Source organism: Crinia signifera, chromosome 4 (genome assembly GCF_055691185.1).
Source record: "Crinia signifera chromosome 4, ASM5569118v1, whole genome shotgun sequence".
Lineage (NCBI taxonomy): Eukaryota > Metazoa > Chordata > Amphibia > Anura > Myobatrachidae > Crinia > Crinia signifera.
In genome coordinates, this window is record NC_139220.1 from 105,719,652 (window position 1) to 105,863,830 (window position 144,179).

General features: G+C 43.8%; 1 long non-coding RNA gene across 1 annotated transcript; it reads right to left on the reverse strand.

Moving 5' to 3' along the window:
- Window positions 1-39,028: 39,028 nt before the first annotated feature.
- On the reverse strand, window positions 39,029-102,631 carry LOC146072378 (uncharacterized). The gene is made up of 4 exons (XR_014473100.1): window positions 102,564-102,631; window positions 82,627-82,738; window positions 42,361-42,414; window positions 39,029-39,068 (listed from the first exon to the last, which is right to left on the reverse strand). It is a non-coding gene; the product is annotated as an uncharacterized LOC146072378 (long non-coding RNA).
- Window positions 102,632-144,179: the final 41,548 nt, after the last annotated feature.

Here is a 144,179-nt window from a genome sequence, read left to right on the forward strand (position 1 = left end):
GATTTATGGCTAGTAAAAGGGCATGTATAGTCCAAGGAAAGGCTAAATTTAAAGAATACAAATATCTATCTAGACCTGCAGGAGTATGGTTTAAATATAACTCACATACTGTATAGAACATACACTTCTGCATATGAGGCATTATAGTGCTATGATAAGCCTATGTAGCCACAATAACATATGGGATTACGAACTTATCTCTTGTCCCATGTGTTTTCATACAATCGTTGCTCCATTTTCGGCTGGTAAAAATGGCATCTGGATAGATACCGTGAAACATCAGTCACATATCGTGATAGCAGGCCATTTTTAGCATCCAAAATGCATTGGGACTAATTGGACACCCCTTATTGTTATTTGAATATAGGTACCACAATTAGCATAGAAAGACCAAAAAAAACCTAAGTTTTTCCTGTGGAGTAATATTTGGTATCTCATGCATAAGCCGCCATGGTTACTTGCTTAGCCCATGTACGGAGGCACCTCATAGGTATATAACATCATAAGAGCGGTGGAAATAGCATTTGAGCTCACATTTTTCTAAGTTTTGAAATGCCTTTTATGTTCAATGAATGCAGAATTATACAAAACTCAGCTCTCACGTGATGAAGTGTATTTTACAGGGTCAGTTTCTATCCACAAATAATACATCTTTCTAATTAGCTTTTTCAGAAGTGCTATTTTTCCAGTAACGTTACTGTCCTACTTCTGTATCATAGCAAAATAATCAATGGCTGAGTTTCTTTTCCTAACAGCAATATGCATTAACTCCATCACTTACAGCAGAAAAATCCCTCTTACGGCCCAGTAATTCCAGACACACGTCATTTATTCCCACTCCCAAGTTCCTGCATCTCCCATTCAGTTTTCTCAATGTCCATCTCGTGCCAAATTTTGAAAGTATTGTATACTGACTGACTTTACAAAAAAAATGCTGATGGCTCATTTTTTTTACTGACGCATTATGTTATGTTAACTACACAACGAACAGATGCAGAATCAGTGACCAGGCACATATGGGGGTTGATACAGGCAGAGCACTATGCCAGCTTGCATACAGCATGCAGAGTGTATTCATATTGCGAATGCACAGAAAGTGAATGCACACCTATGAGCAGAGAGGGGGAGTGGAGATGGGAAGGAGTGTTCTCTAGGGGGTAGATGTATCAAACCTTCAAGATTACTTGCCAACTGTCCACAGGCCACAGTGTCCCATGGTGGGTGGCAGTTGGAGCTCCATGTCGCTCACTTCTAGAAGAGCGGTGGTGAATAGCATACCCTCCAACTGTACCGAATTTGGCGGTACAGTACCATTTTTTAATGGTCTGTACCGGCAAATAAAGACCGTACCGAATGTACTGATTTTTGGCATTTGTCCCGACTCCTCCTGGCTCCGGGCTCGGCTGTGGATCACTGGTGCGCTCTCCCCTGTATTTGTCCAACTCTTCCTGGCTCCGGGCTGTCAGTCCTGCTGTGCTCTCCCCTGGCTAAGCACCCGTTCCCAAAGGTGCATTGCGGGTCCTGTTCCAGCATGCGACGCATCGTGACGTCACATGCTGGCACAGAGGACCCGGCACACTCATATTTTTGCCCTTCAGATGTTGGAGGGTATGGAATAGATGCTGTTAGGCTTGGGCCACACATAGCGGCCAAGCAGGTCCAGTTCAGTGGGACCCACTTGGCCGCAAGGAGGCTATGTGTGGTCACACACAGCTTTGTGGCTGGACCCTGCAGAAAAGGATCCATCCACTGCCGACCAGATTTTAGACTAAAACTCAGTGCAGTAGTGCCACCGCACTGTGAGAACACATACATTCTAATGTATGTTTTCTCCTTAAAATGTGGTTGTCCACCGTGCTAGGATCTGGCAGCTGTGGCCCTGCCATGAATGTGCTTTGTGCAGGCTCCTTCCAACCAAGCGGGTCCCAGTGAACATGCTGTCCATGTCCCCAACAGTGGTGAAAGCAGGGGGCGTGGCCTTGTGGGAGTGCTGCAAACCTAGGCCATGCTCCCTGACTGGGCAGGCTCTCGTGTCTCTCCTCCACTGTCACCAATGTTGGGAGGTATGTTTCTAGTGTTTTAATATATGTTATACAATGATATAAACTAATCTAATTCATGAAGCGGGATATAAGATATGTGCAGAGCACAGCCTGCAGAGTGGTTGACATTATTGCCTCAAAGCTTTGAGGAAATTAGTTCAATTCTGGACTATCTGTGTGGGGTTTATGTGTTTGTGCATGGGATGATTCCAGCAGTATTCTCCCGTACTCTAAAAACATTCTGTTACAGTAGGTTAGCTGGCCGCTGACAACAACAACAAAAAAATAACCTGAATATGTGTGTCCATGTGATAGGGAATGTAGATTATAAGCTCAATTACTGATGTTCTCTGTACTGTTCTGTGTAATATGTGTATGTGATATAAATACCTACATAAATAAATTGGGAGAAGGCTTATGCTTTCACATTGCCTAAACGTTTGAGACCCGGTATTTTGAAATGGTATTTAAAATGGTATATTACAGTTTTATATCCCTCAGACATCTATAAAACAGCATAGTGCATATGTAATGAGCTTCTCATTACACATGCGAATATGTAACGAGTGCAGTGCATATGAATGAGCCGCTCATTACATATTATTTTATTTATTTATTAACAGTTTCTTATATAGCGCAGCATATTCCGTTGCGCTTTACAAAGGGGACAGTGATACAACAAAACAGGGTATTTACAGACAGTCAAAATGTAGGAGGGCCCTGCTCGCAAGCTTACAATCTGCATATGTAAAGACTGCAGTGCATATGAATGAGCTACTCATTACATATGCACATATATAATGAGCGCTCATTGCATATTCACTGCACTCATTACATATGAGCATATGTAATGATCGGCTCATTACATATGCACTGCGCTCTCATAGCTACTGCCTGAGTCCTATATACCGGTTTAGAGCCATTCACACTGCATAAAAAACGTCTCTGAACCGTGTAGGACTCTGCTTTTTACCCGTTTGCAAATACCGGTTATTTGTAACCGGTAAATGCTGACTGGCACTTCACACTGCAGCTCTAACCATTTTAAAAGGCTAAAAAATCGGCAATATACCGGTTAAGAGCTGCAGTGTGAGGGGGTATTTAAGAGCTTACTTGTATTCACAACATGGCCATCAGCTGTGCTACTAGAGCACATTTAATAATACAGGAAGCTACATTTGGGTATTAGTAGAATCCAAAATGTCAGTAAATCACAAAATACTGTACATATTCCCTCCAAACCTTGGCAAAATCCAAATACAAACCTCTCCATCATTACAGGCAGAAATATGAAGACAGGAAGCAGCAGAACATGCTAAAAATACACCCTATTTCCACACGGCTGTGACAACTGACAATAGGCAGAGACTGGAGGAAGGCTGAAAGACGATCCAGCAGAGTTAACCCTCACAACAAGTCTTATATCACAATAAATACAATTAAAATGAATAATGTCCCTTATTAGCTGTAATATTTGATATACAATAAGTATGTATTCTTTACATATCTCAGCAATTTAAACTATTAAAAGCATCTGATTTGCAATGTTCCTAATAAAGTTAATATATCACGGTAAGCTGCATGCGGTACTTTACAAGCAATTGTGGAGGGAGCTCCCACCTGCCCCCCCCCCCCCCCCACCCCACCCCACCCCACACACATACATACATACATACACACACACACACACACACACAGTTTTTGCAGAGGGTTAATAAATTGCCTTGCTATTTCCCCTGGATGCCTGTATGCTCCCCACACCTGCTCTCTCAATGTATAAATAGCCAGAAGAAATAAATGGTGCCCGCCAGCATCTTGTAGTGCTCAGGTGTTACTATCTGGGTATTTCTGTCCTTCTTCTCTTCCTTGAACATGGGAGGTAGGAAGGCTTGAATAGTGTGACAATGTCAGGGTGATTATTCCCTTTACTACCTGAGTGACAGCAACACAAAGACTAGCACTCTGCCAAACAATGATGTGTGGATAATCACTCAGTCCTCCCAATAATTGTGTGGCAGACATTACCTTTCAGTGTGATTTATAACGAAAAATAACTTTCAACAAAATTAATGTAAGAGATACGTTGTTAATTTGTAACCAGGCACAGCCAGAGATTATAATGCTGATTGTATTTCTGTACCAGAGTTTGAGCACATCACAGTAAACTGGGACATTAATAATCAGCTAAATCCTGCTGTGACAACTACTCACACATTTTTTTTTATAGGAAGTGTGTTTTCTGACTCATTAACAAAGTCACTAATGTTAGGCTACACGAAGTTGATTGGCTATACACCCCAATGAGAAACATTTTTTTGTTGCTTAATAAAATCGAATGTTTTGTGGAGGCTTATCATATTGTCTTAACTCCAATGCTACTGTAGGTAGATGTTTTTTCTGACTTATAGTAATTTATCCACACAGGCGCATATTCAGCTGTGGTCCTGTCCTGTGCTTCAGATTGCACAAGTGTGACTAGAGTACCGATGCAGATAGAACCCTGATTATGCTGTAGGTAACAGAACTCATGAGTCCAATGCTCTGAGAGTGTGATAATAAGGCAGCGTCTACACATTGCATTTTAGCGGGATGCAGCTTCTTATGTCTACACATTGCATTTTAACAATTTAAGGACCAGCACTGGGCTCTTGAGCTGGCGCTGGTTCCCAAAATATGGGGGGCAAAGTAAGTAGGGGTCCCCCTTATTTAAGGGACTAGCATCAGTCTCCACTAGCAGGGTATAATGCCCCTAGCCATTGGACACGCTTGACGGGGTCCCGTAGCCAAAACATTACCCACCCTAACTAGTCAGCCTAGGCTGGGAGATCTTGAGGAGGTGGGAACTCAACAAATAAAGGGGTCCTCTCTCTACAGGGCACTCAAGGCCGGGCTTAAAGCCTGCGACTATCCACTGCACCCTTGGGCGGTGTGTGCAGGGATGATAGCTGGTTTATAATTTAATTATGTCCTTTACAGTGGGATTACAGATCCCACCAAGCCTGCCCCACATGCAGGTTCTTGGGAGAACCACAGGTACTAGCATGTGGGGCATTAAAGACCCACTGGTTCCTATAGCCCCCTGTAAAGGAAATATTAAAATAAAAACAAACACCAGCTTTAAAATATTTAATTAGACTGCATCTTCCTCCTTCACCAAGATCACCCCCCCCCCCCCCCCTCAGGCTTCTGCGGCATGTTCACCCAGAGGGGTGGTGTACTTTCAGCTCTTTTGCATGGCCGCAGCACCCCTGTGGCTTTGGCATCTTCATCTGTGTTTCTCACCTGAGGGCAGCAACCTTTTAAGCTCTATTGCATGTCCTTTGGCATCTTCAGGAGCTCTTCTCTACTTCTCCATCATCTGACTGCCTATCTCTTTTCTTACGCTGGCTAATACAGGCAGCTGAATGAGTTGGAGTGATGATGCAGCGAGCCGTGATTGGCTGGCCATGGCCATTTTGGTACTTGTGTATTTTGGCGGCGCCCCCGATGTCCGTCGTACGACGAACAGATCGCATCGCATCGCATGCCATGCACCAGATGGCATGCGATGCGATGCGATGCGACGCGATTTTGACCCCCTATACGACCAAAAATCGTGCTTTTGAGCACCCAAATGGGTGCTTACAATGTTAAATGCAACCCCACGCCACCCCCCACTATAAACGTGAACCCGAAGCGTGGCGAGCGCAGCGGTACGCGTCCTACGACCTTTTCATACCCCCACTATCCACGTCGGCGTGGAGTTGAGAATAGAATAGTGTGGCGAGCGCAGCGAGCGGACGCGGATACCTTCACAGTTATACGAGTCCCCTCGCGGGCTTCACAGGTGTCCGTGGCGATGCGGACACCTGTGAAGCCCGCGAGGGGACGTGTTTACCTGTGAAGGTATCCGCGTCCCCTCGCGGGGCTCGCTGCGCTCGCCACGCTTCGGGCTCGGTGGCTCGCTGCGCTCGCCACACTATTCTATTCTCAACTCCACGCCGACGTAGATAGTGGGGGTATGAAAAGGTCGTAGGTCGCGTACCGCCGCCCCTCACGGGCTCGCTGCGCTCGCCACGCTTCGGGTTCACGTTTATAGTGGGGGGTGGCGTGGGGGTGCATTTAACATTGTAAGCACCCATTTGGGTGCTTAACATTGTATAAGCACTCATTAGGGTGCTTATACAATGTTTAATCGCATCGCATCGTATGGCATCGTATGCCATGTACAATGGCATACAATTTCAAAATTGTATGCCATCGTGCACTATCGTACGATATCGCGTCGCATCGCATACCATCGTATGTGTTATGGTATGCGATGGGCGCCGCCAAAATACACATATTTATTTTTATACTTTTCCCGTTCCACCTCCACCACCAATGAGGGGGACCCAGAGTGCCACCGCTTGGGACCTGGACTAAGGGCGCCAAAAATTATAGGGACTCGGACTGCTGCCACTAGGGACCCAGACTTTTGCAGCTGCAGCCAATGAGGGGGACCCGGAATGCCACTGCTAGGGACCTAGACCACCACCGCCGGTTTTCACACTGCCGCACTGTGTGAACACATACATTGAAATGTATATGTTCCCCTTTCCCTGCGCACCCCTTTCCCAGCACGGCACCCATCACCCAGCAGCACAGTTCACAGTAGAAGCTAGCAACACTAGCAAGTGCATTGGTACCCAGACACCCCCCTCCCCCCATATTTGAAAAGGGAAAATAAACACTGAACTCACGTATACCAAAAAGGGGCTTGACTCCTCAATAGTACCCCAAATTAAATTATGCCACACACTAGTGCAACATTATTCACATTATACAGTATCACAAAATAGTGCCCCTTATTCACATTTCCTTATGTGTTAGTAGTGTAAATAGAGGGAGGCAATCCACCTGATCCCCCCTCCTCCCTCCACTTCAGCTAGTGCTTCTGCTCCCGCTGCTGTCGGCTCCTAGCTAAGCAACCCAATCAGAGTTGAGATCTCCAACCACAGTAACCAGCCCAGAGCAGGACCTTTGATCCTATGACCTATGGAAACAAGCAACTAACGCGTTTCACTGCGTCCTGCAGCTTTATAAAAAAAAAAGGCTTTCATTAAGGCATTCATTTAAAATGCCATAGGCATTTGCCGAGCTTGAGATAGCAAACTGGACTGTGGGCCCTTAGAGACTTCACCAAAGGGAATATCCTGGAAAAATAGTATTTGCCAGAATCCCAGCAATTTCTTTTAGCATCCAAAACTAATGTATGAAGGGAGTTATTCAGACCAGATCGCTGGGCTGCTTATTTGCGGAGCCCTGTGATCAGGTAATTGCCACCCAACGATTTCATATGGCAGCTCCACATGCACTCTTTGATAGTAAAGCGCATTGGGTGCCCGTTAACACAATTTTGTGTTACTGGCAGCAAATTGTGCTGCTGGAAGAAAACAACTGCCTCCTCCTCTGTCTGCGGCAAGGTGAACATTGTGACAGGTTCTGCAGCCATTACTGTTACTTCTCCTGCACCTCTCACTGATGCAGCCATTACTGTCACTTCTCCTGCACCACTCACTGATGCAGCCATTACTGTCACTTCTTCACCTCTGACTGAATCTGACAGGGAGTGGGAACACTATGCTACTTCTGACTGACTACGCTATTTACGCTGCCTACGCTGATTCTGATGCTAACTGCATAACAGGCACTGTGCTAATATACAAGTACCATATTAACTAGTGAGATCGCATGGCACAAAACGGGACATGCGATGCGATTTCACTATGCCAGCGTACGTATGCTAATTGGGTGCCGTGCTAATACACAAGTACCTCAAAGTCTTCCAGCAAAGAGTTCCCATAAAAGAAAGCAAGTCCTCCTTCCAACGCGTTTCAAGATATTTATCTCTTTATCAAGGCATTAAGGGTCTGTCCAGGGGCTTGCTATTTATACTGCTTTTAGTGCAAAAATGGCATTCCTAACTTCCTAGGTCCAATTTGTTGAACAATAAGTTGAACAAGTGTAAGGGGGCTTTTACTCTACCAGCAAACAGGTTCACACCCCTTTTTTAATATGTATGTTTTAAAATAATCTATTTATGAAGATAAAATAAAATATTTTACACGGATAAAGAACCTTGATGAGAGTGACTCCACAAATTCAATTGTGAGTACTGGTACGCTACCAAATAGAAACCTTGATGTGAAACTAATATCTTATATGCATGTGAGTAAGGTTCGCAAAATGAATGTTAGTAAACAGCCATCAAGCAAAAGATACCCAGATACTCTTATTCTCATTACATTGCTACTGTAGGTAAGTGAGGTAGGAACATCAATATCTCTAGGACACCTGTGATACCAATGAACCACCAGATCCACCCCCCCCCCAAGAAAAACTTCCTCTTTCCTTTTCTTTTTCTCATACCCAATGTGCGACTCACAAGCAAGTTAAACAAGGAGGATACCAAGAAAGGAAGAAAGTCATTAGATAAGTATTTGAATACTCTGTGTTTTCTCCAGCCTAGTGCCATCTCCCTCACCAACCACTTTTTTTTAAGTTAAGTCTGAATAACCACTTTTCCTGAAAGTGGCACATGAGCAGAATAAAACCCAAAGGGTTTCTTATATATTCCTGAAAAATTACTGTAAGGCTAGGAACATTTTTAACCAATGTGGAATGCTAAGGTTTGCAGAATAGCTTGAAATCTAATGAAAAAATGGTAACCTTTTTTGTATGTACAGTATATCTCAAATTTACAAAGTTTTGATGCCAATTTCAAAATTTGAATCTTAAGAAGCCTCCAAATAACTGATATCTCAAAAGACAATCACAACTGGGGTGGCTACCTGATGCTATTCAGTGGTGGTGCCCTGGTGCTATTCAGTGGTGGTGCCCTGGTGCTATTCAGTGGTGGTGCCCTGGTGCTATTCAGTGGTGGTGTCCTGGTTCTATTCAATGGTGGTGTCCTGTGCTTTTTAAATCATGGTGCTGCTGTATAAATCAGTCCTGTGCTGCTGTTCTGCCTAGTGCTGTGTCATACACTGCCTAGTGCTGGTGTTCTGTGCTGTCATAAGTCTATTGGTGCTGCAGCTGCCGTATAAGTCCAGTCCCATGGTTTTGTGCTGCCTAGTGTTGGTGTCCTCTACTGCCTTGTGCTGGTGTCCTGTGCAGTTTGGTAATGGTGTCCTGTGCTGCATAAGTCCAGTCCAGTGATACTGCTGCATAAGTCCATCCAGTGATACTGCTGAATAAGTCCAGTCCAGTGATACCACTGTATAAGTCCAATCCAGTGGTACTGCCGTTAAATTCCATTGGTACTGCTGCATAAGTTCAGTCCGGTGATACTGCCATTAAAGTCCTTTGGTACTGCTGCATAAGTCGATTCCATTAATACTGCTGCACAAGTCTAGTCCATTTATACTGCTGTATAAGTCCAGTCTAGTGGTACAGCCATTAAAGTCCATTGGCACTGCTGTATAAATCCAGTCCAATGATACTGCTGCATAAGTCCAGTCCATTGACACTGCTGTATAAGTCAAGTCCAGAACTCCAGAAAAATAATGGAGAACAAAAATTTGGAGGATAAAATAGTGAAAGATCAAGATCCACTTCATCCTAGTGCTGAAGCTGCTGCTACTAGTCATGACATAGACAATGAAATGCCATCAACGTCATCTGCCAAAGCCGATGCCCAATGCCATCATAGATGGCATGTAAAATCCAAAATGCCAAAGTTCAGTAACTCAAAGAAAATAAATAAATGTAAATCATTTGAGGAGAAACATAAGCTTGCCAATATGCCATTTACAACACGGAGTGGCAAGGAATGGCTAGGGTACATGTTCATGACTAGTGGTTCAGCTTCCCCACAATCTAAGCCCTCCTCCTCCCCCGCTAGAAATGATAAGAGAATTAAGCTGTCAAAAGCACAGCAAACAACTGGGCATTCTAAAATGGTATCACAAATCCCCAAGCAGAGTCCAAGTGTGGTGGTTGTAGAAACTTAGTGTCTGGTCATTTATGCAAGCAGCAGAGTTTGTGAGGAGAAGTATTTGGCAGTATCTGGTACCATATTACTACCCGGGTTACATCTTATATGGGAAAAAGGCTGTCACTATATCATCCCCACCCTGCTGTGATTTTAAAGAATAAAAGAATTTTGTCTTCATCGTGACTTTTGGAGTCATATCCTAACCAAAGATACCTTTATGAGAGTTCACACACCCCGTCTTGTGTAAGCATACATGTGAGCACAGTCCCTATACACACGAGTGGGGTGACCCTCTAATATCATTTTGGAGCACTCTTGGAAATCTTGGATACACGCTCTCTGTTCTTTTTAGATTCCATTGAAGAAAGAGAGGAGAATTCAGTATATGCATATCAATAATTGGTATATTCTTTTTCTGTTTCTCCATATATTTTGAAATGGTGTGAGACGAGAAAGAAGAAAAAGAACTTATATCCTTTCAAGGATCACCTATTTACATATAGACTTTTAAGCGCACGTGAGACTTCCCCCTTCTTTTTGCAGTATTGTCCTTTTTGAGGTCCGGTGACCTTCTTTTGTGAAGTATCATATGCAGCTATAAAGTTTGCAGCGCCTGGAGTGGAATTCCCCTTTTTTTGAAAAATATCTGGTGGTTGCAATGCCTGACCTTCCAATCACTGTATGGGAAAAGGTGGCTCCTTCCATCATTTGCATGCCCTCTGCATATCATGGAAGTAGCACCTGCAGTTGAGTTCCTGATATTGAGATTGAAGGTGTCACTGTTGAAGGAGATGTAGTTGACGAGAAGGATACTGATGGTGATGTGGTTTGCTTAAATGAGGCACCAGGCAAGACAGTTGTTGGCCGTAGGATAAGTTATTATCCACCCACTGGACTAATGTAACATTCTCTTCACTGGTCTCCCATTTATTCAATGGTGAACGGCTTATGACAGGATTTGGATGTTTTTGCTCGGCTGCAAATTCTTCACTAGCCATGCTCATCCATTCGCACAGCGTGAATTAGGCCCCATGTACACTGCAGGTGGGGCACATGTAACATGTGCAGAGAGAGTTATACCATGTTTACACCGCGCAAATAACCCAGGTCAGACCTGGATTCCAGGTCGACCCAGGTCACCTCTCATAGGTATTACTGAACTTGGTGGGATGAATCACATTAGTGGGAGGCTAACATATAAGGTTATAGTCTTTTTTAGAAAAAAACAGATTAGGTAGAAAGGGAGGTGGGGATTGTTTATATGTTAAACCATCCTTAAAACATACATAAGGGAAGACATAAACGAGAGCACAATGGAGTTGGTAGAATCGGTATGGGTAGAAATCACAGGTAATATTAAAGGGGCTAAAAAACTTATAGAGGAACATGTTATAAGCCCCCCAACATAAATACGGTGGAGGAAAAAGATCTATTCCTACGGTTGGGAAAAGCAGCCAGCTTAGGGGACATTATTAATATGGGTGACTTTAACTACCCAGAAATAAATTGGAAGGATAGGTCAACTAGTACCGCTAAGGGAAATGTTTTATTGGATGCCCTAAATGACCACTATACAGTATGTATCAATTTATTGAAAGTCCAACCAGAAATAACAATATCCTGGATCTCTTAATAAGCAACAACGGGGACTATGGGGCAGATTTATTAAGCTTCGAGACGAGATAAAGCAGAGAAATGGTAAAAGGAGATAAAGCACCAGCCAATCAACTCCCAACTGTCTTTTTCAAACACAGCTGATTGACTGTGCTTTATCTCCTTTTACCTTTTCTCCGCTTTATCTCCAGTTTATCTCTTCTCCAAGCTTAATAAATCTGCCCCATTGTTACTAACATAACCATAAGGGCGACATTGGGGAACAGTGATCACAATATGATCACATTTAATTTAGATTTTAACAAATAAATTATATTGGAGAAACTAGGTCCAGAACAGCAAACTTTGGTAAGTTTGAGGAGTCCTTAAAGTATATAAACTGGAAGAAATTATTAAGAGGTATGGATACTACTAAAAGGTAGCAAACTTTTAAAAAGGGTACTGATAAATTTATTCCTAGGGTAAATAAAAGAACAAATGTCTAAAGCAGGGGTCTTCAACCCATGGCCCGCGGGCCACAAGTGGCCCGCTGAGTTGTTTTGACTGGCCCGCCTGTAAATGCCATTTAAAAAAAAAACCAACCCTGTAAGTGCCGTTTAAAAAAGCCAAAACCTTCCACGCTCATCCCTTTACATGGGGGACGCGGCGGAGGAGGACGTGCAGTGGCTGGGGTGGACGGGACATGCATATTGCCGATTTCCTGAAGCTGCACACACGTCCCGCCCGCGCCCTTTCAGAGAAGACAGCCACCGCCGCGTGACAACTGGCTCCAGACCTCTGATGCTGCGCACCCGTCCCTGCCTGCCTCCTTCTCATTGAAGACAGCTGCCGCCGCCAGCAGGAGCAGCCCTCTGAAAGGGAAATACGGAGAGGCAGGTTTCTTAAGGGGAGGGGGGAGGTGAGCTGCCTGCCTGCAATGCGGTGCTGACTGGGGGGGTGAGATGGCTGCAATGCGGTGCTGACTGGGGGGGGGGGGGGTGAGCTGGCTGCAATGCTGTGCTGACTTTCAGGGGGGGGGGGTAAGCTGGCTGCAATGTTGTGCTGAATATTGGGGGAGGGGAGCATCTGGCTGTGCAGTGCTGACTATGGGGGAGGGGGGCTGGCAGTGCTGTGCTGATTATCAATGGGGGGGGCTGTGCGGAGATGCCTATGTTTGGGGGGGGAGGGAGCTGTGCTGTCTATCTATGAAGTGCTGTGCTTTATGGGGGCTGTGCTGGCTATCTAGAATTACCGCTTTCTGACCAGTGACACTACTGGTGGCATTTTATGAGGGACACTACTGGTGGCATTTTATAAGGGACACTACTGGTGGCATTTTATGAGAGGCACTGCTGCGGGCATCATATGTATAAGCAGGAGTATTGGGGGCATTATAGTGCAATGGGCATCATGGTGTGTGGCATAATGTGTAATGGGCATTACGGTGTGTGGCACAATGCGTAATGGGCATTACAGTTAAACAGTGTATATTGAATTAAGTAGCCTGTCATTGCTTGGGCTTGATTTGTGAGGAGTTCTAGGTCACTGTGTGGGCCTTTATGTTTATATGTCACTGTGCGGCCTTTAGCCAGCCAACTTAAGCGTGGAAGGACAACAACCATTCCTGCGGTAACCAGTATCTGGTCATGCAGGTTGCAAAAGTGAAATGTCAGGTAATGGTTTTCCTGCTAGTTCACACGCTTCTAATTAGACCACGCCCCTTATAATTAGGTCACACCCCTTTTGGGGAGCGCAATTTCTTCAATATAATATTATGTATGGGGGAGCTGCATTTTTTTTCTTTTTGCACTGGGACCCTAATTGTCTAGAAATAGCCCTGCTGCTGATTATATATTGGGGGCAGGGTTTATGTGTATGGGCAGCTGTGCCAACTATGTATGCTGGGGCTGTGATGTCTATCTATGAAAGGCTGTGCTAAATACCACAGTAGAGATTAGTGGCCCTCGGGCTTCGTTGAATTTTTTAATGTGGCCCACACTGTCGGAAAGGTTGAAGACCCCTGGTCTAAAGGAAACCTATGTGGTTTAACAGAAAAGTCAAATTTGAAATAGCTAAAAAAGGAGGGCATTCAAAACATTTAAACAAGATGGGAAACCCAAATAATTTGCTGCATATAAAGAATGTAATAAGAAATGTAAAAATACAATCAAGATGGCTAAATTAGAGACTGAACGTAAAATAGCTGCAGATAGCAAATCTAATCCCAAAATATTCTACAGTTATATAAACGGGAAACGGTTAAGTAAGTAAAATATTGGCCCACTAAAAAATAAGCAGGGTGCCCTGGTAATAGAAGGAAAAGAGAAACCGGAATTATTTAATGAATTTTTTGCTTCTGTATTTACAAGGTAAGAATCTTCAGAAGATCTCCCTCAGATTAAATGGTGGGCTTTTGATTGCTCCCAAACTGTATGTTTGAGTGAGGAAATACTGTAGTCTAAAATAGATTACAGAACCTAAATAGTAACAAATCTCCTGGCCCGGACGAAATACATCCTAGGATACAAAAAGAATTGAGTTCTGTCATAGCACTACCATTGTATCTGATATTTGAGGAATCAATAAACTCAGGGATGGTACCAACGGACCATAGCTAGCTAACGTAGTACCAATATACTGTAGAAGAAAGGTAGCAAAACTAACCCTGAAAATTATAGGCCGGTCAACCTTACATCCATTGTGGGGAAAATATTAGAAGGAATAATAATAGATAGTATCCAACATTTCTTAGAACAGGAGAAAGTGATAAGTAAGGCTCAGCATGGGTTTGTCAAAAATAGATCATGTCAGACTAATTTAATTAGCTTCTATGGGAAAGTCAGTAGGGGGCTGGACTTAGGGAAATCTGTTGATGTAATACTGCTTGATTTCGCTAAAGCTTTTGACACAGTGCCTCATAAAAGGTTATTCTAAAACTAGGTCATTTAGGGTTAGGAGATAAAATTTGTATTTGGATTAAAAACTGGTTGCATAATCAGGGACAGAGAGTGGTGGTAAATGGCATACATTCCTGCTGGGGTAAGGTCCAAAGTGGAGTCCCACTAGGTTCAATATTGGGACCCTCCTTTTTTAATATATTCATTCATAATATTGGAAGTGACATAGTGAGTAAAATTGCAATATTTGCAGACGACATGAAATTGAGTAAGGAAATTAACTCATGGGAGGATGTGGAAACACTACAAAGTCGGAAAGGTGGGCGGAAAGGTAGAAAATGCAGAGTAACGTTGCAAAATGTAAAGTGATTCATAAAGGGAACAAAAATGATCAAGCTACTTATAGGCTAAATGGAGGTGTTATAAGAAATTCTGCTGTAGAGAAGGACTTGGGGGTCATCATAGATAAAAAATTGGGTAATAGTGTATACTGCTCAAGTGCAGCAGCAAAAGCAAACTGGACACTGGCATGCATTAAAAGGGGTATTGATTCAAGGGATGCCAATGTGAGAGTGCCTACCTTAAAAAGGACGTAAATTAATTGGAACAGGTACAGAGAAGGACGACTAAGCTAGTAAAAGGTCTTGAATCACTAGAATACAAAGACAGGTTAACCAGGCTGAATATGTTTTCACTGGAGAAATGGAGGTTGAGAGGTGATATGATTAGTATGTTCAAATACAGGATTGGGAATCATATTGAACTGGGAGATGATTTGTTCACTAAAAGGCCTATACTTAGGACATGTGGGCACGTACTGAAGCTCGAGGAAAATAAATTCCGTACTGAATTAAGAAGAGGATTCTTCACAATTAGAGTAGTAAAATTATGGAACTCATTGCCGGTGGGGGTGGTTACAGCAACTACTGTTAATGAATTGAAATCAAAACTGGATGTATTTTTGGCCACTAAGGGAATCCTATAGATATGACATATTCAAGTCAGTAGTTACAAGTTAGATAGGTTGAACTCGATGGACTAACTTCAGCCTTAATTACTATGTTACTGTGCATGATGAAAGGGCCTTTTAAAAAATTCCAGGTCCAGCAACCCAGCATTCCAACCCGGGTTAAAAGAAGGATTTACCGGGGTTGAACCCGGTTGGCTGGTAGTGTGAATAGGTAACCCAGGTCAAGCGACTATAGGGAAGAGGCAGCATCAGCTCAAAGCGCTATCTCCTCCCCCTGATGATGTGCCGCTGCTCCGCCCCCCTTACCATCAGCAACCCGGCTTATTGTTGGGTCGCTGCGGAGAGCTTAATCTCGCAAATGCCAGGTCGCTCCCTGGAGGGCCCCGTGACCAAATCCCGGGTGCGACCAGGCATTTGCGATGTGAAAGGGGTATTAGGTTTGGATGTGTTATTTTGTTTCTGTGCAGGGTAAATACTGGCTGCTTTATGTTTGCACTGCAATTTAGATTTCAGATTGAACATATCCCACCCAAATCTAACTCTCTTTGCGCATGTTACATCTGCCCCACCTGCAGTGCACATGGTTTTTCCCATTAGAGAAATATTTTGCGTTTGCGATCCATGCTGAAATAGGCCTTATATGAATATGTATAATGCTCTGAATGTGACCTCACTGGCCCATTTTAATAAAATTATTTCTGTAATCTTCTGGGATCTGGGTCAGCTCATAAATCATAGTCTGCAATATTTCAGTATACCTGCAACACCAAGCTCTGACGTAACATAAGATCTACTGTATTAACTCCTTTTTCACGTATGCCAAGGGTCATCACATGGTAAAAATAATGTGTTTATTTGGGAGTATTCAAGAGACCATTTATATATTATAATTTCCAGGTTAGTACATCATCCATGTTTGCCTACTTTCTTGCTTCCCTCTTCAAGAGAGGGCAGCCAGCTCAGTGAGGCATGGGGGCAGGATTGCCACCAGGAGTGGAAATGGGCAGGGGTGGTGTCACGGCTTGTATGGGGGCATGTCCAAAACATTTGCATCATTTTAGTCACGCCCTCGCTGTGCAATGCTGGTGATTTAGGCATTGCACTGCAGTGAACAGCGCTAAAATGAAGTGATTCGTGTCATTTGACCCATAGACACCCCCCCCCCCCCCCGCCAAGGGGCTGGACGGTTTTCCAGGAGAATTGCCCCCTAGGGGCTGGGAGGGGGTCTTGATTTCTAGGACCGTTCCGGGCCATTCCGGGAGGGTAGGCAACCCTGACATAATCATATCTTTGCATCTCAGTAATGTCATTTGAGCATGCACTTCCTTTGACTTCAGAGCAGTGGTGTATCTATAATGGCTGCAGTGTGCACCCATTTTGAAAATACTTACCCTTCAGAGTCCAACAGCAGCAGCAGAAGCGCTGCAGAAAATGGTGCAGCGGCCATTTTTACGGCGATCTGCACATGCACAGTAGACTGTGTGCGCTCTAATGCTCAGACTCCACAGCGCAGCAGAGGTTCATCCATGTGCAGTAGGGTCTGAGCACTAGAGCGCTCAGACTCTAGTGCTTCCGGCCTGATCAAGGAGGCTGCACACAGGCCTCCTCCTCTCTAAAGACGCCCCTGCATAGGAGATAATTATGGTGAGAACAGGAGCTGTATACTGTTGTTTGGGAGAAGTGACATTTACTGATTCAAGTTTGCACAGCTCTTAAAATCTATAACAGAAACTGTCTACTATTAAATTCTCATTTGTTTTACCCCTAGGATCCAAATATATAGTTAAAATTGTCAGGAAAGTGTATGAAACATCTCTGATACATCTACTACAGATAACAAAAATAGTCATAAACAAGAAGGAAAGAACCACAATGATTGACTATTGTGCAGAAGTGAACAACAACCAATCATTTGAGTCATATGCCAACAAAGACGAAGGAGCACTCAGCACTCAAACGTGACTGCTGACAAAACTGCGAAAGGACATATTGCGAGGATGAGAGCTTTTCTCCTTTGTTGAAATAGGAGTCTTTATTATCAAGTGGGAACTGCAGGTAAAAGCAAGATAAACGAAACTACACTGAATTCACCATGAGACAGAGAGACTAAAAGAAACAAAGTACAAAATATACAGAAGTTCTAATAAATAACCCCTGTTGCGCCTTTATTCTTCATTCTGGCAGTGATAAGAATGTCAATACTAGAGCATTGCCGAATTAATGTACATTGACATGTTGATGCAGTGTTTTCTCCTCATGATTTCTCAAAGCATTCTGGGTTTGTTTGCTTTTTCAGAAAGGAGCATTAACTCTATGGCGTTCAAGCAACTGGAAAGATTGCTCCTCTTTTTACTACTCTAATCACAATGTATGCCAAACTTTTTGGATATTTCACTGTCATGGGAGTAAATGAAAGCAAAGTCTACACCTAATAGTATGGCCTCATTTGTTTAGTGTTTACTTATAATTTGGATTTTTAGCTCTCACAGTTCACAAGTTCAACAGGGTAAGCAAATGATCAAAATATTTAGGGTTAATTCATCTAGAAGCAATGAGGGTCAGTAGCGGTTGCAATGATGTTGAACCTACAGCAACTGCAGCTGAACTTGCCCCCTTCACAGCCCGATCATGAACTTATGGGGCTGTGGACAAAATCCCAATGAGACATTAAGCTGCACCATCTCATAATCATTGGTAGGTTATGCATACTCAATTACTTTGTCATAACTCTCCCAGAGGGAAGATTCAGATGGCAATAGCATCATCAACAGTAAGTGGGGGAAAGGCAGAAGAGTGAAATGCTCTACTTGGGAGTCCATAAAAAAAGCTAACTTTGGGAATCTCCCAGATGTTCCGGGAGAGTATGCAAGAAAGAAGTTATTTCATCCAGTTACTATTATACTTTAAGGTTCAAAGTGTTACTAAAACAGTATATCATGTGTAGATTTTCAAAAGTACAGACTTTTAATGGGTTGTGATGCAGTGAATGGCAGTACCAATGCCCAGCACCACTGCTTGGACTGGAGGTCCTGTGTTCTTCATGATAGAGAACTCAAGAGACTTGAGATCTCTCCATTAAGGCACATGAGCTATAACTAGGAGTGCACCTCCACCATGGCCCTGCACAGTAATGCCAGCAGAAAAGCCCACGCCACCACCTGCATCAATAAATGATGCAGGTGGTGCTAATGTCACTGGTGAACTGCAGCCACCTCCCTTTTTCATAGATCCTAGTGGCTGCATGGTTGTCCTCCACCTGTGGCCCACCCCTCCACATATTCACAAACCCTGTGTCTGTCACATGGTGTATGTGATGTCATGCTGGTGCTGCTGCTGAAGTGAAGAGGCGCTAAGAGGATCAAGCTCTGTGCACACTGAAGACAAGGTGAAGAGGGGCTAGAGGGACACAGAGAGGCACAGCAGCTGCCAGAGGGACACAGGGCATGGAGCTGCTGGAGGATAAAAAGATGGTGTGTTACTGGAGTGACAAATGGCAGAGATGTGGGCATTATGTGTATAAGGGCACTACTGGGGGCTTAGTGTATAATGAATACAATTGAGTGGCATAACATGTATAAGGGGTACCACTGTGTAGCATAATGTGAATAAGGGGCACCACTAAGAAATTTAACATGAATTAGGGGTACTACTGTGTTTTGTAAATGTGAACCAGGGGCACAACTATGTGGTATAATATGAATCGGGGACACTGCATGTAGGGTAATGTGAATAAGATTGTGCTTCTGTGTAGCATCGTTTGAATTGGGGGTATTGATAGGTGACCCCTTTGTTGTGCGTCCACCTTTATAAACTATGGGTGGTAAGGAACAAATATATATTTTGCAGGGGCTTGCCAAAAACCCTAGCACTATTCCTGGCTCTGCCTAATGGGGTGGGAGTAGATTAGTTCCATCATCTCTCCCGGTCTGATCATAAATTAAGAAAAGGAAGAGGCTAGTTGAAGGACATTGATAAAAACTGTGAATAATGCTAGTAGTTTTATTAATTGAAAACTTTTTTGCTCAATCTATTACAATTATTTTATGAATAGTAACGTTTACTAGTACATTTTACCAATAATGAATAGTGTATTATATTAACGTTTTATATACATTTTGCACCAGCAGCTGTCTCTGAGTAGTCTATATGGGCTCTGTGATTGAGTGACATCAATCATTACCACTGCATGAGTCGGAGGCACTTTCTGATTATGTTTTTAATAGCCAGCAATGAAAGACAATTATGCAAGCGTGAGGCTGATTGTTGCTTTCATAGCGCATGCAATCGTAAGAGCTACCAATTAAAGCTGCACTCTTATTGGCTTTATGAGTGGAAACATTTTTGTAAAGAATCAATGTTGGTAACCCATTCCCATCCAGCAAGAATAATGATTATAATTCCAAATACTGTAACTGCTTTTTTGCATTTTTTCCAAAATTGTCAATTTATTATTTAATTATGAAAATACGGACAAAATACACCCTACAATACTAAAATAATTGAGTTCTGTCATAGCACTACCATTATATCTGATAATCTAGGAATCAATAAACTCTGGGACGGTTTCAAGGGACTGGTGCATAGCTAACGTAGTTCCAATATGGAAGAAAGGCATAACTAACCCTGAAAAATATAGACCGGTCAGCCGTACATCCATGGTGGAGAAAATATAAGAAGGAATAATAACATATAGTGCAAAAAGATTAACTGATAGCCTTGCGGCTAGGAGTTAGCGGGCGCCTAATAAGGGGGTTTGTCAAGCTGCTCCTACTAGGGGGCGCCAGACCCCTGAGAGACATACAAATAGCAAAAGATAAAGGTGGAGCACTATAAAAATGGATCAATTGGTTAAATTTGTAAAAAACAATATAAAATATTTATTAGTTAATTGATACTATGCAATAAGCACTTAGGGCCTTATTCTGGTTGGTGCGGCCGGGCAGTACGAGTACGTTCCGGGGTTTTTCATGATCTGCGCATGCGTACATTCGCTAATGCGCAGGCGCGAACACTCCACAACGCTTACGGACGGGTCTCTCCGTGCGAAAAAACCTGTACGCGAGAGTACGGGCATTGGGGGCGGCATAGGGGCGTGTTGAGGGGAGCGGCCGAAATAATGAGGGAAAATGGGCGTAAATATGGGCGTACACGGGGGTGTGCACCAAAAATGAGCGGTGCTACTACCGCACGATCGCCTAAAGCACCGTTCATTTCGGACACAAAACAGGCGGCCGCCAACCGCCAGCTCAGACCACCCCTACAGATACCGCATGCCTGCGTGCGCCTGGGTTTGCTAATTAACGCTGATTACTACTCAAACACATACACCTGAATGTAATAAGCAATGCTGCAGTCTATTAAGTCCAAACCATGATTTCACTACCTGCAAGCCACACACAGCACTCAAACACATTGGAAGCTTATCTTTCTATACTTCTCTACATTTAAAGGTTTGTTTAATTTAAGGTAAGAATCTTTTTAAGACCTGCTTATATATGCTAAGGTAGGTATTTGTTAAACAGTTAGACACATTCACTACGTGCTTTCATAGACTTTACACAGTAGCACACTCAATCTACACAAGTCGACATGTGTCAACGTGTTCACTCTAATACAAACATAGGTTTGGTATTTATGATACAATAACATGAACCACATCTAACACCTACAAAGGATGTTTCAGCAATGTTTTAAGCCCATGCCCACTATTTTGCACACAATCTTTGTATAGTACCCAAAATACAGAACTGTACCACTATCTGATCTGCTATGAATTGGATTTTACTACACTCTGGATGTAAGATGCCACCAATCACATTATTGCACTCACATCTCTCTAACAAAGGATTCCTACATCTGCTTATGACACTGTAAAATCATATATATTTAAAAAGTTATACATGTTTGTTCACAAGCAATTTTCTCATGTTTGTCCGATTCACACATCTTTTTTTAGGGAGGACACATATGCATTCCTACACAAATGTACCTTTTGACCCTTGTTTGTCTGCCTCACCCACTCCATGAGGAAAGCATTGTTCTGGACCTGCTTTTACCTACTACTGTAGGAGCTACCTCACCTGCACACAAACTGCTTTCTCACCTATTAAGTTGCTCTGCACATGTGCTGACACAAACTAATTAGCAGGGAAAAGTTGGATAGGAACATGGGAATGGCCATGGAGAGGGTTACACATGGGAAACTTCTACCACACTTCAACAAATGTTCAAAAATACCCTGGTCAGTAAGTACACATAAATCTAGTATTTGTTTCACACAAGAAATTACACATACAACAATTTTGTTTTAATTGGTAAAATAAATTTATTTGCTGTTCAGCATCACAGCTTATTTGACACTTTAATGTCATAAATCAAATAAACAAATAAAATAGACACAAAAATAAAAAAACAGCCAGAACAAGAGGTTGCATATCTCCAAACATGTGTTACCCTGCAAATGCAATGGTGAAAGAAATGGGGACACCAGAATACGTACTGCAACAACCAGGGTGAATACTAAGCAAGATACACACCACCAAAAAATTTTCATGCATTTGTAGAGGTCAAAATAAGAACTTTAATGCCCATGGCACGAAAATGGATCGATGGCCAACTTAGGAAGTGGATGTCCAGTGCAATTTAAACATTTGGGGTCCAACCACAGAGGAAGTGAACCAGGTCTCATTATTTGGGCCCTTTTTTCCCCCTTTTAGATGGGGCCTTGGGGACAGGGGCCTTTGGCTCAGATGCCTTGCGGCGTCTTCCCCTAGTGGACACAGGAGGGTCAGCAGAGGTGGAAGGTTGGGGAGCAGCTTGGGGTGGGCCAGCAGATGGGGGATTGTCCCTTAGGGACCTGGCGGTGGTCAGCAGCTCCGCAAGAATTTCATTCTGGCGGCTGAGGTGTTGGCCAATGCTTTGCATGCCAGCCGCCAGAGTGTCATTCATGCGGTTGAAGGCCTCACACTGCTGCCTGTTTGTGGCCTTCCAATCCGCCAGAAATTCCCCAACCTGCTGCTGACGGATCGCAGCATCCACCCCTTGCTGCTCGATCCTCTCCAGCATCACCATCACGCTGGCATCCCATGTCTCCTGTGGCTGGGGGTGTCGTCTTGGTGGAGGCTGGACCACTTGCTCCACCTGTGGCTCTGCAGAGGAAGATGCTGCCGGTTCATCAAGGGTTTCTGCTTCTTCTAGGATAATAATTGAAAACAATGTCACCATCACATACGCACAAAAAAATATCTTTCAAAATACAATGCATTACTGTGACTTACCATCAAAAGCAGCAGCAAAGACCTCCGCCGGGAGCTCACTATCCATATTGGATATCCCCCTGACCTCGGCCACATCAATGACATCCAAGGCGTCCTGCTCCAGGGGGGTATACTCCAAATTATCTGGCATAGGCCCTCTCCCGGTGGACATGCTGTGGTTGTACCGGCCAGTCATCTTCCTCTTCAGTGTCGTTTTGAAGTCTGTCCACCTACAAGTTTAAAAATACAAATATCACCATGAGATATGTGCACCACTGTGCTACGTGACATTTCCTAGTGTGGGTGATCTTATGTTTTTTATCAATATGTGTCCCACACACACATTAATGTCTCCATTAGGAGGCATTTCAGTGTCTCATCTCATTCATTAGGCCACTAAATGCACATACATAGATCACTATGCAGAAATGACATCATCCATGGCCAAATTATGCACCTCCACCTGTTGTGAAACTACACATTCCACCATAGCTTGACAGTGTGGTTATTATGGAGTAATTTAACTATGGGATGGCATACTGGGATGTGTAGTTTCTCACCAGCTACATGTGCACAGTTTGGTCATTCTTGTTTCAGTAGCATCATATGGAACATGTTACAACAACTCTTTCAAAAACACACTTTCTCTTGTCCCATCACATACTTCACATACTTCACATGAGCAGAACTGTGCCATAACCTCACATCACACCAATGGTGCATGTTTCATATATCAATGTGGGTTATTAGACATGGTTGTGTTCACATGTGACATTGAAGTGTAGCACTATCTACAAACACACCTTTCTATTATTCTCAAAACATACATGTACACACATATGACATTATCAGGGGGACAAACACACTTGCCTTTTCTTCACCGCTTGCCAATCTCTGACCACTGGTGACACCTGGTTCACTTCCTCTGTGATCTTGTCCCAAAGGTTTCTCCTTGCACTGGCACCCTTCCTGGTTGGCAATTCGATCCATTCGCGTGCTCTGGGCACTACAATTCTTAATTCTGCCTCTACAAATGCAGGGTTTCTCTTTTTGGTGGTGGTATCCTGCTCAGTCCTCACCCTAGATGTTGCAGCTCGTTTTCTGGTGGCCCCAGTTCTCTCACCATGCACCTGCTGGGTCACACCTGTTTGGAGAGATGCAACCTCTTGTTCTGGCTGGTTGCTTGGCCCTTGTGGAGCTGGTGGAGGTTGAACAGGGCCTGTTAGTGAGGGGCCCGCTTGGTCTTGCAGGCTACTTCTCTCTTGAGCCCTCCTTCTCCGCTCCTGTTCCCTCTTCTGCAAAGCTTCAAGCAGGGATTCTGCTGTAGCTCTCTGTAGAGCGTCCTCAGCTGCAGAATCGTCTGAGCCAGACATGTTTGCAGCAATTCTGGCCTGCATCTGACTGAATATTTATATGTTAATCTCCCGCCATGAACAAGGGGGCGTATATTTTTCCCCGCAATGTAGTTGGTAATTTACGCCGATATTTCCCGCCGATAATTGCCGCTTAAATTACGCAGGTCTCAACGCACCTGATCAATCACCTGTATATGCACATACACAGGTTGTGGAGCATTGTGTGCTACATCGTGAAATGTGTGCACCTGTCATTCCAATGATGAGTGTTGTCAGCTGGTATCTGTTGGAGTTCGTGTATGCTTTGTGAGTCACATTTCAAAACATCACGTTATAATGCTTTCCTTACATATGTAATGAGTATGAAATTGTCATACACCAACATGTTGCATTGTGCCCCTTTTAGCAGCGTATTTATTAGTAGACAGTTGCGTGTATTCTTTTCCGCACACTGTATATACAGTACGTCTCTCCATGGAAATCGGTGTATTGTGCCCCTTTTAGCAGCGTATTTATTAGTAGACGGTTGCGTGTATTCTTTTCCGCACACTGTATATACAGTACGTCTCTCCATGGAAATCGGTGTATTGTGCCCCTTTTAGCAGCGTATTTATTAGTAGACGGTTGCGTGTATTCTTTTACGCACACTGTATATACAGTTCCTCTCTATACATTGAATGCATGCTGTTGGTTATGGTGTGTGTATATCGGAACGGTCCGCGTAAGTTTCTATTCGCATCCAGATTGTTCATGTAAGAAGGATTAATAAAGTTAATACTAAACAAACAATTTTTTACACCAATCAGCAAGCACCAAAAGTGATATATGTACCTGCAATTAATAACTGCACCATTGCCACTATGACTTCAACCAGGGCTCGCGCGTTTTCGACCCAGGAGCTGCTGGCCTTGGTTGAGGTCATGGACCGTCGGCTGGGGCCCAGGGGCCCATATGTGTCCAACATGGACAAGCGGCGGGCGTATAATGCTGCCCGCCGCCTAATATACACCTGGACCGGGGTCCGCAGAAGCCTGGCACAGGTGGAGCGCCGCTGGTCTGACCTGCGCCGGCGGCAGCCAGTGTTACTTTGCTCTATTCGCCGCCATATTGCCCGATGTAAGTTTTTATTTACTAGTATGTCTGCGTTTTTTTGCAATGTTTTCTGTACTTTTTATAAATATGTTCCTGAGTATGTGGGTGTATATGGGTGTATATGGGGTGTATAGGGGGTGTATAGGGGGTGTATAGGGGGTGTATATGGGGTGTATAGGGGGTGTATATGGGGTGTATATGGGGTGTATATGGGGTGTATAGGGGGTGTATAGGGGGTGTATAGGGGGTGTATAGGGGGTGTATAGGGGGTGTATAGGGGGTGTATATGGGGTGTATATGGGGTGTATATGGGGTGTATAGGGGGGGTTTAAGTAGTTGCTCAGTTTTTGGGTGTAGCATATCAATTAGTTTGCATGATAAATGTCTGAAATATAACAGCAATGATAATTTGGAAGGTTATGAGCATGACTAATGTGAATTTTTCTTTCCCCCTTTTTTATGAAACCCAATCTTCGATTTCTATGCCATCAACATGAACATTTCAGCACGGGCAAGGGCACGCATAGAAGCCCGGGAGCAGGCAGCCTGGGAGCAGGCAGCCCAGGAGCAGCCAGACGAGGAGGAGGAAGAGGAGGAGGAAGAGGAGGAGGAAGAGGAGGAGGAAGAGGAGGAGACAATGGGTCCAGCTGGGGCCCACCAAATTTCGCCATCCCCTTCCACCAGCCACTCCCCAACCCCCACCCCCTCCCCAACCCCCACCCCCTCCCCAACCCCCACCCACACCCCTACCCCCACCCCTCCCCAACCCCCACCCACACCCCTACCCCCACCCCCTCCCCCTCCCCCACCCCCTCCCCCTCCCCAACCAACACCCCCTCCCCAACCACCACCCCCTCCCCAACCCCCACCCACACCCCTACCCCCACCCACACCCCTACCCCCACCCCTACCCCCACCCCATTTCCAACCCCCCTACACCTCTCCACCACCCACCCCCAAACCTCTCCAATCCCCACTCCAACCCACTACCAGTATCCCAAGTCCTATCCCATCCCCCTTGCTCCTGACCCCCCCAACCACCGCACACCCAACCAGCGGCGAGCAGGATGGCTCAACTAGCCGTAAGTAAATAATGTGTCTAATGTTTACCTACACATTTCTACACATAAACAATCACAACAACCATATATGTGTATCCAACATCAACATTAGTTGCAACATATCACTGCAGGGCGACCATGAGGTGTGGCCTGTCCTTCTCCAGGAACAAGGGTCCCCTTGGTGTTTTTTTTTTAGTGTGGCCATGCCTCACCCCTTGAATAATTGACATAACAGTACATCCAATGACATATCCGACATTAGTGGTGTTGTAGTTATGTGGATCCAGGTGTTGTGTAACTCCACTTCCCAGCATGATGTGCAACATAAATTTATAGATTGTTTTGTTAATAGTGTGTGAGGCCATGCGGATGCATGCTTTACAAACATAGCTTTAGGCCTATAATTTGTACAGCAATGTCCTAAATTTTAAATAGTAAGGAGTGCTTAAGCCACAACAATGTCATAACCCTTAAATAGCACAGCCTAATTGTGAGGTTAGAGGTGAGTCCCCCAAAACAAAACTACCAATTGGGATACAGCATACATCCATCCAAGAAGGAGTAATTAATTTAATGTTATGTAATATGTACAGTATGTGTGTGTCAACATATACATTTTTAGTACTGTGTTTACAGCAGACCCATCTTCAATGTAGTTGAAAAATGTATGTGGCCTTCACACTTAACTCACAACTTGGTATTATGTTAAAATACAACAAACATTTGTGTATATTATATATTATTTTTTTTTTTTCCTTCACTACAGACACTGAACAGCACCAGGAGGAGGTGGCACAGATTATTAGGGAGATCTTCCTGACCCTCCTCTATTTACATATACTTTTTGCCCAACTGGAGGCCCGCATTTAATTTGTAAAAAAAAGTTTTAATGTTCGTTAAAAAAAATAAAAGTTTATGTACAGTTTGAAGTTGCCTGTATTGTTAATCATAAATATGTTATAGGGTTTGTAAGGGCAGGTACAAACAGATGTGTAATGTAAGTTATATTTGTAATTTGAGGTGAGGGGTAACGATTGCTGTGTGAATGTGTTTGTTTTTGAGTTAAATAACACATAGTGTAAATGCATGAATGATTAATGTTGTTAGATTAAAACATCACACATAACATCAGGGTAGGTATACATGTTACACATTTTGGACAAACTAATTATGGACATAATTTAGTACATACACACAAACACCAACATAAATTTATTTAAAAGTAAAAGCAATGTGGGGACACATAAATAGTGATTAAAATGCCACATTAGAACATAACAAATATACATGTAATGAGGGTTAAAATGTTGTTTTATTAGGGTCTTTATTAAGGTAGACAATTGAGTTAATAGAAAACAATAATGAATAACAATTAGAATAATTAATTAATTGTCTGAATTTTAGTTGAAAGGCAAGATTTGCAGGTCCATACATGTGAAGGGTATGCCAGCGTACACGGACGTACGCTCACTCTCACGAGCGGTGACATAAGCTGAGTTTTCCATTGAAAACAATAGCGACCCGTCCGTGCAAGCTGGCGTACGCTCAGATTTCCGCAAGAAGTCGTCGGGAAGACGGACGAGAGACGTCCGTAAACGGTGGCGTACGATCTGTTGTACGCCAGTTGTCGGAGTGTAAGGGCTGGTCCGTCCGTGTACGTTGGCGTACGCTCAATTGTACGCCACTCCCCTTTGACGTTGTTTCTGGCCGTACGTATGCGGCTGAGTTGTGGGTGGACTTAACCTCAACGGCCGCGTACGGAGAGCGTACGCTAATATGGAACGTACGCACGTTTGGCCGCTCCGATCAGAATAACCTCCTTAGTATGGTATAAAAAGACATATATAGGACAATTAATTGCAATTATGTATAATACAAGAAATTAATAAAAAAAGCAATAAAAAAATTATGGGTTTTATACTTATTGGTCTGAAGTCTTGTTTATTGTCCTTTAGTGGAAACACTTGCATGTGTTTATTTTCCTTGGGTTAGTCCATCATTTAGCTGGATAAATTAGGGGTCCATAAACCTTGCTGGATTGTAATCACGCTGGAGGATGGGTGTAAACCCCAGTTGGATTGTGGGGGATCCTCAACAATTATGCGAAATTGTAATCCTCAGTATGCAGGTGGTAGTATCCCAAAGTGTTGTTTCAGCTGATAGCCCAAGTTGTAGCAAGTTGCAGGATAGGTCTCCAAAACGGGAAATCCAAGTCAGACCAGAGTAACCCAATAAAATCAACAGGTACTCCCTAACATGTTTCGCCATCCAACTGACAGCTTTCTCAAAGGAATAATAACAGATAGTATCCAAAATGTCTTAGAACAGGAGAAGGTGATAAGTAAGGCTCAGTATGTTTTTGTCAAAAAAAAAAAAATCATGTCAGACTGTTGATATACAGTAATACGGCTTGATTTCACTAAAGCTTTTGACACAGTGCCTCATAAAATGTTATTAATGAACTAGGTAATTTAGGGTTAGGAGATAAAATTTGCAATTGGATTAAAAACTGGTTGCACAATCGGGGACAGAGAGTGGTGGTAAATGGCATACATTCCTGCTGGGGTAAATTTCAAACTGGAGTCCCGCAAAGGTTCAATATTGGGACCCACCTTGTTTAATATATTCATTAATGATAGTGGAAGTCACATAGTGAGTAAAATTGCAATATTTGTGGATGACAAAATTGAGTAAGGAAATTAACTCAGGAGAGTATGTGGATAAACTAGAAAGGGACTTAATTAAACTGGAAAGGTGGGCGGTAAGGTGGAAAATGCAATTTAACTTTAATTAATGTAAAGTAATTCATTATGGGAACACAAATGAACAAGCCACTTATAGGCTAAATGGAGTTATTATAGGGAATTCTGCTGTAGAGATGGACTTGGGGGTCATCATAGATGAAAAAATTGGTTAATAGTGCATATTTCTCAAGTGCAGCAACAAAAGCAAACCGGACACTGGCATGCAAAACGGGAAATGGATTCAAGGGATGCCAATGTGATAGTGCCTATTTACAAGCATTGGTAAGACCACACTTGTAATACTGTGTTCAGTTCTGGGCACCTCATCCTTAAATTGGAACAGGTACAGAGAAGGACGACTAAGCTAGTAAAAGGTCTTGAATCACTATAATACAAATATTCTGTAGGTTAACCAGGCTGAATATGTTTTCACTGAAGAAACTGAGGTTGAGAGGATATATGATTAGTATGTTCAAATACAGAAATGGGAATCATATGGAACTGGGAGATGATTTGTTCACTAACGCGGGCATGTATTGAGGATCGAGAAAAATAAATTCCGTACTGAATTAAGAAGAGGATTCTTCACAATTAGAGTAGTAAAATTCTGGAACTCATTGCCGGTGGGGGTGGATACAGCCACTACTGTTAATGAATTTAAATCAAAACTGGATACATTTTTGGCCTCTACGGGAATCCTATAGATATTACATATTAAAGTCAGTAGTTACAAATTAAATAAGTTGAACTTGATGGACTAAGAGAGAGAGAGAGGGCCCTCTGACGAAGTCTGTTGATGACGAAACGCGTTGGGGCGTGGTCTAGCGTCGACCTGCTGTGTTGAACTGTGTGAGTGTAACCTCTCCGCCACTCTGTGAGAATTACAGATCCATGCTGTGAAATACTGCGGTTGTGACAACCGTCAGTAAGGGTACGTTACCCATTGCTTTTATGTGCTCTTAAAAAGCTATTTTATGTCAATAAATTACAAAACATATTGCACTATGGAGCGCTCCTTTGCTTGTTTTATAGATTATATACATATATATATATATATATATACATACACACACACACACACACACACACACACACACACACACACAAACACTCTTTTCCTCTCTCTATCTCTCTTCCCTTTCAAGAACAGAAGTGTTAATATCTTATTCTTATAATTTAACAAAATGCAAAGTGAAATCTAAATAAAATCAATTTTTGGTTGACCACCCTTTGCCTTCAAAACAGCAAAAATTATTCTAGTTAAATTTGCCAGAGTCAGAGAGTTTGTAGGATTATAGTCTGGTGTGATTAACCAATCATATCAAATAGGTGATAATGATTATCAGTTCATCATTGTAAATGTAGGTTGAAACACAGTTAGTAACTGAAAAAGGAACAGCTGTGTAGAAACCATAAAACTAGGTGAGGGACAGCCAAACTCTGCTACAAAGGTGAGATTGTGGAAGGACAAAGCTAAACTATAATAGTGCCCATTCTTATATGTAGATGATATCTACTGTACATCTGATGGGGTTCCTCTTGAGAGGATGGATGGGCAACCTAACTTATTCTCCATGTTAATTGTATAGTTTATAAAAACTATCACCCATCAGCACCACCCATTGCAACTCTCCCTGGAACCACCTGAAGCCAGGGATCCATTTAAGTTTGCCCCCTTTTTTAAACCTGGCTGTCAGAAAGATGTTGGGTGCTTTTGTGACCATGCCAGACAAGTGGTTAATGAAGGTTCTAGCATGATTTGTAACAGCTGCCATCTGCATTTACTTTCTAACTGTATTTCTTGTGGATATCTAGACAAACATAATGTTGTCTTGTATCAATTCTGTCTTCTTTCCAACTGCTAATGTCCAGAATGTCTCTTGACAATCTAGGCATCTGCAGTGAATGAATTGCTGGAAACATGTTGTACTTATTTCCCCTGTGCCCATACCTACTTAGAAGGGAATTATCTCCAGTAAGTCAGGGTGGTGTACTGGCAACACACATACAGAAGTCAGAGGAAGAGAACTGATAATATACAAATCCAGAGACAAAACTCCTGAGAGCCAATTTCTACTGGTTAATCTGGATAAGCTATTTTAATCTTTCTTGTATCCCAAGCAGCATTATATAATATTGGGATATACATTAACTAGCTTTTCACAGGCAGTAGCTGCTGCCAAGCCATAAATGTAAAAACAGATGGATTATTTTGGTCTGGCATCATGTACTGTATGTGAAAACATAATTTATGTGAAACGGCTGAGGTTATGCAGGATGTGTAGGCAAATAGTTATCACGAAGATTGTGAGATAAAGAATTTAGACAATATGCTCATTGGAGGTGTGTTTTAATACATACAGGGAATTATAATAGGGTCCGGATTTATGGCGGTTAGCCTACATTGCACATATTATTAAAGCAACAATCATTTACATGGCAAAACCAACCTATTACATTTCCCCAATAGTCTCACTAAAGAATTGTAAAATATGTTAATATAATCTAATCGATAATGTAATAGATAGAGAGGGTAGGAATATTTACATTTATTTAGAGCCACCTGCAAATCTAACAACCAGAATGTCACCAAATCTGGCAGGGAGATTCGATAGGACATGGGAGGTAGGATAAGGTGCGTACGGCACTGTACAATATGAAAAAGGACAGATAAATAAATAACAAATACAACAAATAAGGCAGGAAAAAGCACCCACTGTCAGGGAGAAATGCTTACGTTCCAGTATTATTATACAGTCACAGATTTCCTTGCCCAATCTCCTCCAGATGAGATATATGTAAAGAAACACAATACAACAAACAATGTGGGAATGCTCACCAGTTCCGATGGTCACTAAGTAAAAGGCATAGTCTTAGGCATAGGCAATAGCACCTTGAAAAAGACCTGTAGGTCGAAACACGTCTGTGTGGTGTTACCATTTAACATACTATATAGAAACTATGCCTTTTACTAAGTGACCATCGGAACTGGTGAGAATTCCCGGGTTATTTAACATCTGTAGGCTCCCAGGGACGGGTCTTGAGTAATCCATAGAGACTGGCATACTGTATATCATTTATATTTTTGTTTTATAATAAAGGAAATCTTTTATGGAAAACAACTGGAAGTACGTCCATGTTTAAAGATACCTTGATGTGAGGATCCCCATGCATACGAATGTAAGCATACAAGTAAGAGAATCTGCTTAAAAGATACCTTGATGTGTTTTATAACCTCCTGCTATGTGTAAGCATACATGTACGTCAATCTATTGGGTGTTTGATGACACGCGGTGAACCCTTAAGTTTCACAAACACGGGGGAAAAGGAGAAGTAATGTTTGCCCTGGAAACCCCACAATAATGAACAATTGTACAAACAGGACTACACATTGTTTGTTGTGTTTCTTTACATATATCTCATCTGGAGGAGATTGGGCAAGGAAATCTGTAACTGTATAATAATACTGGAACGTAAGCATTTTTCCCTAACAGTGGGTGCTTTTTCCTGCTTTGTTTGTTGTATTTGATATTTGTACCCCAGGAAGGTAACTCCTGGATAGGAAAGTGCTGCCCTTTTCAGCGCCATTGATTGTATTTTGTATAATTTTACTAGATAAATATATAATACTGAACTGTAATGGCCCCTACACAAGGGCAATTTCAGGGCATTTTCTAAGCGATCTCAATAGATCGCTTAGAAAATGCCCCTACATCGCTCTGTGTGTACCGGCCATCGCGATAGCAGTGTGTAGGCCCTGTACCAAATGATTACCTTCATTTTGTGACACTAAAGATACCACCAGCGTTAAAACATAATATCATTTTGCTTTAGAACAGAAATTCTGAAAATGACTTATCACATTGCACAATGCCATATTACCCTAACATACAGTATGTTTGCTGGTCTTGATAAAAGCGCTTCCGATCAATGCTGCCGTGAGTCTATTTTGTCTGTCCGGAGTACCAATTTTTTTAATACTATATCTGAAGATATTTTAGATGCAAGTCTCAGAGTGTTACCATATTGTTGGATAGATTGGAGCTTCTACTCTGTGGAGCTATTAAAGCCATATGGAGTGCCGGATATTTGTAATATATAGTTTATGCAAAGAGGTGGTTCCAAACTAGTTTATGCAAAGAGGTGGTTCCAAACTTCTTGGAGAACTAACCACAGATGGGGATGAAGACTTCCTTAAATTCTTATATCTCTTCATGTAATCCCAGACAGAAGATTATTTTGAGATCAGAGCTCTGTGGGGGCCGTATTTATTTATTTATTTGGTACTTGTTTCCTAGCAAGGTGCCCGTCGGGTTGATCGCATGCCATAAGTTTAAGATACTAAAGGCATGCCATTGACGCGATGGACCCGATTTTATATCAATCACCAGTGTATTTGCCGGTGAAAGACAAAATCGCGTTGATCGGGTCCATCGCGGCCCATTATAATGGGCCGCGATGCGACCGACGCGATCAACCCGATTTTCCCATAGAGAATAATGTTATAATTGATCAACCCGATTTTACATAGGGAACAATGGGAAATGGGCCAATATGGCTAATTTCTCATTGTATAGGGTTAGAAAGTTTGGTTAATGTCCTCCCATTGTTAACGCCACCCCACTATTGACGCCAACCCGAAGCGTGGCGAGCGCAGCGAGCCCGCGAGGGGCGGTGGTATGCGTCCTCCGACCTTTTCATACCCCCACTATCCACGTCGGCGTGGAGTTGATTTTATATAGTGTGGCGAGTGCAGCGAGCCACAGAGCCCGAAGCGTGGCAAGTGCAGCGAGTACAGCGAGGGGACACGTATACCTGTGAAGTTATGCGCGTCCCCTCGCGGGGCTGTATGTTTGAGGTCATTGTCCTGCTGCAGAATACATTTGGGCCAATCAGACACCTCCCTGATTGTACTGCATGATGGCTAAGTGCCTGCCTGTATATCTCAGCACTGAGGACACTATTTATCCTGACCAAATCCACAATTAAATTTGTCAAATGTAGCCCTTGTAAGGATCCTCAACCATGCTTTACAGTTGCCTGCAGACTCCCATTATTATACCACTCTCCAACCCTTCAGCAAACAAACTCCTTTCAGTTACAGCCAAGCAAGATCCATCTTTGCAGGGGCTGGCAATTCTATGGTCTGGCGAGAGCCGGGGAAAGAAAAGAGGGGCTCCATCTGTATTTTTAATATTGACTTATTCATCCAGAGCACATGCTGCCATTATTCTGCAGTCCGGTCCCTTTGTTTACTTGCATAGTTGCTTGGCCTTGTTTCTACTTTGATGGGATGGCTTTTTGGCCACAAGTCCTCCATGAAGATCACTTCTGGCCAGACTATGTACCTGGGTCCCACTGGTTTCTGCCAGTTCTGAGCTGATGGCACCTCACTGTGTGCACATCTTTACTAATTAGTATGTCAAGCCCACTCTTATCAGAGTGCATAGTCTGATTGGTTGCAAACACTAATAATGATAAAATACACCATAATAAAGGAAACGTGGGGCACAAAATGAAGCAGTTCTGTAATAGGACCTGTGCTTTGTTGTTTTCCAGTGCATTCAAGCAAGTACAGTACTGTATGTCACAGCTAGTATAATGTTTCATTGCTTCTAAACCACAATAAATGTAGTAAGCTGGAAGCTGGAACCTACCAGGTGAGTTCCCTGTTTGTATTTACTGCAGTACACGAAAGCGACTGCAGCTGTGCGCTCTAATTGGTGACCAGCACCATTGTCCTAGGTGTGAGCACTATCTGCAGCTCTAGGCTCTACATTACATCACATAAAATCAGTTTTATATACAGTACTTTTGTTCCTTGGTCACCGTATCGTATAATCAAAGCTTTCTGTATTGAAAATCTGTTTTGAAAAATATTTTGCGTTTTTTTTTTTTTTTGCTTTCCTCATATACTGTAATAGAAAATATGACATCTTTCTTACTATAAGGGAACAAACAGTACATCATTAAATGTATACTGTATGTAGTTACAGTAGGAGCACATTTCTACTGATGTTGTAAGTACTTTATGTGACATGTTTTGGACAGGGGTTATCTTACCTTTCATTTTCCTGTCGAGTGAATATAGTGGGGTGAAAGTGCACTTTATGTTAATGGATTGAAAACTATGCAGATTGAGAAGTTTCTAAGGGAAACATGTCACTGCATTGCTCTGAAACTGCTTATTGGCATACAGAATATGTATACTAAGTATTGTGAAAGTAATTTCCATGGAGATGACCTGTTATCCCACCTACTGGAAAACAGAATAAAGTCAGTAGCTCAGAATATTATTTTTTTCATATGATCTAAACCTAACAAGGAATTTTCATAAATTACGTCTACTTCATACGCAGTCCAATTTGTTCCATTCACTTAGGAGGTGATTCTGGTTGGCACGCTGCTTAGCGAGCCTTTAACGCTGCCTGCAGGCATGTGAATGCACCCCCTAGCCACAGTCCACACATTCCCGCTGCTTTGTGAATGGATGTTTTGGGGGGGCGGCAGTTGGGAGTTCCCCATGGGAATAGATGCAGTGGGCATGTGCACAGCATCTATTTAGGTAGGAAGATGGGCTGAGAGTATGTTATCAGATTAGGGTACTGTTTGGCCTAATACCAGAGAAAGCGATCTAATTATATTTTAAGGTTTAAGAACTGGAAGATCAAGTAAATACAAATGGAAAAATCAAGTGGATACAAATTACCAGGGAGGTCCCATCTGTGCATGGACGTGGCATGTTCTCTAGTGGAGCCTGGATGACCTGGTGACCAAGCTTTACTAGAGCAAAACGTTTGCCCACAACACGCCACAGACAGGACCTCCCTGGTAATTTGTGTCCACTTGATTTTTCCATTTTAGAAGAAAAATAACACAGTTGCCATTTTTATTAACATTTTACACATGTAACATAGTACTATAGTAACATAGTAGTTGAAGTTGAAAAAAGACTTGCGTCCATTAAGTTAGACCTTATTCAGGTCCCATTAGGTGGCATAGACTAGATGTTATATCCCCATTTTAGTATTACCATCTGTTCCAACTATGGGCTGAGTGGTGATTAGTTGTACCCCTAAATGCTTTTTTCTGGAAAATGTTTGTCCAACCTTATTTTAAATGTGTTCAATGTGTCTGCCATCACCACCTTTTCTGGAAGATAGTTCCATACCTTTCCTGCCCTGGCTATATAAAAACCCTTCCTTCTAAGGGTAAGGAATCTTCTCTCCTCTAGTCTGAAAGGACGCCCACATGTCCTAGTTTCCGACCTCACAGCAAAGAGGTTGCCTGATAGTTCAGAATATTGCCCTCTGATATATTTGTACATGTTAAGCATGTCTCACCTTAAACATTTCTTTTCCACCGTAAACATTCCTAATGTGACTAGCCTGCCTTTGTAGCTTAAACACTCCAATTCTTTTATTAGCTTGGTTGCTCTTCTCTGGACTTTTTTCTAGGTCCATAATGTCCGTTTTATAATGTGGGGCCCAGAATTGCACTCTAAATTCTAGGTGAGTTCCAACCAGTGCCTTGTAGATTGCCATAATTATATTGTCCTAGTTTCCATGCCCATTACCATACAGGCTAGTATCCTGTTGACCTTAGTGGCTGCATCATGGCACTGAGCATTGCACACCAGTTTGTTGTCAATTTGGACTCCTAGGTCCTTTTCCAAGTCTGATTTTCCCAATTCTACTCCATTTAGTATATAAGTCTCACAATGATGATATCTTCTGAGATGCATGATCTTACATTTATCTACATTGAACTTAATTTTCAATTTATCAGTACATTCATCAAGTTTATCTAAGTCCCCCTGCAGAATGGAGACATCCTCGACCATTCTAACCACCATGGACAGTCTTGGGTCATCCTTAAAGCTGGAGACTCTGATTAGTATCCCATCTTCTGTATCATTAATGAGTATATTAAATAGAAGAGGCCCCAACACCACTAAGTACTAAGTGGAGTATCACAACTCTGTGATACTCCACTTAGTACTGGTATGGTATCCAACTTGAAAAAGCACCATTTACCACCCCCCTCTGCTCCCTCTCGTGCAGTCACATGAAAAATACAGTATCATCAGCTATGTTTGTGGATATCTGCTCATGGCACAAATCCAGTTTGCATTGACCACAGGCTCCATCCTCTCTTAAACTACCCATGATCCCATTGATACTGTACACTGTCCCATGTGCTGCACAAGGGGGCAAAATATACACAAAGATCTGTGTTGGGTATGATAGTCTGCTCTGCGTGTAGACTACAAGTTAAAATATTAATATAAAAATCTCTGCAAGGATAATTACTCCAGCTAAAACGGTTAAACCATGTCTTTTGTTATATTATTATTGCTAGAAAGGATTTTACTTGAAATCCCTAAAATCGTACTTTGTAATGTCAAATAACGTGTAAACATGTTTGTAAATAATATGCAAATTAAATACAATTAATACTAGTTCATACTGACTTTTAATCTCTTGCTTCAGAAACAAAAATGCTCTTTAGTTTAAAAATAAAGGTCTGTGAATTGTTCTCTAATAGTGCCACACTATTGCTAATTACATTTGCTGAAATTATATTAGCTTCATTAAATGTTTTTCTCTTTCCTCCTTCATCTTATTTAAATTTTTTGATGCAATTGGTAAATAAAATACAGTTTTTAGTGTCAAATAACAAGGGCCTATTTAGGATCCCATACACTTTAGGTTTCTGTTAAGTTTGTATTGCTAAGTATCATCTGTTATATCGACACTATTCACACATACTGTATATGTAACAGATGGAGTAAAAGAACAAATCTCTTTTAGGGCATGTTGGTAATTGCAATTCTCATAGGTGCCGTATTCTCTGGTGGTCCTTAACTGTTTGAGTGCCAAGTCAATTTGTCAAAAAAGGTGTGAAAATTGCTAAGCAAACATTTTCCTTCATCGTCATAACATTTTATTTGAATTTATATAACAAATGTGAGTGCCGCTGGCATATTTAGTGGATCTTTTACACACATAATTTCCTCAGCCACAATCCCCATCCTCAGCCCTATCACCTTATTCAACCCCCAGCCCCATTACCATCCTCATCCGCTAGTCCCTCATTTTCTTCAGACACAGCCACATTACCATCCTTAGCCCCTCACCTTTCTCAGCCACCACCCCATCACCTCCTAAGATCCATCTCCTTCCTCAGACTCCAGCTCTATCATTTACCTCAGCCCCATCACCTTCCATCACAGCCTGTCTAAGTACAGATAAGATAATGTGTGGCAACATGACCTGTGATATCATACCACCACAACACCAACTGTAGGTGTTAGCTCAGGGAAGAAACAAGTGCTGGCCAAGCCAGGCTGCAGGGGAGCTGAAAAGCTTGTAAGGCACCAACATTGTGACAAGATCCAAGGGTAGCACGTGATGTCTACTTCATCCATCTCACTTTCAAGGATGCGTCCACTAGCCTCTGAAATGCTCTCCCATGCCCAGGCAGACTCGTCTCCAACATCTCAGCCTTTAAATGTGCCCCCAAGACTTCAACCTTTGCTTTGCACAGCTCCACTACCCTTAAAGTCCTTGGGTAATCCGCTAGTATATAAAAGTGCTTATATATTTTCTATTTATTAAGCTCATAACAAAGACTTTACATAAAATGATTTGGCAGCAATTTGTGATACCTGTAAATGCTAAGCTAGTGGGCTAAATGCCTGGGGAGGGGAATAGGAGACTTATATCATTTAGTTTATTGTGGAAAAACAAAATTATTAATATGAATCAATGGGGTTTTATGAGGCAAACATCTTGCCAAACCAATCTTCTGGGCATCTGCAAAGAAGTAAGTGGAGCCTTAGATCAAAGAAATAATGTACGTAAAGCAGGAGGCCAGCCTACAAAATAAGAGAACTGTGCTGAAGTAATATTGGTACATACTGTAGATATCAAGCTAGTGGAATAAAATACAGCAAGTTCTTAGTACATTGAAAGGTGAATGCCTTGAGGATCAATCCTTGGTCTACTACTTTTAGAAATGTTTACTCTAAAAACAGTAGATATTGAAACTAAATATTACCTGTATGGTGATACTTCAGAGATGAACTGAATCACTGAACTAAAAAAAATGTCAATGAAAGAAAAAGGAATATAGTTATAAACATTATTTAATAAAAATAGCCCCTATATAATTGTAGAGAACAGGAACGGTAAGAATTGTGTTACCGCATAAATGGGTTACTCAGTGTAAAGTGAAAACTTCATTTACTAAACAGTCATCTCACCATAGATTGTAAGCTCAAATTGTCATTTGAAAAACTTTAATTAAGTTTATAAGTAAGTTGTGTTCTTCTCTGTACTATGTTGTACTTGTGCACTCATACCTCCCAAATTTGGTGCTGGAAAAAGAGGTACTTTTGTGAATATTAGGAGCATGGCCTCATGAAAAGGGGGTGTGGTCTGTACCCATGGGGCTCATACAAGGCCATGCCCCTATTGTCACCGCTGTTGGGGCAAGATCAGCAATGTGTGAGCTGCTGACCAGGTCCCCAGTTCCTCTGCCTGCCTGAATAGATGCTGTGCGCACAGCATCTATTCCATGCTGCTCTGCTGAGCAGAGAAGGGGCAGACAGGTGGGACTCCCAACTGCCACCTCCACTGCGGGACACTACAGGCTCCAGGTGAGACACATGGCTTTCAGAAAAAATGGGACTGTCATGCGAAAATCGGTACTGTTGGGATGCATACATGCTGAAGAAAGTGTTATGGCAGGTAATAAAGAAAAGATTATATAATGGATTCAGTCAGACACATCACAAGATGCATCTACCTCTTAAACACTTGTATTTGTACCAGACAAACGTCCATTATAGCATTGGTTATGTAAATTAAAAATATAATTTAATACAAATTTTACTTAAATTCACATTTCTGCTGTATTACCCTTTAAAAATGATACTGGAATCTTTTTTTATGGTATCCCAAAAGTAGCTGTTAAATGAAATGGCATTAACTTTACTTTGAATAATATAACTGTAAGATTAAGGGGGTAATTCAGTAAGGACTTCAAAAGCAAAATCTTTCTGTACTGAGTAAAACCATGTGCACTACAGGAAGGGTAAATGTAACGCTCCATACACAGTGTAATTCAGGGTCACTTTTGATTCGATTTAGACTATATAGTCAAAATCGAAAGGTTTCCATCTGCTTTTGATCCCTATTCGAGCTCCCGTTCAGTGTATATCGAATAGAAAAATAAACTGTATTTCCAAGACTATTTAGTACAGATGTAGTATAGATCTCTACTATATAGTCAAAATCGAATGGGTACTCTATGCTGTGCAATTTGATCCCAATTCGATGCTGATCAAATTGAGATTGAATAGAAAAGGAATTGCCCTGTGTGTACTTGGCTTAACATGTGCAGAGAAATTTAGATTTGTTTTTTTTTTTTTGTTTCTGTGCAGGGTAAATACTGGCTGCTTTATTTTTACACTGCATTTTTATTTTAGATTGAACACACCCCACCCAAATCTAATTAATCTGTCTGCAGATATTACATTTGCCCCACCTTCAGTACAACATGGTTTTGCCCATTACGGAAAGATTTTGTTTTGAGATCCTTAATGAATTACCCCCTAAGCAATCTAAACTGGATGGATCAGTAGGCAATCGGCCACACAGCAGTGCCTAGATAATGTTACTTATAGTCATCGTTGCACATGGTTGCACCTGCTCCCCCGGAATCTGCAAGGCATTTATTGCAGTCATAAGAATACATCCTGTACTTGGCATTCCTGCCCCTACTCATATGTGTTATGGTATGCATGCACAGTAAAGAAATGTGTCATTTACAAATAAAACAACAGCTGTACATCCAGCTCATATGAAATATTCCTAACAGAGGGTTCAAAACCAGCATCTACTGGATATAATGAGGAAAAAATGACAGCGGAACATATTATTTTGTTTAATAGTTCATTCATAAAGATGAGCTTAATTGTTAATCAAGCCCTACATTCTCAGAATGATTAACCTCCCATTATCATTAATCCCCATCAATGTAATTAATCTCATGATAACACCCACCCATAATTATTGTTATAATTAACTCCCATCAACATTTTTATTAAACCCCATCAAAATCAACCTGCATTATCATTTACCTCCATCAGAATTAATTTCTACCCCCCCATTATCATTCACCACCATCATCATCCTCACTATTTACTTTACAGTAGTTCTGGGCTGTTTTTCTTTGTTCTAATTTAGTCCACTCATCTGCTGAATCATCCAGTGAAACGGTACAGACAGCGCCACCTCTGTGCGCACCAGATGAACCCATAGTACGAACCTACTGAAGGAGGCCACCAATCCCTCCCCCTAATCTTTAGCCTGGCCTACTTCCTCTATATATAAGCTTACACTTATATGCTCACTCTCTGGTGCTGTAGCACATTGTATACATTTTGTACTAGATGCTATGCATTCCACCATGGGCACCTATAGATGTAGGTTATTTTATTTTATTGCAGCTGGATTGTACCCTCCCGGGCTCACTTCACTCACCACTTTTATATTCCCCCTCCAGGTATATGTGGACCCAGTGAATGATTGGAGAAGTGGTTCTAGCCACACTCATATCCTTCATTCTGTTACTAGCTGCGTGGCCAGACACCTAATTAAACTTGTATTTTTTAATTAAAGCAACTACATTATGTAATTATTTAACATTCAATAATATATGCAGAAAAGAGGTGTGGTTTGTTTGGATATAACAGAGAGACGTTGGTTCGTGGTGTGGTCTAATTTATCATTAAATATGAAATATTGAAAGTCATGGAGTATTAGACATTTGATAGTTTTCCCACACTCCTATTGACAGCACTTATATTAAAATTGTATAATTTGTAGGTTTTTACCAACCACAAGTGTATAAAAGTGCATGTGTCTTTGCAGGCTATTTATTGAAGTCATAATGAACATTCTACGTAAAATGATTTGGCAGCAATTTGTGAAACCTGTAAATGCTCAGCTAGTGGGGAAAACGCCCTGGGAGGGTGATGGGAGACTTATGGCATTCAGGAATTTATTGTGGGAAAGCAAAATTATTAGTATGAATCAATGTGGTTTTATGAGGCAAACATCTTGCCAAACCAATCTCCTGGGCATCTGCGAAGATGTAAGTGAAGCCTTAGATCAAAGAAATAATGTGCGTAAAGCAGGAGGCCAGCCTACAAAATAAGAGAACTGTGCTGAGGTAATATTGGTACATAGATATCAAGCTGGTGGAATAAAATACAGCAAGTTCTTAAAACAGTGAAAGGTGAATGCCTTGAGGAACAATCCTTGGTCTACTACTTTTAGAAATGCTTAATGTAAAGACAGTAGATATTGAAACAAAATATTACCTGTGTGGTGATACTTCAGAGATGAACTGGATCACTGAACTCAATAAAATGTATCTTAAAGAAAAAGGAGTATAGTTATAAACACTATTTAATAAAAATAGACCCTATGGAATTATAGAGCGCTCAAACAATGGAAGAAAATAAGGAATAGTCTGGAACAAATACAGTAATAATTGTGTTACCACATTCATGGTTTACTCAGTATAAAGTGTAAATGTCATACTTTGGTAACCATATGACACTACCACTAAGGCCCTTATTCTGGTTGGTGTGGTAATGGCCGCGTGCGGTCGGTCCGCCGATGTTTTGTGTCTGCGCATGTGCAGAGGTGTCTCTGCGCATGTGCGAGCGGGGCGTACGGCCAAATCCCGCATGAAATGTGAACACTCCGAACAGGAGGTGGAGAGGGGCGTGAAGGGCTATTTGGGCTCATTACCATATGCATAGGCCCCACGTTTCATGGGCGTTCCCATGCAAACGCTGGGCGTACGTATGGTAATGCAGTCGTGACGCACGTGTAGGGGTGGACATATGACATCGCCGGATGTCAGCTGCCCGCCCAGATCCCTGCTTTTGCACGGACGAATGTCCGTGTGGTCTGAGGTTGCGGGAGCTGCGACCATCGAATGATGGGGGAGGTTCCCTGAGATGGAGGAGGCGTATTACATGGAAAATACACGTGCCAGCTTCTTACCGCATACAGACGGAGTTGGCGATCCGTATGGAAGGCTGGGTTTCGCACGCACGGTCCTGGCCGCATATTCGGATCCGATCAGAATAAGAGCCTTAAGTCTTGTAGAGTGATAGAATTGAGAGAGATAATGTGCCATACAATCAGTTGCTAACTACAATGTCATAGACTGCGTTTAAAAAATTACAGTTGGTTGGTAGTTATCTCTCTGATGTTATTCTCCCTGGTAATACTGGCTAGCAGCAATAAGAGTACTCTTTTGTCAGCAGTCAAAGTTAAAAAAAAAATTAAAAAGTAAAAAAATATTTTATTAATAGTTTTTTTACTTTATTGCTTTAGTTATTTAATAAAAATCCCTGTACCTTCTCTCACTATCCCAGTTCTTAGACAGCAGTAGCCTTACTATACTTCTTACATAAACCTCTGCACAGGGAAGACATTGCTGAAGAAACCTGGTGATGGCTTCTGCCACAATATAACTCGATAACCACGACTGACAATAGCATCTAAAAAAAAATAGCAAAAACCCGATCTTTGTCAAGTGAGGCATTTGTTCACCCCTTGATAAATAGGCTTAGTAAAAATACTTTGGCTTTTTACTTTAATATCATCTGCTGTATTGGAACGGTTAAGGAACGGTTAAGGCAATGGCCTGTATTCATGATTGGTGATTCATCTACACATAACCATGCAAGCCCTCCTACTCCCCTATGTTTGAAATTTGAAAAGATTTCAGCTGTCATCAAAAACACAGAAAACATCTCTGCCTACTAAAGAAGACATGTTATCACAAACCCCCAAGGAGAGTTCAAGGGTGTTGGTGGTTTCGATGCCTGACATTACCATCGCTGTACGGGAAGTGGCGGCTCCTTCCACCATTTTCAGCACTCCCTCTGCATATGCTGGAAGGATCACCCACAGTGCAGTTCCTGATTTAGATAATAAAGGTGTCAATGTTGTAGACCGAGAGGAGGATATTGATGTAGCTGGCGCTGAGGAGGAAGTTGACGAGCAGGATGCTGACATGGTTTGCTTAAATGAGGCACCAGGGGGGAAACAGTTGTTGTCCATAGGATGAAAAAGCCCATCGTCATGCCTGGGCAGAGGACCAATAAATCCACCTCTACGGTCTGGATTTTTTTTATCCAAATCCGGACAACATATGTATTGCCATATGTGGCTTATGTAAAGCTCCAATAAGCATGGGTAAGGATCTTGCCCACCTAGGGACATCCTACCGTATACATCACCTGAAGACCCTTCATAAATCAGTGTTTAGTTCAGGAACTGTAGCTATCAGTCCAGGGACACCTAAATCCCTTGGTCCTCCTGTTGGAGCCAATCGCGTGAAAAGCACACCACCAACTCCTTCCTCGTCAATTTCCTCCTCGATCCGGATCAGGGGGAGTCCTGTAGGCCAGGTCACCAGCATGACTGACTCCTCTTCTATCCGGGATTCCTCCGGAGGATCCTGCAGCGCTATGCCTACTACTGCCGCTGCTGCTGTTGCTGCTGTTGCTGCTGTTGGGAGTCAGTCATCATCCCAGAGGGGAAGTCATAAGACCGCTATGTCTTTCACTAAGCAATTGACCGTCCAACAGTCATTTGCCATGAGGACAAAATACGACAGCAGTCATCCTATGGCAAAGCGGATAACTGCGGCCTTGACAACTATGTTGGTGTTAGATGTGCTTCCGGTGTCTGCCATAAGTGGAGTGGGATTTAGATGGTTGTGTCCCCGGTACCAAATCCCATCTAGATTCCACTTCACTAGGCAGGCGATACCCGCGATGTACAGGGATGTCAGAAAAAGTGTCCTCAGTGCCCTGAAAAGTACCCACTGTCCACTTAACTACGGACATGTGGACAAGTGGATCAAGGCATACTATGGACTATATGACTGTGACAGCCCACTGGGTAGATGCATTGCCTTCCACAGCAGCAACAGCAGCAGGATCTCCTGCACACCAGCTCCTTCCAAGGCAGGCTACGCTGTGTATCACTGGATTCAGGAAGAAGCACAACGCCGACAACCTCTTAGAGAAACTGAGGGAAATCATCTCCTAGTGGCTTACCCCCCTTAGACTCTCTTGTGGTGTCAGACAACGCCAGTAACATTGTGCGGGTATTAAACATGGGCAATTTCCGGCACATGCCATGTTTGGTGGTGCAGCATTTCATCAGAAGTGACAGAAGCATTTTGCTTCACTTTTGCGGACACTTTCGGCATTCTGCCACTGCCAGCCGAAGGCTTTAGCGGCAGCAAAAACTCCTCAACCTGCCCTGCCATCAGCTTAAACAAGAGGTGGTGATGCTCTGGAACTCCACCCTCTATATGCTGCAAAGGATGGAGGAGCAGCAAAAGGCCATTCCAGCCTACACTGCCACCAACAGCATAGGCTGAGGAGTGGGGCTGCACCTGACTCAAGTGCAGTGGAGGCTGATATCCGTGTTGTGCAAGGTTCTCCAGCCGTTTGAGCTAGCCACACGTGAAGTCAGTTCCGACACTGCCAGCATTAGTCAGGTGATTCCCCTGATCAGACTGTTGCGAAGCAGCTGGAGAAAGTGGAGAAGGAGCTAAAGCATTGCGATTCCGCAAAGCATGTCGCTCTTGTGGATGAAGCCCTCCATACGCTTTGCCAGAATACGAGGGTAGTCAGTCTGTTAAAGTCAGAGGAATACATTCTGGCCACAGTGCTCGATCCTCGGTTTAAAGCACTTGTTGTGTCTCTGTTTACGGCGGATACAAGTCTACAAAGGTGCAAAGACCTGCTGGTCAGGAGATTGTTAACCGAAGGGGATCGTGACACGGCCCCAGCTCCTCCTTCATTTTCTCCCCCACCTGTGTCTGCGAGGAAACAGCTGTGATTTCCCACACAACCCGCTGACAGGGATGCAGGGCAGGCAGGAGGGAGTTTGGACATCTGGTCCGGACTAAGGGCGAGATGTATCAAACGGAAAATACGGTAAACCCCCGGTTTTACCGCATTTTCCAATGTATCAAAAATGACACCGCATTGAAGGGTATCGCCACCTTTGGGTGGCGATACCCTATAGAAGCTTATGGGCTTCTTTTCGCCGCCCGCCGCAGCCGACGCAAGCCCGCCGCCTCGCCGACCCCCCCTCTGGCTTACCTTCCTAAAGGGTCCTCCTGGACCCTGGAAGGTAAACCCCTCCTCCCCTTAGTGAAGCAGCCGGACATCCTTCTGGCTGCAGGGGGGAGTAGGAGGCGCCGGGGACAGCCTGCTTAGCTGTCCCCGGCGTGAGGGGAGAGCCAGGCAGCAGGGAGGTGATGGAGACCCCCCCGCACACCAGAGTACAGGTATCGCGGGGGGGGCTCTGTCACCGCACCGCGATGCCAGCCGCATATGTTAGCACATGTGCGCTGGCATCGCGGCGGGGGGGGGGCGCGAAGGGCGGCAATGTATTTTAATACATCTCGCCCTAAAGGACCTGCCAATGATTGCTGACATGTCTACTGTCGCTGAATTGGATGCTGTCACCATTGAAAAAATGGTGGAGGATTACTTTGGTGACAGCATTCAAGTAAGGATGTCAGTCTTTACCTGTACTGGCAGGAAAAAAAGGCAGTTTGGAAGCCCCTGTACAAACTGGTTCTATTTTACCTGAGTTGTCCCCCCTCCAGTGTGTCCCATTTCCGCAACATAAGGGTGGGTGGGAGGGCCCAAGGGCAATTCCATCTTGCATCACCATTCATTAATCCCACTGCTGAGAGTCATTGATATGTGAGATAAGTGGACTCGTCTTTAATCACATAAAACTGTTTGCACTCAAGTGGTAATAATCACAGAGCTGACCAATCCCACTGCTGAGAGTAATTGATTGTTGCACGAATCGCCCACTGCTCCTCGGCTGGTGGTAACACGATCAAGCCATCACCATTCATTAATCCCACTGCTGAGAGTCATTCGTATGTGGGACTTGTCTTTCAACGCATACAGCTGTTTGCGTTCGTGACAGTGATAAGTAGAATTGTCTTTAAATGCATACAACTGTTTGCATTCAAATAATAATCACAGAGCTGACCAATCCCACTGCTGAGAGTCATTGATGCTGCACAAATTGCCCACTGCTCCTCGACTGGTCATTGCCTGGATATGTCTGGTCAGTAGGTTCCATTCCATTCTTCTGCCGTACATATAATACCTCTCTTCTGGTACATCCACTGCCTTAGACAGGGGTCTCCGGGAAGCCATTCTGCAGTGTCGGTAATGTAGGAACTGTACCGTAAGCACAGATAACACGTACATGACTGTCACATTCACAGACACTGTAATGCAGATGGGTATATTTCCTATATTATTCCAGGAGTCCGCCGCTGCCACTCTCACCCTGCATCACACAACCAGATGCCGTAGGAAGACAGCCTAAGTGACAGGAGCGTTTCTGCCACTGCCTGCAAAAGGCTGCCAAATTGCCCACTGCTCCTCGGCTGGTGGTAAACAACACGATCAAGACAGATAGTGGTCACCGTCTTATTAGATATTAAACTGATAAAAACAGATACACAGCACAGCACACTCGCAGACCAACTCAGTGCTGCACCAATTGCCCACTGCTCCTCGGCTGGTTGCCACCTGTGGTCAGAAGGTTCCACCCCTTTGCAGCTATTGCATTGCTGCACCATTCGCCCACTGCTCCTCGGCTGGTCGTCGCCTGTGGTCAGAAGGTTCCACCCCTTTGCAGCTATTGCATTGCTGCACCAATCGCCCACTGCTCCTCGGCTGGTGGTAAACACGATCCAGCCAGATAGGGGTCTTTTTGGGGCCTAGTTTTTCTAACTGCCATCCTGTCTGCCGCTGCAGTGCCACTCCTAGATGAGCCACGTGTTTGTGCCGCACACTTGTGTGGCTTAGCATAGTTATCCAGCTACCTCGGTGCAACTTGTTTCCCTAAAAACAATATTGTGAGGTGTTCAGAATAGACTGGAAATTAGTGGAAATTAATGTTATTGATGTTAATAATAGCGTAGGAGCATTTAGCAGTTTTTATGCTTTTTGAAAAATAAAATCAGAACTCAAAACCGAAAACGTTTAAGGGGTGTATTGGCAAAACCCATTAAAACCCAAAACCTGAAGGTAATCAGAACCCAAAACCCAAAATGTCAAAAGTGGCCGGTGCACATCCCTACATACAATATATGTCATTTTAATCAGCTAAAGCTGTGTGTCTAGTTAGCATCACTATATGCATTAAACTGAAACAAACAGAAAAAAAATGACCAGTACATGAGCTATTATGACAAATCTAAGTATATGTTTAATTTTTAAGGTTAGAAATAATTTGTAACATTTACATTTATTACAAATGTCCTCTAATTTTCTTCTCGTATTTTAATTTAAACATTGCCAATTATAACTCACCGCACAGAAAAATGAATTGTCATCCTTTCACCTCTATATATAGACTCTTAATGAAAAAAAAATATCAGAATGTTATTCAACACTACAGTATAGTGCAGCAAAAGTCTAACTCTGCAAACCAGCCTGTTTCGCTGCAAAACTCAATTTGAACGGTCTCCCAGGGAAAGAGAAAATCTTTTAACAATCCCAGAAAATCTAATTTAATATGAGCGATGCAGAAGTTTTTTGAAAAAGGTGAAGTGCATCCCAGGTCTGCAGTTTATGGACAGAACATAGGGGAAGCATACCTTATCGTCCTACTGCACTAGGACTGGTAAATCAAGCAGGAACAGCTTAGCCAGTGAGCAGGTTCATTCAAATTTCGCAATTAAATACTTTTGATATTTTGTTCTAGTATACTGCCTGGACATACATTCTCGGTGTGTTGTAATGTAAACATGCACTCAGTTATAAGCAGGGAAAGATCATACTTGCCTACTTATTATATCTCTTCTCCAGGCTCTCCCGGAGAGGAGACTCTCTGCAGAATTTCTGGGGGCCCCATTACAATGAATGCTTGTATTCGTGGCTCTATGGGGATGGTACGGGACTAAAATGACACAATTTGCTTAACTTTAGTCCCACACTCGTCTCGGAAGACCCACAAATGCTGGAATTTGACTGAGTGAAGCTTGCCCACCCGGATGGGGACCCAATTTACGGAAGCATCCCAGCCATTACCCTCCGTAAGCAAAAATGGGGAAGGTGGGAGGCGGGGTGTTAATGTATATCTGTGTGTATATAGATATACATATATATATATATATATATATATATATATATATACTGTATATATACAGTAGTAGCATGCATTAAGACCATAAGCAACTTACGTATATGGTTTTGCAGAAAACAAAACCAGCCGGTTGTGTATATCGACGTTTCGGACAACAAAGTCCTCTATCAAGACATGAAAAAGCAAACAAATGTACTTACATATATAGAAGAGGTTCACATACCCCTCCGTGCCACCATCCCACCTCGTACTCACACCGGGAGCAGGATGACATCACGAATGCGCCACAGCGCCAACAAGACTGTGCCACCCGGGGAGCGTGTCAGAGCTGTGAATCCCGTTACCTAGGTGGTACATGTAATCAATATGAGAACACTACTAAACAGAACGGCAAAACTGGCTGTACTAAATAACAACTGTAAATCACAGAATGTCATAGACAATAAACATGGACCCAAATGCAGGATATCTGTACTGAATAAAAGAAGGGTTCTGCTGAAATAGCACCAAACGATGCTCGCAGCAACCCGCTAAAGCTAAACAGAAAGGGTCAACACCAGGATATTGATCAAGAGGTATCATGCAGGATAAACTGATGTACTTAAAGAAAACACGATAGTTACAGTTGTTCATTTAAATTTTGCAGATGCACCATCCTAAGGCAGTGTATCTACCTTGATTCGAGCTGCAGTAATGCTCGCCCTTGATCACCACCTCATCTGTTGGCGGGATGCAATCTATGATTTATTATACACATTTTATTCATTTAATTTATCTTATTAGTGCTTGAATTTGTCTGTTTTCTGTTTAGTGTCAACATTTTATCTTTGTTGATCTTGTGCATGTTGACCTCTTGGGGTCAAACTAGACACTGTCAACCTATTATACCATACCCACTGCACCACTGGTTATGACCAGAAGAGGCTCCAGAGGAAGTGCTCAGTTCAAAATTCAAAGGGATGCACTGCAACTGCAACCAACTGCTATTCAAAATGTCCCCCCCCCCCATTTAAATTTGGATGTAAAAATATGTCTGTGTCCACATCACAACTCACAATATTCCTAACCAATATTGGCTAAAGGCTGGTTGGCTAAACTAAGTAACACTGCAGCAGCACAATAACATAGCTTTATTATCTGTTTAGAAATGTGCTGCAAATTATAATTCAAAAACAGGATTTAACAAACCAAGCACTTTAACAAGATGTCTTTACTCTTTGTAGCTGAAGTGCTTGGTTTGTTTTTGCCCCAAACAAACCAATTTTTTAAATGGACTACCTCCAATCGCTATATTGATGTTGGAGATAAGGGTGTTACTACATTATTATCCTGTAAAATACATTTCATAAACTTGCTGCAATTGACTAAATATGGAGAAGGTGCCTAGATGGTTAATGTCCAAACATCGACTCATTTTGGCCTTACACATAGGCAGATGTCTTCACAACATTTTATTTTACAGACATTGGCCCTTATTCAGATCGGTGCGGATATTCCCGCATTCTTACGGAGCGGTCCGCACGCCACGGTGTTTTGCCGCATGCGGCCATCGTCCGTAGAAACGCCCACGTGTCCTCCGCATTCGGACGGACTCACTCTTTAAGAACAGGGCGTGTTTACGGACGACATACAAACCATGCGTGTGCGGGAGAAACACTCCGATTCTGCACGGTATTACAGAGTATTACAGAGTATGCTCGGAAATACCGCATCCGACCGGGAGCCAAGCGGTGCTACCGCCCGTAAGCGGAGTATTTACGCCAAACAACCCACTATTAAGTATCTTCTGCAATACATCACATGACCCACTTATTCAATTACCTATCCTCATAAAAAACTGCTTATTTGGAATTGGAATCAATTAGATGCCAATATATCCTTACAAGCATGCCTAACACATGCATTGCACACATTAACCCTTACAGCAATTTAAGTGCAATGGTTTGTATTAGACCCTGTGTAAAAGATTATAAACAATCTACACATATACTGTTTAATGTGCAAATAAAACCAACAACTGTGAACTTGCATAAACAATTTATTTGAAAACACAATTAACATATAAATAAAAAAATATCAAATAATAAATTAAATCAGGAGATCTCTGAGGTCCTGCAGGTCGGCTAGCAGGAGCCTCAAATGGTGCTCCGCCCGCAGGAGGGCCCCACGCACCCCCTCATCTGCCGGTGTGGTGTCATCTGTGGGCATGTCAAAGGGGCAAAAATTAGTCATGTTATTCATGCATACATTTCACATACTGCGACATAAATTGCACAAATGCTAGGTGACATGTGTGTGTATATATATATATATATATATATATATATATATATCTATGTAGAGAGATAGAGACACACATAGATAAATAGATATGACACATACATATATACATACATGCAAACTTATTTACTACATACTGTCTTTTTTTGCCTCTACCCTTTACTCTGCAGAAGACATAACAGTCATAGTGTTTCTTCTCAGTCACAACCCACCCATGACTAACCAATGACAAGCATGTCATGGCCTCCGTCAATAAGAACTTGTCACAATCTGCTCAGTCTAAGTTCAGTGATGGTTCGTGGCATGGGAGTTATGCAAATGTCAGGAATGCACAGTACACATCCTCAAAATCATAATTCTGTCTAAACCAACCTACAATTCTGTGAGGGCAAAAAAAAAATCTGAACTACAGGGGGTGTTTAGGTAGAGGAGGCTCCTGGGACACTGGCAACTTCTGACTCCATTCCAAGGTAGGCCGGGCCATACTCCATTTATAGCATACATCCTAGAGTTTATAAATAACATTCACCAACAATATAGATTCCACTATTTGATGGGTCATAATCTACGATTGCAGCAGGTGAATTTAATCCACAAATGGTCCACTCATCCCTTTACTCCAGGATCCTGTTTAACTACAACGGTTATGTGGCAGTCAAAATGGAGCTCCAACCCATCCCACAAACCTGTGTAATTGAGAGGTGTCCTGGATGAAAGGGATGCCTTGGACACCCCATCTAACCCGTACCTGTATCTGTAGCTACCCACTTTGGGGTCTATATGAATAGTATTGGAACAAAATTTTTAATCACCAGTGCTACATAACAAATACCAGTACAACTACTTCATGAATGATGCATTATGTAAACATACCGATCTGCTGGGACTCCGGGGCTTGGCACGCCTCCTCCCCCTCGGAATTGGAATCCTCTGGGGCAACCGTGGCCTCCTCAGCCCCCTCCTCCGCCAGCTCCTCTGCCACCATGACCACGTCCACCTCCTCCGCCACAAGCACCTCCTCCTCCACCTCCTCCTCCTCCTCCTCCACCTCCTCCTCCTCCACCTCCTCCTCCACCACCACCACCTCCTCCTCCACCTCCTCCTCCGCCACCAACACCTCCTCCTCTGCCACCAACTCCTCTTCCACCTCCTCCACCACCACCTCCTCAGGCACCTCCTCCTCCTCCACCACCTCCTCCACCATCTCCTCCAACATTTCCTCCTCCTCCACTTCCTCCTCCTCCTCCACCCTTGCCGCCACCTCCTCCTCAGGGTCTTGGGCCTCCTCCTGGGCCAGGTCTGCCTCGGCCTCTTCACGGGCCTGTCGGGCTCGGGCTCGTGCTGTGTGGTAGAAAAAAAAATCATGGTCAATGTCGGGTCATTGGGGCACATGTATTAATCCATAACAAGACATACATGGAAGGGTGATAATGATGGCAAACGATGCAGGCAAGTAGCTCCTTACTGTTAATGGACTCAAAAATGTGACATTTAAATTATTATGTGATTGTTAGTAATTTGTTCAAACATTACAACCCTGGCATTTATCAATGTGTAACACATATTAGATCTGGCACATTGTATGCATCAGAATCCTCAATGCTATGTCATTACATATAAAAGCCACATGACTGCATTTTAACCAGGAAGAAGCACACATAACAGTCTATGGACTTTTAAACCCATGGACACCCACTTATCATGAGACACATGTTATTGTTTATATATGCTATGTTGTAAGTGCGAAATTTCATAGCTAAAATACTCACAATCAGCAATTTCGCCCCTGATTTGCTGCAAGAGCTGGGGCTGGCGCCTGCGGAGGTCCGACCACCGCCTCTCGAGCTGCCCGAGGGACCTCCGCACCCGAGTGCGGGCGTAAATACGGCGCCCTGCCGCAGCATAGGCCCTCCGCTTATGGCGGTTAGTGATAAAGGGCCCCGCACGGCCCAGCCTTGTCTCCATGACGGAGACCAGAACCCTCAGCTCCGCATGTGTAAAGGGGTCTGCCCTTCGTGTCTCCGCCATGTTAACAATGGCATCTATCAACCAATCAGGTGGTGGCATTGGTTGATCACAGTTATTTGTGTTAATAACTTTATTGTTCATCTTTACATGAACAGCGTCTCTGCGCCAACACAAATGGTGACAAATTCGCATGCCTTCAAAACAGTAGTGCTGATGTATGGCAATGAACAAATCTGATATATATAAAACACAGTGTGTATGCACTTAGCAAATCCAATGACGCCTCGCTCCGCCAAGCAACGCGTGCTATAGCTTAGCAACGCATAGCTGTAGTTAGCATTACTTACTCTATGCATCTATGTGTATGCGTACATTTATGTGTAAAAGACACATACACATACTTGCAGGTATCCTGAGACCAGCATTATACACCAGCCCTGCCTGCCTGCCTGCCTGCCTGCCTGGGTGCCTGCTCCTTGAAATGTTGAAACATGTGAATAAATTCAAATATCATATATATATATATATATATCTGCAAACAAATCATACATCAACACAGGAAAAAATCCCCAACACATTAGAGAATAAATCAATGTACTCACCAGTCATCAGGGATAGTATCAACTACAATAATGAAGATATAACAAACACATAAGATCCCTTGTACAAGGTATAATAATTAGCACCTATATTGAACTTCCCCCAAAACTAAGCACATATGATAAATATCTCCTATTTCTTTGCCATTAGGAGGGCAGGCTGGCTAATTTTAGTTTTGTAACACTGACAACTAACACACTGTACTTATTTGAAGGGCTGATTTTGACTAAAATTGGTGTGTTCTGTCAACTCGATAACATGTACCTGAAGTATCTTTGCGCCACAGAGTCCCGCAGCTGGTATCCCCTCCGGCATTCAGGGGCGCGGGATGGGCGCATGGGCGGATCTTGCGGCTCAGATGGTACCTCCCACTCATCAAAGGGTATCTCACGCCGCACAGCAATGTTGTGGAAAAATATACACAGGCCCACGATCCTCGACACCATTTGAGGCGCATATTGTAAGTCACCACCAGTGCGGTGGAGCACTCGAAATCGACCTTTTAAAAGGCCAATTGAGCGCTCCACCACTTGCCTGGTGGCAACATGCGCCCGATTGAATGCCTCCTGTGGGCCCGGTGCTGGGTAGCTGTACTGCGTAAGTAGCCAGGGCGTACATGGGTAACCGGAGTCACCCAGAACCCACGCATCACGGCCTTCCAGCTCTTGGAGTCTTTGCCATATCCCGGTTTGTCGGATGACATGAGAGTCATGGGCACTTCCGGGAAACTTCGAGTTGAAGGCGAGAATTTCCATGGATGGGCCACATACCACCATCACGTTCAGTGAGTGGAACAATTTGCGGTTCCTATATATCTTCTCACTTCGAGATGGAGGCACAAATGGTACATGGGTGCCATCCACAGCCCCTATCACATTAGGGAAGCCAGCAATTTGATGGAAGGCCTGCTGGCTTCTGCGCAGGGTCTCGGTGGCAAATGTCATGGCCATGAAGTGCCCCTTGCGCCTGAACATGGCCGACGTCACACGCCTCAGGATTCGGCAGAAGGCCGGCTGAGATATTCCAGCAAGTACTGCCACTACTTGTTGGAATGATCCTGAGGCGCAGAAATGCAACACCGCCAGCAGCTGTGTGTGAGGCGGAATTGCTGTCGTGATCCCGTGTAGAGGTTCCAGATCGCTCTGAATTAAGGTGAGCAGATCCAGAATTACATGTGGCGGTAACCGGTACCTAGTAAGTACCTCATCATCGGGCATAGCAAACAGAGTCACCCGTGTGCGATAGATTCTAGCACGTCCTGGCCTCCTTGGCCGACGAGTGGGGAGAGCCGCAAGTGCCCTTAGCCTCCTCTCCATGTAGCGCATCATTGCTTCAGCAACCTATAAAGAAATGAACATAAATACTGATGCACCTATGCACATAATGGCCATATCCCACTACAAATAGATTTGTAGCCTTCAATACGTACAATAGATGGCCGCCCCGTGAAATCCCTCAGATCCATTTGACTCTATAATGATGACAAAATAATATGAACTCAATACACACCGTCCAAAACACTCAGATAAAGGTGTCAGCATTTTTTGCCGACATCATGTACTATGAGACATTTCATCTATTGCTGGGACATGTTGTCCTGCAATAGATGAACCCACACAGGTTTAAGACCTGTGAGTGAAATAGTGAACATGTGACATGTTGCAATAATGCTACACGCACTTTGCTGGCCCAACAATCTGTAGTCAGTGAGGCAATGGTGCATACATTCATACACTTACATTGTTAATGGATATCATATCTACAAGGAGCATGGAAGAGCTTACCTTAGACCCTGACAAGTCCAGATCTGGAGACAAATGATTCTAGCAGCAAGTCACTATTTATAGGCCTCTCACATGTGTGGTCTATAACAGTAGAGATGAGTATTGCATGACTTGTGGCCTGGATTATCTAAGGGATTGGGCTACTTTTAGCTTGCAATCAAACGCCACAATACCACAGTAGTCATGAATCAAATGTCATGTCATGCTAGCAAATAGCATGTGTATTGTGCAATAGTCACAGGTGTATCAGAAGATTCTATGCAATGTTAGCATTGGTGCCCAGTATTTCATGTAGAACTTTCGCCAGGTTTTACACAATGGAATTTCCGCCACCGTATGCGGCGCGAAAAAACAGCGACGTACGCTCACGCACGGAACGCAGCTGCCGCTGATGTCCGCCAAACAGGATACACAAACAGTATATAAAGGTGTATTAGAAGGTGACCATGTTGTTGCTAACATGTCTGGATCACAACCAGAGGTGGACCCAGATCTGCAGCAACTATTTGACCAGATGGACTCCAGCACCACCTATGTGCCACTGCACATGCGGCCAGTGGGTAATGAGGAGGCTGCTGGCCCTTCTACAGCAGGGCAACCTGCACCTGACCATTCTACAGCAGGGCAACCTACACCTGGCCCTTCTGCAGCAGGCCAACCTGCAGCTGGCTCATATGCACCATCAGCAGAATTGATTGGAACACAACCGGGGACTTCACAAGGTAGTACCATGGCCAGCACTTCAAGTGCAGCGACACGTGACAGGGGGCGTGGCCAAGGACGTGGCAAGGGGAGAGCCAGGGCAACAGAGGAACCACCCAAAAAAAATAAGGCATATGAAGCACAGGAGCTTGCCATCCTGGTTCCCCGAGCACGTGATTGGATTGAGTGTCCATCGGAGAAGCTGACACACACACGCAGATGGAAGATTTGGGAACAGATAACGGCAGAGATTAATGAAGTAGCGCCACAAGTTCGTGAGACGGACCATGTGAAGAAGAGGCAAGTTGTTTTGTGATATATGTGCCCAGTAATAGCCAAGTAATGATTGAATTGATGCTTAGATGGATTTTGCAAATGGCCCGTGAGGTTGTTACGATACACATACATTATTGCCATGTTATTTCGGTGAGAGTTAGAGTAGGGTGATTGTGAATGTGTATTGTAACGGTGGATATCATAGTTGCATGTAATATTATCTTTTGGACATTAATCACATGTCGTAATATGTAGCACAGAGCAATGGCTGCAACAGCTAACATCTGGAGTGACATGTATTAATATGTCAACTTACATTGCAGGTGGCAGGACTTCAAAACCAACCTGAAGAGGAAGATGACCAAGCGGTGGGAACACAGCCAGACATCTGGGGCCGGGCCCATGCCATCAGGGCTAGAGCTCAACCCCCTGGAGTTGATGGCCGAGAGCTGTATATCAGTTGAGGAGATCAGGGGGGTGAGCACGATGGATAGCGAGGCCCCAGCTGAAGTGTTTGCGTCTTTTATGGAAGGTAAATATTGGTCATGCCATAAACTTGTGCAAGTAATTATCTTAGAATGTCTCCTAATTGTGTTTATCTTTTTCCACAGACACCCCACCGCTTGGTGACGACTCTGCTCAGGAGGTGGAGGAGTTCGTGCCACCTGGCCCCAGTGGTAGGCCTGTGCAGCAGCAGCCATCGGCCCAAGCCGATTTGGCCGCCTTGGCCCAGATGCTTGGGGACATCAACCAGCAGGGAGACTTGGCATCAGAACGGATGCATAGGACCGAGGAGATCCTGGCGAGCTTGGTCAGCACCCAGCAGGCCATCGCTGCGAGCATGCAGGCCATGGCTGAGTCACATCAGGCCATGGCTGCAAGTGCTCAGGTGCTGGCCGAGCAAGCCACCCGCCAAAATGATCTCCTCCTCCACCATAATGAGCTTATGGTGGAGCTGGTTACCAGCAACAGGGTCCTAATGTCATCCGTTTCTGGTGCATTACCACCGGCAACACTCCCTGCTGGCAGGAGGGGTAGACCAGCCAACCCCTCAACATCATCTGCTCCACCTGCCCCAGCATCTGGCCGTCCCCGAAGAGCTGCTGCACAGGCCAAGGAGCCTACCAAGGCCAAACGTGGTCGCAAATGAACTTGTGGCTGCATTAATCTCCACCGTTATGTGGTCCCAAATCTTCCATTGTGCTGTGTGTGTCAGCTTCTTGTGTCCAATCACGTGCTGAGGGTAACCAGATGAGCCCTTGCTTCATATGTCCTTTTTGGTTCCCCTGTTGCCCTCTTTTGCCTGCCATTACTGTCAGCTGTACTTGAAGTGATGGCCATGGTACTATCTTGTGAAGTCCCCGGTTGTGTTCCAAATGATTCTGCTGATGGTGCATATGAGCCAGCTGCAGGTTGGCCTGCTGCAGAAGGGCCAGGTGTAGGTTGCCCTGCTGTAGAATGGTCAGGTGCAGGTTGCCCTGCTGTAGAAGGGCCAGCAGCATCCTCATTTCCCACTGGCTGCATGTGCAGTGGCACATAGGAGGTGCTGGAGTCCATCTGTGTGCAATTATATTTGTTTTGTATTATTATTTATTTTGCTACATTCCTGCCATGTTGTTTCTTTTTTGGATTTTGTATTTTTTGGTCATTGCATCACAGTGGCATTGACTGTGACATGTATAGAAATAAATTTGTTTACTTTACCCAAAAATGTGTGGTTTCATGAGTACATGTCGAATACACATGTGTATTGCTAGTATTAATATTCTGTCATGTCCATTGTTAGCAGTTTTAAAGTGTCTGACAAGTACAGGATATGTGGGTGTTTAGTAAGGGTTCCTTGAAGCAGCAATGGTTTCAATTAAAGCACTGACAAGCGGCCTATTAGTGAGTAATGAGTAAAGGAGTAGATTCTATTGGGTTCAGGTGTTAATGCTTGTAGTCATTAGGCGGTACGTTCGCCTACCGCATGAACGAGTGGTGTCCGCAAAGCAATAGTACACTTGTGGACACCGCACATTTCTTCCCTTTTTGATCGCGTGCATTCGGAGTGCTATCCGAATGTACGCCCCCCAACATAAGTGTACTCCCCCGTGTCCGCCCATGTTTCCGCCCCGTTTTGCCCACTTTGAAACTACGCCCATGTGACATTCCGCATGACGCCCATAATACGCCCATATTTCTTTTATTATTTGACTGATTGCGGGGAACAGTTTTGTACGGGATTTGGCCGAACTGGTACGGAGTCAAGGCGTGGCACATGCGCGTTGCGTTCTCCACGCATGCGCAGACGCCGAAAAGACGCGATCCGAAAGTATGCGGTAAAGTCCGCGTCAATCAGAATAAGGGCCATTGTCAGGATTTGGGTAAAATAATTCTGCAAACAAGTGGTGGCTTTTCTTGTCTTATGACCAGGCATCACACTCATTTTCTTTTTATTATGTGCAAGAACTGCAGCCACTGGTAACTGACTTACAAAAACAACTACCTCATCAACATTGTCAAATAACAGTGCTTAATTATCTCTCTCATTTGTTCTTCTTCCACACAAGAATGTCATCATCTTTACTTGTACTGCAAATGGTGCAAAAATGGTAGGAGAAAGAGGCTTTCCTATATAGACAAAATGGAAAAAAAAATGTCAGAGTAACACGCAGAACAAATGTGGACATCCCTAGATTCTCATCAGGCATTTTTGAATAAATAGTTTTAGCCTTAGTTTCCTTTCTGTACTATCATGACTGACAGCAGCTTTAGTGCTAGTAGTTGGTTGCAGCTCCCACTACTCTTGACTGGTCATTATTCATATCGAGGAACTCAACATACAGATGCGTGATTTTCAGCCAAAAATCATACATGTTATAGAGTGCAATTTTTTAGAACAAGCCAGAAATCATATGCGATCGCTGGCGATTGTTTAGTATCGGGAATGTGCAGTTTTTTAAGTCAAATAAAAAAAATGCTGTGCTCCCCGGGCTCTTTATGCCCGATCCAGACAAACTGAGGAGCCACCTGTGTTTTTACACACACACGTGTCTCCTCCCCAAGAAAGCCATCCCAGGGGTGTTAGGGATAGCCCTGGGCTGACCAGTCACTTTGTAATGTGACAGCTGGGATACTTTGTATAAAAAAGGGACCCCACTTGTGGCATTACACTGCTGACTGTTGGAGCCCAGGTGTTGGTTCCAAAATACGGGGGACCGCTACTCCTTTTGTTCCCAGTTTGTTTTGGAAGCAGGACCATTCTAAGAGCCTGGTGCTGGTTTAGAAAACACTGGGGGGAAACCTATTCATACCCCCACCCATATTTCTGCAACCAGAACCATCTCAAAGAACCTGGGGCAATGCGATTTGTATACCTTTTAATGGGAAAACATCTGAATGTCATTTTTGATGTGCAATGTTTTTGGTCATGGCAATCGTGCAATTTTTAATGCATTTGCATGTTCGATTTTTAAAAAAACGTGTATTTTTTTTACCACAAAATCGCACATCTATACATTTAGCCTAATTTCTTTTTTACTTTGGGGGGGTCACACTGCTTATTTGTGGGGGGTGGGGGGACAGTGGGGGGTCACACTGCTTATTTTTATGTGAACAATGTGGCAGTGGGGTACAGCGCACAAAGGTTGTACAATAAAAAAGATTGACTATTTTTACTTTACTTTACTATTTTTTTTAAAATGCTCCTGCAACCCAGCCGCCCATTTACCAAGTAAAGTGGGCAGGCCGGGTGACTGGTGACATGAATCACACCAGGCACCTTCCTTTAAAATGCCTGTAATGTCAGCATTGTATAGTGGGGGTCATAGTTATGATGGATTCAGTGCTGAATCCCGGCGGTCGGGATCCCAGCATTCAGAATCCCGACGCCGGAATCCCGACAGCGAAATGCTGACAAAGGGGGACGTGGATCGCCCCCCCTTGCGGGCTCGCTGCGCTCGCCACGCAGCGGGCCCGGTGCCTCGCTACGCTCGGCACACTAATTTATTCTCCCTCCAGGGGTGTCATGGACACCCCTGGAGGGAGAATGTGTCGAGATTTCGGCGGTCGGGATTTCGGCGGTCGGAATTCCGGCGTCGGGATTCTGAACGCCGGGATCCCGACCGCCGGGATTTTAACTGCATCCCGTTATGATGGTGTGATTATGCAGCCACACCTCCACTCACAGCTTCTTGCACCAAGTAATGCGCCTCCAATCCCACATCTCTTCTTGCTGTGCTGACCATAGGGGGAGACAGAGGGTGAAATGTAATAGGGTGAGATAATCAGAAAGTGAGAGATTTGGTAAGAAATCTCCAGGTTTTTTTAAAGTGGCAATCATTTGCACTGCAAAAGCAGTTTGATTTTGCAGTGTAAATGATTGCTGCTTTAAACAAACTGGAGATTTCTTGCCAAATCTCTCACTTCCTGATTCTCTCATCCTATTAAATTTCACCCAAAAAGTCAGTATCTATGGTGTAATGGGAATAAGGAATTTGCAGGGGTCATTTATTACTATGTAGAAGTGGTGATTGGCTGAGGAGCCAACTAGAAAGAGACTAAGGGCAGTATTCAATGAGAATTTTGACGATGTGCAGCGAATCCTGTTTAGGATTCGCTGCACATCCACCACTGCCCGCCGCGTTCCGGAGCCTTGCCAGCTCCAGTATTCAAAGAGTCAGGGGCTCACTGCCCTTGACCGGCGAATTTTAACTCCTGCGGCGATGCCGCAGGGAGCCTGAGGACGGTGGCAGGCAGGGAGATGGAAGTCTCCCTGCCTGCCCCAGAACGTTTGTGGGGGGGAGGTGGGCTCCCCGGTAGCCAGGCAGCACAGGCTGCCCCCCGGGATAGCCAACAGGGGACCGGGTATTCACTACACCCGATCGTGCATATGTAATGATCGGGTGCAGTGAATATATGAAAATCTAATGAGCGGCTCGGCTCTCGGCCCCCTGCTGGCTGCTCTGTGTAAAAAAATATATATATATATATATATTTTAATTAAATATATATTCATGTGCTTACAGCACATGAATAAAAATAGCATGCCCCTCCTCAGAATAAAATTCCTGATTTTTTGACACTAAATGTAAAAAACAAAACACTTTATTTTAAAAGTTCACCTTCCACTTCACCATAAAAAGATAGCGATTGCTACTCGGTGAATCATGGCGATAAAAACCTTGAAATGTATTCGCCATCTGGTCATTGAATAGGGTGATTCACCGTTTTAGTCAAACAAAATCGCCTCACAGCACGAAAATAGCACAAAATCGCCATAAAACATGGCGAATCAGCCTCATTGAATACTGCCCTAAAGGTTCAGGTGTCTGTCAAGGCCCAGAGGAAATGGAAGTGTCCTTGAAACAACTTAAGAAAAAACTCACCAAAAAATATTTGGTCCCCTTGACTGAAGCTTACCACACATACTGCTGTTCTCAGTAGATGCTGTAGTAACCTGAAAGTGATGCTCAGTGTGGGGAGAAGCAGGGCAATCTCAAGAGACACATTGTGCAAACTTATAAAAATCTCTTCAAAGGCTATATTTAAAAATCACCACTTTCAAGAGCATAAACAATTCATTTTATATTGTATACACTGCTTGGTTTATCCATATTTATGGTTCTAATTATACACTGGGGAACAAATTTTTCTCATTTTGTGTTGAATGATTTTTTTCAACTATTTCTTTTTATTTTTCAAATCTGAAATTGGTTCTCCTGTGCATGCTATAGTTGCACTTTGCAACTTTTCATTTTTGCCGGAATGTGTGTGTGTTATCGTATACGCTATTGTTTTTAACATATAGAATTGCATTATCAGGGGCAATGGGACAAGAATGTGATGACAGACTACTGCTGGGGCATGAGGCGAGGCTGCCCTGAGAGCTACAAGTGCAAATTCTTGTCTGAATAAAACCCATTTGAACAATGCATGCCCTCCATATACATTTTTGAGCATTATATTTATGCTCATATTTTATTACTACGAATAATAAATGTTTAATACTCCAAAAAACTACTTTTATTTTGCTGAATTTTCTCTTGCATGTTGTAATGCACCTACACATTTCTGTGAATAAATGAAGAACATCTTGACAAAGATGGAATCCAAGATAGTATCAAACTTGAAATTATTGAATTGCATTGAAGTTGATGAAAAATTTGTCATATTTTTAGCTTACCTGCTCAATTACCAAGGCCTCAATACACAAGAAGTAAAAAGGCCTAAAACATATCTTGTCTCCACCTCTTGCTATTGATCCATAATTGCACACCACAAAGAATAGCAAGGAATTGTGTAATATTGCGTAATTTTAGCCGCACAACCCCTCCGTGGACCCACAATTCACAGCGAATGGGGGTGGCACTTGGTGACGTCAGCCTTGTTCTCTCCAGGCTTCTTCCGGAGAGGCAACATCAGAAGAAGGCAAGTATGCCTTGTCTCCACCTCTTACCCTTAATCAATAATCTCACAACACAAAATACAGCAAGGAAAGCCCCTAAACATGCCCTGTCTCCACCTCTTACCACTAGTCAGCAGAGGCATACCTAGATATTCGTAGGCCCCATAGCAAAAGTTGGTAAGGGCCCCCTATTTAGCAACTGATGGTGATAAATGTATGTAAAACATATTACTTAGACAGAAAAGATGGGCCCCTTTCAGCTCTGGGCCCCATAGCAGATGCACCCCCTGCATCTATGGTAGTTACGCCCTTGCTAGTCAGTAATCTCACTCCACAAAAATACTTTCATTTGTGACTCTAAAATAAGTGGCGGTTTCTAGTTATATTGGCAGAACCGCTGAAAAGGCTGTTAAGGCCCAGTCTATCGGGTATTGTGAGAGTTGTTCATTTAGCAAAGGAAGTGGGAAAGTACGACATACAGTTACTATTCACCCTTTATGGTAACTATTTACATTGAGCAGTCCCAGACCTGCATTTCCAAATAAACTGCATTCATGTTTATTTAATACAATATTCACAATGAGTTCAATTATGAAAAAGCAAACACTGTTACGGTAAAGCACAGAGCGAGCTAGTCATCTTAGAGCCATTGTAATTTAAATCTTTCACTTCTAGCATTTAGATGCAGTTGGCCAAATTGCGTAAAAGGAAAGCAAACAAACCAGCTTTTACAGCTTTAACTCCAAATAGGTCTGTCTCCTCAGTAATGTGTTTATGGCTTCATACAACAGAACTTGCAATATTTCTTTTACGATCACTTGTGTTCAATCTGGTGTCAGACATATAAAGACAATGATGTTCCTATTGGCACACCCGTTGCACTCTGCAGGCCCAGTTAAACATTAGAGCTACTGTGCCTTCTTCACATAATGACAGTGTATATGACTTCTCTCCAAGTGCCACTATCACAGATGGCACATTTATAACATATTGGCTATTTGGGAGCATAATATACTGTACACAAGCTTTTCCCACTAAATTATTTTCCCACATCACAAAAGTAAATGAATCAAGCCTCCTCGCATAGCAAAGGTTACCCCTAGCTGCAGACCCTGACCATTGTCCGGGTGTGGATGGAATGCTCTAGTCTAGTGTCTAGGTCAACACCAAAAGGTCAAAATGCAAAAGGTCAACATCGATAAAAGATTGACATGTGTTTCTCACGTTTTATATATATATCAATGTCAACACTCCAATGGACCCCCAATTAGTGCAGCATGTACCCTTGCATTGTGCCTTGTTCCGCTACCACTGCACTTGGTACACCCCTATCAGAGTCCACATGCTAAAGTATGAAAAAGTACATAAAACTAAAGAAAAAGAAATGTGAAAAACTCATGTCGTACTTTTCATGTATTGACCTTTTGTCAATCTTGACCTTTTACATGTCGATATTTTGTCACTGTCAAGCATGTTGACCTTTTGGTGTCAAGCTATAGACTGTTGACCTAGCTGTGGGATAAATATACTAAGATGGTAGTTTTTTTTTGAAGATGGGATGTTGCCCATAGCAACCAATCAGATTTTTTGTATTATCTTCTAGAACAGGAATGTCCAAACTGTGGCCCTCCAACTGCGGTGAAACTCCAAATCCCAGCATGCCTTGCCATAGTTTTAGCATTCCCTAATAGCAAAACTGTGGCAAGGCATGGTGGGACTTGTAGTTTCACAACAGCTGGAGGACCAAAGTTTGGCCATGTCTGCTCTAGATCTGATTGGTTGCTATGGGCATTGTCATGTGTCAAACTCCATAGAGGTTGTGGTAAAGAATACCCAAAAAATCAGGTTTATTGCTTTATTTCCTCTCCTTCGTTGTAGAAATAAGCAAATTCTATATCTGATATCAAATATAATGAGCACAAATGCATCCCTTCCTCTGTGTCTCTCCCTAATCCATGGATCAATACTGCCCTTCCTTCTTACAGTAGCTGCAAAACTAAGGCTTGGGCCTACCACATTCATCGCAGAAAACATATTGATCTCTCCAAATAGATTTCTTCATCTCAAGTCACATAATCAAAGAACAGCTCTGCTATATTTCTGTTTTACAGTGAAAATGATCCAGAAAATTGGGACAAAAAAAGATGATGAGCAACAAAAATCTATCTGTTTAGTCAAAAGAAGAACAAAGATCTACAGGCCATTAAGTTGCACTATTTCCAGAGAAGTGTTGCCTTGAAAGAGAAAGAGATTCTCGTGCTTATCAGGGCTATTCTAGTAAAAGCAGACTGACACAATGACAGAAACAAAAAGAGCCAATAGCCCATCAGAGCTCTTTGTAAAGTCTCTTTGTTACTTAAATTGTTCAGTATCAGATGTAAAGGACATGCAGGGATGAGAGAATGTTCTCCTCTGTCATTTTCTTGGTGCCTATTGCAGTATGTGGTCCTTAGAGTCTGTCAACCTTGTGTTACTGGCTGGGAGAACGTATTAATGAAGGTCACATGTACAGTAGATCTGAAATGCTCCACGTCATGTACCAAAGGTACAGCATTTTTACTGCGGCCAGGGCTTCTGTATAAATGATCATGTCAAGGCCAATAAGATCATATACACTATATAATTACCGTGCCACAAGCACAGCAAGTACTGACAAAATGTAATGTTTATAATCAGAATTGTTACTTGTAAATGTGGTTTCCTTATAAGTCAATAAGTCGACAACATAAGGTCGACATGCATTATGTTAACAGTTACAAAGGTTGACAGGTACAAAAGGCCGACAGATAAAAAGGGTCAATATGCATTAAGGTCGACAGGTACAAAATGACTATCGTTGATGGAAAAATGGCTGACATAATTTTTTTGGGGTTTTCCTTCCCAACTTATTCACATAGTTTAAACTACAATAGGGAATAGTAACCTGCCTGAAGCGTGGTGAGTGAAGTGAGGCCATGAGGGTACACATTTCCATTGATTGTAGTCATACTATGGGGGAAATTTACTAAAAAAAATTGTATTTACTATGCCAAAAAAACTTATTTTCGTATTCTTAATGATGGGACATTCGTATTTGTATTTACAAATACGAATGTCTACACCATTGATAGAATACGACAGGAGGAATCACCATTTAAAAGAATGGTGACTCCTGATTTACTAAGCAGCCGTATTGATAATATGGCTGCTAATTGGCGTGAAACAGCCATGAAAATATGGCAGGAAAATACACCTTATTTTCCTGTCGTATTTGCTTTAAGCCTGCACGGATCTGACTGCAGTGTGTAAAAAAATTGAAAAATAAATAAATAAGCTCCTGATTGGCCGCCTAGCGGCCAATAGAATCATTCTATAGAGAGGCGCGGAGGATGAAGGATCTCTGCGCCTCTCTGACAATCCACTGCAGGAAACCGATGGAGTTGCTGGAGTGTCACAGAAGGTGACAGAAGACCAGGACTACATCGGATCAAGACTTCATAGCTTCCATGGAGGACCTGGGTGAGTAGGATTTCCTTCCACAGGTCCCCCATGGATTTCTTTGGACCGGATGGACGCCGACAGACGCCGCCGACACAGACGCCGTCGACATGGAGCCCACCGCCGACATGGAGCAGGACAAGGTACCGGATCAAGACCCTGGGACCTACCTACGGGATCAAGATAGGTAAGTATCAGTATGTGTGTAATGTATTATTAAAGTTTTATTTTTCTTATGTGTTAGTGTGTGTTTATTTAACTATTTTTTTTACTGTGGAACTACAAGTGCCAGCGGGCCCTTTAATGCCCCGCAGGCTGGGACTTGTGGTTCTCCAAGTCCCAGCTTGCGGGGGAGGCTTGCTGGTGCTGTCCTCGATGCCCCACTGCCCAGGGGCATCGAGGACAGCACCAGGCTTCAGCCTGGTCAGGTAAGTCCTGGAGGGGGGGTTCCCTTTATTGGGGGTCCCCACTACCCCAGGGCCCCTGGCCAGGCTGACCGGTCAGGGGGTTAATGCTTTGGCCAGGGGGACTTGTATAAAAAGTCTCCCCCCGGCTGTGGCATTACCCTGCTGGCTGGTTTGGCCTGGGGCTGGTTCTTAAAATACAGGGGACCCCTAGTCATTTTGTCCCCCGTATTTTGGGAACCAGCCCCGGACCTGGAGCCTGGGGCTGGTTGTTAAAAATCGGGGAACCCGTATTGGTCGGGTTTCCGGATTTTTAATTACCGGCTCCGGCTCTTTCAGCCTGGTGCTGGTTACCGCTGTGGGGGGGACCCCACGCTGTTTTTTTATTTATTTATTTATTTTACCATTTTTTTACACACTGCAGCCTGCATAGATCTGACTGATCCGTGCAGACTGCCTCCACTAATTCGTATTAGCGGCCGTATATACGGCCAGCTAATACAAATTAATACGACATCGGAGGGTTACAAAGCAGTCGTATTTGACTGCTTTGTAAATCCCCCTCCGGAACACGACAAAGCATATGAGATACGCTGTCGTATTAATTTGTATTAAGAATACGAATGCAACTTTTTGCATTCATATTCTTAGTAAATTTCCCCCTATATATGAAATATACAAAATGAAACTGAAAAACCCAAAATATTTTGTGGTGAACATTTCTGGGTTGACCATTTCCATGTCCACCCTTTGACCTTGTGGACCTTTTGTACCTGTCAACATACCCACTGTCTACCTTTCATCTGTCAACTTTTGTACTGGTTGACCCAGGGGACCTAAAACATGTTGATAATATGGGGTCAACCTAATAACTATCTACCTAGATACTGTAGATCTTCTATACTACACCAGTACAGTATGTACTGGTTACCAGAGCCCACCACACCCCCATCCCACATACCTTCCCTCCAAAAACACTGCTACCGACGCTAGACTACACCAACTATTCTGGTGGCCCTGTCACTGGTAAACCCACAATGTATGGTCCAGAATGCCTCACAGCTGTAGCCTGCCCCCACCCCCACCCCCCACCCCTCCCCCCCCCCCCCCCCTGCTTCAAGATTTTTCCCAGGTTGGATTTAGTTCCCAATCCAACCCTGGACTGCCCTGTTCTCTGTGTGATCAAACTAGCCTATCAGACCAGCCCTTCTGGCATTTGCTGGAAGTCACAGATGGCGATTTAACTGAAGCACACAAGGCAACATCTGTTTTAGGCATCTATTTTACACTAAACCACACCTGCCCTTTTACCACTCCTTTTGGGTATGGGAATCTATACAGTTATCATGTATGCAAGTTATCCGATTTGGTAAATACTAAATTATTGCCTTAAGCTGTGTACACACAGTGTGATTCTGCCGGATGGAAAATTAGTTAGAATTGCACAGTTTTCAGCCATATTTGATGCCGAAGTGATGCTGATGTCCATTTATTCAGTATCGCATAGAAAAACCGACTGTGCAGGCAAGTATATCTTGACTATCTCACCAGTAGAATGTATTCAGCCTAGGGCCAAATTGCAAGATAGTCATTCAGAGGCGCTTACCTGCTCACTAGGCAGCAAATGTACACTGCCTAGCGCGCGGGTGTGTATCAAGCCCATGATGTCAGTGATAGCTTGGCTGACTTTATCTCTCCACTTTATCCGGCAGTCTTGTGTGTGTTTCCCCTTGTGTGTGTTTGTATACTTGGCGAATATTGCTATTGGTGTTTTTGTATTAAATTTGCACATTTGCCTTTCTGTAACATTAGCCCTTATTCTGATCGGTGCGTACTTTCCTGAATTCTTACGGTGCGGTCCGCACGCCACGCTGTGCGGCGGCGTGCGGGCATCGTCCGTAGAAACGCCCACGTGTCCTCCGCATTCAGACGGACTCACTCTTTAAGAACAGGGCGTGTGTACGGACGACATACAAACCGTGCGTGTGCGGTGGACACGTACAGATTCTTGTACGGTCTTCCCGCACAAGCACGGTCTTACCGCGTCAGAACGTACGGGAAGCTGTCCGTACGCCCCGATGCGATCACATGACCCACTTAGTCAATTAGGCAACCTCCTGAAAAAGGGATTGTTATCAATTTCAATCAATTAAATGCTCATCTATACTGACCCACATTCCTACTACATTCATGACACACATTAACCCTTACAGCATGTGACCCTAACATACATCTAGATACACTATGTACATTTTGCTTATTTTAAAGATTTAAACAAGTTACACATATACTTTAGCATGTTAGAAAAAAACACTGACAACTTTGAACTTATATATATTTATTCCAAAACAAGTGTCCAAAACATCAAAATTAATTTTCGGCATCAATGATGCGGTCCATTTCCGCCAACATTTGGCGCATCAGGCCTCGCAGTCTAAGGAGGGCCCCACGGCGACCCTCCTCTGCTTGGGCAGGCTCATCTGTGGAGGAAATTCAAATTAAAAAATGACTAATGATATTCATGCATACATTTAACATAGTCAAACCTACTTTTTAAACATGCACCGTGACAGGTGTGTGTGTGTATATATATATATATATATATATATATATATATATATATATATATATATATATATATATACACACATATATAACTATATATATGAGACATACACCTATACATACATGCATACATACTACATGGAAAGCCTGATTTTGGCCCTCTACCCTTTACTCTGTCGAACACCTCACAGTCATACTGCTCATTCTCAATCCAAACCCACCCATGACTAAGCTCTGAGAAGCATGTCACGCGCTGCACCAATCACAATTCGGCAAACAAAGTTCAGTGTCTCTTATATGATGGAGCCTGGCAGGGGAGTTACACAACTCTCAGGAATGCTCAGTACATTTGTGCAATCAAGCATGGCTTGCCTGCTGATGGTCTGCTCCAGAAATCATTGTCAGAATGCCAGTTAGGGGAAGCTGCAGCACTAACCCACTCCCATGCTCAAAAGCATTACTAAGACCAAATCCACACACAATTATGGTGCAAAACATACATGCAGACCGCAGGGGGTGGTTAGCTAGAGGAGGGCCCAGGGGCACTGACCACTTGTTACTCCAGTCTAAGCCACGCCTGTCCATACTCCATTTATGCCATACTGAATCTAGTTTACAAAGATCATTCACCAGTAAACTCTACTCACCTATATGAGGCTACAGATTGTATGCAAGCAACAGGGACATGAAACACTTACATTAGCAAGTCATCCCTTTCTTCCAGGATACAGATTAACTACACAGGTTCAGTGGCACTTAAAATCGATATGAAAGACATCCTCACAACCTGTGTCATTAATATGTGTCCTGGATGAAAGGGATGGTTTGCCCACCCTATCTAACCCCAAAGTGTGTCTGTTGCTATCCCGTTTGTTTTGTCACTTTATAGTATTGTAAAAATCATATGAATCACCAGTGCTACATAGCAAATAGTAAATGCCAAACGGATAAATTAATCCTTATGTATACATACCAATTCCGGCCGCCTGGACGACCTCACAGGCCTCCACCTCCTCCTCAGGGGCCTCCAATGCTCCCACCTCGTCCTCCCCTTGGATGACGTCCTCCTCGGGTGGCAGCGCCTCCACAGCCCACCCCTCCTCATCCTCAACTTCTTGGGCCCCCTCCTCCAGCCTCCCTTCCTAGGAAGGTCCTCCAGGGCCACCTCTGCCTCCTCCTCCTCCATTTCCTGGGCCCCATCCTCTGGGCTCCCTTCCTGCGGAAGGTCCTCCAGGGCCACCTCTGCCTCCTCCCGGGCCTGTCTTGCGCGATCACGTGCTGTGTATGGGATAAATCAAAAAAGTGGCAATTAGTGGTAATTACTATTAAGCCTTATCAAGCTATAAATGCAAAGGTTAGAAGTACAGATAATTGTACAGGCAAACAGCTCCTTAGTGGCCTTTACAAAACACAGCCTGTAACATGGCAGGTATGCTGTGACATTTGGCCCATTGTAAGCATCACAAGCATTAATCCTCCCCAATAACATATTTTATGACCATTACAGGGTGTCAAACAGGAAGTAGCACTCATATATTGTATGCCATGTTTAACTCATGATCAGGCTGGTGACCTTAGTGGATTAAATAATGTCAGGTAAGCAATCATGTCCAAATCCCCATTTACTGTTGAAATACTCACATCTAGCAATGCTGGCCCTTATTTGTTGCAGTCTCTCTGGCTCCCTGCGCCTGAGGTCGGACCACCGCCGCTCCAGCTGAGCGATGGTCCGCCGCACCTGTGTGCGTGCGAATATACGGCGGCGGGCCACCGCATAGGCATTGCGCTTCTGGCGGTTGGTAATAAAGGGGCCCGCCCGCCCCAGCCTGGTCTCCATAACGGAGACCAGAGTTCTCAGCTCCACGGGTGAGAATGGGGCTGCTCTCCCATAGGCCGCCATCTTAGCAATGGCACAAATCAAACAATCATGTGCTGTCATTGGTTGATCAGAGTGATATTAACTTTATTGTTCATTTTTACACTAACAGCGTGTATGCGCCCGAACAGACGGCTAACCCATTGCATCGCACACCCATCCTAAACAGACAGTGTAAAATAAGATGGAAACACATTATATATAATCTATACCATCCACCAAACATGGGTATAAGCAACAGGTGAAATAGTCTGCATCACTAGACACTTACACCTAACTCCACAAGGTTCTAAACAGCTATTTTATAATGAAAGCTATGCAGCAGAAACATAGCAAATAGTGGCAGACCTTTTCCAAAAATTAGGCCATGCTGCCATGTGTACACTTACCTTCTACTGGCCCCTACTACAGAGGTGGAATGAAAAGTAGCTAGCATCCAGCCTGAATTTGGAGTGCTTTCACATGTGATTTGGATGCTAGCACTGATTACTTGTGGCTAAGTGGTGGACTGGATTTACATATGGAATGGGTAGTGTCAGTTGTACTACATACCAAACAAGTGCACAGTACAGATGTACATTCAAATATACATTTCATGTGTGACCTCAGTTTTATTTTGTCATTGGTGTTGGAATCTGCATTTAGCTACTAAATCAGACTTACTCAGTTTGCCAGGTCTTTGATAAATAATTGTCCACACCAAGGGGCGTCCCGTATGCGCCGCACGGTTGACGCTGGCGTACGGAACGCGGCCGTACGGAACGCAGGTTGCAGCTGATTAACGCCAATTACAGAAATAGTATTTAAAGTTGTCCTAGAAAGGCAAACAGTTGTTGCAAACATGGCTGGCTCAGAGTCAGAGGAAGAACAGGTGGTGCAGAATCTCTTGTCCCGCATGGAAGCCAACACCACCTATGTCCCCCTCAACCCAGAGCAGCCAGATGGGCCATCAACATCAGGCCAATCAGCAGCTGGCCCATCCTCAGCATCAGCAGAATCATTGGGAACACAGCAGGTGGCTTCCCAACAGAGTAGCCAGCCCAGCACTTCAAGTACAGCAACCGGTGGCTGTGGCCGTGGCAGTGCCAGTGGCAGTGGCGGTGCCAGTGGCCGTGCCCGTGGCCGCAGTTGGGCAACAGAGGAACCAACCACAAGAAACATGGCATATGAACCGCAGGAGCTTCACATCCTGGTGACCCGGGCACGTGATTTAATAGAGTGCCCAGCGGTAAAGTTGACACACACAAGGAGATGGAAGATCTGGGAGGAGATAACGGCGGAGATTAATGCAGTGGCTCCACAAGTTCGTGAGGTGGAGCACGTTAAGAAGAGGCAAGTACATGTGTGTTACATTTGAGCAGTACAAGTCCAGTAATGTTTACATTCAATATTAGATGGAGTTGGTCAATGGGTGTTCACGTTGCTTGTAGGCACAGACATGTTGGCCATGACATTGAATTGATAGTTATTGGAGGGTGACTGTTGTTGTATCTTCTAAGGGTTGGTTTTAAAAATGAATATAATGTAAGTTTGGTGTCAGTAGGCACATGTTGTATTATGTTTCAGATTGCAATGGGTGCTACAGCAAACATGAGGAGTTACATGTATTAATATGTACACTTTGATTGCAGGTGGCACGACTTCAAAGGCAACCTCAAGAAGAAATTGACCCAGCGGTGGGAACACAGCCACACCTCTGGGGCTGGCCCCATGCCTGGCAAGCTGAAGCTCACCTCCCTGGAAGAGATGGCACAGTGCTGCACTGCAGTGGAGGAGGTCCGGGGGGTGAGCACCATAGACAGCGAGTCCCCAGCGGAAGTGATGGCTTCTACGCTTGAAGGTAATTATTTGCCAGGCCATAAGTAGATGTTTTGAATTTGGCATGGAATGTGTGGTAATTGGTAATTTCTCGTTCAACAGCATCCCCACCGCTTGGTCCAGATTCTCTTGAGGAGGTTGTGGAGTCTGTGCCACCTGGCCCCAGTAGCAGGCCCGTGCAGCAGCAGCCGGAAATGTCCGCGGCTGAATTGTCCACGTGGGGCCGTGTGCTAGACAGTATTGTGCAGCAGGGAGACTCGGCATTCGAGCGGGTGCGTAGGGCCGAGGAGGTGCTGCAGGGTTTGACCACCAGCCACCAGAGTATTGCTGCGAGCCTGCAGGCTATGAGTACCAGCCAGCAAGCTATGAGTGACAGCCAGCAAGCTATTGCTGCTAGCCTGCAGGTGCTGGCTGATCAAGCCCTGCGGCAAAATGAACTCCTCCTCCGCCATAATGAACTTATGGTGGAGCTAGTTACCACCAATAGGGTCCTAATGTCACCCGCTTCTGGTGCTTTACCAACATCATCACTCCCTGCTGCCAGAGGGGGAAGAAGATCCACCCCCTCCCCAGCATGTGCTCCACGTGACCCACCATCTGACTGTGGCCGTGGGCGAGGCCGAAGAGCTGCTGCACGTGGCAAGGAGCCTGCCAGGGGCAAACGTGCCCGCAAATGAACTTGTGTCCCCATTAATCTCCACCGTTATGTCTTCCCAAATCTTCCATTGAGCTGTGTGTGTCAGCATCCTGTGTCAAAATCCGTGCCGAGGGTCACCACATTTGCCCGCGGTTCAAATGTCATGTTTGGTTCCCCTGTTGCCCTGTTTCGGCTACCATTAATGTGTGCTGTACTTGAAGTGTTGGTGCTGTACTTTTGTTGTGAAGCCACCTGATGTGTTCCTAATGATTCTGCTGTGGCTATTTATTATATATTATTTACTTTTAGTCCTGTTATGGTACCATTTGTTTTGTGATGTTTTTGACATTTTTGGCAAAGTTTCTTTAATAAATGTTATTTGGGCCCCACAAATGTCTGTATTAATTGATACACGCAGAAGTGACATGTGTATTAGTATTATTAATATTAAGTTGTGTTGATTATTTGCTGTGTAAAAGTGTGTGACAAGTGCAGCATGTAATGTTCCCTTTAAGCTGCAATGCTTCCAATTGTAGCAGTGAGAAGCGTGTCATTAACAAGTAATGAGTAAAGTAGGTGATTGTATTGTGTTCAGCTGACATTGGTTGAGGTGCGTCCGTCCTGATTAGGCGTTCCGATTGCCTAGCGCATGACCGAGTGGTGTCCGCAAAGCAATACTAGCCTTTTGGACACCGCACATTTCTACCCTTTTTGTTCGCGTGCATTCGGCGTGCACGCCTACCCAAATATGTGTACTCCCCCGTGTCCGCCCATGTTTCCGCCCAGTTTAGCCCACTTTAAAACTACGCCCCTGTGTCATTCCGCATGACGCCCATAACACACCCATATTGGCCGAATGATTGCGGTGCACATTTCTGTACGGTATTAGTGAGAACAAGTACGGAGACCATACGTGGCACATGCGCATAGCGTTCCCCACGCATGCGCAGACGGCTAAAAAACGCGATCCGAAAGAATTCGGGAAAGTACGCACCGATCAGAATAAGGGCCTATGTGCTGTTATATGGATTCTTCAAATAATTATATTCATAGAACAAAGTTGGCCTTGTCTTATATACCTCCAATGGTAACTATTCATCAAAGGCTGTTATTTATCCCACTTGTCTAGAACATTTTACTGAAATATCTGTGAACGTTTCTTGAATAACATGCATAACTATTTATAATATTTAAAAGTTCTGTTTGCATATCTTTATACCCAACTTCAGAAACATTTAAACTAAGAGCCATACATCAAAGTGTACAGTACTGTAACTAGCCTGCACCTACATACTTACAATGAGCACAGGGCTTTCAAATAGTACTGATGGCCTCCCTTGACTTCCGCAGCTTGCCCTTGTCATGCTTCGGGAAAGTGTCATATTTATAGTAATAAGTCATCGCAGAATAGCTAGAACATAACACTATATGGGTGACATTGTTCTTGAGTAATGAGTCTTCTATCCTTGCAAACTATACTGTGATGGCTTCAGATGAGACCCATTCTTGATCCTAATTTAGAGGGTTTTGCTTCACTTAGTAAGTAGTGCTCACACAATAAGCAAGGAGACAGCAGAAGAGCTGAAATACACAGTGATGAAATAGAAAAGCAGCTTGACCAAGCAAAAACACTCAGCTAGCTTAAACTGTGCTACCATTCCCTCATCTTGTTAAAATAGAGATTATGGGGCCAATTTAAACATAATGTGAATTTTCCCATTAGATATATTTAACTTCATATTGCCGCATATTGCAGCTAAAAGAAATGATTTCAGTATGGCATTTATCAAATGCCACGTGCTAGATATGGGTTCCTGGTGAGAGATATTATCGGTTTATCTCTGGGTATGGACTGGCATGACTAATACAAATGTGTAAATAAGGGCTGCCTGGGAGGGAGCTCAGTTCTCTCTCCAAAAAAAAACAAGTGACCAGTTTTGTAGTGTTTAGGCTGCTGAGACCAGATCTGGCAACCAATCTCCCACTCCAGCAGCCCAGCACACCACCAGTGTGGCAGTGGAGCAGGATATAGAATGATCCTAACATCGTCCATTGAAAAAACAGAATTAGTCCATGTCATTGGGAACTAATATTGTTTGGCTGGCACCTGCATGTCCCTGACTGGAGTGCTGCTGATTTAGGAGGATGGTGGCCATCTTGTGACTTTTGGCTGGCGACTCAAGGTAATGACATAAGGAAGAAAGAATACACTTGCTGCTAAGGTCAGGCAGCCTTGTGCATATGCTATTAGTTGGCCATCACTGGAAATCTGCCCATCACTGGGATAGCTGAAATTGTTTAAGAGAGGTCTGTGATAGCAGGAGTTTGGGCTGGCTGCATGCTGCTTTTGAGAAGGAAGTCCCATCCCAGACCACTGTGTTTGAGTGGTTAGCAGAATTTTGAGGAACACTGAGGCCAATGTCCCAGTGGGAAATGAAGGGCCCACCACGGGAGAGGTAGGGCCCATGCTTAGCAGCTTGGCTGACCATTAGCAAGTGCATAGTCTGAGCCCCTCGATAGAGATAGTTATATATATTAGTGCATGCATGATAATTAATGACATCATTCCACTGTAGTATAACAGTAATGATTAATATTAGCAATGCACCATAGTTCTGTGCAGTTTTATGTAACATACCTCTATGTATAATGTATAATTCAAGTGCACAGTGGATCCTGATCCTAGAGGAGAGGGTGGCTCCTGTGGGACATTCCAACCCTGGCTGTGACTGATCTGTTCTCTGTCAACACTGAGGACGACATTGCTTCCATGCAGGCAGGGCTGCCAACAAACTTGCTAGGCCCAGGTAATGGAGAGGGTGTGACTAATGGGGGCAGGTGCGGTAACCCTCCCCTCCAAGACTGTCCACACTGCACTAGGGGACACCAGTCCCCTATGCACTTGTGCAATTGCTCCCCCACAAAAATGCAAGGGGAGAGACCGTGGCTTATTTTTAAGGGATGCATTGTGTGAAGTGCACATGAGCCCCTGAGACCCAAGGGGCACACAATGCACCCATATTTTTATTACTTACCCTCCTGTAAAGATCAGATCAGGTTATCGATCAAAATAAAGTATGCCTCCTGTTATGATTATCTGTTCGATCAATGTATGTCTGATATTGTTGTAAAATTATGTCGCCTCTGATTATTATGTGGGAGATCAGAACATGTCTTGTATTATGTGTGTAAACTGTAGGTGACCCTGGGAGTTTGAGGTCTGTATTCCCTCAGATTGACCATCTGAAGTTATCCTTTGAAGGTAGGATGTCAGATAAAGATCTGAGACCCCTCATAAACAATGGCCCAGAAGAGAGGACAGTCTCCCCCACCCAGTTAGACCTCCTATCAGTGAAGCCTGCCAGTTATCAATCCCTTTGGAAACAGCAGACAAATTCTTCATGTGAAAAGTCCCATATCTATGGACATTCCCTAGTGATCAGCAAGAGAAGGGTTAAAAATCCCAAGAGTGGGATGGATGAGGGAGTCTTCAAGTATAACTAAGACAGTTCTCCCTATAGACTTGTACTTCTTGGGGGATCAGCAAGCTGGCTGGAAGCGACCCGTTTGATTCAGGTGGAACTCCCCCCACTACAGAATGAGTTCTTGGGTGTAAGATACAGTTCTGTCATTTCTTTTATTCTCTTTTATTTCTGGATTGTATTTATCTTGTGTGTGCTTTTAAAATCATTGTACTATCTTGTAACCAGTTTTTTACTAAAGCTCTGTAGTATTTCTAGGAACAATCATATAATTCTCAGTTCTGGTACTGTGTTCTTTAGATTCTGTAAGTCCACGGAGAGCGCGTTACCATTTTTATATTGCATTGTGTGGTCAGGTGCGAGTCAAGCCGCCCCTTGCGCAGTTTCAAGCGCTAAAATCAGGATTTTGGCTGGTGGCAGTGTACCTCAAAGAAAGGACCTGAGTGTCCCAAGTGAACCAGGGCTGCTCAGATTGACGTATCGGAGCAGGCGACCGGTGGATCCGTGACACCTCCTAAGTCCAGCGGTAACAGAAGGAGTGCTGGAAAAATCGGCAGGAATTTTTTTTTTTTTAAATCTGCACTCTAGTGCTCAGACTCCACAATGCTGCTCTTCTGCAGCAGCTATGTGAAAATTACCATAAAAAAGGCTACCGCACCATTTTCCAGAAATCTGCACATGTGCTGAAGGGTCGTGAGAGCTCTAGTGATAAACACTGCGCTGCTACCGTCAGAGAGGAGAGGGGCTGTCCATAGGAGGCTGCACATAGGCCTCCTCCTCTCTTAAAATGCCCCTGGGGAGCATGGACTGACTGCTTCTGACTCTCTCCCCAGTGCAGCACACAGGAGTTGTGCTATGTGCTGTGTTCTGGAAAGAGGCTGCAGCAGCCAGTCCTCTCTCTCTCTTCCGAAAGTCACTCAGCAGCAGGAGGTGGGTGTGTAGCGGCATCCCAACCCTCGCTGGGCCACTCCAACCGGCCCATGCTGTGTAAAGAGTATACTCTCCCCTCCCTATCGGCTCCACTGCTTGCCAGCCATAGTTGAGTTGGACACCAGGTTTGTGGAAGTTAGAGAATGAGATAGGCAACTCATCAGAATCCATTCACTTAATAAGCCACAAAAAGCTTGGCTTGAACAGAGTGCAGTGGAGACATTCGCCCAGCATGTAGAAGAGATACCAGCTTTGGACTACTCCATATGCTTCACCAAGTGCGTTCAGCACAGGCAACTATGCAGATCTGGAAACGTATTGCTCACCCCCTAGTGAAGCTGGTAGATAAGGAGATTAGTAGGGACTCCAGGAGCAGAATGGAGGGGGTGTAGCTAAAATAAGCAAATTTGCAATAATTTAGCTTCCTACCTGCAGACCAGCGAATCTCTGCATTTGGGGGATAAGGCCTAGTGAGGTGCAGCATGGCCCCTCCCCTGCAGTTGCAGTAAGCATCTCATTTCTTGGCTTCTCCCAAAGAGGAGAATTTTTAGTATGGCTTATGTGCCAGATGTATCAAACTTCAAAAAGTGATAAAATGGAGAGTGATAAACAGCCAGCCAATCAGCTCCTACCTGCCATGTTATAGACTTGTAAGACAGGTAAGAGCTGATTGGCTGGTTGATTATCACTCTCCTTTTTATCACATCTGGCCCTATCTGCCTTATCAACATTCTGATCATGTTTCCATTTGATCTGTTGACATTCTGGGAATATCAACATGTTGTCTGTCGACATTTTAACAATGTCACCATCGAAAATGTTGTCAATGCTGTGTTGACATTATGAAAGTTGACTTTGTTGTTGTCAACCTTCTGACTACATCCGGTTTTACTGAAATAACCATTCTTTAATACATATTTATGTGATTTTAAATGGAACGTAGTACTGCATGTTCATGCTACATTGTGCTCTGTTTTCCCAACTACAGTACTGGGGATAACAGCAGAGCTACGGTATATTCCGTGCAATTTAAGCATTCCGATTTTCCATGCCCATCTTTGAAAGCATACATAGGGATGAGAGGTATGCCTTTATAGAGAAGTCTGTGCTTGCAGAAAAGAAAGATCAGCTGCTTGGCAGCATGTACTGTATGTGTTGCTGATTCATGCTAATGTTTTTCTGCTTAAATCAACTACAAGAAAAGAAAAGGCATAAATATGTAACAGTTGTGCCTAGGAAGACTCATGAAATGGACTGCATGCAGCTTCGGTATTCTAGCATTATAGTGTATGAGGAGTGGTATAGCATTAAATTTACATTTTGATAGTAAGGTTCCCGCATATAAAATGTCTTGGTTAGGTTGGGGTATTTATCAAAGCATGGAGGGAGATAAAGGAGATGAACAACAACTACTATAGTATTAACCAATCAGCTTGTTAAGCCCCATACACACTATGGGATAGATGTATCAAGCTTCAAAAAGTGATAAATGGAGGGTGATAAATAAGCAGCCAATCAGCTGCTACCTGTCATTTTTCAAACACAGCCTGTAACATGGCAGTTAGTAGCTGTTGGCTGGCTGTTGCCCCTAAGATATATATAACAAACAATATCGCTCATTTTGGCCCTTCTAAGCAATTTAATTTGTAATATAATCCAGTGTGTATGCTCAATATCATTAATGATGCCCACTCACACTGATCGTTAATGATGCCCTCCATCGTCTGGGCATGCAGCTCAAATTTGGCTACAGTATATTGTCAATGACTGCATGTAAGGAGCCGGAACCTGACGATGGGGGAAATTTACTAAAGGAAATTTGTAAAAAAATAGGTGTATTTGTATCTAGAAATACACTTATTTTGGACATTTACTATGCCGAAAATACGGCAATTCGTATTCGTATTAATGTGCTTCCGTATTTTCGGGATAGTAAATGTCAAAAATAAGTGTATTTCTGGATACAAATACACCTATTTTTTACAAATTTCCTTTAGTAAATTTCCCCCATCGTCACTGAATGATATTGATAAGATTATTGTTCTGTGTGTACACTTTATTGTTCACCCAGGAGTTCAAGGAAAATGATTGATGATATTGTTCATAAACTATATAGTCTAGTGTGTATAATGCCCGGTACACACCAGGATGACCCACTCACGATGCACATCGTGAGCGGGTCGTCAGTGTCTCGTCTGTCCCGCTCACGATGTGCACGATGTGGCAAAAAGTCAAAATAAGTTTTTTTTTTTTTTAACTGACTTACTGAGTGGGCATAGAGGGATATATAAGTGTGCTGAGCACAGCAACACACTGCAGCAGCCGCTCTCCCCAGTGTGTGATGCTGCCCCCAGCCTGCTGCTTAGTTTAGTTTTTACAGGGGTGTGATCACACACCCTTTCATTGTTTATGCCCACTCATGTTACTGGGGCCTGACAGAGCTGGTGGCAACCCTCATTGGTGAGGCCATGGGCATGTTACTGGGGCCTGACAGAGCTGGTGGCAACCCTCATTGGTGAGGCCATGGGAAGCAGTCAGCTTCCCATCTGTCAGGATGCCGCCGTTCACTATACTGATCCGGGCATCCCGACTTCCTTCAGAAGACCAGTGGCAGAAGTCTAAAAGGATCAGGATTCCAAAGCGGAAATGCCGGCAGCTGGCATATTGACCAGTAAGTATGCTGGGATCGCTAGTTTGCTGCCAGGATAGGAGTGGGGGGGTAAGGTTTGGGCAGTAATATGGGAGCTTAGATTTAGGCTGCAGGGGGTTAGGGTTAGACAGCGTGGAGGGAGAACTATGGTAAGGCACATTGAAGGGAGGGTAAGGCCTCTGGATGAGGGGATACATTTAAGTCGGTGGGTATGGGGGTTAGGGTTAGGCCCTAGCGGGGAGGGTTAAGGCCAGTGACCCATGTCGGGATTCACTCCTTCAGGATACCGGCTTCAGTATTCTGATTACCAAACATCCATATGTATCCCACAGCCACTATCAGTGGAGGAAGAGAAGAGTCTGGTCTCTCCTGGTTTGAATCACGTTCGCCCACCTCATGCCCAAAATCAAAGCTCCAGATGATACATGGGGTGAAATGTAAAAGGATGAGAGATTCAGAAAGTGAGAGATTTGGTAATAAATCTCCAGTTTTTTAAAGCGCCAATCATTTACACTGCAAAATCACACTGATTTGCAGTGTAAATGATTGCCACTTTAAAAAAAAACTGGAAATTTCTTACCAAATCTCGCACTTTCTGAATCTCGCATCCTATTAAATTTCAACCGTGCTCTGTTCTTTTGACAGTAGGACAAGAAGACTGGGGGGGGGGGGGTACAGAGACATTGCTGGGCCCTTGCTCTGGGATCCAGCAATGCACTATTCCTCCACTTTTCAGAGCCACTTCCCTCTGCCAATATCTGCCTCTGCTCCACCCCCCTGATTACCTCCTCTCACTACCACTATCACATGGGTTCCAGGTTTAGATCCAATGAACTTACTGCAAATGTGTCAGAGGATCGATGAAGAGGAACATTCTCTTAAAAATACCTACTATGTCTTTTATCTACTATGAACATAGTGTTACCTGCTGGACAAGCCTTTCGTTCTGGAACTCGGTAAATATGGCAGTATTGCAGAACTTATTGGGCTGCTTTTTGCAGTCAGAGGCAGTTTACAGGATAGCATGCAGGAGTCCATCCTTCTGTGCTGTGTGGCTGTGTGTTCGATTTGCCCACTATACCCAGACAGTTCAATGAAATGTGCACAGATAAAGCAAACACTGAATGGGAATTCTACTCACAGTATCAGGACAGCTTGATTCTGTTAATTAAAAACGGAGTGGGGAAAAGTGGAGATAGACAGACTTGATTGTGTATCTTCTGTAACAGCATGTGCCAAAGCCCCTTTATTATATTGTGTGATGCACTAGTGTGTTGTTCTACACAATTACTATTGTATATGTACATAAAGTGTGATTCCATATATTGTAGTAAGAAAAGACACCTGATAGAGGGAAGAAAAAACATGGAAAGCCAGTAATGAGCCGTGTGTAGCAGTGATGAGAGAGATGAACACTCCAGGTACATGCTGTGCCCTCTCTATGTCTGGTTCAGCTGCTATTAGAAACAAACTATTTTAAGTTAGCAGGTGTTGAGCATCTTTTAGCAGTTCTAAAACACCAATTTACAGCTTAGTACTGCACATCACAGTCCCCAGGGTGCCCATAACATCTCCTCACCTGCTGGGGGTACACAACTGGCGGAGAATTAATAAATGCCACAGGACAGTAGGTGGTGATTTAAGGTCTGGTCCGGTGCCAGTGACCCTATTCATTGTCTGTACAGTAAAGTCTAAAAAAGAATCAGAAAGAATAAACATGATATTTTTATTGTTACATACAGTATTGTTCCTTCCTGCAATCTTCTTTTATCTATTTAACTGCTTGTATCCCTCTCAAAACATCTTTGTAACCATGATAATAGTTAATAAACAACTTACTTAACTAATAAATATACTGACCACTGTAAGTCATACTTGCCTACACTCCGGAATGGCTGGGAGGCTCCAAAAAGAGTGGACAAGTTCCCTGGTATAGCAGAGGCCTCCCACAGCCTTCCTTTGACAGGGGGGGGGGGGGGGGGGCATGGGGACCAGATGGCAAACATTGCATCATTGTGACCCTGACCCCCACTGTGTAATGCCTGCAGCCTGCAGTACCAGCATTACACAGCGGGGGACATGGCCATGATGATGCAATAGCAATGGTCACACCCACCTGTGCACTTATTTGAATAGCTCCTCCCTTGCCCTGCCACCTTTCCCTCTGCCAGCGGCTGCATAATTAGCATGCTGCAGAGTTTTTTTTTTTTTTTTGGGGGGGGGGGGGGGGGGGTGGCAGTGCCAGGTGCAGTTCTGCAAAATGGAGGGAGTTGTCACTGTTTTGAAGGCATGATGGGATCCAGGTGTCTCAGCCTTACTTAAACCCAGTGTACGAATCCTATGTCCAGCCTCTGTAATCTTCATGTCCTGACACCAGTACTTATATATTACTGGAGAACTAGTTTCCTCAAAGTCTTAAGCAAATATGCACAACCTGGGTGACATTGCCGGTAATGCCAAATCGGTGAGTAAAATATAAATTCAGACTGCTTCCCAAAAAGCAAACACTGCTGGACAGGACCATAATAGGTTTATTCAGCATCCATGACTCCACATCTACGGCATCAGACATTTTCCCTGCTCTATATAAAGATACTGGGGTATGGTATATTCGACGCAGAATGTAAAAAAATACCTGTTGATACCTAATACATGGTGTTGTATATTTAATCGCTCCTCATCAAATACAGCCACATCCTTTTCTCAAGTAATCTTAAGAGGATCAAAAAGGCGTGTATTCATATGAGCATTAAGTTTAACATATAAGGTGGAAATTTGACCACGTGTACCCATGTACATTTCCAATTAATTCTTTATCTGATGAGTTAGAGACTGGAAGAGGCAACATTCCAAACTGAGCCTGTACTGCGTATATAATTTGTAGGTACCTGTAAAAGTCTGTGTTGGAGACAACATATTCTGCCCTAAATTGCTAAAAGATTTTAAAGGTGTCTCCCTCATTTACTGTAACTGTGCAACAGAAGTAAGACCCACCCCACCCCACCCCAGAAATTAGTACGTGAGAGATGCATCAATTCTTTCTAATAAGTATTATACCAAAGAGGGGTTTCACGATTAGCATCCTGACAAGCGTAATAGGAATGAGCTTGTCGCCAAACCAGCAGTGACTGGCGCAACAAAGGGGGGAGGCCCCCAGTAGAAGACCCAGAAAGGAGAAATTGAAGCAGACAGAAGTAAAGCCCCACCTAGCTAGCAAACAAACCAGAATACGTTAACCCTCCCTTACCCAACACCCAATCAGTTAAATGCACCAATTGTGTGGCCAAATAATAGACATATAAATTGGAAGGACCTAAACTTCCATCTATTCTAGCTTTAATTAGAACCCTTAGGGAGACCTTCCACCCCAGATGATGGTGGATATAAAACTGTCTATTTTGGTGAAAATTTTGATAGGGATATACAGTATATAAGGGTGTGTTGTAGCAGATATACCCTGCAGATATTTGGGTTGTAAATTTATATGGCCTGAGACAGTAAGGGGAAGTTTCTTCCACACATGAACTCATCGATTGAGATCATCTGTGACCAGATACATATTTTGTTGTACATCATTTTTTAATATCCGTAGTAATCCAGATGCCAAGAAATGAAGGGTCGACTGCAATGGAAAGGAAGCAGGGGGCAACGCTGTTATAACTCCTGATAGGGTAAGATACTGTACTAGAATTAACTTACAGACCCAAAAGGTCCAAAAATTATTCATAGTATTCACGTTTATTGTGATCATTTAAACCACGGACATTCCAGCCAAGTATGCAAAGTCCTTCAACTCTAGATGCCACAACAGAGAAGAAACAGTGATAATATCAGAAAGGATTGTTTGTGGCAACAGAATATGACAATTATATTGTGAGGCCTAACCACTAAATAGTTATCCTGAAAATAGGGTTATAGCAACAGTGGCAGTGACATGGTCCTGTTCACAACACATTGCCCTTATATAAGACAATACAAACGCAGCAGAGAAATGTAAGAATACAAAATATTAACGTAAATAGTAGAGATGCAAAAACACATTCATACGGGTAGATAAACCAAAAATAACCCCAAGCAGCCCAACCACTACCCTCCCTGTATATCCATTTTAACCTAAGATACACTTAAATCCCCAAACAACTAAACTTTAACAGAAAAATAGGTACTTGTTTCCTAGCACGGCGCCACCGATTTTGATTGTAAGCATCGGGTCGGAAAAATCTCGTCGATCGCATCGCATGCCAACCAAATCGCATGCGATGCGATCGACGCGTTCGACCCGATTTTTACATTGGAATCAATGTGAAATGGTCCCTGAGACCATATTTTGCATTGATTTTAATGTAAAATGCCCCAAAACACCCCATTTTCATAGAAAAACCCCCTGATGTTTCAAATGCCCCCCATTGTTAACGCCACCCCGGTAATGACGCCAATCCGAAGCGTGGCGAGCGCAGCGAGCCCGCGAGGGGCGGCAGTACGCGTCCTCCGACCTTTTCATACCCCTACTATCCACGTCGGCGTGGAGTTGAGAATAAAAAAGTGTGGCGAGCGCAGCGAGCCACCGAGCCCGAAGCATGGCGAGCGGACGTGGATACCTTCACAGGTATCTGCGTACCCTCGCGGGCTTCACAGGTATCCGCGTCCGCTTGCCACGCTTCGGGCTCGGTGGCTCGCTGCGCTCACCACACTTTCTATTCTCAACTCCACGCCGACGTGTATAGTAGGGGTATGAAAAGGTCGGAGGACGCGTACCGCCGCCCCTCGCGGACTCGCTGCGCTCGCCACGCTTCGGGTTGGCGTCAATACCGGGGTGGGGGGGGCATTAACCATACTTTTTACACATATTCAATGTGAAATGGGCCATATTGGCCCATTTCACATTGTCACCTATGTAAAATCGGGTTAATCGCCGATTTTGCCGCGAAATCGCACTTTTACAAAGTGCGATTTTAATGCGCGCCGGAACTCGCATCCAGATGTTTTCCCATTGAAAAGTATACAAATCGCATATTTAATGAGATGCGAATTTGGGAAATGTGTCTTAAATTCTGCAAAAAATCAGACCAGGTTCTGATATGCGAGTTGGCCAGAACCCTGCACAGATCATTGAGATCTGTGCATGGTTCTGTGGTAAAAAAATGTTTTTTTTTTTTGTTTTTTAAGAAAAAAATTGCGTGGGGTCCCCCTCCTGAGCATAACCAGCCCCGGGCTCATTGAGCCGGACCTGGTTCCAAAAATACGGGGGACAAAAAGCGTAGGGGTCCCCCATATTTCCGAAGTCAGCCCCGGACTCTTGGAGCGGTCCTGGTTCCAAAAATACGGGGGACAGAAAATCTGGGGGTCCCCCGTATTTTGAAACCAGCACCGGGCTCCAACAGCCCGCAGTGTCATGCCACAGCCGGGGGACACTTTTTACATAAGGTTCCCCGGCCGTACCATGAGCACCGTGGCTGGTCAGCCTTGGACGGGGTACCTGGAGGAGTGGGGACCCCCCAATAAAGGGGTGTCCCCCCCCAGGCTTCACCCATCCAGGGCTGAAGCCCGGGGCTGTCACCGGTGTCCCTGGCCAGTGGACGCCGGCCTGATGGGGTTAATTCTTTCAATCCTAACATTGCTTTATACAGGAGGACTACAAGTCCCAGCATGCAGGGCATTAATGGGACCGCTGGGACTTGTAGTCCACCTGTAAAAAGAATGTTAAAAGAAAACACACACACAGAAAAGTAAAACTTTATTACATACACACACACACACCCACATACTCACTGATCCAGGATCCAGCGCTGGTCTCCCTTCTGCAGAGCCGGCTACCCCCGCACTGATAGCGGGGACAACCGGCTTTCTCCGATGGAGCTAACAGCTTCAGGTCGCGCTGTCCCAGTGCGACACAGGCTGAGAGCGTGATTGGGCGATGCGTCTCCATGGAGACGCATAGCTCATCCCTGATTGGCTGATCTATGCATCTCCCTGGAGACGCATAAGCCGAAGACGCTCTCATTCTCTGTTGCGCTGGGACAACGCGACAGAAGCTGTTAGCTCCATCGGAGAAAGCTGGTTGTCCCCGCTGTCAGTGTGGGGGTAGCCGGCTCTGCAGAAGGGAGACCAGCGCTGGATCCTGGATCAGTGAGTATGTGGGTGTAAAAGTGAGATGTGTGTGTGTGTGTATGTAATAAAGTTTTACTTTTCTGTGTGTGTGTTTTCTTTTAACATTCTTTTTACAGGTGGACTACAAGTCCCATTAATGCCCCGCATGCTGGGACTTGTGGTTCTCCAAGTCCCAGCCTGCGGGGGAGGTCTGCTGGTACTTGTAGTCCTCCTGTATAAAGCAATGTTAGGATTGAAAGATTTAACCCCATCAGGCCGGCGTCCACTGGCCAGGGACGCCGGTGACAGCCCCGGGATTCAGCCCTGGACGGGTGAAGCCTGGGGGGGGACCCCTTTATTGGGGGGGGGGTCCCATTACTCCAGGTACCCCGTCCAAGGCTGACCAGCCACTGTGCTCATGGTACGGCCGGGGGACCTTATGTAAAAAGTGTCCCCCGGCTGTGGCATGACACTGCGGGCTGTTGGAGCCCGGTGCTGGTTTCAGAAATAAGGGGGACCCCTACGCTTTTTGTCCCCCGTATTTTTGGAACCAGGTCCGGCTCAATGAGCCCGGGGCTGGTTATGCTCAGGAGGGGGAAACCAAGCAATTTTATTTTTTATTTTTTTAATACAAACCCAAAATCGCACATAAGCTCAAATTCGCACATTTTCATGCCTAAAAATCGCACATTTTCATGCCGGAACACGCACCTCATTAAATATGCGAATCCAAGGCAAAAATGCGATTTAAAAAAAGTGCGATAATGGGCGAAAAACTGACGTGCGAAAAACTCTCATCCCATAGAATGTCACCCATAGTCTCTTTTGATATCATCATTTACTTACTTCTCATCTGATTGTGGATTTATGATACACCCAGTCCATATAGCTTTCTATTATTTATAGTAGTCATCAGATTTAAAACTACTATAACCCTCTGAGAATGAAGGTAACATGTTAGGAATTACAATATCATATTCCATTTTAAGCTGGCCAGCATGTGAACTGCAGGCTGCCGAGTAGTAATTGGGTGCCTGCGGCCATGGTAAATACTGCACAGCTAGGCATTCAGTATCATTACAAGTATTATGTATGCACAAAGGTGTCACCATTGATATTCACTGCACTACTGAAAGCAATGTCTCATTCATTATTATTGTGAAGATTGCTACCATTGCATTTACCATTAACTCCTTATTGTACGTTGCCAACTCTTGCCAAGCTAATTTCTCCTAGTACAATAAATAATTGATTTTACATCTGTCACCCATGTTCTCCCATTTATACCAGTAAGCCACACTCATCATGTTTAACTGTAAATGTGGAATACTTTCATTTTGGTGGAATATTTTGCACATAATATGTAATTGTTAATGGTATCACACACATACTGGAAAAAACATTACAATTGAGTCTAAAACTATTAGTAAAAAAGAAAGTGAAAAGATTTTTATTATGCTATTACTGGCTGATGCCCCCTTCCACTTGTGAGTGCTCATACACATACCTCCCAACTGCCCCATTTATTGCAGGAATGTCCCGTTTTTTTGGGACGTTCCTGCGTCCCTCCCGTGGCCGCTGCCTGCGCACAGTGTCTATTCCTGCAGCCGGAGGGGCTGGGGGCATAGCCAGCAGCTCACGGAGCATGCCCCTACAGCAGTGAAAATGGGGCGAGGCCAGGCCCTTTCCCTCTAGGCCACGACCCAAATTTCACTGTCCCTCAAGAAGTTGGGAAGTATGCATACATACAGTAAAACCCTTCAAATAATGAGATTAATGGGGACATTTGGGAGTTCTATTTCACATGGAATGTTGCTAAGGGCAACAAATCTACTTCTTATTTATTTTGCACCTTCTAGAAGGTAATAGATAGTATCTGATTGGTTGCACATAGCAACTTCCCATCTGAAATAGAACTCCCATCTTAGTAAATTTCTCCCTATATTCAAAGTGATTATCAGTTACATGCAGGGGGGCTCCAGAGGAAGGGCTGCAGGACAGTACCAAATTCAAATAAGGGAGCAACACCAACTGCCTGTGAGTCAGTTTGGAATGGCAGTTGGTGTGGCTTACCTATTTGAAATTTGAACTGCGCTGCAGCCCCTCCTCTGGAGCCTCCCCTAGTTACATGCAGGGGCTGAAGCAACAAACCATTCTTTGCTTGGCCTTAGCTAGTCCTCAGTTTAAAATGCTACAAATCCTCCTTATGTTGCCCAAACCTCACCACCACCACCCACTTGCCCACCCACACACACAAACACACAACGGCAGGCAGTTGCCGCCAAGGTACCACATGTGAGGCTGCATGTGATACCTTGGATTAGAGTATGGCCCCTTAAGACTAAAGGCCCCCATACACTATGCAATCTGGGCCCAATTTCACCAGATTCTGGCGGATTGGGCCAAGAACTCGGGTGAAATCATCCCAAATGGCATGTGTCCAACAATCTATCCTAAGCGCGATTCCGTGCGCATTGGACCTGGAGATCATACATACTGCATGTAAGATCTCTAGTTTGGATGCCCTCCCATCGGTAGGGAACATAGATCTCATGCGATACATCGCATGCAGAAGGATAGCATGCAATCCTTCTGCCCAAGAGGGAGCTGGGCGACTCAAACGGAATTGGATGCAACTTCTTCCATAGGAGAAGGTGTATAGTGTATGGGGGGGGGGGCATTAGATGCAATTGAATTTGTTTATTTAAGTTGTTTATATCAGTAAGTAAGGTGGATACAGAAAGCCGGGCATTTATTGGCAGCCGACATGTGAGCTCAGAAGCTGTTACTGCAAATGGAGAAATGTGTTGCTGGAGGGAGGCAGTTTGGAGTGTGGTTGGAAACAGAAGAATTAGGCACATAATATATGGATCTTGCTCCTGCTTGTACGTGTCTTATGCTACAGCTCATCTATCCATCAAGGGGAACAGTGGCGTAACTATCGTCCCGCAGCCCCCGCGATTGCGGGGAGGCGCTGAGGGTATGTGGGCGCCGGGGGGGCTGCGGGATGATAGTTGCCTTCTGCCGCCGGACCGGTGGTTTTATTTGCACCACCGGGTCCCAGCTCTCCCGAGTCCCGGCAGCCGCAGCGCTGTTTTAATACAAAAAGGTGACACTTGGAAAATGGCTGCCCCCATACCGCAGACAGTTTTTCGTCTGCAGTATGGGGGCAGCCATTTTCCAAGTGTCACTTTTTCATTAGCAGCAGTAACGGGAGAGCCGCCCGGGACCCGGCGCAGACGGATGCGGCCAGCCGGCCACGCCGGCCAGAGGTAACACACACACACACATACACACAAACACATCACACATACATACAAACACACACACAGAAACACAACCCCCCCTCCCCACCGCCGTACCACGGCTCCCCTCCGCTCCATTTTTTTTTACCGGGGGGCGCCTCCTGCATTGTCGGCAGGGGGGCGCCGAAAATCTAGTTACGCCGCTGAAGGGGAAACTAAAAGCTCCGCAGCCCATCCCTTACCTACAGCAAAAAAATGAATGTAGAGTAATGACTGCGCCCAAGGTACTGCTGCCCTTGACTAACCAATGATTACCAAATCCACAAAAAACAAGAGGTGGACCCAGGCGCTGTATCCCCAATAGGTTATATACTGTGATTATTAATAAAAGTCCCTAGACTTGAAGAGGACTCCAGTGGACTGAAGATGAAGTATTTGGTAAAGTCTGTTCCATGCACTGGAGTATACTCATTATGAACTTAGATCTGGAGTAGGTATAAAATACCAGATTTCTGCGCACCACCATCCCTGGGCTGCTTGTTGAGACTTGCTGTATGCCATACTCAGCACTTTTATCCTCCTAACTGGATAGAGGGGAATCCCTCAGGTCTCCAAGCACCAGGATTTCTTTGCTTCCTTGTTTTTTGGTTTTATCATGTTTTAAGAAATTTGTATTGCTAAATGTATGACAGCAGCTGTATTGCAAATAAAACACTTTTTATGGAAGATTAGGCAGAACCACTTCTCTTGTTCACCTGTTGGGCCTTACCTACAGCAGTTAGCTTAGCTCTGGGTAGGGTCCTACTACAGGGCGGGATGTACGTACTAGAGAATGGTGCCGAAAAAAACAAAAATGTGGCCGCATTTCACATACGTACCAAACATTGCTGGGATTAAATGCACAGTAACACAAGCTTTTGCTGACATTTCCCTGTAGAAGCTTATGGGCTTCTTTCTTCAATTTCCATTGAGACAGATCTATTCAGCACATGCAGAACTTTGGAAATCATGACATCGCAAAGGGCACACCTTATTGGGAGAGCTGTCCTTATAGCATATGTAAGTACATATGTCATCATTAGTATAGATGTGGTAAGTGGTGGAAATGTACAGCATTGTGGATAAGTACATCCAACACAGGGGTATAATTATTATAGCAGAGCTTATCGCACCACCATAACACTTCCTGTTGGGAAGGGACACTGACAAGATGTATTAACATCTAGCCAACCAAAGCAGGGGAGTGCATACTCCTCACTTCGGCGATGTCCCTCTCCTGGAGACAGCGCATCACTTCAGACTAATGCGCTGTCTCTGTCTGCCCAGCTGGCTCACTGGGTATGCGCGAGATCTTCTGCGCAGCCTGGAAACCAACGAGGGCAACAACCTCATTTCTGCTCATGACCACCAGTGTCTGTGAACTGTAAGCATTTAAAGATAAGATTGTGGATATAGAAGACTGCTCCAGATGGAATAACATTAAAATCCGTGGACTACCTGACTCTGTCCAACGCCGAACTTGACGCCTATGCCCTTTCCCTGTTCCATAAACTCCTCTCTGAAGCGGAGACCAGAGATCTGTTCATTGATATAATTCGTCAACTGCCTTTTCTAAAAGCGGCTAGATTGGCTGGAGATTCCGATTCCGACATTCTAGGAGGCTTCAGCTGTTTCCAGACTTTTCTGCGCTAACCATTGCCAAACGATCTGTGTTACTCATCACCTCGGCTCTCCGTGCTCAAGAGATTCTATAATGCTGGGGGTTTCCTGTGACGTTAATTATCTCCCACCATACACATCTCCTTCATACTCATCTTCTCCTTAGATGTGGGAGCTTAGCTACTATTGGATTGGGACATTTCTGTCAACCTTTCCCCAATGCGAAGCCGATGTCTAGGTTGGCTATATTGTTGGACTATCCGGTTCAGCAGCTTTCTCCGCTAAGACTGCATAGTACTGTATTAATACCCTTACATAAGTACTGTAATTTATGTTTGTTATGTCTTGATAAAGGATTTGAATACCCGAACGTTGGCATATGTACTCACAAATGTACTCACGGCACGTTGGCATATGTACTCACGGCGGTTATGGTATAAAACATCAACAGTGTCTAGGTCTACAATCATATGGTCAACCACTAATGGTCGACAGTCACAAGGTCAAAAGATCGACATGTTCTGAAGGTCAACATTGAAAAGGTCGACATGCTCCAAAGGTCGACAGTCAAAAGGTCGACAGGGTCAAAAAGTCGACAGGTAAAAGGTTGAAATGGTTGAAAGGTCAACATCAAAAAGGTCTATATATATAGACGGCCGAATACAAGTCCCCAGATAAATAAATCAAACAAGCCAGCTATTCGCCAACGTTTCAAATGTAATTATACATTTTTCGTCAGGGCAACAATACATAATAGATAACACTCACCATTTATCCAAGTGGCTTCCATCACCAGACCTCCCATTCAGCGTGGCGCACGACCCCCTCCGCAGTCGCACCCGGAAGGTGTCACCCAGTGCACCCGTTACCACCATTTTACAAACTGGAACAATACATGGATACAGCATGTAAGTACTGGCAAACTAAATATAGTGTACAGAAATAGCTGTATATATTGTAAAAGCATCCAAACAAGCAAAACTACAGGAAACATTGCAAACCCAGGTTCTCATTGAGCCCACGGGGGCTCAGTGTATCAAGCAAAAAAAATCCATTTTGCCTCCCTCTGTAATAATACCTTAGATCTATTCCCTCCCCTTTGTAGTGGGGGTATGTGGTCTGGTGATGGCAGCCACTTGGATAAATGGTGAGTGTTATCTATTATGTATTGTTGCCCTGACGAAAAATGTATAATTACATTTGAAACGTTGGCGAATAGCTGGCTTGTTTGATTTATTTATCTGAGTGCCGCCGCTGGGGACTTATATATATATATATATATATATATATATACACACACACACTGTATAATGCTAAAAAAACATGGGTACTTGTTTAGTTTCACGGCAGCAGCATGGCCGCGTGTCTGAGTCCCCTTGCGGGGCTCGCTGCGCTCGCCCACGCTACGCTCGCCACGCTATCTAATATCAACTCCCTGCCAACATGAATAGTGGGGGTATGAACTATACACGTTGGCATGGAGTTTATTTTATAAAGTTTGGCGAGCACCGAACCCGGAAGTAGCACGCGGCCATGCTGCCGTCATGAAAATAAACAAGTACTAAAACATTTGGAACCACTCAGAATATCCCCCATTTTCTCTATTTAAGTAAAAGCTTTTTTTTTCCAGATTGGATTGGGTTGAAGCTTCCCTTGCTAAAGAATCAAAAGTGGCAGGTATCTTTGAGTTATGGGATAACTATATTTCAATACTTCCCATCCCCACCAAAAGTTTATTAACTAAGTGTTTTTCAAATAATTATTGGTATCTTACATGACTAGCAGCCAACAATCCACCAATAAAAAGTGGTTTTCTCCTTCAGGGCTTTCACACGGTGTGTCCCACAAGCATAATATGCATGGCATGTGATGTTTTTTTTTTTATATGTTACTGTAAATGATTGTATATTGTATTCTGGCATTGCTTAACTTTGTCTTATTTATTTGTTTGAAAACCAATAACACTATACTCTGTGTCCTGCATGATTTGGGAATGTATTATATGTTTTAAGCTTCCAAATCATTGATATTTATAAATTATAAAAAAAAGTCCATAAAACCAAAGGTATACATACGTACAGCAGAATGCAGAATTCAAATTTGCTGTTCCTCCAAAAAGAAGTCAAGGCGTTTTGGTCGGAGGACCTTCATCAAAACCTTGTATTATTGAATAGCTTGGGGCATGAAACCCAGCGTTTTTCCCCATGTGGCATGCCTCAGGGCTAAATGGAATCCTCCCATAGTGTACTTAAATACTTACCATAGTACGCTGATGAGATACATATAGTAACTATAGTCGGTCTTCTGATGATAGCCGCTCTTTCTCACGTAACTACATTTTTGCTTAATGGAGAATGGCCACTGGATGTACTGTAGATTAACATAGCTGGGTTATTATGGCATTGGGAACATTCATTTAATCCTATATCTCCTTTATGCTGAAAAGAGCTTGGTAAATAATATGTTCTTCTTGACATTAAATATTATTATCACATCATTATTTATTAATAGCACAGTAAGCTAAGGTTATCCTGTTTTCCAATGACTGTTCAAATCAAAATTCTAATTTCTCAAAATTCAGGTGATCACCACACAAGAGGGGCAAGATCATTTGATATAGGTGACTCCTCTTTTTCAAATACTAGTACCCTTGCATGTACAGATGCTATTAAGGAGGTAATAGGATATGTATTGCTCTCCCACCCATATATGGAAAACAGGATTAGAATGATGTTTTACCAGGAAATCACACAACTGGTTTAGTCTTCAATGTTACAATTTGAACCAGTGACAACAGGACAACTGTCCTTAAATCAAAACTGATGGCCTGTTTCAATACTAAGTGACCATAGACCGAGTGTTGTTGATAAATAACACTAAAAACAAGATTTTAAAGGACAAACAATAAAATAATGTTGAAATGTGGGGTGACATTCTATGGGATGCGATTTCCGTTTTTTGGCGTTATTTAGACCACAAAATGGCGATATCGCATTTTTCATTGAAATCGCCAATTTAATGTGATGCGTTAAGGGACAGAAATCGCATATTATGTGCGTAAAGGTATGCGGACCAAAAGCGCGAGATTAATTCACACTTTTATCGCATCCAGATGTTTTCCAATACAAAAGTATACAAACCGCTTATTTAATGCTATGCGCATTCGCAATTCGCACTTTTTAGGTGTCTAATTATCGCACTTATTTCAGTCCTGGTTCTGTTTGGCGAATTTGCACAGAACTCATTTTGGCCAAGTGCACACATGGTTAATTTCAACACAGGTGCCCTCATTATCACTCACAAACACTCCTACATTAACCCCAACATCAGTAAGGACACCTGTGAGGGTTTAAATCATGTAGATTTTGATGACTATTTTCAAGTTGCTTATGTGTGATGTGTCCCATTTGGAGGAGCAACGCAGGAGGGAGGAAGCTGGCCAACAGATCCTGGTAGCCAGTGGCGTAACTATATAATTTGCGCCCCCCCGCCAAAAATTTTCGGCGCCCCCCCCTCCCCATACCCATACCTGACAGAGCCGCATCCAGTCTCCCTCAGCTCCGCTGCGCTGCTCCAGTCTCCGCTGCGCTGCTGCCCGGCCGCATCTGTGGTCACTGTCCCGTCACTCGCTCCCGGCGCCGGCTCCTGCTGATAATGAAAAGTGACTCTTAGAAAATGGCTGCCAAAACTGTCTGCAATACTGGGGCAGCCATTTTCAGTGTCACTTTTCATTATCAGCAGGAGCCGGCGCCGGGAGCGAGTGACGGGACAGTGACCGAAGATGCGGCCGGGCAGCAGCGCAGCGGGTAACTATAGCACCGCAGCCCCCCCGGCGCCCATAGTTACTCTGCGCCTCCCCGCCATGGCGGGGGCTGCAGAGGCCTAGTTACGCCACTGCTGGTAGCCCCCCCACTACTGGGTATCCCACGTATGTATGGTGCTCGCCTGTACCTGGACTACCTGTCGGATCAACAGGTTGTGGGGATGGTTACGCTGAACCCCATTACCCTGTAGGAGTTATATGAGCAGGTGAGAGATGAATTGTACCATTTTGTAGGTGCCAACTATGCAGTGTCTGCCCAGCACAAATTAATGTGTGCCCTCTACTATTTGTCCACAGCCTCCACTCAGTGTGTGACCTCATGGTCCTTGGTGGTATCACAGGCCACTTTGTCTAAGCATTTTACTCAACTGTTACTTGCTATAAAGAAGTTGTTGCGGACATACTTCAGCAGGCGTTACTTTTCTGCTAAGCACATGTGCCCTGTACTCCAAAATGTTGTAAGTGTACTCATTAACAAATTATTGACCAATACCATCTGTTTCCACCAACATTTAACCTAACACCAGTCCCCAACGGATGCACATGGTGGTGCTGACCTATCCCTTGCTGCTATCTACCTTCTAAGTACTGTTGATACATGTATGAATGAAGTTTGCAGTCAAACATGGCTCACTGGTGTTGTGGAACTACATGTGCCAGCATGGCCAGACACACTACAACCATTACAGTCCAAACCATGAGTGTCAGAGCCTGCTGGAATATGTAGATCCACAACCTTTGCCAGGCAAGGAGTTATACCACACTACTTTAGTGCAATCCCATAGTCATATACCATTACAATATGTTATACTTCACACATTAATTTATATCGAGAAAAAGACACAAACACAATGGTATGCGGTTAGCAATTTTTACTTTTTTTTTTTTTTTTTGTGAAGCATTCTGCATTTTGACATGTGGTAAATAACAACTGTGGGGCCATGTACAAAGATCTTTGGCATTTCAATAACTAAACACACTGATATAGCAGCTACCTTCTCCCAGCATCAGGCAGCCCTACACCACTTCTAGACCCTGCACTAAGCCCACCACGGGTCCTCACACTACGACGGGGTGGGGAAGTGGGGGAGCCACTTATTGGGGTGCTGGATACACTGCTGAGGGTTGATGCAGTGCCACCTCCCACATTGCCTTCCTGCTGCTGTATTTGGGCCTGCATAGCTAGTAGGGCATTGGTCTGCGCTGTGCATGTTTGGGTTAGTGCTGTTAGACTTTGCGCCAGGCTTCCAATATGCCTATTCTGCTCCCTTATTGCAGCAGTTAGTTCTGCAAAACGGGTGTCAATACTGTTGGCAATGCGCACTTGAGTGCCTACACCTACCCGTACACTACGTGCAATTTTGCGTAACTGCGGGAAGGTGTCACGCATGTACCCCTGTATATTACCTATTTGGAGGCTTTGGGAGGCCATGAATTCTAACTGTTTGTCCTTGAAATTAACCAAGGAGTTAGCTACTTGGGAAGCAGTAGCTGCTGTATGGGGTGGGTGGGTGGTTGGGGGTGGGTTGGGAGACACCCCACTTGGGGGAAGATCACTCTGTGACGAGGTCTGCATTTCTTCCTCTGCCGCAAAGGTGTCGACCGGATCAAGAATGATGTCCATTTCGTCTAGCACCACTATTGAAGAATCTGTTGTGTTGCTCCTTAGTTGTATAGCACCTGTGGATACAGATGAAGAGGTAAGTATTGATGCATATATAGGCCACACTGTCGTCTACACTGTTTTACATAGGGCTATAGATGGCTGACGCACATACCTAGGGGTGTTATGCACTTACACATGTACCCCGATACAGCATGCAACATTGACATTAATAATATATCACATGCCTTGCTCAGATTACATTCATTTCTGTAGCAATGTAGCAGCAGGAGCTGAATGTAGTGTGAGATCTTGTTGATGTAACATGGGTGTGTGTACTGTATGTGTAATGGGGTGTGGTTTGTTCATTTACCTGCTTCCGCAGATTCAGCAGCAACGGGCCTTCTTCTCTTGGATGCCGCAGCACTTCGGGACGGACAATCTGTACAAGGAAAGATGGACAGGCATTATGGACATTGCTAAGGCTAAGCATTTTCTGAAAATATGCATTGAATTTACAATAATGGACAATACCCAATGGATAAGGACTGCATTATATCTTGACCACCTTTTTTTTGTTTATAGTCAAATATTTTATTTAAAGCTTAGTAGTAAACTAGTGTACACATGACAACTATTGGTTACTCGGTGGCATGTAGGCATGGCAGCTAAACCACCAGTACAGCACAGGGGTTTTGTACACATACATGTTAGTCTGCTAGAAAGAATGGTACACTGTTAATCAATATGAGTAGTTGTGGAACTACAGGGCCCAGCATTATCAGCAATTTCAAAGTAGGAGCAGACATTTTCTTGTGCATGACCTTGCTGGGCTATGTAGTTCCACAGCAGCACTTTACAAAGCATAACAATACAAGTGCACATTACAGGTATAATACATTGGCATGTATGTTAAAGTTTGCATGGGGTCACACTTACCAGCTCTGGTTGGCGTTTGTGGCCTGTCGGAATCCGCCACATGCATGCCAGGCAGGACCTCAGGTGGGATGATGCGCTTCAGCTTCACCTCATACGCATTGTAGCTGACAGTGGTGGGGCTTCCTCCTCCAGTCCTGGTGGCCTCCTCCATCTCCAGGGCCATTTTATGTTTTAACTGGCGTTTTATATCGTTAAACCGCTTTTTCACATTGCGGACCAGCCGCTTGTGATTACTGACAGCGTTCACCGCCTGGGTGATGTCCTTCCATATAGCCCGTTTGCGCTGGGCAGTGGTCTTGTAGTTGCTTTTTCCGAGCAGACGTTCGAACACTGGCATGATAGCCCTGACAAGTGCCACATTTTCTTCATAAGAAAATCTCACCATCCGGCCACTTTTGGTGCGACCAGCTACCACCTCCTCCTCCTCCTCCTCATTTTCACCACCAGCCATATCGCCCTCCTCCTCCATGCCAGTGTCTTCCTTCTCCTCACCAGCATCTTCCTCCACCTCTGACATGTGGCCCTCCTGCAGCTGGTGTGGGGTATGGTCTAGGGCTTGGCTGTAGGATGGGGATGCCAGCGGATCCTCAACCTCCTCCTGCCGGGGCTGGACGGCCAGGGTCTGGGCTGAGGCTGGCCTTGCTGTGGCCATGCTGCCTGCCACACTGCTGCCTCTCACACTTGACTGGCTGCTGCCACTGCTCCCTCTGCCACTGCTCCCTCTGCCACTGCTCCCTCTGCCACTCATCACTCTGCCACTGCTCCCTCTGCCACTCCTCACTCTGCCACCAACACCTCTTCCTGAACTCACGCTTCCACTGCTCCTCTCCATGCTCCTTACTTCCTATCAAAGAGTGAAATGGCGCCAATGCCCCTTTATATAGGGGGTGTGATGCATAATGGAGGGGACATAGGTGGGCCAATAGGTTGTGGGGTTCTTAGTGATGCGGAGACAGTTTTGTAAATCGCACTCCGGTTGGTCCAAAACTCGCACATGACCGGCGGAAGAAATCGCACTTTTTTGTTACTAAAAAGCGCACTTTTTTGTTACTTAAAATCGCACCTCTTCGCACTTTTCAGCCTCAAATGCGCATCACAATAAATAATCGAATTTTGACTGAAAAGTGCGATTTTGAAAAAGGTGATTTGCGGCGATGTGGTGCGCGAATAAAACATGCGCATTTAGCGCATAGCATAGAATGTCACCCATCATCTTTTAAAAAGTATTATTTTTTTGGAGCACCGAAAAGAATTGAGGGACAGATTTATTAAGGTCGGTGAAGTGATAAAGTGTCTGGTTCTTATTACCGGCCAATCAGCTTCTAACTGTAAAGTTACAGGCTTAGTTTGAAAAAATGACAGGTAGGAGCTGATTGGCCGGTGATAAAAACCATATACTTTATCACTTCACCGAATTTAATAAATCTACCCCTCAATCTCTGGAAATTGAGGCCTTCTTGAATTTTCTAATACACATGTGGTGTGAGCTACATAAAGTACCTAAATGAGCAATAAACTGCAAACCCCTATTTAAGACATACTTTAGGTGCACATTTATAAAAAGGTCACCTAAACACAGCTGCATTGGTAGTGCTGTCCTCAGGGGAAAACACAGGAATTTTATCGGGGTTTCCATACATGTATACACACACATACTGTACTTTTGTGCAGACACATACAACAGCATACATACACACTGCAGACACAAACATAGAGCATGCATACACACTGCAGACACACACACACAGAGCATACATACATACATACATACATACATAACATACTGCAGACTAACATACACAAACATACATATACACTGCAGTCACACTTATTAAGCATACATACAAAAAACCTGCATGCGCCTGTGGCCTTGGAGCGTCAATAGCTCACTGTGTAATCTGGCAAAGCTCTTCAGTGGTTACATTTCCTACAGATCAATTGACATTTTTTTTTTAAAAAGCCACAAATTTACTAAGAAGCAATTCACATGGAAGTCGCCTGTCAAATGTAACTTTGCACCCAAAATCATGGAATATCACCATTGGAGTAAACATTAACAAAATAACATTGGTAGTGGTACCAATGCAAACCCACAATTTAATGAGAATATTTTTTTGCAAGATGTTTCAAAATTGCACAAAAATCCATGCTTTTACCAAGTATGTTCAGTGTGAAGCCTGCCATGAATCAGTGTGATCCTTGCTGGCTTATACTGTATGTTGTTATATGTTGTTAGTGTAGTAAAAAGTGCTTCAGTAAAGAGTGAACCAGCCCCGGATTCTTAAACTGATCCTGGTTCTGGAAATAAAGGGAAATATGCTTAAGTATTTCCCATTTTTCCAACAACCAACTCTGGTGTTCACAAAAAACGGAGATGTGCCAGTCGCACTGAAGGTGTATTGATTAAATATGATAGGAAACCCCTCTAATAGGATAATCACTGTAATTAATTACGGCAGGGGGTGCTACCACGGACACAATACAAGGCAATTAAAGAGGAAAAAGGAAAGTGTGTCACTGTGTGGTGCACAGGAGGTGAATTTCACATAAAATGTAACCTTTATTGATTTCTTTATAAAATGTTGCAAAATATATATGTTTTAGAGACTTTGAGTAGCGTGTGCTGTTTAAGAAGAACCAACTTATTTCAGGGAGATAGTGCAGCGGGGGAACCCCTGTGTGAGGATCGAGTATCCTTTTTAATACGTTTGTCCGTGTCAATTTGTGTATATTTTATGTCAATATTTCGCAACATTTTATAAAGAAATCAATAAAGGTTACATTTTATGTGAAATTCACCTCCTGTGCACCACACAGTGACACACTTTCCTTTTTTCTCTTTAATCAACTCTGGTGTTCTACTAGCCAAGGGGTGTGTGGGGTGGGGGTGCCTAGGTTGTGAAGAGCAAAGCATTCCCACATCATCACATTACCACAACAATGTTAGACTTCTGATTATTTGTGTTCTTATCGTGGAATGCCATGTTAGCTTTACATCAGGGAGTTATTCTGGTTCACTCGCAAAAGCAAATTCCATCTCAAATGGACAAAACCATGTGCACTGCGGGAGGGGGGGGGCAGATGTAACATGTGCAGAGAGAATTAGATTTGGGTGAGTTATTTTGTTTCTGTGCAGGGAATATACTGACTGCTTTATTTTTAAAATGCAATATAGATCTGACTTTGAAGTAAAAGCCCACCCAAATCTAATTCTCTATCACAAGTTACATGTGCCACCTCTGCAGTGCACATAGTTTTGATAATTTGAGAAGGAATTTGCCCTTGTGAGTGAACCAGAATAAGGGCCCAGATGTAACGGGACTAATGTCTTCCAAAAATGACAAATGTGACATGAGCCTTTATGTTCTGGTTATAATTTTGGTAGTACGGTCGCTCAAAGGAAGATTCACCACTGCTCTGAGTTTTCTGCATCTGGAAATAATAGCTCTGGCTGTGTTAAGAAATGGGTTGTAAACCTTTCCAGGATGGATATTGAAATATTTCAATAACTTTCTTTCTCATATTTTCTGGAATTGTTTTGGGCATGACACACTGGATGAAATTTACTAAGATGTGAAATACACTTCATAGGTCATGTTCCTATGGGCAACCAATCACATCCTGTCTATTATCTTATAGAGGGTGGTAAATAAATAAGAAGTAGCTTCTGATTGGTTGCCCATAGCAACATGACCTGTGATGCTATGGGCAACCCACTGTCTGCTTGTTAAGACCTTTTAGCCAGCATAACATTGCTGGGGAGGGTCTGTTTAAGGGAGGTTTAGATTCAACAGGGCTTAAACACAAGTATCAGTTAAATTTGGTTATGGTTGAAAGAGTAACTAAGGGGTAATTGTTATTACACACAGGGCATGTTAGTGTTAGATATTTCTTATCTAGTTAGAAATTATATTTTTAAAATTGTATATTCTGTTTATTTGTGTTGTCATTGTTTTATAGTGAATTGTGTTGGCAGATCTAAAACAAATACATGTAGCATATATGCAAAAAATATAAGAAATTATAAAGTGGCAAAAACTTTCAAGCCACTTAATATAGAGTACAGTAAAAGCATGCTTATATAAACCCACAGATGTCTAGTAACGGGGTGCATCTTTGTGGGTGTAGTTATCTTGTTAATGTCTTGTATTGGAACTTACCTTGTGAGTGGATAAGGAGCAAACAGAAATGAGTTCTGGCAGTACCTCTCTGCTCAGGCAAAGCCATATTCTACCTGTTGCAAGAGTAACACACACAAGAACACAAAAGTCATAACATCCCGACTCAAAAAGAGAAATATCAATCTAAAACAAAACATGAGAAAACTGCGCAAATGAACAGTGAAAACTTCAAAAACACATATTGTTGTTATAATATCTGCACTAGCACCATTAAGAGGTGAAAAATGGCATAAAAATGGGCATACAAACTACAGAGCAATACATAATGTACTTTATAATGGGTTGTTTTTGCGCTAGGGTCTAGACTGTCCTTACTCTTTTTGCACCAATGGCCGAACGTTTATCTTTATCAAAACTTTTCACTACTTTACCTGGCATGCCTGTTACTAGATCCTACTCTGTTTCTATGTCAGTACCTTCTGCTCTTCCCAGTACCAATAACAGGGATAACCTATTACCTGCGGGCACTGATCGCCCTAAAAAGGCTTATCGGGGATATTATTTTGTGTGCCTCAGGCAGGCAAAATAATATCCCCGAAATCAGCACCATTATCCTTCATAAACAGTGCTAAGGCAGGCAAAAACACATAAGTTTAACCTTGTAGTACGGATGGTGTAATGGTTAGCATACAGCTATGAGATCATGGGTTCGATTCCCACCATGGCCCTAAGACCGGGATGTATCAACGCTTACCGCTGCGCTGACATCCCGTTTTCGAGGCTTTTGTCCTTCTTCCTGATGTATCAATAATGTTTCACGTTTTTAATTTCCGCATTTTTAAAGTCTCGCAGTGGTCCCGCAGCGAAGTACTGTATACTTACATTGGTCTGAATGTAAGCTGACGTCCTATGAAATGTATTCAAATTCGTGATGCCCTTTGTTGTTTCGCCAAGTTTGACTGGCGGTATTGGTCTGTAGAGGAGGCGGGACCTGGGTGTAAGTTGGGTGTGTGTGGGGGAAAACACATCCCCCGGGTGCCTGAGCCAAGGGACAGATACTTTGACAAGTGGGTGTCTGACCAGGGGCAGGAGGTAAGGATACAAGACCTCTGCTGCCGGGAGCCTGAGCAGGTAGTGAGGCGGCATGCTGCGAGAGGTAGGGAGTGTTGGACCAGCGCCGGGTGACAGGGGTCGGAGCAATCTCCTGCCGGCTGGAGGGGGGAGAAGTGCAGGACTGCTGCCGGGAGCATGAGCTGGTAGTGAGGCGGCATGCTGCGAGAGGTAGGGAGTGTTGGACTGACGCCGGGTGACAGACAGGGGTCAGAGAAATCTCCTGCCGGCTGGAGGGAGGGAGGAGTGCAGGAGATTGCTCCGACCCCTGTCCTGTCACCCGGCGCTGACCCCACACTCCCTACCTCTCGCAGCATGCCGCCTCACTACCCGCTCAGGCTCCCGGCAGCAGTCCTGCACTCCTCCCCCCTCCGAGGGAGTACACACACAAAACAGAAAAAAATCAAAAAAAATATCGGAGGAGGGCACAGTATACGCAGCCCAGAAAAAAATTAATACATAAAGCGGAAAGTCACACAAAACGGATGCGATACAGGCACGAAAAAAACCAGGTAACACCCACGAATATTGATACATCCCGGCCTAACTGAGCAGAGTTTGTATATTATCCCAGTGCTTGCGTGGTTTTCATCTGGGTACTCTGGTTTCCTTCCACAATCCAAAAAAATACTGCTTGCGTATACTTGTGGTAGGGACTACAGATTTTAAGCTCCTCTGGGGCAGGGACTGATGTGAATGTTCAAATATTTTCTGTAAAGCTCTGCGAAATATGTGTGCTCTATATATGAAACTGTTAATAAATAAACAAACCTGTGTGTTTTCGGGAGAGTTTGTGCTTTTTATTGGGTAATCTAAATTGGATAGTGTAGTATCTATCTAGTAAGTAGGGTGACCAACTCATCCCTTCAATCCGGGACACATATTAATTACACAGGTTCTGTGGCAGTTTAAAACCAGGTGAAATGGAGTCTTGAGGTGTGGCAGTTTAAAACCAGGTGAAATCCAGCCACAGAACCTGTGTAATTAATATGTGTCCCTGATTAAAGGGATGAGTTGGTCACCCTACTAGTAAGATAGTTTATGTGCATAGCCAGGTGAGTTAGTATATCTTGCAGTACAGGAACATCATGTGATCAGGAAGTAGACACTACAGTATCTCACTCTGTTCTAAATTAAACTGCACAGGCATCCTAATAAGTACAGATAGCCTTGTAGCATTGCCAGAAAAGGTGGAGTGGAACCCTTGACTGATCCATGTTTTTTTAAGCGCCAAAACTTTACTACCAAATAAATGTGTTTCAGTTTAACAAATGATATCTGCCTGGTATTTTTTGACCTGAGACAGAACAACGATCTCTTAATCCTTTCATTTAATCCCCTAACTTTCCAGCCAAGCAGGCGGAGCTCATCAGAATTAATAACCATAAATAAAAAGAGAAAAAAATGGGAGTATAAAAGAAACGAAAAAAAGAGGAGAAAACAAGGAAAAAACAAAGCACCTCCCTGGTTTCCAATAATCAAATATGTAAATAAAAATAAAATAAGCATTCCTATATATTTGTGTTAACAAGAAAATATTAGGTAAATATTAAAAGAGTGCAAATGTAACACTAGATTTCAGGTAGAAATATATATTTATTATTTATCATAGAATAATAATAATCATCACACACCTAAGTAGTGGGCAAAACCACTAATACAGTTTTTAAAAAACTCATACAATACAATGCACATATAATAATGAAAATAAAATACAATTTAAATCAAGGACATGGACATCCAATCAATTCCTAGGCTGGCCAGCCCGACTTATAATACCAAATACAGCTGTAGATTTGTGGATTAGATTATCAAGTTTCTCCAATCAGTATTCTTTGGAAACAGAATGGTAAGTAGGTAGCCAAAGAGTTGAGATATGTGCACAATTTAGGATTCAATCTCTTATTTCTGGTTTCCTAACTTGCCCATATTTCTGGGCTGTTTGGGCAGGAAAATGCTTGATTACACAGTCAGTTTTAAGCTGTAATGGATGGATTTATAGCGTGCTGTGATGAATTACAAGTGACCCTCATCAGGGGTTAAATAGAGTGTGAATTTTTATTCCAGTTGTTCCGTGCTGACAACAATGTTGTGAACAGTGCCTATCAGAGGCTCACCACCTAGATCCTGCACATAATACACAATGGAGGTTATTCCAAACCCTGCTTGCCGACCATCGAATCATGTGGAACGTGCACGCATATGTAAGTGACTCTCAGGTAACTTTATTTATTTATTTTATTTATTTACAGTTTCTTATATAGTGCAGCATATTCTGTTATGCTTTGCAATTGGAAAAAATAGTGATTAAATAAACTGGGTAGACAAACCGACATGGAGGTAGGAGGGCCCTGCTCGCAAGCTTACACTCTATAGGGATAATAGGAGGGATACATAAGGATAGAATTCCATAGCAAGGCAGTCCCATCAGATTACTAGACAGTCCTGATGGGATGTAATTAGATATGAATGCTACTGGAGGTTGTGTGGGGGTCTTGAATATGATCAGCTTGCCTGAAGCAGTGAGTTTTCAGGGAACGCTTGAAAGTTTGGAGGCTAAAGGAGAGTCTTAGTGTGCGTGGAAGGGCATTCCATAAGGTGGGTGCTGCCCGACAAAAATCCTGCAAGTGTAAGTGGGAGCAAGTAATGAGTGTGGATGAGAAATGCAGATCTTGTGCAGAACGGAGAGGTCGGTTGGGGATATATTTTGAAATAAGCAAAGATATATAAGTCAGTGTAGTCAGAGTATCGGCTTTGTATGTAAGTAGAAGTATTTTATATTGAATGCGGTAATATACAGGCAACCAATGGAGGGACTGACAGAGCGGATCAGCAGACGATGAACGTCTAGCCAGGAAGATTAGCTTTGCAGCTGCATTCAAAATGGATTGTAGTGGTGACAGTCTTTTCTTAGGAAGACTGGAATGGAGGCTATTGCAATAATCAATGCGTGATATAATGAGTGCATGGATTAGAGTTTTTATAGTGTCTTGTGTAAGGTACGCACAAATTTTGGATATATTTTTCTAGATGCATGTAACATGATTTAGAGACAGATTGACTGTGAGGAATGAAGGACAGTTCAGAGTCAAGGATGACCCCTAGGCAGCAAGCTTGTGGATTTTGCATGCAGTTCCAGGAGGAAGTGGGCGGGCAGCTGATATCCGGTGATGTCAGCTGCCCACCCCCGGCACCGACCCCAGTAACTTCCATGAAACGCTGGGCGTTTCCATGGGCACAACTATCCACCGCCCCATGCCCCCCAGCCACAGCCTTTGGTGCGTGCACTCAGCGAACAGTCTTTATCGCCGTTGACGCACTCAACTGGCATATGCATATGAACTGCACCCTGTAGATACAGCCACCACCACCACCTGGGGTATTGCCCCAGCATCTTAGTCTTCACCTCCCCAGAGAAGCAGCCCAGTGATGAGAGTGAGCAGGAGAGATGTGGGAGTCGCAGCTAGAAGTGAAGGATAGTAGTGAGGAGGTGCAGCATGTAGCTGCTACTCTATGCCGATCCTAGCCACGCCCCAATAGATCTCCCCTTGAAATGTACTTGAAGGACAAGTAGATGCACCAATAAACGTAACATAGGTCTTCCTCGTTTCTGACTTGCAAAAGACACTTGACACGTCACTAAAGCTATATTTTTCAGTTAGCATTTAAATGATGAAGAAATTAACATTGTTGCAGATATGTCAATTCTGTACCCACAATCTTTGCCAAATTTTATTTTGCAGTTAGTATATTTTTATACATTATTTCCTATATACTTAAAACATATATCCAAGTTATATTTTATTGTGGGTTATTTTTTGTCACCGAGAGTTGCTAGTATATATTTATGGCAAGGCCCCTCTGGTTTGTTATTTTGTTCCAGAGAGAACTAAGTGGCACACAAATCAGCAGCACTGATTTGATACCTGAACTCCAGTGACAATCCAAGAGCTGACCTGTGGAAGAGAATTATAATTTGGAGGGATTTATGCTATTTTCATTCAATTAGACCTCAGAGTCTTGGCAGTACACCTGCATCACAGCACTCCCTCCTCCACAACTCACACACGGCAGGATAGTACTGCCTGTACTTGTCAAAACTGGTTGGCTTTCAATGAATGCCTTGTGAATATATACAATCAAAATCATGAGGAAAAATCAATTCTTGCAATAACAAAAACACTTATGGGCTTATGCACAGTGGGTACGACGCAACTACAATTTTAAATGGCAATATGTTGTTCTGCACATAATCACAGACACTGCACATATATACGCACATGCTGATCTGCGCACATCTGACACTTGGGGGTCTGTGCAACAGTAGTGCCAAAACTGGTGAAGGGACCAGAATTCTCACCTAGGCTTAATACAGTACAGGAGCTTACACAAAGTCAGCCAGGGCCAGATAAATTATACGGAGGGTGAAGCTCTAGCTCCAGGTCTCCACTTAAAAAAAGGCCCATCACTAATGCATGATGATGACCAGCCAACAGCTGTAAATCATGAAAATTAAAATTGTGGTTCTATTTTACTCACAAAATAATACAATTATTGGTTTAACAGTGTAGATCTGTACAAGTCAGGTCTATGCTTTTATATATGCCCTGATATGGTGGAAGGAGATTGTTCTGCCCAGACCTCCCCTACCTGATTCTAGGTAATTATTGGGACTCATCAATTGAACGAGACTAGCCCTCTTTCTTAAATACAGTAGTAGTATTAGTAATAATCTGGTGATCTCAAAATGGTAAAATTGACAGTATAAAAGAGGGCAATTCTGAGTGTATTGAATACTCGATACTCACCACCAAATGATTTATGTGTGTGTCAATCTAGCTCCCCATCCAATGACCTTGCCACATCTCATGTGTGTCTATACAAGTGGAGTACCCCAGGGATCTGAACTTGGACCAGTGCTTTTTAATATCTTTATTGGTGATATTGCAAATGGAATTGAGGGTAAAATGTGCCTTTTTGCAGATGACACAAAGGTATGCAACAGGGTAGACACACCAGGAGGGGTAAAACAAATGATTGATGATCTAGGTAGATTAGAGGAATGGTCAAGAGCATGGCAACTACAGTTTAATGCCAAAAAATGCAAAATCATGCACTTGGGTTGCAAAAATCCAAAGACTAAATATAGTATAAATGGCACTATAATGGAAACTACTGAGGAAGAGAGGGATCTAGGTGTCACTATTTCAGGGGACTTAAAGGCAGGTAGGCAATGTAACAAAGCAATGAAGAAGGCAAGTCAGATGCTTGGTTGCATAGGGAGAGGTATCAGCAGTAGAAAGAAAGAAGTAATAATGCCACTGTATAGGTCATTGGTACGACCTCATCTAGAGTATTGTGTTCAGTTCTGGAGGCCATATCTCCAGAAGGATATAAATACATTAGAGACTGTACATAGAAGAGCAACTAAAATGGTGCATGGCCTACATCACAAAACGTACCAGGAAAGACTAAAAGATCTTAATATGTATACTTTAGAGCAGAGAAGGGAAAGGGGGGACATGATAGAAACTTTCAAATATATCAAGGGTTTTAACAAGGTACAGGTGGGAGACATTCTTCACAGGAAGAGGAGCAACAGAACACGAGGACATGCACTGAAACTAGAGGGAGGAAGATTCAGGAAGATTTGAGGAAGAATTACTTCACAGAAAGAGTAGTAGATAAGTGGAATAGCCTCCCATCAGAGGTGGTAGAGGCAAATACAGTAGTACAATTTAAACATGCTTGGGATAGGCATATTGATATCATTACAATAAAATAAGGATCAAATATGGTAACATGTTTAAAAAAGGGGCAGACTAGATGGGCCAAGTGGTTCTTATCTGCCGTCAAATTCTATGTTTCTATGTTTCTATATATTCCGTCCCCATACGTGCCTCTAACCTTTTTACAACAATACCTTTGCCCCCCCCCCCCATGCGTCACCCTTGCCCCATGAGTTCCTCTAACCCTCATTACCCATTATGACTCCCTCTCCCCATCTCTAGCACTGCCCCAGTCAGCATTCAATTAGCAATAGCATGGATGAAAGTAATATGGACTAGTGAGGACAGAAATGTGTTTAATAATGATATAAAGATTACCCACCAGGCATACCGACAAACCCGCAGGACCTCAGGAGCCAAGGCAGCACAGACAGTTTCTGCATCTGTTTATGTGTTTGCCCCTTTGATTTGAAAAAAATCTAAATAACTTCCCAGGTTCTGAAATGTAGAAAGAGACTTCACTGGCTTCCATGTCACATCTCTGACAGACTGAACACCTCCTCATCATTCCCAGCAGCACAGGTTAAATAGTTGAGCTGTGATTGGCTAACAAAGTCATGTGCTTCTTGGTTTATGTTATACTCACAAGCAACTTGACATATTCATATCGGTCTATTCATATGTCATATCCATCTCGCCATACTTCATACCCATTTATTTGCAAATGATATGCTGTATGCTTTTTTTGGTACTTGTTTCCTAGCACGGCCACAATCGGGAGTGGTCGCGGCTCTAATTTAGTGCACTTTAAGGGCCGCGATCACCCCCGACGGACGCGATTCTCTTGATTTTTGCTAATCCTGTGTATCGTGTACCATGCTTCAATTACCGCGACACGACCGACGCGATAATTGAAGATTTTCCTGAAATCGGGTGGATTACCAGATATCGGTCCCATCGGGAGCACTAAATGACAGCATTTATTGTCCCCGACGCGACCGACGCGATAATTGAAGAATTCAACGATATCGGGTGTTTTACCATATATCGGTCCCATCGGGAGCACTAAATGTCAGTATTTAATGCCCCCGACGCGACCGACGCGATTTTTTTATCAAAAGCACCCATTTTATGGTTTTACATGGCTGCTTCCAATAGAACCCCACATTTACACCCCCATTTACAAGTTGCACCCTATTTTTAACTCCACCTCAACTATCGGTCCCATCGGGAGCACTGAATGTCAGTATTCAATGCCCCCGACGAAATGTTTTTTATTGCAAGCACCCATTTTATGGTTTTACATGGCTGCTTCCAATAGAGCCCCACATTTACACCCATATTTACAAGTTGCACCCTATTTTTAACTCCACCTCAACTATCGGTCCCATCGGGAGCACTGAATGTCAGTATTCAATGCCCCTGACGCGAGCGACGAAATGTTTTTTATTGAAAGCACTCATTTTATGGTTTTACATGCCTGCTTCCAATTGAAACCCACATTTACACCCACAATTACAGTTTACACCCTATTTATAACTACACCTGAACTATCGGTCCCATCGGGAGCACTGAATGTCAGTATTCAATGCCCCTGACGCGAGCGACGAAATGTTTTTTATTGCAAGCACCCATTTACAATTTACACACTATTTATAACTACACCTGAACTATCGGTCCCATCGGGAGCACTGAATGTCATTATTCAATGGCCCTGATGCGAGCGACGCAATATTTTCTATTGCAAGCACCCATCTCATGGTTTCACATGGCTGCTTCAAATTTAACCACACATTTACACCCAAAATAATAAATAACACGACACATGATAATACATTTCAACACTTTTATTGAAAAGTTGTTTTTTTTTTTATTTAAACGTATTGAAATTTTTTTTTTTTTTTTTCATTTATTTTTTTTTTTACGGCAAAAAAATTTAAGAACATATCATACAAGAGAATCAATAAATAAAAATATTATGTTTTTTTTCTTTTTTATTTTTTGGGGTTTTTTTTGTGTTTTTTTAATTTTTTATTTTTTAACAATATAAATGTCATTTTTGTTATATTTTGTGTCATTTTTCTTTTTGATAGTTTTTTTTTCTTTTTTTAAAATCACAATTTTTCACAGTTGACACACAAAATACAATCTCAGAAGAAGTTGATCGATCAGTACAAAGAGAATAGATGCCTGGCTATCACAACCAGGCAAATTGAAATGAGGCGTGGGAAGATCACGGCACACTACAAAACAGTGCCCACTAATGCAAACAATCACATGAATCCGAAAGAAGTTACAAATATGCAGAACAGTGGTTAGTGAAGGAGCAAAACTAGTACAGCCATCGCAAAATTCAGGAAGACCGCACTGCAACGTTCACCAACCAAAATTGTAGTACATGACTAAAAACTCATTATTGTAGAGTACTCAGAAAGGAAGAGAAACAAGAACATTGCTGCCAAATTATAAATTAAAAGTCAAATTAGCCGAATTAATAATTTGAATAACGCTCTTCGCCTGGGGTGGGGGGCTGCACATTCCGCAATGCGGAGTACACAGCACCAGGCAAAGCCGAGGGATCAGTGGGAGGTGGCATAGGGGGTCCCGGCGCATAGTAAGGGGCAGGCGGAGGAGCAACCGGCGCACTGAACATGGGGGGGTGATGTGGGTGTGGGCGTGGTGGCTGTCTGTGCGCATTGCGGCATGACGTTCCGTTGCAGTCAGCACAGATATCATCCTCTGCTGCCTGCAACATCAGGCCATACAGCACACGCTTAAAGTGGTGTTGTGTTGATCCCTTCCACTTTCGCATTTCTGCGCAGACATGATTCGTGAACATTTTGCAGTCATCTGAGGGATTGTTTACTGCTTCCTCCTTGTATGGGCAGCAATATTCCTGGCCGGTAGCAGCAGGTCTTGTCGCCCGTCTCCTTCTACGCCTCCTGGGGGGAGCTGATGAGGTGCTCGCCACCACAGGAGGCGCCACCTCCGACAACGACTCACCCTGCTGCGACGACTCAGAGGGAACTGCTACGTCAGCACTCTCCTGTGCACTGGATGAAGAGTCTTCATCCGTAGCAGCTCCCTCTGCTTCCCTCCTTCCTTGCTCCTCCACAATAAAGAGCATACGGTCGTAGTACCACAACTTTGGCTGGTACACATCTGCAGGGTCAGTTCCTGAAGATCGCGACTGCTGGACCCGATTGTGCTCCTTCACCAGCACTGTCCGCATATTAGTGAACTTCTTTCGGACCCACGTGACGTCTGCATTAGGGACACGTCTCAAAGCGTAGGCCGAGATCTTCCCAAAGGCCTCATTCCTCTTTGCCTGGTTGTGAAAATCTATGTGATCTTGTCGCCACAGACATCTATTCTCTTTGTAGAGATCGATCAACTTCTTCATGAGGCTTTTATCAACCTGACGGGCCATTCTGTAAAAAAAAAAAAAAAATTAGGTTTACACTATTAAAATGAACGCACTGCACTGTTATTCATTAACACACTACAAAAAAACCACTAATATTTACCTCAGTCAGTAGCAGGTGTAAAAAAAAAAGAGTTTTAAACTAATTCCCTTAAAGGGCCAAAAAATCACAATCAAACTGAAATAGAATCCACAAAAAAAAAAAGCTTTTATCTGAGATATTGATAGCATATGATATAATAAATGCAATTTACACCACATTTGACAACAGAAGTAATTATATATTTGTGTCCCTCCACTATACACACGCACCCGAAGCGTTGCAAGCGCAGTGAGCCCCGCGAGGGGAAGCAAATACCTTCACAGGTAAACGCGTCCCTTCGCGGGCTTCACAAGTGTCCACATCACCACGGACACCTGTGAAGCCCGCAAAGGGACGCGCTTACCTGTGAAGCGCGTCTCTTCGCGGGCTTCATAGGTGTCCACATCACCACGGACACCTGTGAAGCCCGCGAGAGGACGCGCTTACCTGTGAAGGTATCCGCGTCCCCTCGCGGGGCTCGCTGCGCTCGCCACGCTTCGGGCTCGGTGGCTCGCTGCGCTCGCCACACTATTATGTTCTCAACTCCACGCCGACGTGGATAGTAGGGCATGAAAAGGTCGGAGGACGCGTACCGCCGCCCCTCGCGGGGCTCGCTGCGCTCGCCACGCTTCGGGTTCACGTGGATAGTGGGGGTGGTACACTGTGAAAAAAAGTCATTTTGGGTACATTAACAAATTAATTAGAAGCACAATTTAAGCACAACTTACATTATTCTGTGCAAAAATTGAATTCGAGTCCAACTTTTAAGGTGTTAATTCACCGATAACCGCAACTGCAATTCCACAAAACAGAGAAAAAAAACATCAATAATCAAAATGGAATGACATACAAATCCACCCCCACTATCCACGTGAACCCGAAGCGTGGCGAGCGCAGCGAGCCCCGCGAGGGGCGGCGGTACGCGTCCTCCGACCTTTTCATGCCCTACTATCCACGTCGGCGTGGAGTTGAGAATAGAATAGTGTGGCGAGCGCAGCGAGCCACCGAGCCCGAAGCGTGGCGAGCGCAGCGAGCCCCGCGAGGGGACGCGGATACCTTCACAGGTAAGCGCGTCCCCTCGCGGGCTTCATAGGTGTCCACATCACCACGGACACCTGTGAAGCCCGCGAGGGGACGCGCTTACCTGTGAAGGTATCCGCGTCCCCTCGCGGGGCTCGCTGCGCTCGCCACGCTTCGGGCTCGGTGGCTCGCTGCGCTCGCCACACTATTATATTCTCAACTCCACGCCGACGTGGATAGTAGGGCATGAAAAGGTCGGAGGACGCGTACCGCCGCCCCTCGCGGGGCTCGCTGCGCTCGCCACGCTTCGGGTTCACGTGGATAGTGGGGGTGGTACACTGTGAAAAAAAGTCATTTTGGGTACATTAACAAATTAATTAGAAGCACAATTTAAGCCCAACTTACATTATTCTGTGCAAAAATTGAATTCGAGTCCAACTTTTAAGGTGTTAATTCACCGATAACCGCAACTGCAATTCCACAAAACAGAGAAAAAAAACATCAATAATCAAAATGGAATGACATACAAATCCACCCCCACTATCCACGTGAACCCGAAGCGTGGCGAGCGCAGCGAGCCCCGCGAGGGGCGGCGGTACGCGTCCTCCGACCTTTTCATGCCCTACTATCCACGTCGGCGTGGAGTTGAGAATAGAATAGTGTGGCGAGCGCAGCGAGCCACCGAGCCCGAAGCGTGGCGAGCGCAGCGAGCCCCGCGAGGGGACGCGGATACCTTCACAGGTAAGCGCGTCCCCTCGCGGGCTTCATAGGTGTCCACATCACCACGGACACCTGTGAAGCCCGCGAGGGGACGCGCTTACCTGTGAAGGTATCCGCGTCCCCTCGCGGGGCTCGCTGCGCTCGCCACGCTTCGGGCTCGGTGGCTCGCTGCGCTCGCCACACTATTATATTCTCAACTCCACGCCGACGTGGATAGTAGGGCATGAAAAGGTCGGAGGACGCGTACCGCCGCCCCTCGCGGGGCTCGCTGCGCTCGCCACGCTTCGGGTTCACGTGGATAGTGGGGGTGGTACACTGTGAAAAAAAGTCATTTTGGGTACATTAACAAATTAATTAGAAGCACAATTTAAGCCCAACTTACATTATTCTGTGCAAAAATTGAATTCGAGTCCAACTTTTAAGGTGTTAATTCACCGATAACCGCAACTGCAATTCCACAAAACAGAGAAAAAAAACATCAATAATCAAAATGGAATGACATACAAATCCACCCCCACTATCCACGTGAACCCGAAGCGTGGCGAGCGCAGCGAGCCCCGCGAGGGGCGGCGGTACGCGTCCTCCGACCTTTTCATGCCCTACTATCCACGTCGGCGTGGAGTTGAGAATAGAATAGTGTGGCGAGCGCAGCGAGCCACCGAGCCCGAAGCGTGGCGAGCGCAGCGAGCCCCGCGAGGGGACGCGGATACCTTCACAGGTAAGCGCGTCCCCTCGCGGGCTTCATAGGTGTCCACATCACCACGGACACCTGTGAAGCCCGCGAGGGGACGCGCTTACCTGTGAAGGTATCCGCGTCCCCTCGCGGGGCTCGCTGCGCTCGCCACGCTTCGGGCTCGGTGGCTCGCTGCGCTCGCCACACTATTATATTCTCAACTCCACGCCGACGTGGATAGTAGGGCATGAAAAGGTCGGAGGACGCGTACCGCCGCCCCTCGCGGGGCTCGCTGCGCTCGCCACGCTTCGGGTTCACGTGGATAGTGGGGGTGGTGTTAACAATTGTGGGGGCCATTTCACACTTCAATTACCAACCACTTTACATGCACATTACTATAAAGTAGACACAGCATACTGCCTGCTGCACCATTTCAATAACAAGCACAACACACCTCAAACTGCTCTATTTAACAAATATGTACCAAGAAATCATTACAGTCTATGTCACCATGCATTACTATCAGAAACAACAGGACTATTCTGAATGTATTATAACACACAGTACATCATTTCCAGGCACATGATATTCTCTGCACATAAACCTGTGTTATCCATATTATCATTATTGCCATGACACTAAAGTCATACACTTCATAAACTACTGCACATAAACACTTTATAGCTATTTAGATAAGCACTACCCCTTGAACATAAGCATTATCCACTCTATACAGGCAATGAGAACCCCCTAATCCTCAAAAAAATGATATATGAAGGACACATGTATAACCACAGTAAGCGCCCCTACCCCTCCAAATCCCCCCCCCCCCACCCCACCCCCACCCTCCTAAGCCTGTATATATTGTTCACAAACCCAAAGGCCCACCTATGCTCAGTAAGTCTGTAAATCTACTTACTGTTTTGTGCAGGGGCAGGGAGACAGACAGCTGCTGCGTAGTGCTCACTGATTACCATCAAAATGGCTGCTGATGTCCTTCCCCAGAGTGCTTTTGGCGCGTTTTTTCCGGCAGGCAGAAAAATCGCGTCGGTCGGGCGGTGATGTTACGCTCACGACAATGCATAAGACCGACCGACGCGATATTTCTTTGTATATTGACGGTGTAGCGCGTAATACGGGGAGTTACTTCGCAATTGATCGGTCGCGTCGGAGCCATTGTAAAATGCTCCCGACGCGACGGGCATGTTAAGAACAGTATTAAGCACTGTATAGTGCTTATACTGATCGGTCGCGTCGGTCGGAGCCATTGTAAAATGCTCCCGACGCGACGGACATGTTAAGAACAGTATTAAGCACTGTATAGTGCTTATACTGATCGGTCGCGTCGGTCGGAGTCGTTGTAAAACGGCCCCGACGCGACGGACATGTTAAGATCTTGATTAAGCACTATATAGTGCTTAATCAAGTACATGTCACGTCGGTCGGCAGCATTGAGCTGTTAAGCTCACAGTACATTGCGGCCGACGCGATATGCTTTTAAACATGTCAACATGTGTATCATGTCGACATGTCGACTAAACATGTCAACTTCAAGTTGATCATGCTTTGTATGCTTAAAAAAAGTGGTTCTCTGTGTCCAAACCATGGTGAGGGCCCCAAGCCCCAGAAGCCTATGAAAATTATAATGTTAATAAGCCACACACGCTTCTTGGGGTTTGCTGCGCTTACCACGATTTTGACTTAGTGCTCCACTGCACTCACCGCGCTCCAAAAATTATTTGGATAGTGGTGGTGTGACTCCATAGCATTCATCCATCACAAATCATTCACCTGAGACAAGAAACACAAGTGTTTTAAAAGCATTTTTGAAAATTTACTTTTGAAATGAAACTAGAAAAACTGTATATAATCAATGGCAAACAAAACATATGACATGTGCATTAATGGGGGAAACAGAAATGGGGGTAAATCTCAAGAGTCCTTGGGCAATAAAGTCAGGGCAATTAGTATGCGGGCAAAAGGGTTCTCTTGTCCCAGGCTCTTCCGCCACATGAATTCTTCAAGATAACTCTGGAGCATATGCCTGGCGGTGCCCCTGTGGCGTTTATTCCGCCACTTACATGCCCCCCACATCCGTTCAACATTCTGGGTATGAACCCCTGTTGTAGGGTCTACAAAGTTATAACGGTGATTGACCTGGGCATGTTCATATCCTGCAGCATTCAGCTGGGCTGTACTGTAGGCTCTCCAGCAATCAGTGTACACATGAGAGCCCGGCTCCACAAACTGCAGGATAGCTTGCATGAGGGTGTTGGCGTCCCGAGTGGCAACTTTGGTGGCGAAACATTGGCCAGTTTCTCTGCATATGCCACCAAATACCCATTGCTGAGGCAGAACTCGTCCAACATTGGCTTGCCTTTTGACGAAGAGGGTCTCATCCACCTCAACGATCATGCCGGGACCTCCGATCCGGCGCTGCGGCTGCGCCATGAGGTCCAGCAGGCAAGCCTCCCTCATGTACTTATTGTACAGGACAGCCGTCTTCTTAGAGAGGGACAAATTCTTCTCACAGTAGTCAATGCTGGTATATTCCTGCACCCAGGAAAATACGAAGCGGACCAGCGTTACGAAAGGCAAACGACAGCCAGGAAAGAACAGTCCTGCTCTCAGACTCCTCTTCAAACGGCAGTCCCTCACGTTACAGCGCCACATGGTCTCCTTCAAATTCAGCCGCATCGGATGACCATTGTCGCATGTAGCCTCTGATGGCAGCAGATGATGGCGCTGCAGAAACGCCACTGCCTCCTCCTCACTTGTAGGCAGTGAGAACATATTCACCTCAGCCATCTCAGAGGTCTTGAAATCACCCACAGAGCACTCCACAGCAGACCAATCCACAGCTTAGGACTAAAGATCAGCACGGCTCAGGGTCAGAATCAGCAGAAATCAATCAGAAATCAATCGCAGAATAATCAGGATCAGCAATAATCCACTCGATGAACAGCAATCCGCAGCACAAGGCTCAGGATCAACAGCAAATGGTATTCAAAGCACAAGATCAATCAGGGAGATATCACCAGCAAAGGATCAATCGTCCAAGAAATCACCAGCAACTGAATACACGTCTCACTCCTACCGAGACAAACCCACAAAGGCAGTAGGGGAAAGAATAACAGAAGGGGCTGTCAAAGTAAGGGGCCGGACTATCACAGTAAATATTGACATTGATGCTGTAACTGAGCAGATTACAGAGGGAAGATTTCATATTGACATAGAAACACACATTCCAACACATTAAAACATATGTTACTAGGTAGATTTTATAGGGGGTTGGACTATATAGATTAATGGGGCCTATTAAAAAGGGCCTAAACAGCGGGAAAATCGTTGGTCCAATGGGACAGATGAAAATCGTGTGCATCGTGAGCATCGGGGGGTTTTCCTTAAACATGCGACGCGACCGACGCGATTAAATACAAAGATCGTGAGAAAATAAGTAAATCGGTAGTATCGCGTCGGTCGGGAGTACACAATTTAAAGGGCCCCGACTCAATCAACAAGATGCCGATATGAATACCGACGCGAAAAAAATACATCGTGAGTACATAACTATATCGGGGGTATCTTATCGGTCGGGAGCATCGTTAGCATACCAAAAAACCACCGATGCGACGCGATGCTCAAGACGCTCAAGATTGATATCGGTGTGGCCGTGCTAGGAAACAAGTACCCTTTTTTTGTATGTCAGGTGTTTTTGAATATGTGATATAATGGATTCAGTATGAAATCCCGACGGTCAAAATCCGACAGGGTCAAAATCCCGAATTGGTCATAATACCGACAAGGACAAAATCCCGACAAGGTCAAAATCCCGACATTTAAAATCCCGACAAGGACAAAATCCCGACATTTAAAATCCCGACAAGGTCAAAATACCGACATATAGAATGTACAGGTGAAACAGTCAACATGACTTTCGGTCGACAGGTCGCTAGGTCGACATGGGTTTTTTCACTTTTTTTTACCCAAATGTTGACAGAGTCGACATGGACACAGTTGGAAGTGAACCGCAGCCCCTCGCATCGCTCACTTAGCTCGCAATGCTTTGGGCACGGTGCCTCGCTGCGCTCAGCACACTATTTTATTCTCCCACCACGCCCTAGTGGATGGTAGGGCATGAAATACCACCTGTCGGCACATGTCGGGTCAAAAAACTGTGAAAAAAACCAAGTCGACCTCGTGACATGTCGACTGTTTCACCTGTACATTCTATATGTCGGTATTTCGACCTTGTCGGGATTTAAAATGTCAGGATTTTGTTCTTTTTGGGATTTTAAATGTTGGGATTTTGACCTTGTTAGGATTTTGTCCTTGTCGGTATTATGACCCTGTCGGGATTTTGACTGCATCCCGATATAATACTGTATTAATTTTCTTCTATGTGTGATGTAGTTGTGACATACATTTGCATGTGATGTGTTTCTTTTTTTAAACATGACACCTTTTAAAATATGTATTATTCCTTCTGAAGAAGCAGAAAGATTGATCTTTTTAAAATGCCACGTTCAATATGGAATATATTGCTTATACTGTAGTTACTGTATATGTGGACTGAGCTTTTCTCTTTGTAGCCTGACTTTTTGATATCTTTGATTGAGCTTGCCTGGTGTGTTCTCACAGGCTGGGAGCAAGAAGAAAAATGTATCAAAAACAGTACACGGCAAATCAGTGATCTGTTCATACTTTCACCTGCAACCATTCTGTCTACAGTACCTGCACCAAGCTAATCTAAGGCAAGGAACACAATGCAATAATCAGGTCGATCAGTCAATTCTAGGATGGTTGGCCTGATTATTGAACAGTGTGTACATAACACACAGAGGCCAATGTCATTTATAAGACAGGTTTTTTATACACGGTGACTGCACAACAGTTCAATTATCATTATAGAAAAAACATTGTGCAAAAACACATTTGTACTGTAGTTCTCCAAGCTCTTTATACAAACCCTAAATGCTATATAATATTTTTCTGCTTTTCGTTCTATCTAGTATTTGAAAAAAGTACTGTCATTGCTGCCAATATTTTTCTCCACAGTATTTTACTGATCACTATTTTTATGCCCATTCAAGCTGTGGTGAATGCAGAACAAGACCAAGCACCAATGTTGTGTGTTAAACAGCCCAAGTACATATGTTCTTCTAACACTGCACCTTTATGGAAGTCACAACACCGAAGCACAGATGTATTCATAACACTAGTTCAACTGGAAACCATACAGTATTACACATTTTTAGGGCTTTAAATCTACTTCTACTCCTTTCACATCGCAAACCTGTGTCCGGCGCATTTACATTAAACCCTCTGTATAATGAGTGACCCGGGTTTGACCCTTTTTACTGTATAAACCTAGTCAAATTTCTGGGTTGCTCGATCCATGTTATAAGACTGCTTTCACACCACACATTGATCTGGGTCCGACCCGGGTCCATCCTGGGTAATTTTTGCAATGTGAAAGGGGTACAGCAGGGCTGTAGAGATGGGGGTGGAATTACCAAATCCTCAGAGAGTCACAGTCTAAAGGTGCCCATACACAAGTAAGATTTATCTTCAGATCTGGCTGGTTGGAACAAAAACATGGTTATGGATGAGTGACAGTTTGTCAGTTTTCCAGCATTTCCAAGCAAATGGTCAACTGTCATTTGCTCTCGACCATAACCATGTTTTTGTTCCAACCAGACAGATCTGTAGATAAATCTGCGTGTGTATGGCCACCTTTAATGTGGTAACAGCAGTTTGAAAAACAAAAGGCAACAACTGCAGTATGAGCAGCAGAAGTGTATGCCAAGGCCTGGGACCCTTATACAAGCACAGTTGCCAATTGTAACAAAAATTTGTTATAATCAGGGGATGCTCCAGAGGCGGGCTTCAGCACAATTCAAATAGGGGAGCCACACCCTCTACCACCAACTTCCATTCCAAACTGACTGTGCTGCAGCCCCTCCTCTGGAGCCGCCAGTGGTTCTAACCTAATCTGTGTGTACACACGGTGCAATTGTCTTGCTATTCTATCCCAAATTGATTGGGATCGAAAAGCATCGCAAGGAAAATGCATTCTATTTGGAAAATATAGTACATAACTATTTTATATTTGATTTTGATGCTGTGGGGCCGCGCATAAGGATCAAATCAAAAGTGTTTGATTTCTGTTCTATATCAGTTCGATTTCGGTTCGATGTTGCTAATATAAGCAAAATTGGGACAGTAGGCAAGTATGTTAGAAAATTTGAGTTAAGTTACAGCATGAATGGCCTCAGATATTTGTGTTTGTTTAAGTGATTATTTAGTGTTACTTCTGAATTTGTTTACAGTTTCTTATATAGCGCAGAAAAATTCAGTTGCGCTTTACATTGGTAGACAGTGATAGAACCAACAGACAGACTTGGAGGTAGGAGGGCCCTGCTGAAAGTTTACAATCTATAGGGATATAGGAGGGAAACACAAGGACAGGCACATAGCATAGTAGTCAAACCAATTTGCAAGTCCAGAAGAAAAGCTATTTAATACATAAGTGCATTAGAGGGCTATGTGTGTGGAACTTAAATATGATAGGCTTGCCTGAAGAGGTGAGTTTTCAGGGAACACTTGGAAGTTTTGAGGCTAGTAGAGAGTCTTATTGTGCATATAAGGGCATTCCATAGTATGGGAGAAGCCCGATGAAAGTCCTGTAATAGTGAATGGGAGCTAGTGCAGAAGAGAGACATAGATCTTATGCAGAGTGGATTGATCGAGATGGGAGATATTTTATGGTAAGTAAAGAGATATATGATGGTGCAGTATAGTTAATAGTTTTATATGTGAGTAGAAGTATTTTACATTAAATACGGTAAAATGATCATGCTCAAAGTTTTTTTGCAGCATATTTTCAAGCAGAATACTATGCCCCATCCCCTAAAAATAAAAAGTGCAGAAATAGTGTTTTCTCTGCCTTTTCACTCATACGTTTAGATCTTGCAGTTCACCTAGGTTTTACTGAGGTCTGCATGATACCGGATGTTATTCATATTATTGAGAAATTAAAAGCGTATTGTTTCTTTTAACTACAGGTCAGGAATCCCTTATCCGGTTATCCCATATCCGAAATGTTCAGAAAACTGTTGGTTTCCAGACTATTTAATTTTTGTTGTTGTTGTCCCCTCCCTGCCTCTTTTTTAATATTTACTGTACTTCCTTCCCCGGTGTCCATGGCGGCCATCGGAATCCTCTTCAGTGGCATCCCTGGTCCCAAGGTTGAATTGCCCCTTTGTGCGCCGGCGACGTCACCGGCGCACCCATGCATTGCATCCTTGGGACCAGGGATGCCGCTGAAGAGGATTCCGATGGCCACTGTGGATGCCAGGGGACACCATGGACATGGAGGGACCATCGGGGCACTTCCAGGGGACCAGGTAAGTATTAAAAAAAATATTCCGAAATACACAAAAATCCCTTATCCAAAATGCTTGTGGTCCCGAGCATTTCGCATAAGGGATACTCAACCTGTATATACTTTGATAACTTTCTTAAGTAGTAATGTACATCTACTTTCTGGTTTTGCGATCCGGTATCAATGGCTGCGGGAGAGCTGTCTTTTCCTGTGGTCCTCTACTAGAGACAAATGCAATTCCTTCTTGTGCATGTGGCGGATGTCAGGAGGGGTGTGGTATTGCACTCCAGCAGTCGGGATCCAGACAGTCATTATCCCGACGTCGTGATCCCGACTGCCCGGAGCAGACAACATGGCGAGCGCAAAAAAGCCCCTTGCGGGCACCTATTCTATTCTCCCTCTATGGGGGTCGTGGACCCCCATGAGGGAAAATAGCGGGTGGCCGTCGGGCACCCGGCTGTCTGCGTTTTGACAGTCGGGATCCTGACGTCGGGTAAATGATCCCGACTGTTGGAAACCCGTCCGGCACCCATCAGGAGGAGGCTATGGGACTCCAGGGGAGCATTAAGCTTTGCTGCCGCTTCTGCACTGCAGTTTAGATTTGTTATCCTGAGATGGAGTATCTGAACACCCTGGAGAAGCCTAAAACTGGACTTTTCATCCTTTCATGAACCACACTCACCATACAAAATACGGTGATGCGATTCAGCCACGGAGTGGGGGTGCTGCTGGGAAAGCAAGAAACTTCTCCATGTTAACATGTTTTGTGAATAGCGCAAGGCAGAAAAAAGCCCTGTTTTCTGCATTGTACAGGTACCGGGACACTAGACGGCAGTGGGGACACAGCGTGGAGACCTGGCAGCTCGACTGTCTGCAGCCCCCTCCTACAGTGAGGTAGGAGCCACCGCTGTGCTACTGACTTTTTTCTGACTACCTCCACGACAATGTTGGCAAGCAGGTTCAGATTGGCAATAGTAACCTCAGGGAAGATTCCTGGTGAGCTGACACACCTGCAGTCAGGAGAGGGCACAGGGTGACTGACTGTTGTTGTAGGTGTGTTAAAGGGTGGCAGGCTGGCGATGTGGGCATGTGTAAAGGAGACATTTTTTAAAGGGCCACTTTAAATTCCCAGTCCACCCATAACTTCAAGAAAGGGAATTGTAGAGGAAAGTATCTTAAAGTTGCAGACAAAAGTGCAGGAAAAGACACAAGGACGACTGCAACTGTGTCCAACTCAGAATCAGACCCTGGGCCAGATTCTCTAAGTGATAAAATGGAGAGTGATAAACAGACAGCCAATCAGCTCCTACCTGCCATGTCACAGACTGTGTTTGAAAAATGTCAGACAGGAGCTTATCACTTTTGAAGCTTATAGAATCTGGCCCCCTATGAGGGATCCCATCCCTCTAACAGTCCCCGCCTCCACGAGGGCTACTTCCAGATATTCCCCTGGTTTTCCATTTGCTGTTTTCCAATTTACCTGTAGTTTTGCATTAGAAGCTGTCCATAAATCCTAAAGCTCAGCTCACAAGTATTTTTCTCATCTGTAAAAATCCTGCATAAACTTTTTCTGAGAAGAGCAAGCCGGACAGATAAATAAAAAAGCCGGACAGAGCCTGCCTGTAACAAGGGAGACATGTCTCTCACCTCCTAGTAGTTCCGCAACACAACACTAGAATCATTTGGGGATGTAGATACTTATGCACTAGAAGTGCCTACGCTTCTTGCTGGTAATACGGAGCCAGATGGCCACCCCGGGATGCACAGCCCTCAAATGATCAGCGGCTCCAAAATTGTCCCTACATACACACACAGACCATTACATTACCAGTGTGCATTCTTTAGCTTCCCAGCTTGCTTCCCTCTCTTTTCTCTCTACACCAGCATACCTTGCTGTGACAAGTGATTGGAGCTCTCAGGGACAGGAGGGAGAGCTGGGATCATTCTGCTCTTTTCACTTAAGAAAAAGCTGTAATCAGGGCCTGGGGGGCAGAATTGATTAGGTCGCTGCGGCCTTTAAAAGAGAGAAAGGAGGGAGAAAAATCGAATTATTGGACAGGCGCCTTTTAAGAGCTGCAGTTTTAATTTATTTTCTTATATTCAGTCAATAGATTTTTTTTTTTTTTAAAACAAGTCCCGCGGTTTATAAATTGATTCTGTGCATGGAGAAAAACAAACAGAACCATTTAACTTCTCCGGCTTCACATTCATTTATTACTTTGGGGTATTTTTTGTTTAGATTATTTATTATTTTAAACCGTTGACATTTATCTAAAAAACACATTAATGTAAGGGCAGTCCACAAAGAGGAAGGATACCTCCTAGACCAGTTCAATATGAATTATCATGACAGTCAGTGATTAATAATAGAAGTGTTGAGTGTGGTTATAATCTTTAGCTTTGCTGTAGATCTCCACATTACATCGCGGCGGTAGGTTCCTCCTAACCCTTTGCAAATCCCACTTCTATTATGGATTTGATCACTAATTGCTTATCAAAGTAATAGCTTTAAGCACATCAATTTACACTTGTGGTAGGCTAAGTCCATAACTGGTTGTTGGTATGATTTAATATAACAGATAAACAGCTCTGGTTAAAAAAAATTCAATACATGGGACATGAAATAACATGTCTTTGTTATTATTATTAATAATAATATTATATAAAAATTATGGTACAATAAACTACTAGTAAAATGGATAAGGTATAAGTCAGGTAATCGCAGTCTGCCACTGCCCTCTCTCACCTGTAAAAGTTTGTCCTAGCTATGATCACAGCATTTAGAGACAGTGGCGGAACTTGTGGGTGGTGAGCTCAGGTGCAAAACTATAATTTGGGCCCCCTCCTCCACCGCAACCTAAGTTCACAATATGCAACACAGCAGTGGGTGACAGGGAGAGGCAGATGGTGGAATGGAGAGGCAGAGGATGGCAGGGAGAGGCAGGGAAAAATAGTGGGTGACAGGACGAGAGTGACAAGGGCAGCAGTGGGCCCCTTAGTCCTCAGGGGCCCTGGTTCACTGCACCTGCTGAACCAATGGTAGTTACGCCTCTGGATAGACACAACGCTGTGGAGAAGAGTGGGGGGTGCACGTTTGCTCCTACTACTTGTGTACATCTAAAGACATGCGGTTGAGATTATTATTATATAGACTATACATTTAAATTCTACAAATGTACAGTTGTCTCATTTTCTTTCCTTCCCACTGCCTTCATTCTAATACATAAAAAAAATTCATCATCTTCAGTGTGTATTGGAGATTGATTTTGTTGTTCCCATGTATTGGTTCTGTAGTGTTAGTATTCGGAACTGTGAAACTTGAATGAAGGAACTAAGGTGGGCAGATCCTGGTCTTACTCATAGAAAGGATTGCTAGATAATAAGTAACATTCCTCCAATACTGAAATGGAGACAGAAGAATTAGACCTCTTCTGGAGGCTAGAAGACAAAGCTGAATAAGAGAGGCTGTAGCAAAATGAGACTAAACTGTGTATGTGGATTAAAACACAGAGCTAAAGTCCGATTGCACAAGGTAACTGTAGCACTTGCAGGGAGCTGGTCTACGCTGCAGTCAGTGAAGAGGCTATAAATTATGTTGCTCAGGCTCCCTCACTTTGACCAGAAGGCCTATTTATACATGCTCATGAATCGGGATTGGTGAAGCGGGGTAGCTGCCACACTGGAGTGTTCATATCTGGTCAGATGATTTGCAGGATGATGGCAGCATCCCTGGAATGGAGTTGGTGGGAACACCACCTGGCCACACAGCATTGGAAACACAGAAAGCAAACCGGCTGCACACCCATGATATTGACACAGATCCACAGACAGTGCGAGCAGTGTGCGGCTAAGGAAGTGACCTGAGGCCACTGGGTCATGATTCAGTGGGCCAAAGATGGCATGTCTATGAAAAAGCCACAGCCAGTAGTGAAACGCATTAGATGTTTTTAATTTCAAAGATTGGACCAAGGACCATTTGATACTGCTGCCCACCCTTCACTGCCACTTGTTTGCCACAGGACACGTACAGGATACAAAAGATCAATTGTGGCCTTATAGCTGGAACACCATCAAAATAACCTCCAGGTTAGCTCATTCCACTCAGCCACCTGTCAGAGGACAATAGAACCCTGGGGCACTCCTAGAGGACACAACAGGACATTACCCACATTGGGTCACTCCACCAGTACCTTACAAGTGAGCCCTAGGAACTAAATTGCCCCAAAAGGGAAATAACCAATCTCTGCCCACCGGCATTATCCTCCAGTTGCCTTTGGGGCCCCGTTGGCACAGGAGAGGAGATTGGGTTCAACAACACAACCTTTTTTCCAGAACAGCCAACAGATTCCTCCAGCGGCAGAACATCAGACCCCGCATCCAATAGTGAGGACCTGTAAATCCAGCATTTGGACTTATCATCCATATAGTGGCATCAAACGGTGGAAAAATAAGTGCACTTACCTTAAAGGGACATACCATCAAAACCAATACCATCTTGGATCCAATAATCCTTATGAAAGTGAGATACCCTCCTTTTTATTAATTCTTAAGTGTAAATTTATGTGTTTGTATGTGAATTATATGCAATTCAGTTTTTTACATAAAGTACATATTTCATTAACAGTAGTCCTTTCATTCATTGTAGTGGTAGCGCTGCTCTCTCTCTTGTGTTTTTTTTTGTTTAATCCAATAGGGAGTGACTACTCCTATAATTCAGCAGCTGCTCTGGGAAAACAACTCTTGCTAAGGCACCTACCAATTCTCTAGTAGAATATACTTATATCTCTTTATGGCATGTCTATGTTCTGCCTTCATATTGTGTCAAAATAGCATTAGATTTCACAAACAGTGAAATCTAATGATAATGTTTTTGATTTTCTCATGAGTTTCCTTTTAGTGGCTGCATCTGTATAAGACATTGTACTAGCTATATAGATTCAATGTAAGATGGCATTTTTATTTTGTACAGATTCAAATATCACCACTTCAGCAAAAGAATTGGAGTATTGATGAAGTAATGACATACCACAATGCATGTTATTCATTAAACGTACATACACTATAGTTGCATAAATAACCTATAAAAGTTTAATGTCCATACCTGACCTACTATATCATCAATATAGCCTACAGTAATGTAAGGTGACAGAATTCATGAAGAAACATATACTAGTCTAAGCTGTTATCCTGTCTCCCAGGCTGCAGCACAGTTTCCCTTCCACCTTGGTTCTGTAGTTCCAAGCCGTCTCCAGTGTCAGTTCCTGATGAAGTACACAATGGTTCAGTCCAATCATTGTTTACTTCCGCATGCATTTATTTTATGGCGTAAGTTCGCAACCTACAAAAGAGAGAGAAGCAAAGAGAAGGGATATACCCTGGTAAGCACTGGTCTTGCAGAAGACTCACTGTGGTTTTAAAGGTTGTTCCCAAAAATAGTAAGGAAACAGTCTGGTACTCATCTTACTCTACAACTGTACAACCGTCTGGTACTCATCTTGCTCTACAACTGTATAACCGTCTGGTACTCATCTTGCTCTACTACTGCAGAACAGTCTGGTATTCATCTTACTCTACAACTGTAGAACATTCTGGTACTCATCTTACCCTACAACTGTAGAATAGTCTGGTACTCATCTTACTCTACAACTGTACAACCTTCTGGTACTCATCTTGCTCTACTACTGCAGAAAAGTCTGGTACTCATCCTACTCTACAACTGTACAACCGCCTGGTACTCATCTTGCTCTACTACTGCAGAACAGTCTGGTACTCATCCTACTCTACTAGTGTAGAACAGTCTGGTACTCATCTTACCCTACAACTCTAGAACAGTCTGGTACCCATCTTACCCTACAACTGCAGAACAGTCTGGTACTCATCCTACTCTACAACTGTACAACCGCCTGGTACTCATCTTGCTCTACTACTGCAGAACAGTCTGGTACTCATCCTACTGTTTGTATTGTGACATTTAGATTGTGAGGCACTCCACAATGTTTTCTACTTTTAATGTATAGTTAAGATTCCTTACATTGCAGTTCTTAAACATACAAATAAATCAGCTCCAGGGTTATTTGATTAAAAGTTTTATTTTCCGTTTGTACCTCCCGATGGTACTCTTTTACTCTTTTCAGAATAACTAGTATACTAAAGTTACTGTATAATCATCTTTCACTAGTTTTCCTTGCAATCCTATTTGTAATACAATTATTCAATCAAATCAACTATAAAAATAAAATCAGCATCAAGGTTAATAGTATAAGCTATTATTTGTAGTAAAGCATTAAAATGTACACCAATCATTCCATGTTTTGCTATAATAAACAAAAGCAATAACTTATACTGTAGGTTTTATCTACTGATTTATATCTATTTCTGTATTTTCTATATACCTATGACTCTTCCTGCTTCCAAAGTAGCAAAACTATTCCCCACCACCCCCACCAACCAATGTTCAATGAAGTGGTATTTCAGAAGCTAAATGCTGATACTGGATAGCCATGTACAGTAGCAAGGAATAAACAAAATGAATGTTTTGCAGGTATTGTACTAAGCAATGTGCTATTGTTCTGCCCGGAAAAGTTTTCTCTCTTCTTTGTTTATATTGTTGTCTGATTGTACTAATAAAAAGTTTAAATTAGCAGTTTTTTTTAAAACATTAGATTTGTTTGTTTGTGGCCTTGTTCTTCATGATGTTGGACAATACGAAGATATGAGGACACATTTACTTCTGCATTGTCCCTGTAGTGATCAGTACTAATTGTTACAAGCTGCAGCCACAGCTTGTTTCTGTTTGTCTTGTCTTTGTTGTTTGTACCAGCATGCCAGGTTTTCTGTTGTATCCCTTGTTGTGGAATACCTGGATATTGGGGTCCCTTGACCCCTCGTCAAGATGGAGGTACTGTTATGAGCCACCTCTGGTGGGTCTGTGTAAATTTGTCTGTCTGTAACCAGAACGGCCCCACAGTCCGGTCCTGCTGAACATATATCTGTAGCATCTACTCTGCTACTGTGGAGCCTGTCTGTCTGATTGTTTGTATACCGGTACTGTGATGCTATTAGTTATTACTTCTGCTTACCGGCCCTGCTTGTCTATGTGCCTGTAACCAGTATTGCTTGCATTCCAGTTCTGTCCATTTGTCTGCTCATCCTGGCATTGATGATCCCTCACTGCTGGCTGGGAGGGGGATTTATCAGTTCCTGCTGTGAGCAGCAGGGCAATAGAATATTTCAGCAATCTGCTTAAACTGGATGAGATCTGGCTGTTAGGCTCACTTTGCGTCTGGATTATGTTGCAATTTTGGTCATTATTGCCCATCATTACTGCATGTGTAGATAAAACAGGGATGGGAAATCTGCTCTTCAACTAAAGGGTACAGCTCCAATCTAGGGAATAGTCACCAACTAAACCTAAAGTCAATTCAATATATAAACAAATTAGATCGCTCCCACTTGGGATAGATTAGTCCGTATGTGCAATATTCAACAAAAAAGCGTTACAATGTTGTTTTTCGAAATACCTCAAACAAAGCACAAACAAATGGCAATTTTCATAGTATAGCAAGTTGGATAATGTATGTCAAGGTGTATTCCCAGGTCAATAAATACAGCAATAAATCTAATAATGTATGCACAGATAAAAACACCATATAATTAAATAAAACTATTGCACAAACCCTAAATATCCATAAAACATCATAAAGAACCACTTAATTTCAAAATCATTATTTAGGCCTAATGGTTCAAGGGTCCCTACCTCATAAATAAGTTTCATCTAATTTTTTTGCTAAAAATGTCTCTATACCTTTTACTCTCCAATTAACTTCAATTTTTTTGATACCTAAAATAAATTTAATACTACAGTATCTGTGGAGCAATTGTGTTTCTCTCTAAAATGTTTGGATAAACTGTAATTAACGAATCCTTTTCTGATATTCCATAGATCTCTCTTTTAATTTTCTACTGGTGCGGCCTACAGTGACAAGAATTACTGTAGCTTTTTCTGTAGTGGCTATGCTTAGTCCATTAGAACAAGTGAAGGCTACAATTGCTGTGTGGTCTGCAGGAATAATTTATAAGTTATCATGGAAATATCTGAGCAAATCTGCAGCATCAACAGAACTGGCGGCACTGAAAGAGTTACGTTTATAACTGGGTGTGATATGTTTAAATGTTGCTTAGATTTTTTTTTATTTTTTTTTGGGGGGGGGGGGGGACTTAGAATGGAAGGTGACAAAATAACCCACTATCTGGGAATGACAGGATAACTGTCACAGCAGCCTGATGTAGCCCTTTCCTCTGTCACTGTGTCCCCTGTCACCTCACCTCGCTGCCCTCTAATTCTATCATCAGGCTGTCATGCAGACTGCAGGTCAAATGGACATTTGGATGTAATGCAAAACTTTTATATATAGGGGTTCACAGGATATGCTGCGAGATGGTGTTATACTTCTTATTGCCTGACTTATTCCCCCCATATGTTTTCTCCTGGTGCTTTGTTATATTGCCTTGTTTTGATTTTGTTTTTGTATATATATATATGTATTTTTTATTTTTATTGCATGTAATTAAAGTTTTGTCGACATAGTGTCGACTATTACCAATCGGTGCATGTTGTCTACCACAGGCGCTTTTACCGATTGTCTTTTTGTTCTACATGATTCTTTACACTTCTATGTTTATATCTCTTTATGGCTGAACGGGTATTTGTTTTATTCCGAACGGCTTTTCTATTTTTGTTATTGTTGTTTCTATGGTTTCTGGTGATGTAATGCGTATGGTGCCGGTGGGGGTGTGTCGGAGGCAGACGCTGACGTTGTCTTTGGACACGTTTGGCGCGAGTCTCCTGCATACTCCAGCTGACACTGATTTCACTGTGTATTTAAACTGTTTGCTATACGATGTATTTTAACCTGATGACAATATCGACTGGATATTGAAACGTTGTCTCTAAATAAAGCTGATTTCTGAATGATTCTGACTGGAGTGCTGCACATCTCGATTGACTATATATATATATATATATATATATATATATATATATATATATATATATATATATATATATATATATATACAGTATGTATATATAAACAAATGAAACTATCTGCCATGCAGGGTCTATTCCAAAAGGTAGAAATTCCCACTTTATCTCAGTGAATGTTATTTAAAGGTAAATGGCCAAGAATGGGTTTAATTCAAACTTACTGTAAATGGATTTATAAATCTTTTAAAAATTATACATACTAACATTGAATTATGTCAGTAACTCATGTGTCAAAAAGCCACTCGCGAATCTGATTATTTGCGAGAGTGAATCATCACGGCACTGGGTGCAGTTTACGGCGGGCTTAATTCGCTTAAAAGTGCTCACACCTCCATAGGGGTGCGAGCAATTTAAAGAGAATTCGGCCCAGTGGAGGGTGTGAGATATAGCCAGTGTTTAAATGCATGAAAATGGCACCCGAATGGCACCTTACACACCCTTTAGACCTAATAGGATCGCCCCCCATAGGAATGTATTGAGTACAAACTCCATTGACAGGGCGCACCAGGGCTGCTGACAGGGGGGTGCCGTGGGTACAACTGTCCTCGGTCTTGGCCTCTAGAGGGGCCCGGGCAGCTGCTCACAGTGCCCCCCCCCCCACACCACACCCGCACAACGCCTCCCCCACCCAGCGGCCCCCCAGCCAGGCATGCACAATACACAGTGCAGCCTGCAGAGTGCTGAGCCTAGGATACAGAGGGGCTTGGTGCCCTGCAGGCTGCACTGTGCAGTGTGCGCTCCCGACTGTTCATGAAGGAAGGAGATTCTGTGCCGTCGCTGCTGGTAAGTAATGGTAATTGGTGGGGGGGTAGGTCCCTGTCCCGGGCCCCAACATATCTAGTGGTGGCCCTGGAGCACACGGTCCAAAGGACTTCTAGTTCTTATTTAAAGTGACGCAATCAGTGAAGAGAATAGTAAACCCTAGTTCCTTTAACTTATTCATAAAATGGCCAGTGACAGATAATCCATTCAAAAGACTCTAGATATAAGTTGTCATATAAGCCTAAGTTCAATTAGTTTTAGAATGCATTTTTTTTTCACATATGGATATTTTGAGTTCATCACATTGCCTGATTATATAAAGGAGGCGCATATATATATATATATATATATATATATATATATATATATATATATATATATATATATATATATATATATATATATATATATATATATATATACAGAATATGCAGTGTTCGAAGTGGGGTGGTATACAACGGTATGGCATACCGCCACTTCGAGCACTGACGCATGGCTGACAGAAACCAGTTAGCGGGAGCCAGGAAAGGAGGATTGCAGGACGCCGTCCCTGCTCTTGTGCAGCAGCTCCGCTGACTGGCTGTCATTACGTTGCAGCTCCAATGAGCATGAGCAGCAACACAGCCAGGCCAGCGGTCTAACCAATGGGAGGCAGGAAGCCTCCCCTTCCATCTATGGTTCCTCTGACATCCTCCCGGCACAAGCGTCAGCAGCAGCGCGACCCCTCTCAGGACAGTAATAAGAGAGGTGCGCTGTGTGCTCACTGCCCCCAGCTCACTCGCCATACTCAGTTGAACTGTGCTGGGTGCCCGGCCGCTACCATAAGATAAACGCTAGTAGCATGCCTGACCCTGGGTCTCCCTGACTCACTTTCATTTCCGGCTCTGCATTTTGCCTGGAGCCGTTACAGGAGAAGAGGTCAGCGTGAAGAGCGGAGTGCTGCTACAGTACCTGCCATCAAAATCAGCGCCAAACACAGTATGTTAAAATGTGTGGCATCATGAGCTTGAATATGTAAGGGGTGTTGGTGGCTGAGTATATAAGGGGTCACCATCTGGGAAAGGAGGCATATATGTGTCACGCGGGTTGTTAGGTGTGTTTGATAGACATGAGGGTTATTTGCAGGAGTGAAGAGGGAGTGATATGTATAAGTAATTTATGTGTTTAGTGGGTGCTAGGCATATATGTATTTAGGGGTTGTGTGTGTGGAGGGGGTTGGTGTGGCTTACATTACGGTTCATGTCCCTGACCCAGTGGATGTGACTCCGGGGCCCCCACTCTCCCAGCCAGCAGCTACCATCCCTGTGGCTGCAGCCCCCACTCTCATGGCCCATAACTTTCTTCTAGGCAGCTCTACCTCCAGAGCGACCACACACTCCCACTCTCATATTGCCCAACTATGTCTCTTCCCACCTGGCAGCTGTACATTGTCTATGTCAGCATCTGTATGTCTACGTCAGTGTCCGTGTGTAAGTGTATCAGTGTGTCATCATCTGTGTCAGCATCTGTCTATGTGTCATCCTGTTAGCATCCGTGTGTCAGAGTATGTGTGTCCGCATTTTTCAGTGAGTCAGTATCCATCAATGTCTGTCTGTCCATGTGCCAGCGTATATCTTTGAGTCAGTGTCTGATTATCCGTGTGTCAGTGTCTGTCTGTCCATATGTCTGGGCCCATGTGTCAGCATCTATATATGTGCCATTGTCTGCTATCTTTCTGCTTGTCAGCATTTGTGTGAAAGTTTCCATGTGTTTGCGTGTCAGCATCTGTGTTGGTTTGTCAGTGTCAGCATGTCTGTGTGCCAGCTTCACCACCCCAGTCACCCCAACAGCCCTTGCCATCTTAAGGACACTCCCTTTTTTGGGTGACCACGCCCCCTTTCAGGCACGTGCTACAGTGTGTCCATACCCCTACTTCAAAATTCCCACTTCGACCACTGTATATATATATATATATATATATATATATATATTTATATATATATATATATAATGTCCAGGGTGGAGCTGCACAACCTTATCAAACACTTCTAGACAGTGGTGCCATCCACAGACCCCCTCAGGGATATAATCATACCGTACAGACGGCGGCACTCAGCACAAATCAAAGGCAGGAAACAGCAGTAACTTCAAGTTGAACTTGAAGTTACTGCTGTTTCCTGCCTTTGATTTGTGCTGAGTGCCGCCGTCTGTACGGTATATATATATATATATATATATATATATACACACACACACAGATGGAGCCAGCCTCCCTCTTGCTGGCGAATCGCCAGATTGTCTCCGCTGGTGATCCACCAGCGGCAAGGCACTCCATCTGACTGAGACACGCGTGCTTCTTACACGCACGCAAGTCTCAGTTTCCGGGCGGCGGGGCGACGGGAACCCTGTCCGTCTCAGGGAGACGGACAGGGTTAGGTGGGAGAGCGAGGAGGCGGTGGGGACCCCGGGTGACCGCTGGCAAGCCGGCGGGGACCCGGAGGAAGCACTGTCGGAAGGGGACGCACGCGCATCTCGTGCACGCGCGTCCCCTTTCGCAGATCAGTGGCGGCTGGAGGGGGATGGCGGCTGACGATTCTTCCACCATCCCCTGCAAAGCTGGGACCAGCTCCATCTGTACATACATATATATATATATATATATAAATAAAAGTCACTGTGATAGGCAGCACACCTCAATAAACGGTACTTGCTCCGGTGCCTTCCAAAACACCCCTCTATAGAAGGTGAGTGTACAACAATGGGAAGCAGCGGCACTCGGATGTAATAAATGACACCAACGCAGGCAAACTTGTGAAATGTTTTCGATGTATTTTACATCGTCATCAGGACAACCAAATAACAGTGAAAACATACCTTATATCTACCCTCCACCAAGTGTGCAGACACCCACAGTCTGCCGCGCTGAAGCTGATGCGCCCATCAGTGACGTCATCACGCCCTGCCGGTTGCCGTGGTAGCCTGAAAAACCAAATAACATAAACAAAGTTACAATGCGTGGCGATTTCAGACAAACAGATAACAGATAACAGTTAATATATATACCATGGGTGGTAGTGGCCCCTTAGGGTGAATCACCAGCGCGGCATAACTGTCTGCCTGACAGTTATGCTGCACTGGTGAGGAAGGAGTTTAAATCCCCAAAACCTTGCACAATAAATCTACTTTTTCTTCACAAATCCTGCAGTGCCATGCTGGTGATTCACCCTAAGGGGCCAACCTTACCTATGGTATACTGTATATACAACTTTGCAAGGGCACCCAGGTACTTGTTTATTTAATTTACACAGGAGTGCCAGGTCGCCATCCGTTGATAGATTAGATAGATAGATAGATAGATTAGATAGATAGATTAGATAGATAGATAGATAGATAGATAGATAGATAGATAGATAGATAGATAGATAGATAGATAGATAGATAGATAGATAGAAAATAGTCAGAGGATCCGAACTCACATCCAGTATAATTGATGTAGGGGTGCCCCACTAGAGAGTGTTATATTCCAAATAATATATAGAAAGTCCTGGTTATTACCAGAGAGGGCAATCACCACCAATAGCAGGTGAATACCTTTTTATTGTATATGGGTAACATACTTCATGACGACTTTTCAACCCTGGAAGGTCATTTTCAAGACAGACACCTGCCACTCAGCAGATCAGCATGCAAGAAAAGACTATGCTTGCATGCTAATCTGCTGAGTAGCAGGTGCCTGTCTTGAAAATGACCTTCCAGGGTTGAAACATTGACATGAAGTATGTTATCCTGATACAATAAAAGTATTTTACTTGCTATTGGTGGTGATTGCCCTCTCTGGTTAGTAACCGGGACTTTCTATAATATGTTAAATTTTGTAATGAAGGCACTCATCAATACTTTTTCAGCAAATATCAAATATTTTTATTCAGATAGGCATGGCTTAATAGCCATGCCTATCTGATATTTTTGCCTCACCTGTACCTTGACAAAGGGGCATGCGAGCTCTGAAACGTCGGATACCTGCATAGTATGATAAATGCCTTAATACAACACTCTTTACAAGACCTCTGAGTGCCGCTGTACGATCACGATCTCTCTCTCTCTCTCTCTCTCTCTCTCTCTCTCTCTCTCTCTCTCTCGTATATGCAGTATATGAGAAAATCAAGAAACCAGCACATCCAGTTTGAAGAAAAAGATTTTTATATATTTTTAAATGCTTCAGTCATATCAGACTCCAAATTGCATTAGACAAATGGAAAATGCAAAAAGACTGTACAAAAAAATTCCAGCATCCAACAGTCCACAGCATTGTAATCACATCAGCACAGTGAATCTGAGTCTATTGCAAGTCACCCATGCTCAACGGCCATTTCAGTATGTCCTCAACATCCTCAGGACTGTAGGGGGAAACATATGCATAAAAGCATTCAAACTACCAACCAACTACCAATCCTGAAACTTGCTAGGTAAGCACACTTCCCCTTCCCCTCCCCCATCCTAATTCCCCTCCCCGTAACATAACCCTCCATGCAGTCTAACCCCCATACTCCGTCACCTAAACTTAACCCTCCTGCCCCGCAATCTAACCCTAACTCCTGCTTTTTTCCTATCCCTCCCCCCCCCCCCCCCCGCAGCCTAACCCTAACCTCCAACAAGGCACCTAAATCTAGTCCCTCCTAGTGTCTAACACTGCCCTTTCTCTACTTACTTTCTGTTATATTATACACATTCTGAATTTCTTCATTGGAATTGGAAGCATTGTTATACAATTTTGTTTATCTTTGGGAATGTTAACGCATGGATTAAAATTCAAACATTACTGATCTTAGTGAATTAAGGAGTAAATAGAAGAGAAGCCAGTCATTTGGTAATTCACTCTAGATCTGGGATTAATCAAGATAAAGATCGATGGTCTCTGATAGTGAGAGCATCAGGTCCTCATGATATAAAGTGATTTACTTTAATGCAATGTTTTTTCACAACATTTTCACTTAATTTGATATAATTATTTTTATTTGAATACAGTCAAGGTTTACAATATTGTTAAAATAATATTAATAAATAAAATGTGTACAGTATATAATCAAAAGCGTAAAGTTTATATATTTTTTTCTACCATAACATCTATTCTATGGGGGATATGCAATCCTCTGCCACTATTTTCGACTGGGGAAATAGCGGCGGGTGCTATTCATTGTTGTCTTTACCAACAGCATTGAAAAGGCATCATGGCAGAATGAGTCCTACTTTAAAAGCTGTCGGGCCCGTTCTGCCAATCACGGTTGTATCTCGACAATCCACAGCTGTTTATGCGGACACGCCCCCTTCCATCAATCGGCAGGCGGGACATTGAATCCTGCCTGCTGATTTTCTGTCGGCTAAAACACAAACGGGCCAGGATCACGGCTGTCGGGGCGGATCGACAGTCGTGATCCGCGATTGCATATCCCCCTATAGCAGATATAAGTGCAACACCAGTGTTTTATATATATATAAAGTTGCATACTCCATCCATTTCATAAAATAGGCATACCATCCATATTGGCAAGTACATTTTCTTTTGATGGAAGAGATATAAGAAAAGGCTGCTTCAGTGTCAGGGTTGCCATTCGCTGAAAATATTTTTTTACGGACAATGTTATAAAAATGCACTTGCCGCACGTTCTTATACAATACTAAAACATTAATGTGTGAAAATATCAGCATGCGGGGGACAGTGTAGATCAGCAATTTACTCCCCAAATCCCTGGTGCTAGAAGTATTATAGTGTCAACAGCATAACATGTTTTACTGATCTGTGATTTTTTTTTATTACTTATAACTACATTTTTAATAACCTCCAATAAATGTATTGATTGACAACCTGCTTTGCAGCACAAGCCATTACTGCTTTAAAGCTGCATGAAATACATTTATTTAATGATGCATAAGGAGTTTATGTTTTTAATGTCTTGGGAGAAGAAAGAATAAAGAGGAAAAAAGAGCTACAGGTTAAATAATAACAAAAATAACATGATTTGTATAAATGTCCATGTTATGCTGATATTTTGTATTTCCGAACCATTTGAAATGATGTGAGGTACCGTCAATTATATTTGTATGTAAAAACAAATCACATGGTGTGTATGTGTACAGTTGTAGTAGACAAAGATGCTCCTTGATTTAGTGCTCTCAAAGTATCTAATTCAGACCTGATCGCAGAACAAATTTGTTCTCAAAATGGGTAAAACCATGTGCACTGTAAGTGGGGAAATTTCCATATGTCCCAGGCTGAAAATCCACTAAGGATTGCTTCTGCAGCATGCTAATAATGTACAGCACAGAAACTCTTCCAGCCAGGGCCGTTTCTAGACAATTTAGCTCCCAGGGCAAAGGAATAAAAATGCCCCCCCCCCCCCCCCCCCCCCCCCTACAAAAAAAAAGTTAACATGACATAGAAGAAATTGCGCGCGCCGAAATAGGGGGCGTGGTTTATTTTTCAAATGGGCATGGCTTAATATAAGGGCGTGGTCTAGCAGGAAAACAATTACCTTACAACTCACCTTTGCAACCTGCATGTCCAGACATTGGTTACCGCAGGAATTGTCATTGTACTCCCGCACTTTAGTTGGCGGGCTGAAGGCCACACAGTGACATAAAAATATAAAGGCCCACACAGTGACCTAGTACGCCTCACAGATCAAGGCCAAACAATGACAGGTTACTTGAATCATTATACACTATTTATCCATGACGCCGCACACCGTGATGACAATTACACATTATCGCACACCGTGATGACAATTACACATTATGTCGCACACCGTGATGACAATTACACATTACGCCGCACACCATGATGACTATTACACATTATGATGCCCGTTACACCCCACACTGTGACGGCAATTACACAATACTCCCCACACCGTAATGCCTATTACACGTTATGCCCCACAAGCCGCTGCCGCACAACTCATGCCTTTTACTAATATGCCCCCACAGTGCCACACATATGCCCCCACAGTGCCACACATATGCCCCCACAGTGCCACACATATGCCCCCACAGTGCCACACATATATGCCCCCACAGTGCCACATATATATGCCCCCATAGTGCCAAATATGCCCCTAGTGCCAGATATGTCACCAGTGCCAGATATGCCCCCCAGTGACACACATATGCCCCCACAGTGACACACATATGCCCCCACAGTGACACACATATGCCCATACAGTGCCAGATATGCCCCCACAATGCCACATATATATCCCCCACAGTGCCAAATATGCCCCTAGTGCCACAGATATGTCCCCAGTGCCACACATATGCCCCCACAGTGCCAGATATGCCCCCAAAGTGCCACATATATGCCCCCACAGTGCCACACATTCCCCCAAAGTGCCAGCAGCACAACTCACTCTCCATCTCTGGGTCTCCTCCTCCAGTCCCCCGCCGCTGCATGCTGCTGCTGCTTTCGATGTGTCCCTGAGCCGGCAGCCATTCATACCTCGCGGGCTGGCTCCTGATTGGCTGCCAGCCCGCGAGGTCCTCTGATTGGCTGCCAGCCCAATGACACAGTGAGCGAGGGGAAGGAGAGACGCACTGCGCTCCCCTCCCCTGGGGCTCACCTGTGCGCCTGTTCGTTGCGGGGGGGGGGACGGGATGGGACTTGGAGGAGGCGGCGGGGGAGACTTGGAGGCGGAGGCGGCGGGGGAGACTTGGAGGCGGCGGCGGCAGCGGCGTTGTGGTGAGCTGAGAGCTCGCTGCCGGCCGGGCGCCCCGGCTGTGTAACAGAGGTGGACAAGCCGTGCGGCGCCCCGGGCTGCTGCACGGCTTGTCCGCCTGTAGAAACGGCCCTGCTTCCAGCTGTCCTCTGTATTAAACTTGGGGACTCTCATCATATTGCACTAGTTGTACTTAATGCAGGTTGCGGCTGTGAAACTTCTAAGTTGCCATCTCCACATTTTCACTTGAGGAGCTGGAAAGTGGGTATTGGTAGCAGAATGGGGTTGGGAAGGAGCAATAGGCTGAAGTTCTGCATAGGTTGCTGAGAAGCCCTGGTCCCTTGGTATTAGCACAGTCTTCCTGACTGTCATTCTTATTGAATTCAGGTACTAGCATGAAGTGAAAGGTGTGAATAGCAGGGGTGTTTTAAGAGAGGAGGGGTCCTGTGTGCCACCTTCTCCATCCAGGCCGCCCCCTCTCTGCCTGCAGCTCTGTAGAGTCTGAGAACTAGAGAGATTAGCAGGGCTGGTAACGCTGCTGGGGCAAATCAGGATGACATGCCTATGCAGAATGGTTAATGAAGACGTCTTACCATCGGAGATGTACTTACATGTATGCTTGCTATGTACACTATGCTTCTTTAACCCCTGAATGGGTTATCCTGGGGATTCTGCCAATAGGCATTGGGGTAGCCAAAGTTATTCAAAAGGGTTTAATCATTTCAGTGGCAGCCTGTAAGACTATTCTTAAGATGTGGATCCAGAATATTCTTCCCTCTTTTGAGTTTTTTCAGGATACATTCTATTTTGCTATGTGCATTGATAGGCTTGAGGACGTTCTGCAAAAGAAATTACACAATGCAACACTTTGATATTTAAATTCATTAACTGAGAACCAATTAGGAATTGCTTCACATCTTTGCAATGTTACACCGGTGTATCTACAAGATACACCGGTGGCTGTTAATAGATACTATTATCTCCAGTAATCACGTGACACTACACTTTTCTGTAAATGAATTTCCATGTCACCATTTTTTTATTTTATTTTGTTATACTTTAATAAAACATGTTTTGGGAAAATTAAATTTTTATTTCTAAAGAAGTAAAATTGGCTTAATTTTACTAATAACATTGTTTTCTACACCCCTCCTATCTATCTCCACCCTGAGCCTTTGATAAACAGCAAAACCCCTACTTGGGTAATAATTGATAATGATTTCTAGTTATTGCCTAGTTTGATCATTGACCCCCTGTCAATGATCAAACTAGACAATAACTAGGCAACAACTAGGCAATCACACTTGATAAATTGTTGCAAACAGCTATAGAGTATGCTAAGCAGTGCACTGTGATAGGTCAGCATATCTCTGTACCATACTTGTCTACTCTCCTAGAAGGTCATGAGACTCCCCATTATTGGGGAGTCATCCTGCACTCCTGCAGGTGGAGAACAGACTCCTGGGGAATTGGGCATTCTGGAGTCTTTATGATATGAATAACGGTAATAAAACTGCTGAATCTATGGAAAGAATTGAAAAACCACTGAATAAAGATTGTTGCATGAAAAGCAGGTTTGATTCAACACTTACTTTGTGTATGATATCCCTATTATCAGCTGGACACAGGTCAGAGCCTTCTAGTTGGAGCCATAACCAAGGCTTGTTTGCCTTGTGGCAGTCATGCTAGGAGATTGGAAATTAACATGCTCTTGTGCTGTTTGGCTGAGAGGCATTTTGTTGCTTTGTAAGATGAATAACACACGGAAAGTGATCGATCCACAGCGGCAATAGTTTGGGGGATAAGACAAGCAGCTTTTTTCCTATTGATTTCTTTTCTATGGCTCTGACACCAGAGGAGGAGGAGGGAATGTAGAACAAGAGAAGTGAAATGTTGAACAATTGCCTGTTCTTTTAATAAGAATTCACAAAGCCTATTGTCGGAGGCAAATCAAGAAGATTTCTAGATCACATCAGAGGGAGAGGTTTGGACTGTGACTACTACTTTCAGTATTACCCTTTGACTACATCCAGGTGCATTTTGACATAAGATCATTGTAATTAGTAAATATAAACTTTTTGAAATAAGGATTTAAAAAAATGTGACATCTACAGATAAAAAAAGCCTCAACATATCTCTGTTCATTTAGAATAGGAGTCCAGTACCAGGGAATACATATGGATGATCGGCAGACAGGATGCAGTAAGAAGACTTATGGAGAGGATCTTGAATGGGTCCAGTAATTATATTAAAGCTGGCTACACACTAGCCAATAAAATAAATAATTGTAACCATTCCGATGGGTTGGAACATCAAAATATCAATATCATTCACGGTGTACACACTATGTGGCCGATTCGGTTCACATGCAGTGAACCAAATTTCTCCCCTGCCCGATGGTCGGGTTTGCGCTTGTGGAAACCCCAACTGCGAACAGCCACGGTGAGCTGCTCACTCGCTGGGCAGTTTGCAGCGGGGAGGAGGGATGGGGGCGGTCTGGGGCGGTGGTGGCACTGGGCCATGGGAATGCCCAGCGTTTCATGGGAGTCCCCGTGAGAATGCTGGGAGCCCATAGGTATGCGAGTGGGCTAATGCCTGCCGGGGTGAGCGGCTTAAATCACATGACTCAACTGACTTATATTTGTGAAGGCAGGGGAAATCATTTGATGGCTGCGGGCACATGCGAGAGGATGTGTCTTCCTAACATATCCCGTCACAGGGACTCGGTAAGCTATAAGATTCACAGCTATCAGAGTCAATCAGAATCAATCATAAAAATAGATTTTATGTGAGCTATGTTTGTCTATTGTGTATTTTAAACATACTTGCCTACTTATTTTGTTTTCTCTCCAGGTGGAGCCTCTCAGCTTCACTTTGGGGGCTGGGACGGGCCTGACATCACGCCCAGCCCCCACTACAGTAAATGTCGCAAAATTGCAGGTCTTTGCGGAAGAGTCGGGACTAAAATGCCCCCTCTCGGATGTCGGTATTTGGACTGGGGAGGAGGGGCTTCGGGGGGTCCAAGGGCATGCAGGAGGCTTGCCTACCCGTCTGTGTGGCCAGGAGGGGGCACCAATTTTCAGGAGCCTCCCAGCCATTCTGGGAGGGTAGGCAAATATTATTGTAAAGGGACCATCCATGAAGCCGAAATGAAAGGCTGATAAGGATCATTGATGTTAATGTTTATTCTACCACACTACCTCATGCCACAATACATCAAGCACTTGCAGATTGCGTCCCAGGTGCATTATAAACACAAAGAAATACGTTTAGTGGCTCCCTAATCTGATCTCAGGAATGCTCTCTGTCATTTAGGTAGAAGCCCAGACTTTTTCCTGCTACGTGGCAAGATAATTTGTTTTAATTGAAAGTTGAAGAGCACAATACGCAGTGAGAATTATTTTGTTTGGCAAATATGTGGTACCTTCATGAATTTACTGTACATGACCAGTGAATAAAATCATTTGTAACAGTATATGATAATGCAAAATTGTTGTTTTGTTAATACTAACCTCCAGTACATTTTGAAATTACACAATAATTAAAAAGAAAAGAAAACTGGTATATAACTTTTTGGGGCGAACGAGTGCAGTGGCGGTGCTCCAACATGGGAATGCCCACCTTTTCATGTGCATCCCCATGCACACACTGGGCATTCCCATGCAAATGGGGCCGTGACATCAGCCACCTCCTCTTTCTTTGGTACGGAGCCCACAAATATAAGTCAGTCCCCACTGACTTATATTTGCAAGCCCAGGACAGTTGAATTATTTCTCCTGCTGTGGGCACATGCGAGGGAATGTGTTTTTATAACACAACCCTTCACATGGTTGTAAGGGGATACGATGCTGGGGCTTTTTTTCAGCAGGGCGGGCACTCTGGGACTTGGTAAGCTGTGAGCTTTGCAGCTTACCGAGACAACCAGAAGCAGGTCCTTTATTTAATACAGTAGTACCCGTTATACACATTATACCATACAATGTTGTCCCATAAACACAGTATGCCAAACTGTAG